The following is a 105,000-nucleotide window of genomic DNA, read 5'->3' on the forward strand; positions in this document are numbered from 1 at the left end:
GGAGACTGAAATCATCACTGTAAAGTTGGTGAAAGAGTTTTTTCTTCCACAGATTACCTTTATATGCAGCGAGGCCCAACTACATTCACCATGAGGCGAAGATAGTTTCCCGTGCGGCTGGCATTGGCATGTCAATAAACAAATCACAAGGCCAAACCCTAAATGTCTTGGGGTTGTATTTGGTGACTCCAGTGTTTACTCACGGTGGGCAATTGTATGTCGCGTTGTCACGAGCACTGTCTGCTGTGAAGGTGTTACTTGAGGATAACGCTAATGTGGAGTGTTCATTTGATGATCTTCAAAGTTATACACCTACAACAAACAATATTGTTTATAAGGAGATCTTGATGATGACTTCAGAGTGACAAGTCAGGTTTCTTATTTAAGTTCTGCAATTTGATTAATTTTGTTGTGATTACTTTTTTATACTTATTTGTCCATGGTAAAAGTACCTATTTTTGTTATTTATGTTTTGACAGACATGTCTAAGATTACCTTTACATTGGACATGCCTTTGTTGAGGATAGTAGGTGAGTTATTCTCTATATTTGCATAACTTTTCTTGATTACAAAGTATGGAACATGACTTTCTATATTGATGTCTATCTGTACAGAGCCACCGCTATGGTCAGCTCCTATTACTGCAAGTCACGTAGCAGGGATTATGATTGATGCTTATAGGGATGGGTAAGTATAAGTGTAATTGTTAGGCATTTTATAAATATTTTTTGAACCTATATATAAATAATTGTATAACCTATTTGTTATGCTTTGATTTTAGGATATTGCATGACATTGATACGTTTATGGTAAGAGTTGTCGACGACGAAGGCATCAAGATGTACGGGATCGGTGTTCCTAATGAGGAGTGGGGTGTCTATTTGTTTTGGAGAGATATGGACAGATGCTTTGCATCATTTGAGGGGTATTCAGTACCTGATGAGACTGGTTTTTTCTTACATCCATCATGACCATTGGTATTCGTTATGGGTTTTATACTAGAGCTCCTCATGTACCATCCACTCGATGTTCTATTGTACGAGGTAATTTTGATTATGTTTTTCTATTATAAGATTTTTTTGAGATTTTATGTGTCGTTATGTGCAGGTCCTTTTGAGATTTGATTTATCGTTGTTTCGTTTGTGTAGGTCCTTTGCATTCATCGATAGTAGAGCATGTGCAGGATGGATCACCGCTTTACAATAGAGAGCGTATTGTGAGGAGAAATGAATGATCCTTCTCACAAGAGAAGAATTCAATTTGTTGATTTTGACATTACTGAACTGAGAATACGTATTTTGTGGTGCATTTTGAGAATATGTAATATTGGTCCTTTTTTGCATCTTCGTATGCTACATTACTATGATATTTTTGTTTTCACTATAAATCTACGAGACATGGATGTTATTTTGAGATATGTATATATGAAGTCACTTGAAATAATGTATTGTGTTTACTTAAAACATGACCTAAATTGGAAAAACTGAGCCTATTTTTTCTGGAACTCTACCTGCCGCCGCCACAGCAACGCGCGGGTCCAATACTAGTATAAATTTAATTGAGTGTAAGCTTAGAAATTTTGAGAATGGGTTCTTCATCTCCTCATCTTTAAGGATGGATTATGAAGAGGATTAGAATTGAGAAAGGTGGTTTTAGGAGAAGAAGGGTGGTTTTGGGAATCCATGGATGGTTTTTCTTCAAAAGGTGGCTTTCTTTCTAGTCCTTGATCTTTAATCACATCCAAGGGTCTACAAAATTCACATAACCATGTCTTCTTTTGTCCAAAGGTCTTCCACACCTTCTCTTTCTTTCTCTCTTGGATTTTTTCTCTCTCTTTGTCCCAAAGTCTTTGTATCCTTGCTGCTCTGCAGGCTTTTTGGAGATTCTCTCTTCTAGTGCAAGTATTTTGAAATTGTTGAAAAGTCTTCAAATTTGCTCCAAGCCAATAACCTTTGAGAAAAAATCAATTTCTTGATTTTCAAGTCTCCATGGTCCAAATTCTATACTTGAATTTACCATTCTCTGATACCATTGTTACAGGACCATGGTACAAGGAGATTTGAATATTCCACAAATTGAATAATAGAAGAAATAAACCATAGACAACATAGCATAACTCAAGAGCATAAAAATCAAAGAACACAAGATTAGGTGCAATCTCCCCTCCCTCCTCCCAGCAGATGTATGTGGCTTCACTCCCACATGCAGTATTTAAATCATATTATCATAAATTTAGCCCTTGGAGCCATAAATAGCACACATTTTTTCAAAATTGGGCTTTTTTACAAAAATTGAACCTTAGTCCAATGCTTTTAAGTATCTCATAAAAAATAAACCTTGCCCAATATATGTACAATGGGCCAAACCATACAAAATCAAGCATTTAACACACATGTGCCCGACTAGATAATCTCGTCCAATGTCCATCTTGGTTTTTCCGAACTCATGATTTATACTCAACATAGTCCACAATGTTAGATCACCATTACTTTGGAATCACTCGCAAAAATAATTTTGACAAATGGAAATCATTCACTACCATGCTTCACACATAAACCATGCATCGCACGTGTCATAGAGTTGATTGGATTCACTCACAATCAAACTCACACATTTCTTACATGCATCACACATGTCACATTTGGTTGGATTCCCTCACAACCAATATATTCTTTAATCATACTTCATGATAAATAGTCAATATTATTATTCATAACAAATTTTCTTAAAACTTACTCAAATATGGTTATGTTTATACTCAAATTGATCAGAATAGGCCCAATGAGCTTACCTAGCATGCTAAAACTATAAAATTTAACTCAGAGATTTTTTTATTGAGTGCAAGGGGGCTCTCACCACTTGCTTTCTATTTTATATGAATTTTTGTGGAGCAAGTGGCTAGCTCGCCACTTGCTTAAGAGTTTTTTAAAGAAATTCTATAAATGTAGTACCCTTGCTTTCTTTTTTGAATTTTTGGGGATAAAGGCTCGCTAGGGCACTGCATAAAGAAATCCATGCCACTTACTCAAGAGTTTTTTTTTTGGGGGGGGAGGGGGAGTGGGGGTGAGTGCAAGGGAGCTCATCACTTGCTTCCTTTTTTTTTGGGGAATTTTTGGGGCACAAGTGGCTAGCTCGACATTGAAGAGATGGAGCGTGGCATGGGTTCCTCTACGCCAATGGTAGTGTCCTCATCTCCCAAAGTGGAGGTTTTGGGTTTGAATCTACCTGCACCCATATTGGATGTTGATGGCATTCTAAATTTAGCACCCTCTCTCGTGCAAAAAAAAAAGAGAGAAGAAACCAAAAACCCTAGTACTGCACCCACACCACTTCCGATTTTGGAGCATTTTTCTTTGGAAAAGTTCGAGTTGATTTCAACACCACGAAAAAAACAAGGACCAAATTAGTTTTCCCTCTTCTTGCTGTAAGCACAAAGATACACTATGACATTCCAAGTGCCCATAATAAGTGTACAAACACCAGTAGGGTGGGTTCAAACGCTCGGGCGGCCGCCCACGGGGTTCCACATCACGAGGCACTCAGGCATGCCACACGTGACCGCTTACGGGTGAGAAGCACTTAGTAGTTCTTTTGTTGTTGGCAGCCACCTTTTTCTATCAAGCAGATTACAGAAGAATCACCCTCCCTGCCTGTGGCACAACGTCGGCTGAAACTAGGGCTATGGCCGCACTCGTGATAAGGCACAACCGAATGAAACCAAAGGTATGGCGGCATTTTGCACGTGTGAGTGCGCTATGGCGTTCTAAGCCTTTTGCCTCTTTGCATTATGTCAGTCAGTTTTTCAACGATATTTGATTTCTCAATTGGATCAAAATAAACTACTGAATTGTCAAGACCTAGACTCAGCAGCATTCCTTGTTTACGGTGATTTTTCTTGTTGCATGGTGATTTTTTCTACATTTTATGGTGACTTTTTTTGCAGCATAAATTTTCCTACAGTTTCTCTTACCATTTTGTGAGAGATTAAATATATATTTAGTCTTGGGCCTGCACTTTGGTGTTTATGTGTATATTCTACTAAGATTTTGAGAGATCATTGAAGCTAGGGTATCAAAGTGCCCAGACACATCAGGTAGGATGTTGTGAGACACTTTGTTTACACCCAAGCTAAGTTATGTTTTTTTAACCCACATTTGGTATGGTGACATGAGACATTAGTAATCCTCCGAAGCCATAATGGAACGCCAGAAAACTTGAAATCAGCAAGATACCTAAAACTGTCGCTTCCCAAACCCTAAGGATGTTCGCGTACAAGTAGGCAACACACACATGATGTTGAAAGGGGAATTTTGCAAAAACCATAGGCTTCTACTAACATAAATCCCTCCCCAAACCTGGGTTTGATTTCATGACTCAATGAGCTCCTTCCTTACCAACATAGACGGAATGCTGAGAAAGAAAAATTTCCTAGTCCTAAGCTCTATTACCAATTGTAAGCCTTTGGCTTTGGTTCTGGTACCAATTGTAAAATTACTAGTGCAACGAATGCAGTCACCGAGGCATCTTTCTTCGCTTCCTTCATGGAGTTTCTGGATTGAGGTTGCCTTTGTGCAGGAAGGAGGAGCTCTTGGACTCTAAGCTGGCTGATGATTTTGCTATGTTCCCGGAGGCCTCCTATTCATGTTTGTGCTTGTTTTGGACTGCCTTGGATGAATTTTGTCTAGCAGCGGGGGCTCTCATAAATTGGCACAAATTTGTTGGATTCTGGGTTAGTAATTCTCAGAGAGTTGATTGGGGTGCAAAGGTTAGCTTTACTTAGATCGAGAGAGACTGCATTGCCAGATATCTTGGATGCCAGGTCGGGATTGACATTTTGGGTGCACAACAGTTTACTTCCCGTGGTGAGTGGGAGTGAATTGATGTTGCCAACCCCATGAAGAGCTTGTCTTTTTTCAACTACACACTGTCCTTTTTTCAACTACACACTGTGGGTAATGCTCGGCTTCTCGTACTTAGACTGATCTAGAGGACTCCCACTCTTCGACCACATTGGGAGGCGAGAGCAGCACTGAGGATTTGGGTACCTATAGCCCAGATCTTGGGCGTATTAAGGGGAGGTCCCAGTTTATATCACTTGGGGTGCTATTACTTGGCTGGCCTAGTCTGGACCACAAATATTCTTTGAGGGCAGGGATTTTGATCATGTCATTTTGGTACGTGGAGGTGTGGCACAGAGAGGTGCACTTCAGGATATTCCTTAGTCACAGTATGCACCACCCTCACAGAGCATTGACACCACCTTGGAGATCATTGCCAGCATCACAGCATGGCAGATTTGAAAAGTCAGATGCACAGAGGCTTTGAAGTTTGGAGGGCACTCATATATATGATGCTCAGTGTATATGCAACATGTGAATGATATCATTCACGCTCTTATGGCCACATGGGCCTGCACACAGAGTCCATCTGGACGGCACAGGTGAAACGCAACCTGTTTTTGAGAGAGTGGGATCATGATGTTTTCTTCTCTTTGACCCTCAAGGGACTGTCTTGGCAGCATAATGCCCCAGATTGGTTGAGATCTCCCTATATTCTGGGATGAGGATTTTCCTTTCCGTTTTCCAGCTTATAGTCGTTATTTTGTACTGTTTCACTTACATACTTAATAGAAGTCTCTTTCTTGGAAAAAATAAGAATTGGTTTTTTACAAATGATGAGGAAGATGATGAGTAAAACACGGAGGTGATGTAATGGGTATTAGGGGATTGCATACTTGGGCACAGGAGACCCAATAAATTTGTTTTAGATCATGAACACTTTCAGCAAGTGGTTAACTTCCAGCACAGGTAAGCTGGCTGACTGCTTGTGCACACCTCTGACACTTAAATTTTGCAGGCTGACTATCATTTCAGTTAAGCCCTGTCTTGAGTGTGTTTCAAGGGTGGATACCACAGCCTGAATTGCTGTTCTGTTCACCAGCAGACTACTCTCTACTCGTAATTCTCTCAGCAATATAAAGTGTATTGTAGGTTTTCAAAGGTGTGAGTGTGTTTCTGCTGTTTCACTCTTCAATGCGAGCCATACTGCAGTATGTTTCTTATGGTCATGCTCACATTTTTGTTTGTTGTTTATAGTCAGCATAGCACATTTTACAATTTTCGAAGGCATCTTCATTTTTGCACAGGTTTCACGTCCCATGTTTTCCACACAGTTGCTTTACTGAAAAAAATAAAAATGAAGCTTTGACAGAAATCCATGTAACAATGAATGAGGATACCATAAAGCATTTTGTACACAGCACAAGGTTGCAGAAGTTGTTTATACATTCAAATTGCATATTCACAGCTACAAGGCACTCAAACTTCTTTGAAAACGCTGGATGCCTGATAATGCACATGGGAAAGTTATCATGCAAAATAATAAATATGGTTTAGAGTGCATTCTCACAGCTACAGGCCACTCTTAAACCTCTATGAGAACATTGGATAATGCACATAAGAAAGTTATCATGGACGACAACATTCCTTGGCTTATTGTTGCTCTCTGCAGTACTGAAGCAACATAACATGCAGTATTAGGCACTCACGATAATCTTTGATTGGCTTTTAATTTCTTGACTCACGATTCCAGTCCCTATAAAAGACTACAATTAACCTGGTTTTCATGCTGTTTACTCAAGCTCTTTGTCCATGAAGGGCTGCCTTCTCCGGTGATGTTTTTTCACCTGAAAAAAAACTGTGAATGTCATAAATATCCATATACCTTGTTGTCGACCCAATGAAATGTGCCATAGTACAATGATTCACCTTAACTGTTTTCATGAACATAAGCATGTTATTCATATGCTGACGCTATGATTTGCAAAGAAGACTGGGTGCTTGTCTCCTCCTTAAATAGTTGCTTGCTTTTTTTGCACTTTGTGACTCCAAGGTGCAGCCTGAAAAGAGATTTTGCTCTAGAATCTTTACGTCCTGTATGTTTGGGCCCCTCAGAGGCTTGAAAGGAAATGGTTGGGAACCTGCAGTATATGGGCTTTTGTTGCCAAGCTGCAATTGAATCCTTCCTGCATATCAATATCTGTTAATCACCTTTCTAATCTCATTCTTCTCTGGCATTAGAAGTTAGTTCCACAAATTATACATGTCACTACCAGATGGAGATATAATATCAAGCATTTAGCTGCCTTGGGTTTCATTGCAGCAGTTATTCTTTTGACCCCTTTATGAAGTTTCATGGTTGGGGGATCCGTCATGCTTTTTTTCAATGCTTGCCACCTGTTTCAAAGGCAAGCTTGTATAAGTTTTGTGAAGCTATGTGTAAGGACTTGTCCAAGCTGCATTTGGGTTCCTTTTCAGTAATTAATGCTCTTGAATTAACAGATTATCCCTGCTGACCTCGTGCACGAAATGTACCTTGTATGGTTGAGGTGCTACGGACATGAGTGCAGTCGCTTGTCCTGCCTTCTATGGTGCTTTTCCAAGTAATGCCAATGTATTGATGTTTGAGCATTGGCGCTTCTCGATTCGTCTTGAGATTTTGGGCACTGCAAGTTGAAATGGATTGCATTGTTAGTTATTGTGCACTCCTACCTTTCCAACTTCAAAACTTTAAATATGTTTTTTCATGGAAAAAACTTCATTTGGACCTGGATTTGTTTGGCAGTCTCACTCAGAACCTAGGCAGAAGGCTTAAACTGGAAGCTAAAACCAAGTTTCTTGCTTTTTCCTCATCTGCTGGGCAGGGGTCCAGTGCATATGTATTACGCATACTTGAAACGGTTCCAGTATCTGCAAAAACCCACGTTCATTAGCTAGATTATGGGCAGCATTTATTTCACAGTTCAGTTCAGGTGCTTTGTAGTTGTCCCTGGGTTTTTGTTCTGTAAGGTAATTTTCACGCTCACAATCGAACTTACGTGGTGGCTTTGGGTGCTGCACGAGACATTGTGGCTGTTGCAGAATCACCTTGGTGCATCTCTTTTCTATGTTGTAACTCGGTCGTGTAGTGTCTGTCTGAGATTCTCTTGGTCTTTACAGCTAAACCAGATACATCAGTCAACCAATTTTTCATTTACTGCAGCATGCTTTTATCTTTTATCTTTTTCCCATTGATTGTTAGTTCTCGAGGTGAAGATTTGGAGTACATACCTTAATGGGATTTTATTTTTCTGCTCTCATCTTATTTTGCTAAGCCTCATCTCCATGTCTCCAGCTTTCTGGTCTTTTGGTGCTGTTGGGGTTGTTCACAGGCTTGGGCTGCACATATTTCCCAGAAAACAAGTTATACGATGCCTGAAGAAGATTTTCCTCCATGCGTATGTGTGTGTGTGTGTGTGCATGCTGCAGCTTTACCTTCACAGATAGGTTTGCAACCTTTTCATTAGGCCACAATACATTTTGGCTGATGCAGACATTGTTTGATGTATGCACATTGCATTTTGCCTTTTCTATTCTGGATTCTTTGGGCCTCTTGAGTTATTTGAATTTTGCCCAGGGCTGACGTTTAGTGGGCTATGCGAGTTGGTTGGTTTATACCCAGGTTCCTACATAATCAGCAGTTCAAGAGATTCCTAAAGGAAGCTCATGTTTTGGACCTGTTGACACTTCAGCTACTTCCTCGTTAACATAATTCGGTACTGCTTCTTTGTGCAGTGCCCAAAAATCATTTTGCCTTTGAGGCAATCGTTTGTGCCTCGCTGGAGTACTCTCGCTTTTCATGTATAGGTGCTGCAGGATTCATCTCATGGCACCCTTTTTCTGGCTCAACTGCTACCCCTGTAACCTCTGCTCAACTGCTATACTCATCGTCCTCTACATCAGTTGTGGCAGGCTCTTCTTTTGTAGGGATTGATGCTTCTGGAGAAACTTCGATGTCAAATTTTTCCAAGACTTGACTAGGGCTTTGGGGCATTTTCTCTTCTTGCTGGAAGTTCTGACTCATAATCCGTGCTTGCTTTGCCTCGACTTCTAGCTCCTGAGCTCACCCTCCTCAGTTGATAATTGCTCTTCATTTATAGGGGATGTGGGGGCTTGTGCAGATCCTGTCTCATGGAACTCTTTGCTTTTCTCGATTGCTACATCCATTATCTCTAGCTCTTGGACTTCTTCTACATCCATTGACAGATGCTCTTCTTTTGCAGAGGTTGACACTTCTGTAAGAATTCGGATGTCAGCTTCAGTTCTGATTTCACCAGGGCTATGGGACATTTTTTCTTCAGGCTGAGAGGAGACCCATATACTCTCTGCTTGTGTTGCGTCAACTTCCTTCTTCTCATCTACAACATTTGACAATTTCTCTTTATCTTCAGGTGCTGTTTGAACTGTCTCGTACTCTATCTCATGGTCCTCCTGTTGTGGCTCTGCTATTACATCTGTCACCTCAAGCTCCTGCACGCCATCCTTGGGCCCATCTACAGCTATTGATACATGTCCCACTTTAGGCATATGGTTCTTATCCTTCAACTCTTCCACATCAATTGATGCTCCTGTTGCGCCTAGCGGATGAATTTCACCCCCTTTTTTGTGTGCATCAGTTGATGCCTGCTCTTCATCTAAAGGTGCTGTAGGGACTTTCTCAGATTTCACCTGGTGGTTTACTTCTACTGCTTCTTTCCCCTCTAGATCCTGCAGCTCATCTTTTTGCTCACAAGCATCTATTGATGTTTTCTCTCCTTCAGGGGGCACATCTCTAGGAACGCCAGTCATCTGTACCCCTTCAATTTCAAACTTCAGCTCATCCCCGTCTTGTGTTGCTTGCTCATGGTATGCAGGTGTGGAAGCTCCTGTGGGCACTTCAAGGGTGGCTTGCTGTGGCATCTGATGAGGCCATTGGGGAAGTTCCTGTTCCAGTTTGGACTGTTCCGTTATGCACTCTTCCTGTTTTGTCCCCTCCAACTGCAGCTCCTCATTTGCTGCTGTGCCATGGAACTCTTCCTTTGTGTTTTGTTCACCTGCTGCATCATTCTTCTCTTGCTCTTCGATGCCATACTTCTGCTTACCCTCTTCAATTGATGCTTTCTCTTCATTTATAAGAGATGAGGGCACTTGTTCAGATTCTCTCATGGAACTCTTTGCTTTTCTCAATCTCTACATCCGCTACCTCTGGTTCTTGGACATCTTCTGAACCCATTGACACATGCTCTTCTTTGGCAGATGTTGATGCTTCTGTAGAAAATTCCATGTCAGCTCCAGTTGTGATTTCACCAGGGCTATGAGATTTTTTTTCTTCAGGCTGAGAGATGCATGACATGCTCTCTGCTTGTGTTGTGTCAACTTCGTTCTTTTCATCTACACCATTTGACAATTGCTCTGCATGTACAGGTGCTGCCTGAACTGTCTCACACTGTATCTCATGGCCCTTTTGTTGTGGCTCCACTATTACATCTGTCACCTCAAGCTCCTGCACTTCATCCTCGTGCTCATCTATGGCTATTGATACATCTGCCGCTTGATGCGTATGCTCTATCTCCTTTAACTCATCTACATCAATTGCTGCTCCTGTTGCATCTAACCGATGAATTTCACCCCTTTCCTTGTGTACATCAGTTAATGCTTGCTCTTCATCTAAAGGAGCTGTAGGGACTTGGTCAGATTCTACCTGGTTGATTTCTTCTGCTACTTCTTTCATATTTAGATCCTGCACCTCATCCTTTTTCTCATCAGCATCTAGTGATGCTTGCTCTCCTCTGGGGGGCGAATCCCTAGGAATGCCAGTCATCTGTAGCCCTTCAATGCCAAACTTCAACTCATCCCCATTTTGTGATGCTTGCTCATGGTATACAAGCGTAGAAGTTCCTGTGGGCACTTCAAGGGTGGCTTGCTGTGGCATTTCATGTGGCCATTGGGGCAGTTCCTGTTCCAGTTTGGACTGTTCCATTACGCACTCTTCCTGTTTTGCCCCCTCCAACTGCAGCTCCTCATTTGTTGCTGTGCGATAGAACTCTTCGTTTGTGTTTTTCTCACCTGCTGAATCCATCTCCCCTTGCTCTTCGATGCCATGCTTTGGCTTATCATCTGGAATTGTGGGCCATTCTTCATTTACAGTGGCCTCGTTTACAGGTGCGGTAGGGACTTGTCATACTCTATCTCATGGCCTGTATGTTCTGGTCCTGCATCTGTCACTTCCACATCTTGCTCTTGATCATGGCGCTCATTTACATCAATGAGTTCATTTGTAAATTCAACCTCCCGTACTCCATCCTTGTGCTCATCTACAAGTGGTGGTCCATCTGTCACCTTCAGAAGCTCTGTGGCACCTTCCTTCTGCTCATCCCGCTCTTCATCTGTAGGGACTGCAGGGACTTGTTCAGATTCTATATCAATACACTCCTCTTTTGGTACAACTGTCACCTCTTGCTCTTGCATTTCATCGTTATGCTCTTCGACATGCAAGGGTGCTGGCTCTTCTTTTGCAGGGATTGGTATCTCTGTAGAAATCTGCATGCCAGCTTCTGTTGAGATTTTACTATGGCTCTGTTTCATTTTTTCTTTGTAATGTGAGATGCCACTATTAGTCTCTTCTTGTATTGTGTTGATTTCCAGCCCCTCAATCTCATTCCTTTGCTCATCTAGATGAGTTGACTGTTGCTCTGAATATTTGTCACTCGTGATCACATCACCTTGTTGTGGCTTAACTGTAGCATCGGCCACCTCAAGCTCTGGAAGATTATCCTTCTGCCCAAGAAATGTTGCACCCGTGTCTTCTAGCATCTGGACTTCTTCCTCTTTGTCATCTATATCTGTCGATGCTTGCTGTTCATCTATGGGTGCTGTAGGCCCTAGCACCTGATGGATTTCATCCACAGCGGTGACTGAAACTTCTTCACACTGTATTGCTTGACCTTGTTGTGGGTTGATTGCAACATCTGCCACCTGAAGCTTTTGTTGTTCATCCTTCTGCCCATCACATGCTGAAACTGTCTCTTCGAGCTTGTGGACTTCATCCTCTTTCTCATGTACATTAGATGATGCTTGCTGTTTATCTATAGGTGCTGTAGGGGCTAGCTCTGACTCCACCTCATGGACTACTTGTTTTGGCTCACCTGAGATATCCATCATCACCCTCAACTCCTGTGCGTCATCATCCTCTATTGATGCAATTTCTTTTTCTTGGGAATTAAATGCATCTGCAGGAAATTTAATCTCTGGCATTTTGTTTTCATCCTGTATCTGTTGACCTATATTTGTTTGTGCTTGTTCTGTGTCCTCATTTGCCACTAGGTCATGAAACTCTTCATTTGTTTTCAGCTGTTGTTTAGTCTCAGCTCCTGCATCAGTGGTCTTCTCTAGCTCTTCAATGTCAAGCTTCTCCTCATGTGTGGCTTTTGAGAGTTGTTCTTCATCCATAGGTGCAGTAATATTTTCTTCACACCCTAGCTCATAGCTTGATTGTTCTTGCTCCACGTCTGTCCCTTCACGGTGTTGAGCTTGATCCTTTTGCTCATCTTCCTCGAGTGATACCTTTGTAACATCAAGCTGAGAGACTCCATCATCTGCATGACAGGGAACATCTGTCATGTCAAGCTCTTGCAAACCATCCTTTTCCTCATCCACAACAATTGATACTTGCTCTTGAACTACAGAGTCTACAGGGACCTCTGGCTCTTGTGCTTCATCCTTATGCTGTTCTACATCCAGGGATCCTGGTTGTTCATCTGCAGGGCTCGATTCTTCTGCAGGAAGTTGAATATCAGCTATATTTATAACCTCAAGCCCCTGCTGTTTATCTGCAAGGCTTGATTCTTCTGTGTGAAGTTCTATGTGATCTGTGTCTGTAATCTCAAGCCCCTGCAGTTCATGTTTTTGCTTGTCTGTATCAAATATTACACCTGTTGCTTCAAGCTCCTGGACTTCATCATTTTCCTCGTGTACATCAATTGATGATTGCTCTTCATCTATAGATGCAGTAGGGACTTGCTCAGATTCTACATTGTGGCTTTCTTTGTTCAGCTCAACTGCTACATCTATCAGGTCCAGCTGCTGCACCTCATCTTGAGGCTCTTGATCTATCATCGATCTTTGCTTTTCTTCTGGAGAGTTGTATGTCATGCACTGTTCGCAGGTTAACTCAGGACACTGCTCATTTGCTCTATCACAGAACTCTTCATTTGTGACAAGCTGATGCTTGGCCTCAACTGCGGCATCAACCTTCTCCAGCTGTTTAACTTCATGCTTTTGATCATCCTGATCATTGGACGGCACTTCTTCCTCGACAGGCATGGTAGTGTTTTGTTCACACTCTGGAAGATTGGCCACCTCTAGCTCAATTGATGCCACTTCATCATCCCGAGGCATGGTAGCATTTTGTTCACATTCGAGCTCTGCACCTGTCTCTTCTAGCATCTGGAGTTCATCCTCTTTCTCGTGTACATCTGTTGATGCTTGCTCTTCATTTATGGGTGCTGTTGGGGCTAGCACCTCATGGATTTCATCTAGAGGGGCGGCTGAAACTTCTTCACAGTCTATTGCATGACCTTGTTGTGGCTCAACTGCAACATCTGACATCTCAAACTTTTGTGGTTCATCCTTATTCCAATCAAATGCTGCACCTGTCTCTTCAAGCATGTGGACTTCATCCTCTTCCTTGTGTACACCAGCTGGTGCTTGCTGTTTTTCTGTAGGTGCTGTAGAGGCTAGCTCCATCTCCACTTCGTGGACTTCCCATTTTGGCTCACCTGAGATATCTACCATCACCTTCAACTCCTGTGCCTCATCATCCTGTATCGATGTAATTTCTTCTTCTAGGGCATTGGATGCATCTGCAGGAAATTCAATCTCTCTTTCTGAGACAGGACCGAAGCTTTCTGGCATTTTTTCTTCAATGTGCATCTCTTCACCTATACTTGGTGCTTGTTCTGTATTCGCATTTGCCACTGTTTCTTGGAACTTTTTGTTTGTGTTCAGCTGTTGATCAGTCTCAACTGCTGCATCAGTGGTCTCTAGCTCTTCAATTTCATGCTTTTCCTCATGTGCGGCATTCAAGGGTTGTTCTTCATCCACAGGTGCAGTAATATTTTCTTCACATCCCTTCTCATAGCTTGAGTGTTCTTGCTTCATTTCTATCCCTTTAGGCTCTTGAGCTTGATCCTCTTTCTCATCTTCGTCTATTGATACATCTGTAACATCAAGCTGAGGCTGTTTGTCATCTACATGACATTGAATATTTGTGACCTTAAGCTCTTTCACACCATCCTTTTGTTCATCCAAATCAATTGATGTTTGCTCTTGAACTACAGACTCTCCAGAGACCTCTGGCTTTTGTGTTTCATCCTTATGCTCTTCGACATCCAGGGACGCTTCTTGTTTATCTGCAGGGTGTGATTCTTCTGCAGGAAGTTCAATGTTGTTTGGGTCTGAAACTTCAATCCCCTGCCGTTTAACTGCAGGGTTTGATATTTCTGGACGATGTTCAATGTCTTCTGTGTCTGTAGTCTCAAGCCCCTGCAGTTCATGTTTCTGCTCATCTGTATCAGTTGTTACAGCTGTTGCTTCAAGCTCCTGGACTTCCTCATTTTCCTCGTGTACATCAATTGATGATTGCTCTTCATCTATAGATGCAGTAGGGGGTCTCTCAGATTCTACTTCCTGGCATTCTTGGTTTAGCTCAACCGCTACATCTATGGTTTCCAGCTCCTGCATGTCATCCCGAGGCTTTTGATCATTCATTGATGTTTGCCCTTCTTCTAGGGGGTTAGATGTAATGAACAGTTCACAGGCTAACTCACGACTCAGTTCATTTGCTATGTTACATAACTCTTTGTTTGTGACAAGCTGATGCTTGATGTCAACTTCAGCATCAGCCTTCTCCAGCTGTTGAACTTCATGCTTTTGGTCATCCTGTTGATTTGATATTACTTCTTCCTTAACAGGCACGGTAGGGTTTTGTTCACACTCTAGCTCTGGGCCTGTTTCTTCTGGCTTCACATCTGTCCCTTCAAGCTCCTGCACTCCGTTCTTTTGCTCGCTCACATGCACTGGTACATCTCTAACATCAAGCTCGGGCACTCCATAAATTTTAACAAGTGGAAGATTGATCACCTCTATCTCTTGCACACCTTCCTTCTGGTTATCTGCATCAATGGATGCCACTTCTTCATCCACAGGTGTGGTAGGGTTTTTTTCACATTCGAGCTCTGCACCTGTCTCTTCCAGTGTCTGGACTTCGTCCTCTTCCTCATTTGCATCTGTTGATGCTTGTGGTTTCTTCATGGGGGCTGTTAGGACTAGCACCTCATGGATTTCATCCATAGGGGCAGGTGAAACTTCTTCAACTTCTTCACAGTCTATTGCATGACCCTGTTGTGGCTCAACTGCAACGTCTGCCACCTCAAGCTTTTGAAGTTCATCCTTCTGTCCATGAAATGCTGCACCTATCTCTTTAAGCATGTGGATTTCATCCTCTTCCTCGTGTATATCAGCTGATGCTTGCTGTTCTTCTATAGGTGCTATTGATGCTATCTCCAACCCTACCTCCCAGACTTGTTGTTTTGGCTCACCTGAGATATCCGCCATCACCCTCAACTTCTGTGCCTCATCACTCTGTATTGATGCAATTTCTTCTTCTAGGGTATTGGATGCATCTGCAGGAAATTCAATCTCTCCTTCTGAGACATGACTAAAGCTTTGGGGCATTTTTTCTTCAATCTCTTCTACTGCTTGTTCTGTGTACGCATTTGCAACTGTGTCATGGAACTCTTTGTTTGTGTTCAGCTGTTGTTCAGTCTCAACTGCTGCATCAGCGGTCTTCTCTAGCTCTTCACTTTCACGCTTCTCATCATGATGTGCAGCACTTGAGGGTTGTTCTTCATCCACAGGTGCAGTAGTATTTTCTTGACACCCCAGCTCATAGCTTGATTGCTCTTGATCTACATCTGTCCCTTTAGGCTCTTGAGCTAGATCCTTTTGCTCATCTTCGTCTATGGATACATCTGTAACATCATGCAGCGGCAATCCATCATCCACATGACATGGAATATCTATGTTAAGCTCTTGCACACCGTCCTTTTCTTCATCCGCATCAACTGATGCTTGCTCTTGAACTACAGAGTCTACAGGAACGTGTGGATCTTGGGCTTCATCCGTATGCTCTTCTACACCCAGCGATGCTTGTTGTTCATCTGCAGGGCTTGATTCTTCTGCAGGACATGCAATGTTGTGTGTGTCTGTAACTTCAAGCCTGTTCTGTTTATGTGCAGGGCTTGTTTCTTCTGCACGAAGTTTGTCTGTAATCTGAAGCCCCTGCAGTTGATGTTTTTGCTCGTCTGTATCAGTTGTTACACTTTTTGCTTGAGGCTTGTGGACTTCATTTTCCTCGTGTACATCAATTGATGGTTGCTCTTCATCTATAGATGCAGTAGGGATTTTCTCAGATTCTACATCGTGGCTTTCTTGGTTTAGCGCAACCGCTGCATCTATCAGGTCCAGCTCCTGCACCTCATCCCAAGGCACTTGATCATTCATTGTTGTTTTCTTTTCTTCTGGGGGGTTAGATGTAATGAACTGTTCACAGGCTAACTCACGACTCTGTTCATTTGCTGTGTCACAGAACTCTATATTTGTGACAAGCTGATGCTTGGTCTCAACTGCTACATGAGCCTCCTCCAGCTGCTGCACTTCATGCTTTTGGTCATCTTGGTCATTTGATGGCACTTCTTCGTCGACATGCATGGTAGGATTCTGTTCACACTCTAGCCCTGGGCTTGTTTCTTCTGGCTCCACATCTGTCCCTTCAAGCTCTTGCACTTCATTCTTTTGCTCGGTTACATGCAGTGGTACATTTGTAACCTCAGGTTCTGGTGCTCCAATTTTATCAAGTTGAAGATTGGTCGCCTCTGTCTCTTCTAGCCTCGGGACTTTTTCCTCTTCCTCATGTACATCCGTTGGTGCTTGCTGTTCAGTTATGAGTGCTGTTGGGGCTAGCACATCAGGGATTTCATTGAGGGGGGCAGCAGAAACTTTTTCACACTCTAATGCCCGACCTTGTTGTGGCTCAACTGCAACATCTGCCACCTCATGCTTTTGTAGGTCATCCTTCTGCCCATCAGTTGTTGCACTTGTCTGTTCAAGTAGGTGGATTTTATCATCATCCTCATGTTCATCAGCTGATGCTTGCTGTTTATCTATAGGTTCTGTAGATGGCAGCTCCGACCCCACGTCATGGACTTCTTGTTTTGGCTCACCTGAGATATCCACCATAATCTTCAACCTCTGTGCCTTATCATCCTCTATTGATGCAATTTCTTCTTCTAGGGAATTGGATGCATCTGGAGGAAATTCATTCTCTCCTTCTGAGACATGAATAAGGCTTTGGGGCATTTTTTCTTCTATCTGCATCTCTTCTGCTGCTTGTTCTGTGTATGCATTTGCAACTGTGTCACGGAACTCTTCCTTTGTGTTCAGCTCTTGATCAGTCTCAACTGCTGCATCAGTGGTGTTCTTTAGGCCTTCCAATTCACGCTTCTCCTCATCTGCAGCACTAGAGGGTGGTTCTTCATCCACAGGTTCAGTAGTATTTTCTTCGCACCCTAGCTCATGGCTTGATTGTTCGTGCTCTACATCTGTCTCTTTAGGTGCTTTAGCATGATCCTTTCGCTCATCTTTGTCTATTGGTACATCTGTAACATCAAGCTGCGGCACTCCATCTACATGACATGGAACATCTATGTCCTTAAGCTTTTGCACATCATCCTTTTCTTCATCCACATCAAGTGATGCTTGCTCTTGAACTACAGAGTCTACAGAGACGTGTGGCTCTTGGGCTTCATCCTTATGCTCTTCTACACCCAGGAACGCTTGCTGTTCATTTACAGGGCTTGATTTTTCCGCAGGAAGTGCAATGTCATTTGTGTTTGTAACTTCAAGCCCCTGGTGTTTATGTGCAGGGCTTGATTCTTCTACACGAAGTTCAATGTCATCTGTGTCTGAAATCTCAAGCCCCTGCAGTCCATGTTCTTGCTCCTCTGCGTAAGTTGTTACACCTGTTATTTCAAGGTCCTGGACTCCATTTTCCTTGTGTATATCAATCAATGGTTGCTCTTCATCTATAGATGCAGTAGGGACTTGCGCATATTCTACCCCGTGGCTTTCTTGGTTTAGCTGGCCCGTTACATCTATCAGGTCCAGCTCCTGTACCACATGCCGAGGCTCTTGATCATTCATTGTTGTTTGCTCTTCTTCTGGGGGATTAGAGGCAATGAACTGTTCATAGGCCAACTCACGACTCTGTTCAATTGCTGTATCACATAACTCTTTATTTGTCACAAGCTGATTTTTGGTCTCAGCTGCAGCATAAGCCTCATCCAGCTGTTGAACTTCATGCTTATGGTCATCTTGGTCATTTGATTGCACTTCTTCCTCGACATTCATGGTAGAGTTCTGTTCACAGTCTAGCCCTGGGCCTGTTTCTGTTGGCTCCACATCAGTCCCTGCAAGCTCTTGCACTTCATTCGTTTGCTGGGTTACGTTCACTGCTACATCTGTAACCTCTAGCTCGGGTGTTCCAATTTTATCAAGTTGAAGATTGGTCAGCTCTGTCTCTTCTAGCCTCTGGACTTCATCTTCTTCCTCATGTACATCTGTTGGTGCTTGCTGTTCATTTATGGGTGCTGTTGGGGCTAGCACATCAGGGATTTCTCTGAGGGGGGCAGCAGAAACTTCTTCACACTCTAATGCTTGACCTTGTTGTGGCTCAACTCTAACATCTGCCACCTCATGCTTTGGTAGGTCATCCTTCTTCCCATCAACTGTTGTACCTGTCTCTTCAAGCATGTGGATTTCATCGTCTTCCTCATGTTGATCAGCTGATGCTTGCTGTTTATCTATAGGTGCTGTAGATGCTAGCTCCGACCCCACCTCATGGACTTCTTGTTTTGGCTCACCTTCAACCTTCAACCTCTGTGCCTTATCATCCTCTATTGATGCAATTTCTTCTTCTTGGGCATTTGATGCATCTGGGGGAAATTCAATCTCTCCTTGTGAGACATGACTAAAGCTTTGGGGCATTTTTTCTTCAATCTGCATCTCTACAGCTATACTTGACACTTGTTCTGTGTCTTCATTTGCCAGTGTGTCATGGAACTCTTCCTTTGTGTTTAGCTGTTGATCAGTCTCAACAGCTGCATCAGTGTTCTTCTCTAGCTCTTCCATTTCACGCTTTTCCTCATGTGCAGCACTTGAGGGTTGTTCTTCATCCACAGGTGCAGTAGTATATTCTTCACACCCTAGCTCATAGCTTGATTGCTCTTGCTCTTGCTCTTCATCTGTCCCTTTAGGCTTTTGAGCTAGATCCTTTTGGTCACCTTCGTCTATTGATACATCTGTAACATCAAGCTGCTCCACATGAACTGCTGCTTGCTCTTGAACTACAGAGTCTACAAGGATGTGTGGCTCTTGGGCTTCATCCTCTACACTCAGAGATACTTCTTGTTCATCTGCAGGGCTTGATTTTTCTGCAGGAAGTGCAATGTCGTTTGTGATTGTAACTTCAAGCCCCTGTTGTTCATGTGCAGGGATTGATTCTTCTGCACGTAGTTCAATGTTATCTGTGACTTGAATCTCAACTCCCTGCAGTTCATGTTTTTGCTCGCCTGTATCAGTTGTTACACCTGTTACTTCAAGGTCCTGGACTTCATTTTCCTCGTATACATCAATTGATGGTTGCTCTTCATCTATAAATGCAGTAGGGACTTTCTCAGATTCTACCTCGTGGATTTCTTGGTTTAGCTCAATCGCTACATCGATCAGGTCCAGCTCCTGCACCTCATGCCGAGGCTCTTGATCATTCATTGTTGTTTGCTCTTCTTCTGGGGGGTTTAATGGAATGAACTGTGCACATGCTAACTCATGACTTTGTTCATTTGCTGTGTCACAGAACTCTATATTTGTGACAAGCTGATACTTGGTCTCAACTGCTGTTTGAGCATCCTCCAGCTGCGGCACTTCATGCTTTTGGTCATCTTGGTCGTTTGATGGCACTTCTTCCTTGACATGCATGGTAGGGTTCTGTTCACACTCTAGCCCTGGGCCTGTTTCTTCTGGCTCCACATCTGTCTCTTCAAGCTCTTGCACTTCATTCTTTTGCTCGGTTACATCCAAAGGTGCATCTCTAACCTCCAGCTCGGGCGCTCCAGTTTTATCAAGTTGAAGATTGGTCACCTCTGATTCTTCTAGCCTCTGGACCTTATCTTCTTCCTCATGTACATCTGATGGTGCTTGCTGTTCATGTATGGGTGCTGTTGAGGCTAGCACATCAGGGATTTCATTGAGGGGGGCAGCAGAAACTTCTTCACACTCTAATGCTTGACCTTGTTGTGGCTCAACTGCAACATCTGCCACCTCATGCTTTTGTAGGTCATCCTTCTGCCCATCAATTATTGCACCTGTCTGTTCAAGTAGGTGGATTTTATCATCATCCTCATGTTCATCAGCTGATGCTTGCTGTTTATCTATAGGTTCTGTAGATGGCAGCTCCGACCCCACGTCATGGACTTCTTGTTTTGGCTCACCTGAGATATGCACCATCGCCTTCAACCTCTGTGCCTTATAATCTTCTCTTGATGCAATTTCTTCTTCTAGGGCATTGGATGCATCTGGAGGAATTTCAATCTCTCCTTGTGAGACATGATGAAAGCTTTGGGGCATTTTTTCTTCAATCTGCATCTCTTCAGCTATACCTGATGCTTGTTCTGTGTTTGCATTTGCCACTGTGTCATGGAACTCTTCCTTTGTGTTCGGCTGTTGATCAGTCTCAATTGCTGCACCAGTGGTCTTCTCTAGCTCTTCCATTTCACGCTTCTCATGTGCAGCACTTGAGGGTTGTTCTTCATCCACAGGTGCAGTAGTATTTTCTTCACACCCTAGCTCATAGCTTGATTCTTGTTGTACATCTGTCCCTTTAGGCTTTTGAGCTTGATCCTTTTGCTCATCTTCGTCTATTGATAAATCTGTAACATCAAGATGTGGCACTCCATTATGTACATGACATGGAACATCTATGACCTTAAGCTCTTGCATACCATCCTTCTCTTCATCCACATGAACTGATGCTTGCTCTTGAACTACAGAGCCTACAGGGGTGTGTGGCTTTTGGGCTTCATCCTTGTGCTCTTCTACACCCAGGGATACTTGTTGTTCATCTGCAGGGTGTGATCCTTCTGCAGGAAGTGCAATGTCATTTGTGTCTGTAACTTCAAGCCCCTGATGTTTATGCATAGGGATTGATTCTTCTGCACAAAGTTCAATGTCATCTGTGTCTGTAATCTCAAGCCCTTGCAGTTGATGTTTTTGCACGTCTGTATCAGTTACTACACCTGTTGCTTCAAGCTCCTGGACTTCATTTCCCTCGTGTATGTCAATTGATGGTTGCTCTTCATCTATAGATGCAGTAGGGACTTTCTCAGATTCTACCTCGTGGCTTTCTTGGTTTAGCTCAACCGCTGCATCTATCAGGTCCAGTTCCTGCACCTCATCCTGAGGCACTTGATCTTTCATTGTTGTTTGCCCTTCTTCTGGGGGGTTATATGTAATGATCTGTTCACAGGCTAACTCACTGCTCTGTTGATTTTCTGGGGCGTTATATGTAATGATCTGTTCACAGGCTAACTCAAGACTCTGTTGATTTTCTGTGTCACAGAAGTCTTCGTTTGTGACAAGCTGATGCTTGGTCTCAACTGCTGCATGAGCTTCCTGCAGCTGTTGCACTTCATGTTTTTGGTCATCTTGGTCATTTGATGGCACTTCTTCCTGGACATGCATGGTAGGGTTCTGTTCACACTCTAGCCCTGGGCCGGTTTCTTCTGGCTCCACATCTGTCCCTTCAAGCATTTGCACTTCATTCTTTTGCTGGGTTACATCCAAAGGTACATCTGTAACCTCAAGCTCGGGTGCTCCATTTTTTTCAAGTTGAAGATTGATCACCTCTGTCTCTTCTAGCCTCTGGACCTTATCTTCTTCCTCACGTACATCCGTTGGTGATTGCTGTTCATTTATGGGTGGTGGTGGGCCTTGCACATCACGGATTTCATTGAAAACTGGGGCATAAGCTTCTTCACACCCTAATGCTTGAACTTGTTGTGGCTCAACTGCAACAGCTGCCACCTTATGCTTTTGTAGGTCATCCTTCTGCAGATCAATGGTTGCACCTGTCTCTTCAAGCATGTGGATTTCATGCTCATCCTCATGTTCATGAGCTGATGCTTGCTGTTTATCTATAGGTTCTGTAGATGCTAGCTCGGACCCCACCTCATGGACTTCTTGTTTTGGCTCACCTGGGATATCCACCATCACATTTAACCTCTGTGCCTTATCATCCTCTTTTGATGCAATTTCTTCTTCGAGGGCATTGGATGCATCTGGAGGAAATTCAATCTCTCCTTGTGAGACATGAGTAAAGCTTATGGACGTTTTTTCTTCCATCTGCATCTCTTCAACTATTCTTGATGCTTGTTCTGTCTCTTCCATTTCATGCTTCTTCTCATGTGCAGCACTTGAGGGTTGTTCTTCATCCACAGGTTCAGTAGTATTTTCTTCACACCCTAGGTCATATCTTGATTGTTCTTGCTCTACATCTGTCCCTTTAGGCTCTCGAGGTTGATCCTTTTGGTCATCTTCGTTTATTGATACACCTGTAACATCAACCTGCAGCACTCCATCATCTACATGACATGGAACATCTTCGACCTTAAGCTTTTGCACACCATCCTTTTCTTCATCCACATCAAGTGATGCTTGCTCTTGAACTACAGAGCCTACAGGGACGTGTGGCTCTTGGGCTTCATCCTTGTGCTCTTCTACACCCAGGGATGCTTCTTGTTCATCTGCAGGAAGTGCAATGTCATTTGTGTCTATAACTTCAATCCCCTGCTGTTTATGTGCAGGGCTTGATCCTTCTGCATGAGTCCCCTGCAGTTCATGCTTTTGCTCATCTGTATCAGTTGTTACACCTGTTGCTTCAAGCTTCTGGACTTCATCTACCTCGTGGATTTCTTGATTAACCTTAACTGCTACATCCATCGGCTCCAGCTGCTGCACCTCCTCCCAAGGCTCTTTATCGTTCGTTGGCTCTTCTTCTGGGGGGTTAGATGTAATGAGCTGTTCACAAGCTAACTCCTGACTCTGTTCATTTGCTGTGTCACAGAACTCTTCATTTGTGATACGCTGATGCTTGATCTCAATTGGGGGAACAGCCTCCTCCAGCTGTTGAAGTTCATGCTTTTGGTCATCCTGATCATGTAATGGCACTTCTTCCTCGAGATGCATGGTAGGGTTTTGTTCACACTCTAGCTCTGGGCCTGTTTTTTGTGGCTCCACATCTGTCCCTCCAAACTCTTGCACTTCATTCTTTTGCTGGGTTACATCCACTGGCACATCTGTAATGTCAAGCTTGGGCCCTCCATCAGTTCTATCACGTAGAAGAATGGTCACTTCTGTCTCTTCTAGCCTCTGGACTTCATTGTCTTCCTCATGTAAAGCCATTGGTGCTTGCTGTTCATTTATGGGTGCTGATGGGGCTAGCACATCAGGGATTTCATCCTGCAGGGCATCAGAAACTTCTTCACACTCTTTTGCATAACCTTGTGTTGGCTCGACTGCAATATCTGCCACCTCAAACTTTTGTAGGTGATCCTTTTGCCCATCAATTGCTTCACCTGTCTCTTCAAGCATGTGTACTTCATCCTCTTCCTCATGTACATCAGCGGATGCTTGTTGTTTATCTGTAGGTGCTGTAGATGCTAGATCCGACCCTACCTCACGGACTTGTTGCTTTGGCTCACCTGAGATATCCACCATCACCCTCAACTTCTGTGCCTCATCATTTTCTATTGATGCAATTTCTTCTTCTAAGGCATTGGAAGCATCTGGAGGAAATTCAATCTCTCCTTCTGAGACATGACTTAAGCTTTGGGGCATTTTTTCTTCAATCTGCATCTCTTCAACTGTACTTGGTGCTTTTTCTGTGTCCGCATTTAACACTGTATCATGGAACTCTTTGTTTGTGTTCAGCTTTTGAGCAGTCTCAACTGCTGCATCAGCATTTTTCTCTAGCTCTTCAATTGCATGCTTTTCCTCATGTGCAGCAGTTGAGGGTTGTTTTTCATCCACAGGTGTAGTATTTTCTTCACACCCTACCTCATAGCTTGATTGTTCTTGTTCCTCATTTGTCCTTTCAGGGTGTTGAGCTTGATCCTTTTTCCCATCTTCGTCTATTGATACATCATGACATGGAACATCTGTGATCTTAAGCTCTTGAACACCATGGTTTTCTTCATCCGCATCAGCTGATGCTTGCTGTTGAACTACATAGTCTACGGGGACCTGTGGCTGTTGTGCTTTATCCTTATGCCCTTCCACACCCAGGGATGCTTGTTGTTCATCTGCAGGGCGTGGTTCTTCTGCAGGAAGTGCAGTGCTGTTTTCGTCTGTAACTTCGAGCCCCTGCTGTTTATCTGCAGGGCTTGATTCCTTTGCACAAAGTTCAGTGTCATCTGTGTTGGTAATATCGAGCCCATGCTGTTGCTGTTTCTGCTCATTTGTATCAATTGTTACACCTGTTTCTTCAAGTTCCTGGACTTCAACATTTTCCTCGTGTACATCAATGGATGGTTGCCCTTCATCTATAGATGCAGTGGGGACGTGCTCAGATTCTACCTCGTGGCTTTCTTGGTTTAGATCAACCGCTACATCTCTCGGCTCTAGCTCCTTCACCTCATCCCTAGGCTCTTGATCATTCATTGTTGTTTTCTCTTCTTCTGGGGTGTTAGATGTAATAAACTGTTCACAGGCTAAATCACGACTCTGTTCATTTGCTGTATTACAGAACTCTTCAGCTGTGACAAGCTGATGCTTGGTCTCAACTGTGGCATTGACCTCCTCCAGCTGTTGAACTTCATGCTGTTGGTCATCCTGGTCATTTGGTGACCCTTCTTCCTCGACATGCATGGTAGGATTTTGTTCACACTCTAGCTCTGGGCCTGTCTTTTCTGGCTCCACATCTGTCCCTTCAAGCTCTTGCGCTTCATTCTTTTCCCCGGTCACATCCACTGATACATCTGTAACCTCAAGCTCCGGCACTGCATTTTTATCAAGTGGAAGATCGGTCACCTTATGCTCTTGAACACCATCCTCATAGTTTTCTGCATCAATGGATGGCACTTCTTCATCCACAGGTGTGGTAGGGTTTTGTTCACACTTAGCAAGGTGGTACACACCATCCTTTAGCTCATCTACATCAAGTGATGCATCTGCCATCTCAAGCTCCTTCATGTTGTACTGATGCTCACCTATGTCAATTAATGCTTGCTCTTCATGTATAGGGCCTGAAGGGACTTGGCCAAATTCTATCTCTTGGGACCCTTCAAGTGCTACACCTGTCACCTCTGGCTCCTGTATTTTCTCCTTATGCAGTTCTAAATCTTGGGGATCCTGCTTTTCGTCTGTTTCATCTGCAGAGCTTGATACTTCTGCACAAACAGTGTGAGCTTCATTCAAGATGGCACTAGAGCTGTGAGGAATGTCATCATCAGGCAGAGACCTGTCACTCATACTCTCTGCTTTTTGAGTGCCGAGTTCTAGCTCCAGCACTTCATTCTTCTGCCCTTCCTGCAGTCCTTCCTTCTTCTCATCTAGATTCACTAGTACATCTCTCTCCTCAAGCTCCTTTACACCAAACTTCTGCTCACCCTCAATCAATGCTTGCTCTTCAAAAGGGGATGGGGGGACTTGTTCAGATGCTTTCACATGGAACTCTTTGCTTTTTTCGATTTCTACATCTATTACCTCTGGTACTTGGACATCTTCCACACACATTGACGCATGCAATTCTTTTGCAGAGGTCGATGCTTCTGTAAGAATTTCGATGTCAGCTTCGATTGTGATTTCACTAGGGCTATGGGACATTTTTTCTCCAGGCTGAGAGATGGGCCACATACTCTCTGCTTGCTTTGTGTCAACTTCCTTCTTTTCATCTACACTGTATTGCTCTTTATGTACATGTCCTGCCTGAACTGTGTCGCACTCTATCTCATGGCCCACTTTTTGTGACTCCACTATTACATCTGTCATCTCAAGCTTCTGCACTTCATCCTTGTGCTCATCTATGGCGGCCTCTTGATGCATATGCTCCTTCTCCTTTAACTCATCTACATCAATTGCTGCTCCTGTTGCAGCTAGCTGTTGAATGTCACCTCGTTCCTCCTCTGCATCAGTTAATGCTTGCTCTTCATCTAAAGGAGCTGTAGGGACTTGGTCAGATTCTACCTGGTTGATTTCTTCTGCTGCTATTTTCATCTCTAGATCCTGCACCTCATCTTTTTTCTCATCAGCATCTATTGATGCTTGCTCTCTCCCAGGGGGCGAATCCCTAGGAATGCCAGTCATCTGTAGCCCTTCAATTTCAAACTTCAACTCATCCCCATCTTTTGATGCTTGCTCATGGTATACAGGCGTGGAAGTTCCTGTTGGCACTTCAATGGTGGCTTTCTGTGGCATTTGATGAGGCCAGTGGGACAGTTCCTGCTCCAGTTTGGATTGTTCCATTACGCACTCTTCTTGTTTTCCCCCCTCTAACTGTAGCTCCTCATTTGTTGGTGTGCCGTAGAACTCTTCGTTTGTGTTTTGCTCACCTGCTGCATCGGTCTCCCCTTGCTCTTCGATGCCATGATTTGGCTTATCCTCTCGAATTGTGGGCCATTCTTCATTTACAGAGGCCTTATTTATAGGTGTGGTAGGGACTTGTTCATACTCTATCTCGTGGCCTGTCTGTTCTGGCTGCTCATCTGCTGCTTCCATTTCTTGCTCTTGATCATGGCGCTCATTTACATCAGTGAGTTCATTAGTAAACTCAACCTCCTGTATTCTATCCTTCTGCTCGACTACAACAGGTGGTGGTCCATCTGTCACCGTTAGCTTTGTGACACCTTCCTTTTGCTCATCCCACTCTTCATCTCTAGGGACTGCAGGAGCTTGGTCAGATTTTATCTCAATACACCCCTGTTCTGGCACAACTGTCACCTCTTGCTCTTGCATTTCATCGTTATGCTCTTCGATATCCATGCATGCTGGCTCTTCTTTTTCAGGGGCTGGTATCTCTGTAGGAATCTGCACGCCAGCTTCTGTCGAGATTTGACCATGGCTCTGTTTTATTTTTTCTTTGTTCTGTGAGATGTCACTAATATTCTCTGCTTGTATCGTGTCAACTTCCAGCCCCTGGACTTCACTTTGCTGCTCATCTACATGTGTTGACAGCTGATCTGGAACTTTCTCACACTCTATTAAATGACCTTGTTGTGGTTCAATTGTAACATCGGCAACCTCAAGCTCATCCTTCTGCCTATCAAATGTTGTGCCTGTCTCTTCTAGCATCTGGACTTTATCCTCTTCCTCATTTACATCCATTGATGCCCTCTGTTCATCTATGGGTGCTGTAGGGGCAGCTAGCACCTCTTGTTCATCTGCAGTGCTTGATTCTTCTGCACAAAATTCAAGGTCAGCTGTCTTTTCAACATCAGGCACCTGCTGTTTATCTGCAGTGCTTGATTTTTCTGCACAAAATTCAAGGTCAGCTGTCTTTTCAACCTCAGGCACCTGCTGTTTATCTGCAGGGCTTGTCTTCTCAGCACAAAGTTCAATGTCAGCTGTTTCTGTAAACTCCTCTGTATCAGTTGTTACACCTGTGGCTTTAAGCTCCTGGACTTCATCATTTTCCTCATGTACATCAATTGATGGTTGCTCGTCCTCTATATGTGCAGTAGGGATTTGCTCAGCTTCTACCTCATGGCTTTTTTGGCTTAGCGTAACCACTATCAGCTCCATTCCCTGCATTTCCTCCTGAGGCTCAGGATCATCCATTGATGTTTGCTCTTCTTCCGGGGGATTAGATGTGATAAAGTCTTGACAGGCTAACTCATGACTCTGCTCGTTTGCTGTGTCATAGAACTCTTCATTTGTGGCAAGCTGATGCTTGGTCTCAACTGCTGCATCAGCCTTCTCCAGCTGTTGAACTTCATGCTTTTGGTAATCTCCATCATTTGATGGTATTTCTTTTTTCTCAACATGCATGGCAGGGTTTTGTTCACACTCTATCTCTGGGCCTGGTTCTGCTGGCTCCACATCTGTCCCTTCAAGCTCTTGTGCTTCATTATTTTGCTCGGTGGTCACATCCACTGATACATCTGTAACCTCAAGCTGGGGCACTCCACCAATTTTATCAAGTAGAAGATCGGTCAGCTTTTCGTCTTGCACACCATCCTTTTGGTCATCTGCATCAATAGATGGCACTTCTTCATCCAAAGGTGTGGTAGGGTTTTGTTCACACCCTAGCTCTGCACCTGTATCTTCTAGATTCTGGACTCTATCTGCTATCTCATGTACATCTGTTGATGCTTGCTGTTCATCTATGGATGCTGTAGGGGCTTGCACCTCTATGGATGCTGTAGGGGCAGCTGAAACTTCTTCACAATCTACTGCATGACCTTGTTGTGGTTCAGCTGCAACATCTGCCACCTCGAGCTTCTGCCTGCCAATTGCTGCACCTGTCTCCTCTAGCATGTGGACTTCATCCTCTTTCTCATGTACATCAGTTGATGCTTGCTGTTTATCTATGGGTGGTGTACTTGGTGCTTGTTCTGTGTCTGCAGCTGCCAGTGTGTCATGGGGCTCTTTGTTTGTGTTCAGCTGTTGTTCAGTCTCAATTGCTGCATCAGCATTCTTCTCTAGCTCTTCAATTTCACGCTTCTCATGTGCAGCAATTGAGGGTTGTTCTTCATCCACAGGTGCAGTAGTATTTTCTTCACATCCTAGCTCAAAGCTTGATCGTTCTTGCTTCATCTCTATCCCTTTAGGATCTTGAGCTCGATCCTTTTGCTGATCTTCGTCTATTGATACATCAGTAACATCAAGCTGAGGCACTCCATCATCTACATGACATGGAACATCTGTGACCTTAAGCTCTAGCACACCATCCTTTTCTTCATCCACATCAACTGATGCTTGCTCTTGAACTACAGAGTCTACAGGGACCTCTGGCTCTTGTGCTTTATCCCTATGCTCTTCTACACCCAGTGACACTCGTTCATCTGCAGGGCATGATTCTTCTGCAGTAGGTGCAATGCTGTTTGTGTCTGTAACTTCGAGCCCCGGCATTTCATATGCAGAGCTTGATTCTTCTGTACGAAGTTCAATGTGAGGTGTGTCTGTTACCTCAAGCCTGTGCAGTTCATGTTTTTGCTCGTCTGTATTGGTTGTTACAACTGTTGCTTGAAGCTCCTGGACTTCATCATTTTTCTTGTGTACATCAATTGACGGTGGCTCTTCATCCATAGATGCAGTAGAGACTTGCTCAGATTCTACCTCATGGCTTTCTTGGTTTACCTCAAGCGGTACATCTATTGACTTCACCTCCTGCACCTTATCCTCGGGCTGTTGATCATTCATTGATGCTTGCTCTTTTTCTGGGAGATAAGATGCAATGATCTCTTCACAGGGTAAGTCACAAGTCTGTTCAATTACTGTGTTACAGAACTCCTTGTTTGTGACTAGCCTTGTCTCAACTGCGGCATTAGCCTTCTCCGGCTGTTGAACTTCTTCCTTTTGGTCATTTCTGTCAATTGGTGTCATTATCTCCTCCACAGGTATGGTAGGATTTTGTTCACACTCTAGCTCGGGGCCTGTTTCTTCTGGTTCCACATCCGTCCCTTGAAGCTTTCTTGGTTCATCCTTTTTCTTGGTCACACCAAGTGATACATCTGTAACCTCAAGTTGGGGCACTTCATCAATTTTATGAAGTGGAAGATCAGTCACCTCTATCTCTTGCACACCATCCTTCTGGCTATCTGCACCAGTTGATGGCACTTCTTCAGCCACAGGTGTGGTAGGGTGATGTTCACGGTCTAGCTCTGGGCCCGTTTCTTCTGGCTCTACAGCTGTCCTTTCAAGATCCTGTGCTTCGTCTGTTTGCTCGTTTACATCAACTGATATACCTGTAACCTCAAGCTCAGGCACTCCATCAATTCTTTTAAGTGGAATAGCGGCCACCTTAAGCTCTTGCACACCCTCCTTTTGGTTATCCGCATCAATTGATGGCAGTTCTACATCTACAGGTGTGGTAAGGTTTTGCTGAAAATTTAGCTCCCACCCTGTTTCTTCTGGCTCCTCATTGGTCCCTTCAAGCTCTTCTGCTTTACCCCTTTTCTCTTGTAAGTTAACTGATAGATGTGTAACCTCAAGCTTGGGCATTTTATCAATTTCATCAAGTGGGACATGGATCACCTCAAGCTCGTGCACACCATCTTTTAGCTTATCTGCATCAAGTGGTGCATCTGCCACCTCAAGCTCCTTCATGTTATACTGATGCTGACCTTCATCAATTGATGCTTGATCTTCATGTATAGGGGCTGTAACAATGTTGTCAAATTTTCTCTCTTGGCACCCTTGTTTTGACTGGAGTGCTAAACCTGTCACCCCTGGCTCCTGTATTTTGTCTTTATGCAGTTTTAAATCTAGTAGATCCTGCTCTTCTTCTATAGAGCTTGTTGCTTCTGCAGGAACTTCAGTGTGAGATTTGGTTGAGATGGCACCAGGGCTGTGAGGTATATTTTCTTCATTCATACTCTCTGCTTGTTTTGTACAGACTTCTAGCTCCAGCAGTTTGTCCCTCTGCCCTTCAGCACCAATCAACAAATGCTCGTCATCTACAGGTGCTGTTTGAATGCTCTTGCACTCTATCTGATAGCCCTCTTGTTGTGGCTCAAGTGCAGCATCTGTCACCTTTTCAGCTTTCTGCTCATTTGTAGCAACTATTACACCTGTTGCTTCCAGGCCCTGGACTTCATCCGTTTCATCATGTACATCAACTATTGTTTGCTCTTCATGACCAGGTGCTGTAGGGACTTGCCCAGACTCTTCCTCATCGTTTTCTTGTTTTGCTGCAACTGCAACATCTATAGCCTCAGGGGTGGACAAATCTATGGGAATATCTATGTCTCTTTCTGAGATCTGGCCTGGGCTTTGGGGAACTTTTACTTCAATCTGTGAGCCTTCGGTCATACTCTCTTGTTGTTTTATCTCAATATCCTCTAATTCTTCATCTAGTGCAGTAATTTCGCAAGGAGGCTCATGGCTGTGTTCTTGAAACTCTTCGTTTGGTGTTGGCAGTTGTTCAATTGTGGACGTAGTGTTTTCAACCTTGTTGCTTGGCTGTTCTGGCTCCACATCTGTTCCTTCAGGCTCTTGTGTTTCATCCTTTTGTTCAGTTTGAATATTTGATACATCTTCAACCTCAAGCTTCTGCAATCCATATTCTAAATGAAGTGGAACACCTGTTACCTCAATCTCGTGCACACCATCCTTTTGTTCATCAACATCAGTTGATGCTTGCTCTTCAACTATGGGGTTTGTAGTAGGGACTCCATCAGATTCCATCTCATGGCACTCTTGCTTTTGCTCATTTGCTACATCCATCTCCTTTAGCTTCTGTACTTCTGGCATTTCTTCTTTGGGGTGAGAGGAGTTGTTGATGCTTTCTGCTTGCTTAAAATTGACTTCTAGCTCCTGGACTTCCCCTTTCTGCTCATCTTCACCAATTGACAGCTGCTCGTCATATAGAGGTTCTTTTTGAACTTTCTCACACTCAGACTCCTGGCCCTCTTGTTGTGGATCAACTGCTACATCTGCTACCTCAAGCTCTTGCAGTTCATCCTTCTCCTCATTTACGTCAATGGATGCACCTGTCGCTTCTAGCTCCTGGATTTCATGCCCGTCCTCATTTCCATGAGTTGATAGGTGCTCTTCATGTATAGGTGCTGTAAGGAGCTGCTGAGAGTCTTCATGAAATGAGACATCTATCACTTGAAGTTCTTGAACACCCTCATTTTTCTCCTTTACATCAATTGATGCTTGCTCTTCAATAAGAGAGTCTTTAGAGACTTGCTCCGGGTTACACTCTTGTTTTTGCTCAGCTGCTACATCATCCACCTCTGGCTGCTGCACTTTGCCCCCAGGTTCTTCCGTATCATAGGATGCATGCTGTTCTTCTGCAAGGATTGATGCTTCTGTAGGGGTTTGAACGTCAGCTTCAGTAGCGATTTGGCCTGGGGTGTGGGGCTCCAGCTGAGAGCTCTCACTCAAATACTCTACTTTTTCTGTGTCGATGTTGAGCTCTGGGACTTCATTCTTCTGCTCATTCACACCAATTGATGTTGGCTCTTCAACAATAGAGTCTGTAGGGACTTGCTCAGACTCTAGCTCATGGCACTCTACATCCTTCACCTCTGGCTCGTACACTTTGTCCTCCATAGGCTGTTCTATATCTAGGGATTTATGCTGTTCCTCTGGAGGGGGTGATGCTTCTGTATGAATCTCAATGTCAGCTTCAGTTGCAATTTGAGCAGGGCCATGGGAAATGTTTGCTACTGGCTGAGCTTCACATTCTCGTTTTTGCTTATTTTCCACAGCCTTCACCTCTGGCTCCTGCACTTTGTTCCTAGGCTCTTCCATATCAAGGGATGCATGCTGTTCTTCTGCAGAGGTTGATGCTTCTGTAGGAAATTCAGTGTCAGCTTTGGTTTTGAACGGAGCAGGATCATGGGGCATTTTTTCTTCTGGCTGAGAGCTTTTATTTACACTCTCTTCTTGTTTTGTGTCAATTTCTAGCTCCTGCACTTCATTCTTTTGCTCATCTACAGTGATTGACAAGGGTTCTTCATGCAAAGGTGCTGTTTGAACTTTTTGATGCTTTATCTGATGGCCCCCTTGTTGTGGCTGCATTGCTACATCTATCTCAATTTCCTGTCGATCATCCCTGTGCTGATCATCAACATGTGTGGTATTTGGTTCACACTCTACGTTGTGGGCTAATTGTTGCTGCTCCATGTTTGTTTGGTTGGTCTCTTGTGCTTTCTCTTTTTTACCATCTCCTTCCTCTGTTGTCACATTTGTGACATCAAGCTCCGGCATTGTATCATCTAGATGACATGGAACATCAGTCACTTCAAGCTTGTGTGTATCATCCTTTTGCTGATCCATGTCAATTGATGCTTGCACTTCAGTAAAGGATTCTGTAATTGCTGTATCAGCCTCATCTGCTATGACAGTGTGCTCTAGCTCTTCAAGCTCTTTCTTTTTCTCTTCAGTAAAGGATTCTGTAGCTGCTGTATCAGCCTCATCTGCTATGACAGTGTGCTCTAGCTCTTCAAGTTCTTTCTTTTGCTCATCCACTGCAGTGGCTGGCTCTTCAGTAAAGGATTCTGTAGTTGCTGTATCAGCCTCATCTGCTATGACAGTGTGCTCTAGCTCTTCAAGTGATGCTTCTTGCTCTTCAGTAAAGGATTCTGTAGTTGCTGTATCAGCCTCATCTGTTATGACAGTGTGCTCTAGGTCTTCGAGTTCTTTCTTTTGCTCATCCACTGCCGTGGCTGGCTCTAGAGTAAAGGATTCTGTAGTTGCTGTATCAGCCTCATCTGCTATGACAGTGTGCTCTAGCTTTTCAATTGATGCTTGCTCTTCAGTAAAGGACTCTGTAGGTGCTGTATCAGCCTCATCTACTATGACAGTGTGCTCTAGCTCTTCAAGTTCTTTCTTTTGCTCATCCACTGTAGTGGCTGGCTGTTCTTCATCCACAGATGTGGATTGTTCACATTCTAGCTCATGGGTCCATTGTTCCTGCTCCACAGTTGTTGCTTCAGTCTCTTGCACTTTGTCGTTTTGCACTCCCTCCTGTATATATATTTTTGTAACATCAAGCTCCCGCACTTCAGCATCTAGATGAAGTGGAACATCTGTTACCTCAAGCTTCTGAACATCATCCTTTTGGTCATCAACATCAATTGATGCTTGCTCTTCGAGTATAGTGTCATAAGGAACATCTGTCACCTCAAGCTTCTGAACATCATCTTTTTGCTCATCAACATCAGTCGGTGCTTGCTCTTCAACTATAGAGTCATAAGGAACTTGATCAGATTCTGTCTCATGGCACTCTTGCTTTTGCTCAACTGCTGCATCCATTACTTTTGTCTCCTGTACTTCATCTATATACTCATCTACATCCAGGGATGCATACTTTTTCTCAGTGGCAATTGATGCTTCTGCATGAATGTTGTTTTCAGCTTCGTTTGTGAGCTTATCAGGGCTATAGGACATTCCTTCTTTGGGGCTTCCATTCTTGATTCTTGCTTGTTCTATGTCCGTTTCTAGCTGTTGGACTTCATCCTTCTGCTCATCTATGCCAATCGCTCCATCAGTCTCAGCTGCTGCGCCAATGTCCTCTAGCTTTTCAACTTCATGCTTTCGCTCAACCACAGCATTTGACAGCTGTTCTTGATTCACAGGTGTTGTGATTTGCTCATGCTCTAGCTCATGGGTCCAGTGTTCGGGCTCCTCCTTCGTTTCTTCAGGCTTTTGCATTTCATCCTTTTGCACCCCCTCCTGTATTGCCACATTTGTAACATCGAGCTCCTGCAGTGTATCATCTGGATGTAGTGGAACATTTTCCACCTCAAACTCCCGAGCATCATCCTTTTGCACATAAAAATAATCTTGAATTATGGAATCTGTAGGGACCTGATCATATCCCATCTCCCAGCATTCTTGCTTTTGCTCAACTGCTGCATTGCTCATCTCTGGCTCCTGTACTTCATCCTTAAACTCATCTACATGTAGGAATTCTTCAGGCTTCTGCATTTCATCCTTTTGCACCCCCTCCTGTATTGCCACATTTGTAACATCGAGCTCCTGCAGTGTATCATCTGGATGTAGTGGAACATTTTCCACCTCCAAATTCTGAGCATCATCCTTTTGCACATAAACATAATCTTGAATTATGGAATCTGTAGGGACTTGATCATATCCCATCTCCCGGCGTTCTTGCTTTTGCTCAACTGCTGCATTGCTCATCTCTGGCTCCTGTACGTCGTCCTTAAACTCATCTACATGTAGGAATGCATGCTGTTCCTCAAGAAAAATTTCTGCTTCTAGAAGAACACTGATGTCACCACCGGCTGTGATCTCACCAGGGCTATGAGACATTTCTTGTGCGGGAGTTGAGTTTTCTCTCATACTCTTTTCTTGTTTTGTGTCGACTTCTAGCTCCTGTACTTCATCCTTAAGCTCATCCATGTAAATTGCTGCGCCAGTCTGAACAAGCTCTTCAACTCCGTGCTTTTGCTCATCCATGTAAATTGCTGCGTCAGTCTCAACTGCTGCATCAGTCTGAACAAGCTCTTCAACTTCATGCTTGTGCTTATCCATATAAATTGCTGCGTCAGTCTCAATTGCTGCATCAATCTGAACTCGCTCTTCAACTTCATCCTTTAGCTCATCCACAGCACTTGATGGCTGTTCTTCATTCGCAGCTGGTGTTGTGTTTTGCTCACACTCTAGCTCATGGGTCCATCGCTCGTGCTTCAAATTGATTTCTTCTGGCTCCAGCCCTTCGTCCTTTTGCACCCCTTCCTGTATTGACACATTCATAACATCAAGCTCCTCATGTACATGAAGTGGAACATATGCCACCTCAAGCTCCTGAGCATCACCCTTTTGCTCATTAACATCAATTGATGCTTGCTCTTGGATTATGGAGCCTGTAGGGACATCTTCGGATTCCATCTCAACTGCTGCATGGGTCACCGCTGGCTTATGCACTTCATTCTTGTACCCCTCTACATCCAGGGATGCATGCTCTTTCTGTGCAGAAATTGCTGCTTCTGTAGGAATATTGTTGTCAGCTTCGGGTATGATCTTAACAGGGCTACGGGACATTTCTTGTGCAGGTGGAGAGCTTTCACACATGCTTTCTTCTTGTTTTGTGTCCACTTCTAGCTTCTGGACTTCATCCTGCTGATCATCCACACCAATTGCTGCATCATTATCAGCTTCTGCATCAGTGTCCTCTAGCTCTTCAACTTCATGCTTTTGCACTGCACTCGATGGCTGTTCTCCATCCACAGGTAGTGGAGTATTTTGTTGTTCAGACAATAGCTCACGGGTTCTTTGTTCCTGCTCCAAGCTTGTTTCTTCAGGCTCTTGCACTTTGTCCTTTTGCACCCCTTCCTGTATCAACACATTTGTAACATCAAGCTCATGCACTCTATCATCTAGATGTAGTGGAACATCTGCCACCTCAACCTCCTGCATATCATCCTTTTGCTCAAGGTGCATTGATGCTTGCTCTTGGATTATCAACTCTGTGGGGAGGTGATCAGATTCTATCTCATGGCACTCTTGCTTTTGCTCAACCATTGCATAGGTCACCTCTGGCTCCTTTACTTCATCCTTGTACTCATGGGTTGTATGATCTTCGTCTGCACAAATTGCTGTTTCTGTGGGAACATCATCGTCAGTTTCGGTTAAGATCTCACCAGGGCCATGACAGATTGTTTCTTTGGGTGAATGGCTGTCACTCAGACTGTCTGCGTGCTTTGCTTCCACTTCTAGCTCCTGGACTTCACCCTTCTGCTCATTCACACCAGCTGTTGCACCAGCATCATCTCCTGTGTTAGTATTCTCCAGCTCTTCAATCTCATCCTCTTTCTCATTCATAGCACTTGATACTTGTTCTTCGACAGCACTTGTTGTTTGTTCACACTCCAGCTCTTGGGTCCATTGTTTCTCCTTCAATTTCGTTTCTTCAGGCTCTTGTGCTTCGTCCTTCTGCACCCCTTCATGTATTGACAAATTTGTAACATCAAGCTCGGGCACTGCATCATCTAGATGCAATGGAACATCTGCCACCTTGAGCTCCTGAGCATCATCCTTTAACCCATCAACATCAATTAATGCTAGCTCTTGGATAATGGAGTTTGTAGGGACTTGTTCGGCGGATTCTATCTCGTGGCACTTATGCGTTTGCTCATCTGCTGCATTGGTCACCTGTGGCTCCTGTACTTCATCCTTACACTCACCTGTATCAAGGGATGCCTCCTTTTCGTCTGTGGGAACTGATGCTTTTGTATCGTTCTCATTGTCAGCTTCTTCTGCAGACACAGAGCTGTCACACATACTCTTGGCTTGTACTGTGTCAACTTCTAGATCTTGACCTTTATCCTTCTGCTCATCTCCAGCAATTGTTATCTCAGTCTCAACTTGTGCATCAGTGTCCTCCACGTCTTCAAGTGTGCGGTTTTGGTCATCCACTGCACTTGATGGTTGTTCTTCATTTGCAGGTGATGTTGTATTTTGTTCACACTCTAGCTCCTGGGTCCATCGTTCCTTTGCATTTGTTTCTTCAGGCCCTTGCGCCTTGCTCCCCTCCTGTATTGACATGTTTGTAACATCAAGTTGCTGCCCTCTATCATGTAGATGCAGTGAAACATCTGCCACCTGCAGTTCCCGAGCATCATCCTTTTGGTCATCAATATCAATTGATGCTTGCTCTTTAATCATGGAGTCTGTAAGGACCTTGTCAGAGTCTATCTCATCACACTCTTTCTTTTGCTCAACTGCGGCATTGGTGACCTCTAACTCCTGTACGTTATTCGTATTCTCATCTTCATCAAAGGATGCTCGCTTTTCCTCTGCAAAATCTGGTGCTTCTTTAGGAACATTGTTGTCAGCTTCAGTTGTGATCTTACCAGGGCTATGGGACATTTCCTCTTCTAATGGAAAACTTTCACTCATACTCTCTGTTTGTTTTGTCCCCACTTCTAGATTTTGGACTTCATCCTTCTGCTCATTTACACCGATTGCTGCATCAGTCTGGACTGATCTATCAGTCTCCTCTAGCTCTTTAACTGCATGCTCTTGTAAATCCACAGCAATTGATGGCTGTTGTTCATCTGCAGGTGGTGTGGTTTTCTGTTCCCATTCTAGTTCATGGTTCTGTTGTTCCTGCTCCAAATTTGTTTCTTCTAGCTCTTGCGCTTCATCCTTTTGCACCTCCTCCTGTATTGACACATCTGTTACGTTGAGATCCTGCACTCCATCCTGTAGATGGGATCGAACATCTACCAGCTCATTTGTATCATCCTTTTTCTCATTAACGTCCTTTTGCACCTCCTCTTGTATTGACACATTTGTAACATTGAGATCCTGCACACCATCCTTTAGATGCGGTGGAACATCTTCCGGCTCCTGTGTATCATCCTTTTTCTCATCAACATTAATTATTGCTTGCTCTTGAATACTGGAGTCTGTAGGGGTTTGGTCATATTCTATGTCATGGCGCTCTTGCTTATGCTGAGCTGCTGTGTTAGTCGACTCTGGCTCATGTACTTCATAATTTAGCTGATGTATATCAACAGATGCATAATCTTCCTGTTTAAAAATGGCTGTCTCTTCAAGAATATTGTTGTCAGCTTTGGTTGTGATCTCACCAGGGCTATGACACATTTTTTCTTCGGGCCAGAGGCTCTCACTTGTACTGTACCTTTGTTTTGCATCCACTTTTGGCTCCCGGACTTTGGCTTTCTGCTCATCTACACCAATTGCTGCATCAGCCTCATCTGCTGCATCAGTTTTGTCTAGATCTTCAAGCTCTATCTTTTGCTCATCCGTTGATGGCTTTTCTTTATACACAGATGATGTGTTTTGTTCATACACTAGCTCACGGGTCCAGTGTTCCTGCTCTGCCCTTGTTTCCTCAGGCTCTTGGGCTTCATTGTTTTGCACTAACTCCTGTATTGACACATTTGTGACGTCAAGCTCCAGCAGTCTATCATCTGGATGAGGTGGTACGTCTGTCACCTCAAGCTTCTGCACACCTTCCTTTTGCTTATCAACATCCATTGATGCTTGCTCTTGGATTATGAAGTCTCTAGGGACTTGGTTGGATTTTATCTCGTGGCACTCTTCCTTTTGCTCAGTTGCTGCACCTGTCACCTCTAGCTCTTGTACTTCATCATTACAGTCATCTACATCCGGGGATGCTTGCTCTGCCTCTGGAGAAATTGATGTTTCTGTATGCTTGTCATCATGAGCATCTGTTGTGAACTGACCAAGGCCATGGAATATTTCTTCTTTGTTTTCTGCTTGTTTTATATGCATATCTAGCTCTTGGACTTCATTCTTCTCCTCATTGACACTAGTTGCTCCATCAGTGTCGTCTAGCTCTTCAAGTTCATGCTCTTGCTTATCTACAGCACTTGATAGCTCTTCTTCATTGGAAGGTTTTATGTCTTGTTCACTCTCTAGTTCATGGGTCCATTGTTCCTGCTCCAAGTTTGTTTCTTCCAGCTCTTGAGCTTTGTCCTTTTGTGCCTCCGCCTCTATTGACACATTTGTAAAGTCCAGCTCCTGCACTCCATCATTCTGATGCTGTGGAACTTCTGTGACCCCAAGCTCCTGAGTATCCTCTGTTTGCTCATCAACATCAATTGATGCTTGCTCTTGCATTATGGAATCTGCAGGGGCTTGCTCAGATTCTCTCCCATTGCACTCTTGCTTTTGCTGAAGTGCTGCTGCATCAGTCACCTCTAGCTCCTGTATTTCATCCTTATACTCATCTACATCCAGGGATGCATGCTTTTGCTCTGTGGAAATCACTGCTTCTGTAGGAACATTGTTGTCAGCATTGATTGTGATCTCATCAGGACTATCAAACATTTCTTTTTTGGGCGGAGAACTTCCCCTCATACTCTCTGTTTGTTCTGTGTCCGGTTTAAGCTCCTGGACTAGATCCTTCTGCTCGTCTATGCTGATTTCTGCATCAGTGTCCTCTAGCTCTTTAACTTCATGTTGTTGTTCATCCACAGCACTTGATTGTTGTTCTTCATCCATAGGTGGTATTGTGTTTTGCGCACACTCTAGATCATGGGTCCATTTTTCCTGCTCTGAGTATGTTTCCTCAGGATCTTGCACTCCATCCTTTGACACATCTGTAAGATCAAGCTCCTGCACTTCATCTGGTTGCAGAGGAACACCGACCACCTCAAGCTCCTGTGCATCATTCTTTTGCTTGTCCGCATCAATTGATGCTTGCTCTTGGATCATTGAGCCTGGAGGGACTTGGTCAGATTCTATATCATGGCACTCTTGCTTTTGCTCACCTGCTGTATCGGTCACCTCTAAGTCCTGTACCTTATCCTTATACTCATCTGCATCCAGGGATGCATGCTCTTCCTCTGCAGAAACTACTGCTTTTGTAGGAACGATGTTGTCGGCTTTGATTGTAATCTCACCAGGGCCATGGAACATTTCTTCTTCAGGCGGAGAGGTTTCACTCATACTCTCTGCTTGTTTTGTGTCCACTTCTAGCTGCTTGTCGTCATCGTTCTGCTCATCTACGCCAGTTGTTGCATCAATGTCCTCTAGTTCTTCGACTACATGCTTTTGCTCCTCCACAGTAGTTGATGGCTGCTCTTCATCTAGATGCAGTGGAACATGTGCCACCTCAACCTCCTGTATATCATCGTTTTGCTCAAGGTGCATTGATGCTTTCTCTTGGATTATCGACTCTTTAGGGAGGTGATCAAGCTGATGCACTCTATCATCTAGATGTAGTGGAACATCTTCCACCTCAACCTCCTGCATATCATCCTTTTGCTCAAGGTGTATTGATGCTTGCTCTTGGAGTATTGACTCTGTAGGGAGGTGATCAGATTCTATCTCACGGCACTCTTGCTGTTGCTCAACCATTGCATAGGTCACCTCTGGCTCCTTTACTTCATCCTTGTACTCATGTGTTGTATGATCTTCGTCTGCACAAAATGCTGTTTCTGTGGGAACATCATAGTCAGTTTTGGTTAAGATCTCACCAGGGCCATGAGAGATTGTTTCTTTGGGTGAATGGCTGTCACTCATACTGTCTGCGTGCTTTGCTTCCACTTCTAGCTCCTGGACTTCACCCTTCTGCTCATTCACACCAGCTGTTGCACCAGCATCATCTCCTGTGTTAGTATTCTCCAGCTCTTCAATCTCATCCTCTTTCTCATTCATAGCACTTGATACTTGTTCTTCGACAGCACTTGTTGTTTGTTCACACTCCAGCTGTTGGGTCCATTGTTTCTCCTCCAATTTCGTTTCTTCAGGCTCTTGTGCTTCGTCCTTCTGCACCCCTTCATGTATTGACAAATTCGTAACATCAAGCTCGGGCACTGCATCATCTAGATGCAATGGAACATCTGCCACCTTGAGCTCCTGAGTATCATCCTTTTGCCCATCAACATCAATTAATGCTAGCTCTTGGATAATGGAATTTATAGGGACTTGTTCGGCGGATTCTATCTCGTGGCACTTATGCGTTTGCTCATCTGCTGCATTGGTCACCTGTGGCTCCTGTACTTCATCCTTACACTCACCTGTATCAAGGGATGCCTCCTTTTCGTCTGTGGGAACTGATGCTTTTGTATCGTTCTCATTGTCAGCTTCTTCTGCAGACACAGAGCTGTCACACATACTCTTGGCTTGTACTGTGTCAACTTCTAGCTCTTGACCTTTATCCTTCTGCTCATCTCCAGCAATTGTTATCTCAGTCTCAACTTGTGCATCAGTGTCCTCCACGTCTTCAAGTGTGCGGTTTTGGTCATCCACTGCACTTGATGGTTGTTCTTCATTTGCAGGTGATGTTGTGTTTTGTTCACACTCTAGCTCCTGGGTCCATCGTTCCTTTGAATTTGTTTCTTCAGGCCCTTGCGCCTTGCTCCCCTCCTGTATGTTTGTAACATCAAGTTGCTGCCCTCTATCATGTAGACGCAGTGAAACATCTGCCACCTCCAGTTCCCGAGCATCATCCTTTTGGTCATCAATATCAATTGATGCTTGCTCTTTAATCATGGAGTCTGTAAGGACCTTGTCAGAGTCTGTCTCATCACACTCTTTCTTTTGCTCAACTGCGGCATTGGTGACCTCTAACTCCTGTACTTTATTCGTATTCTCATCTTCATCAAAGGATGCTCGCTTTTCCTCTGCAAAATCTGGTGCTTCTTTAGGAACATTGTTGTCAGCTTCAGTTGTGATCTTACCAGGACTATTATGGGACATTTCCTCTTCTAATGGAGAACTTTCAATCATACTCTCTGTGTGTTTTGTGTCCACTTCTAGATTTTGGACTTTATCCTTCTGCTCATTTACACCGATTGCTGCATCAGTCTGGACTGATCTATCAGTCTCCTCTAGCTCTTTAACTGCATGCTCTTGTAAATCCACAGCAATTGATGGCTGTTGTTCATCTGCAGGTGGTGTGGTTTTCTGTTCCCACTCTAGTTCATGGTTCTGTTGTTCCTGCTCCAAATTTGTTTCTTCTAGCTCTTGCGCTTCATCCTTTTGCACCTCCTCCTGTATTGACACATCTGTTACGTTGAGATCCTGCACTCCATCCTGTAGATGGGATCGAACATCTGCCAGCTCATTTGTATCATCCTTTTTCTCATCAACGTCCTTTTGCACCTCCTCTTGTATTGACACATTTGTAACATTGAGATCCTGCACACCATCCTTTAGATGCGGTGGAACATCTTCCGGCTCCTGTGTATCATCCTTTTTCTCATCAACATTAATTATTGCTTGCTCTTGAATACTGGAGTCTGTAGGGGTTTGGTCATATTCTATGTCATGGCGCTCTTGCTTATGCTGAGCTGCTGTGTTAGTCGACTCTGGCTCATGTACTTCATCATTTAACTGATGTATATCAACAGATGCATGATCTTCCTGTTTAAAAATGGCTGTCTCTTCAAGAATATTGTTGTCAGCTTTGGTTGTGATCTCACCAGGGCTATGACACATTTTTTCTTCGGGCCAGAGGCTCTCACTTGTACTGTACCTTTGTTTTGCATCCACTTTTGGCTCCCGGACTTTGGCTTTCTGCTCATCTACACCAATTGCTGCATCAGCCTCATCTGCTGCATCAGTTTTCTCTAGATCTTCAAGCTCTATCTTTTGCTCATCCGTTGATGGCTGTTCTTTATCCACAGATGATGTGTTTTGTTGTTCATACACTAGCTCACGGGTCCAGTGTTCCTGCTCTGCCCTTGTTTCCTCAGGCTCTTGGGCTTCATTGTTTTGCACTAACTCCTGTATTGACACATTTGTGACGTCAAGCTCCAGCAGTCTATCATCTGGATGAGGTGGTACGTCTGTCACCTCAAGCTTCTGCACACCTTCCTTTTGATTATCAACATCCATTGATGCTGGCTCTTGGATTATGAAGTCTCTAGGGACTTGGTTGGATTTTATCTCGTGGCACTCTTCCTTTTGCTCAGTTGCTGCACCTGTCACCTCTAGCTCTTGTACTTCATCATTACAGTCATCTACATCCGGGGATGCTTGCTCTGCCTCTGGAGAAATTGATGTTTCTGTATGCTTGTCATCATGAGCATCTGTTGTGAACTGACCAAGGCCATGGAATATTTCTTCTTTGTTTTCTGCTTGTTTTATATGCATATCTAGCTCTTGGACTTCATTCTTCTCCTCATTGACACTAGTTGCTCCATCAGTGTCGTCTAGCTCTTCAAGTTCATGCTCTTGCTTATCTACAGCACTTGATAGCTCTTCTTCATTGGAAGGTTTTATGTCTTGTTCACTCTCTAGCTCATGGGTCCATTGTTCCTGCTCCAAGTTTGTTTCTTCCAGCTCTTGAGCTTTGTCCTTTTGTGCCTCCGCCTCTATTGACACATTCGTAAAGTCCAGCTCCTGCACTCCATCATTCTGATGCTGTGGAACTTCTGTGACCCCAAGCTCCTGAGTATCCTCTGTTTGCTCATCAACATCAATTGATGCTTGCTCTTGCATTATGGAATCTGCAGGGGCTTGCTCAGATTCTCTCCCATTGCACTCTTGCTTTTGCTGAAGTGCTGCTGCATCAGTCACCTCTGGCTCCTGTATTTCATCCTTATACTCATCTACATCCAGGGATGCATGCTTTTGCTCTGTGGAAATCACTGCTTCTGTAGGAACATTGTTGTCAGCATTGATTGTGATCTCATCAGGACTATCAAACATTTCTTTTTTGGGCGGAGAACTTCCCCTCGTACTCTCTGTTTGTTCTGTGTCCGGTTTAAGCTCCTGGACTAGATCCTTCTGCTCATCTATGCTGATTTCTGCATCGGTGTCCTCTAGCTCTTTAACTTCATGTTGTTGTTCATCCACAGCACTTGATTGTTGTTCTTCATCCATAGGTGGTATTGTGTTTTGCGCACACTCTAGATCATGGGTCCATTTTTCCTGCTCTGAGTATGTTTCCTCAGGATCTTGCACTCCATCCTTTGACACATCTGTAAGATCAAGCTCCTGCACTTCATCTGGTTGCAGAGGAACACCGACCACCTCAAGCTCCTGTGCATCATTCTTTTGCTTGTCCGCATCAATTGATGCTTGCTCTTGGATCATTGAGCCTGGAGGGACTTGGTCAGATTCTATATCATGGCACTCTTGCTTTTGCTCACCTGCTGCATCGGTCACCTCTAAGTCATGTACTTCATCCTTATACTCATCTGCATCCAGGGATGCATGCTCTTCCTCTGCAGAAACTACTGCTTTTGTAGGAACGATGTTGTCGGCTTTGGTTGTAAGCTGACCAGGGCCATGGAACATTTCTTCTTCAGGCGGAGAGTTTTCACTCATACTCTCTGCTTGTTTTGTGTCCACTTCTAGCTCCTTGACGTCATCCTTCTGCTCATCTACGCCAGTTGTTGCATCAATGTCCTCTAGTTCTTCGACTACATGCTTTTGCTCCTCCACAGTAGTTGATGGCTGCTCTTCATCAGCAGATGTATTTTGTTCACATTCATGGGTCCATTGTTCCTGCCTTAAATTGGTGTCTTCATGCTCTTGCTTTACATGCTTTTGTACTCGATCGAGCTCCTGCATTCCAAACTCTAGATGCACCGGAACATCTGCAACCTCAAGCTGCTGTATATCATCCTTCTGCTTATCATCATTTATTGATGTTTGCTCTTGAATTATGGAGCCTGTTCCTTCAGGATCCTGAGCTTTGTCCTTTTGTACCTCCTGGGTTGACACATTTGTAACATCCAGCTCCTGTACTCCATTATCTTGATGCTGTAGAACATCTGCCACCCCAAGCTTCTGACCATCTTCCGTTTGCTCATGAACGTTAGTTGATGCTGGCTCTTGAGTTATGCAGTCTGCAGGGACTTGCTCAGATTTACTCTCACTGCACTCTTGCTTTTCCTCAAGTCCTGCCTCTGTCACCTCTGGCTCCTGTACATCCAGGGATGCATGCTCTTTCTCTATGGAAATTGCTCGTTCTGTAGGAACACTGTTCTCAGCATCGGTTCTGATCTCATCAGCACTAAGGAACGTTTCTTCTCTGGGCGGAGAACTTTCATTCATAGTTGCTGCTTGTTCTGTGCCTGATTCAAGCTGCTGGACTACATCTTTCTGCTCATCTATGCTCATTGCTGCATCGATCTCAACTTCTGCATCAGTGTCCTCTAGTTCTTCAACTTCATGTTTTTGTTCATCCACAGCACTCGATGGCTGTTCTTCATCCGCAGGTAGTGTTGTGTTTTGTGTACTCTCTAGATCATGAGTCCATTTTTCCTGCTCTGAGTATGTTTCCTTGGGCTCTTGCACTGCATCCTTTGACAGATCTGTAAGATTGAGCTCCAGCACTTCAACTTGTTGCAGTGAAACACTTGCCCCCTCAAGCTGTGCATTATCCTTTTCCTTGTCCACATCATCAATTAATGCTTGCTCTTGGATCATGGAGCCTTGAGGAACATGGTAAGATTCTGTCTCATGGCACTCTTTCGTTTGCTCACCTGCTGCATTGGTCACCTCTAAGTCCTGTACTCCATCCTTATACACAGTTGCATTCAGGGATGTGGACTCTTCCTTTGCAGAAACTACTGCTTTTGTAGGAATATTGCTGTCAGTTTCGGTATTAATCTCACCAGGGCCATGGAACATTTCTTTTTTGGGCTGAGAGCTTTCACTCATACTGTCTGCTTGTTTTGTGTCCATTTCTAGCTCGTTGACTTCATCCTTCTGCTTATCAACACCAATTGTTGCATCAATGTCCTCTAGCTCTTGAACTACGTGCTTTTGCTCCTCTACAGCAGTTGATGGCTGTTCTTCATCACCAGGTGTTGAGTTTTGTTCACACTCGTGTGAACATTGTTTCTGCTCCAAATTTGTGTTTTCAGGCTCTTGTACTATATCTTTTTGTACCCCATCAACAAGCTCCTGCTTTCCATACACCAGAGGCACTGGAACATCTGCCACCTCAAGCTCCTGTGTATTATCCTTTTGCTTATCAACATCAATTGATATTTGCTCTTGAATTATGGACCCTGTAGGGACTTGATCCTCATGGAACTCTGGTTTTTGGTGAACTGATACATTTGTCACCTCTCGCTCCTGTACTTCATACTTACACTTATCTGCATCCAGTGATGCACGATCTTCCTGGGCAGAAATTGCTAGTTTTGTAGAACCATCCTTTTCAACATCTTTAGTGATCTCACCACGGCCAGGAGATACTTTTTCTTCGGCCCAAACACTGCCACTTAGACTGTTTTCTGCTTGTTTTGTGTGCAGATCTAGCTCTTGGAATTTATTCTTCTCCTGATCAACACCAGTTGCTCCATCAGCGTCCTCTAGTTCTTCAAGTTCATCCTCTTGCTTATATTCGGCGCTTGATGGCTGTTCTTCATTGGCAGGTGTTGCGTCTTGCGTGCTCTCTAGCTCATGGGTCCATTGTTCCTGCTCTGATTTTGTTTCTTCAGGATCTTGAGCTTTGCTTTTTTGTACGCCCTCCTGTATCGACACATTTGTAATGTCCATCTCGTGCACTCCATCATCTTGTCGCAGTGGAATATCTGCCACCCCAAGCTTCTGAGCATCCTGTGTTTGCTCTTCGACATCAATTGATGCTAGCTCTTGCTCAGATTGTCTCTCACTGCACTCTTGCTTTTGTTCAAGTGCTGCATCAGTCACCTTTGGCTCCTGTATGTCATCATTATACTCATCTACATTCAGGGATGCATGCTGTTTCTTTGCTGAAATTGCTGCTTCTGTAGGAACATTGTTGTCGGCATTGGTTGTGACCTCATCAGGGCTATGGAACTTTTCTTCTTTGGGCAGAGAACTTGCACTCATACTCTCTGCTTGTTCTGTGTCTGATTCAAGATCCTGGACTCCATCCTTCTGCTCATCCACACTGATTGCTGCATCAATCTCAACTTCTGCATCAGTGTCCTCTAGCTCTTTAACTTCAGGTTTTTGTTCATCCTCAACATTTGATGGCTTTTCATCATCCGCAGGAGGTCGTGTGTTTTTTGAACACTTTTCGTGATGGGTCCATTTTTCCTGGTCTGAGTATGTTTCCTCAGGCTCTTGCACTCCATCCTTTGTCACATCTGTAAGATCGAGATCCAGCACTTCATCTAGTTGCAGTGGAACACTTGCCACCTCAAGCTCCTGTGCATCATCCTTGTGCTCATCCACATCAGATGATACTTGCTCTTGGATCATGGATTCTGGAGGGACTTGGACAGATTCTATCTCATGGCATTCTTGCTTATGCTCACCTGCTGCATTGGTCACCTCTAAGTCATGTACTTCATCCTCATACTCACCTGCATCCAGGGATGCATGCTCTTCCTCTGCAGAAACTACTGCTTTTGCAGGAACATTGTTGTCAGCTTCAATTGTAATCTCACAAATTCCATGGAACATTTCTTCTTCAGGCTGAGAGCTTTCACTCATACTGTCTGCTTGTTGTGTGTCCACTTCTAGCTCCTCGATTTCATCCTTATGCTCATCCACAACAGTTGTTCTTTCGGTGTTCTCTAGCTCTCCAACTAGTTGCTTTTTCTCCACAGCACTTGATGGCTGTTCTTCATGAGCAGGTGTTGAGTTTTGTTCACACTCGTGGGTCCATTGTTCCTGCTCTGAATTTGCATCTTCAGGCTCTTGCACTATGTCCTTTTGTACCCCATCAAGCTCCCGACTTCCATATACTAGAGGCACTGGAACATCTGCCACCTCAAGCTCCTGTGTATCATCCTTTTGCTTATCAACATCTATTGACGTTTGCTTTTGAATTTTGGAGTCTGTAGGGACTTGGTCAGATTCTATCTCATGGCACTCTGGCTTTTGCTCAACAGATGCATTTGTCACCTCTGGCTCCTGTACTTCATACTTACACTCATTTGTATCTAGCAATGCATGATCTCTCTCATCAGAAATTGCTTGTTCATCCCTTTCAGCTTCATTAGTGATATCAGCAGGGCTAGGATATATTTTTCCTTCATCCCAAAGGCTGTCACTCATACTGTCCGCTTGTTTTGTGACCACCTCTAGTGCCTGGACTTCAGCCTGCTGCTCATCTACACCAGTTGGTGCGTCAGTCTCAATTACTGCTTCATTATTTTCTGTCTCTTCTAGTTTCTTCTTTTGCTCATCCATTGCACTTGATGACTGTTCTTCGCCTGCAGATGTTGTTATGTCTTGCTTACACTCATAGGTGAATTTTTCCTGCCCCCCATTTGTTTCTTTAGGCTCTTGTGATTCTGATTCATCGTTTTGCTCTTCCTGTAATGACACACTCGTAACATCAAGCTCCTGCACTACATCATCCAGATGAAGTGGAACATCTATCAGCTGAAGCTCCTGCACACCATCTTGTTGCTCATCAACGTCAATTGATGCTTCCTTTTGGATTGTGGAATCTGTAGGCACTTGGTCAGATTCTACCTCGCAGCACTCTTGCTGTTGTACAGTTGCTGCATCAGTTTCTCTTGGCTCTTGTATTTCATCCTTAGACCCATTTACATCCAGGGATGCATGCTCTTCCTGTGTAGAAGTTGTTGCTTCTGCATGAATACTATTGTCAGCTTTGATTGTGAGCTTATCTACATCGATTGCTTCTTCAGTCTTAATTGCTGCATCAGTGCCCTCTAGCTCTTCAACTTCATGCTTTTGCTCATCCACAACACTTGATGGCTCTGCAGACATTGTTGTGCTTTGTTCACACTCTAGCTCATGGGTCCCTTTTTCCTTACGTGAATTTTTTTCCTTAGGCCCTTGTGCATCCTCCTTTTGCAATCGCTCCGGTATTGACACCCTCCCTTCATGCTCTTCCACTGCAGATATCACTGCCTCTACACGAACGTTGTTGTCAGTTTTGTTCATGATCTCACCAGGGCTATGGGACACTTCTTCTCGGGGATTAGAGCTGTCATTCTTACTCTCCAGTTTTATTGTGTTGACTTCTTGCTTTAGGTCTTCATCCTTCTGCTCATCAATAACAATTGGTGCATCAGTCTCACCTGCTGCATAACTCTCCTCTAGCTCTTGAACTTCGTGCTTTTGCTCATCCACATGACTTGATGGCTTTTCTTCATCCTTAGCTGGTGTTAGGTCATGGGTCAATTGTTCCTCCACATTTGTTTCTTCTGGATCTTGCAATATGTCGCTTTGCAGCCCTGCTGCTACTGACATGTCTGTAACATCAAGCTCCAGCAGTCCAGCATCCAAGTAAAGTGTAACATCTTTCACATTGAGCTCCTGCTCATCATCCTTTTGCTCATCAACATCCATTGATGTTTTCTCTTCAATTATGGGCTCTGTAGGGACTTGGCCAGATTTTACCTCCTGGTACTCTTGCTTTAGCTCTACTGCTGCATCCGTCGTCTCTGGCTCCTGTACTTCATGCATATACGCATCTTTGTCCTGGGATGCATGCTCTTCTGCTGCAGAAATTGATGATTCTATAAGAAAAGCATTGTCAGATTCTGTTGTGAATCGAGCAGGAAGGATCTGAGCAGGGCAACAGGGTATATTTTCTTCGGGAAGATAGCTGTCACTTACACTCTCCACTTGTTTCTTGTTCACTTCTAGCTCCTGGACATCATCTGCACCAATTGCTGCATCAACTTTCTCTAGCTTTTCAAGTTCATGCGTTTGCTCATCCACAACACTTGATGGCTCTTCTTCATCAGCAGGTGGCGTTGTGTTGACTTTTAGCTCCTGGACATCACCCTTCTGCTCGTTTGCACCAATGGCTGCAGCAACCTTCTCTAGCTCTTCAGGTTCAATCTTTTGCTCATGCGCAGCACTTGATGGATCTTCTTCATTTGCAGGTGGTGGTGTGTTTTGTTCACACTCTAGTTCACGGGTTGATTGTTTCAGCTCCACATTCGTTTCTTTAGGCTTTTGCTCTTTGTCCTTTTGCAGACCATCATCTATTGACATGCTTGCAACATCAAGTTCTCTCAATCCACCATCTAAATGAAGTGGAACATCTGTCACCTCAAGCTCTTGAGTGTCCTCCTTTTGCTCATCAACATCCATGAATGCTTGCCCTTGGATCATGGGATCTTCAGGGACTTTGTGAGTTTCTAGCCCCTGGCACTCTTGCTTTATCTCAAGTGCTGTGTATGTGACAGCTTGCTCTTGTACTTCATCCTTATACTCATCAACATCCAGGGATGCATGCTCTTCCTCTGCAGCAACTTCTATAGGAATAGCATTGTCATGATTGCTTGTGAACTGACCAGGTCCATAGGGCCTTTCTTCTCTAAGTGGAGAGCTTTCACTCATACTCTCTGCTTGTTTTCTGTCAACTTCTAGCTCCCGTAGTTCATCCTTCTGCTCTTCTACACCAATTTCTGCATCAGTTTCAGCTTCTGCATCAAGCTTCTCTAGCTCTTCAAGTGTATTCATTTGTTCATCCACAGCATTAGATGGCCCCTCCTCTATTGGCACATTTGTAACATCAAGCTTACACATTTCATCATCTAAATGAAGTGGAACATCTGGCACTGCAAGCTCCTGCGCATCATCCTTTTGCTCATCATTGCCAATTGATGAAATTATGGAAACTGTAGGGACTTGGGCCAATCCTGTCTTGTGGCATTCTTGCTTTTCTTCAACTTCTACATCTGTCACATCTGGCTTTTGTACGTTATCCTTAGACCCATATACACCCAGGGATGAATGCCCTTCCTCTGCTGAAATTTCTGTTTCTGTAGGAACATGGTTGTCACTTTTGGTTGTGATCTCACCTGCACCAAGATACATTTTTTCTTCAGGCCTGCTGTCAGCTCTTTTTGTCTCGATTTGTAGCTCCTGGAGAGCATCATTATGCTCATTTACACCAATTGCTGCATCTGTCCCGATTGCTGTGTAAGTGTACTCTAGTTCTTCAAGTTCATGCCTTTTCTCATCCACAGCACTTGATGGCTGTCCTTCATTAGCAGTTGTGTTATGTTTACACTCTAGCTCGTGGGCCCACTGCCCCTGTTCCGATTTTACGTCTTCAGGCTCTTGGGCTTTGTGCTTTTGCACTTCCTCCTGTATAGACACATTTGTATCATCAAGCTCTCGCAATCCATTATCTAGATTAAGTGGAATTATCACCTCAAGACCCTGGGCATCAACCTTTTCCTCATCTTCATTGATTGATGTTTGCATTATGGAGTCTGTAGGGACTTTGTGGGTTTCTATCACTAGGCATTCCTCCTTTTTCCCATATGCTGCGTGAGTGACCTCCTGCTCCTGTATTTCATCCTTATACGTGTCTACATCCAGGGATGTATGCTTTGCCTCTTTGTCCTTTTGCAAACCCTCCTCTGTTGACACGTATGTAACATCAAGCTTCCCCATTCCATCATCTAGATGAAGTGGAACATCTGTCACCTTGAGCTCATCCATTTCCTCATCAACACCCGTTGGTGCTTGCTCTTGGATTACAGGGTCTGTGGGGACTTGGCCAGATTCCCTCTCCTGACACTCTTGCTCCAGCTCAACTGCTGCATTTGTAACCTCTGGCTCCTGTACTTCATCTTTGTATGCATCTGCATCCATGGGTGCATGCTCTTCTGCAGAAATTGATGCCTCTGACGGACTAGCATTGTCAGCCTCAGTGGTAATCTCAGGGCTATCGGGCATTTTTTCTTCTTGGAGAGAGCTGTCACTTATACTCTCCACTTGTTTTGTGTCGACTTCTAGCTCCTGAAGTTTGTTCTTCTGCTCATGTGCACCAATTGCTGCAGTAGTCTCGGCTGTTGCATCAGTCTTTTCTAGATCTTCAAGTTCATGCTTTTGCTCATCCACAGCACTTGATGGCTCTTCTTCATGGGCAGGTAGTGTTGTGTTTTGTTCACACCCTAGTTCATGGGTCAATGATTCCTCCACATCTGTTTCCTCAGGCTCTTCCTCTTTGTCGTTTTGCAACCTGTCCTCTTTTGATACCTTTGTAACATCAAGTTCCTGCATTCCATCATCAAAATGAAGTGGAACATCTGTCACCTCAAGCTCCTGTACATCATCCTTTTGCTCAACATCCATTGATGCTTGCTTTTGGATTATTGTGACTGTAGAGACATTCTCCTGGCATTCTTGCTTCGGCTCTACAGCTGCATCGGTCACCTCTGGCTCCTGTACTTCATTTTCATACTCATTTAAATCCTGGGATGCATGCTCTTCCTCTGCAGAAAATGATGATTCTGTAGGAATAGCACTGTCAGATTTGGTTATGATCTGACCAGGACTATGGGGTATTTTTTTCTCAAGGAGAGAACTGTCACTTATACTATCCGCTTGTTTTGTGTCGACTTCTAGCTCCCGGGCTTCATCTTGCTGCTCATCTGCACCAACTGCTGCATCAGTCTTGTCTAGCACTTCAAGTTCGTGCTTTTGCTCCTCCACAGCACTTGATGGCTCTTCTTTATTGGCAGGTATCCTTTTTTGTTCACACTTTAGGTCATGGGTTGATTGTTCCTGCGCAACATTTGTTTCTTCAGGCTTTTGCACTTTGTCCATTTGCAACCCCTCATCTATGGACGCATTTGTAGCATCAAACTCCTGCAGTCGGTCATCTCGATGAAGAGAAACATCTATCACCTCGAGCTCCTGCACGTCATCCTTTTGCTCATCATCTGTTGACGCTTGCTCTTGGATTATGGGGTCTGCAGGGACTTGGTCAGATTCAATCTCCTGGCACTCTTGCTCTAGCTCAACTGCTGTGTCGGTCATCTCTGGATGCTGTACTTCATCTTTGTATTCATCTACATCCAGGCGTGCATGAATTGGAACACCTGTCACTGCAATATCATGCACATAATCCTTTTGCTCATCTACATCAATCAATGCCTTTTCTTTTTCTATAGAATCTGTAGGAAAATGGTCAGATTGCATCTTGCTGCTGTCTTCTTTTTGCTCAACTGCTACATCCTTCACCTCTGGCCCTTGCAGTTCATCCTTGGCTTCTTCTGTATCTAAAGATGCATGCTGTTCTTCTGCATGGGTTGGTCCTTCTGTAGGAAGTTTGATCTGAGCTTCACTTGCAGGGCCATGTGCTATTTTGTCTTCAGGTTTAGAGCTGTCACTCATACTTTCTGTTTGTCTGATGTATGCTTGTTCCTCCTGGCTTTCATCCTGCCTTTCATCCACATGTAAAACTGTTGTCTGATCTTTCTTATACTCCATGTCATGGTGTGCTTGTGGCTGAAATGCTACATCTGTTACCTCAAGCTCCTGTACTTCATCCTCATTCATGTGAACAGATACATCTATTGCTTCTAGCTCCTGAATTTTAGCCTTTTGCTCCTGTACATCTGTTGATGCCTTCTCTCCGTTCAGAGGAGCTATAGGGAGTTGCTCAGACTCTACTTCTTTTTTTGTCTCAATGACTACATCTATCACCTCCCTCTCCTGCACCTCACCCGCAACATCTCTCAGCTCAGGTTTTGCTTGAACTTTCTTTTTCTCTTTCTTGTGGCTTGCTACATCTGTCACCTCAACACCTGTTGTTTCTAGTTCCTGGTGTTTATCCATTTCCTCATATACACCAGTTGCCAAATCTTCATCTATAGTTGCTTCAAGAACTTGCTCAGATTCTATCTGTTGGCTTTGTTGTCTTTGTTCAACTGCTTTATCTAATGCTTTGAACTTCTGCAGCTCATCCTTATGCTCAACATAATCTATCATTTCTTGCTCCCGTTTTGGGGTGCTGAATGAGTCCATTGGATTATGGACGCCTTTTCCTGATATTTGACTGGGGCTTTGATGTGATGTAGGAAGCTCATGTTCAGAATCTAATGGCAGTTCCTTATCCTGTTCAGCTAGTTGCTCATTTATATCTGTGTCTGCTGACCCATCAGTTACATGGATCAATGCTTCTGAAGGCATTCCTTGGTTACTCAGCTGATCCAAGCTTTTGGGAAGCCCCTGTTCAGAATCTAATGGCAGTTGCTTATCCTGTTCAGCGAGTTGCTCATTTATATCTGTGTCTGCTGACCCATCAGTTACATGGATCAATGCTTCTGAAGGCATTCCTTGGTTACTCATCTGATCCAAGCTTTTGGGAAGCCCCTGTTCCAGTTGGAAATATTTACTGTTCTCCTTTAGCTGCCTTGACTGAAGTGTTACTTCCCTTGGTTCTGACTTGGCTTCTTGGACTTCTGGTGCTGCAGAGATTTGTTCACTTGCTAACACCTGGTCATCTCTGGTTTCAGGCTCATCTTTAACTGCTTGAGGTGGCTCTTGAACATCTCTTTCTTCTATGCTGTCCTGCGGCACTGTATACAGGTTTCCAACTGAGGGTTCTAGTGACGTCGTTTTGGAAGAGATTGTCTCTCTTGTAGGTGTTGTTTCTGTGTGCGCTTGCCGCAGCTTCTGTTCTGCTTTCTGTAAAATCTCAGCCTGAACTGCTGCGCCAGTATCATTAGTCAAATATCCTGCAGACATGACAATGTAGTCAGGTGCAGAGTTTTCTGGTCTGGTTTCCCTTCCAAATGACTGTGGTTCCTTGTCTTTTTGGTCACGTGAAGCTGGAAGAAGACCAGCATCTGCAGCTTTTGTCAAAATCTCATCTACCTGCACTGATGGTGTTTCCTTTTTTACATATTCCAGATGAGAAATTTCACTTTTTCCATGTTCTTGTGTTTGCATACGCATCGCATACTTGTTATCCTCTTGAGCTTGTTGCTTTTCTGCATTTACTGCTTGTGGTTCATTAACTTCAGATGTAACTGGCACCATTGCAGCCTGTGCTGAGGCTGTATCCAAAGTTTGAGGTAGCCCTTGTCCAGCTTTGTAGTCTCCTATCTTCTCTTCCTGTTTTGGCTCTGGAAATTTATTCTGCTCAGATGCTTGATCCTGCAAATCCAACTTCAGGTTAGGCAGGTACTTCTGGAATGACCATCAGAAATGTGCATTTGTGTACATGTAATTTTGCAGAGAATAAAAAGTGCCTTGACAACTTAAGCTAAGCTTATAATAACAGTGAGGAGTACAGTAGTTGTGGGGGTCTCCGTGGAAGTCTCTTTTGCAATCTTTTGATGTGCTTTCAAGGAACATGATCCATGTTTAAGAATTAGGCCCCCCCCTCATGGAGGAGCCAGGTGAGGAGAACATCAATCTATCGCTATGATTCCTTGACTTATGCGTTTTCTATATGGAGTTGCTAATTATTAGGAGAGCAAGGAGCCACGCTCTCAAGGGAGGACAATTGAAAAGGAGAGGATTGGAAGACACAGAGCTTATGCAAGAAGGCAAGCATGATACACTAGACAAAGGGAAAGGAACAAACATGGAGATTACATGGCAGCATCCCCCACCATGAGCTGTGGTCTTTAATGTTCATATTTCAGTCCCATTGGCATGTTGGCCGTGGAGCACATGGAGAAGGTAGCTAAGGCGGTGTTTTTTCTTGTCTTGGAGACTCATGGACCTGGATGGCGAACGTCTAGCAGATGATGAGACCAAGGTTGAATCTTGCTTTCTGCATTAGATATTATATTCATACTAAGAGGTGTTAATTAACATATATATTTAGCTCAACTGTTGCTAAGCTAAGGGTAGGACTTGATAACTGGAAAAGCAGTGGGCAGTATCTCTTGACTTCGGTAGTATAAGTCAGAGGTTGCACATCATTTCTGATAAACGGAAGAGTACCTTGATTAACAAAGGAAATGACAGCTCTTTATGGTATCAGAGAACTTATGGTATGCCATCTTACACTAATAAAGCGAAGAAACTTATGGGAAAAGAGAGAGAGAAACCTATGAAAAATACTTTAGAGAGGCAATACTTAGGCCACTCCTTTGTTTCTGAAGTAGTTTATGATGGGAATCAGTGGGTGAAACTAAATGCTCCATTTAGGATGGTTCTCAGAAGAGTTTGTTTCTGGACAAATTGTGGATCCGAACACCCTTCTCTGCTCAAATGTAGGTTCTGCCATGAAAGGTGTCAGTGGTCTTAAGAGCATGGACAAGCACATGGGATCTGTCAAGAAATCACAAAAGCTGGGATCTATCAAGACGTTACATCGCTGGGCTACTCTTGGATGACTGCACTGAGCTATCTACACACATTTGGTTGCTCAATTCTTGGGATGCGTTAGTTCAAAGCCCCACAAGGTTCTCCGTAGGACATTGAGATGCACATGGTATCTGTCAAGACATCACAAATTTGTGAATTGCATATTTCCTTGGTTGTGCCGATGATTGCAAAGAATATGGTGGAAGATTCTTCAAGTTAATAGGGATTCTCAGGCTTGGAGACTTCGCTGGAGGGAAGGACCTTTTCCTTGGGAAGGATCGGGGGCTGTGCAATGGGAGGGGTTGGGTGTTCTCAGGCTTGGAGACTACACTGGAGGGAATTTCCTTGGGAAGGATGGGCAATGGGAAGGGTTGGGGGTGTGTGCACATGCGGGCCGTTTCTCTGTTAACTGTGGTGATTTAAATGACAAGCTGTATGATATTATTAGTGTCTGAGTACAGATAACTTGAACCTGATCTATTAATTACCTGATTATATTGTTGGACAAAAGTCTTCTGTGCTGTCCAAATGTCATCTGATGCTGCACTAGTGGTGGTATCATATCCAAGACTGCTTTGCTTCTTTGTTTCTAGCTTTAACTGCAGCTGGGTTTTGGAGAATAGCTGTTCAGGTCCTTCAATCGGTTCAATCATAATCACATCTGGAGTGCTGGAAAGTCCAATGTCCTCAGCTGTCTGTTCTGGTTTCTCAGATCCCAACATGACATAACTGGAATCTGACCTACGGGGATGCATGTCATCTTCCGAGACGTATGTATCTGATGCTTCGATATGCTCGACGCTCTCACTGGGTGATGCTGCATGTAATTCTCTTGAAGCATCATCATGAGGATGGCTTCCAGTTGTTTGATGCTTCCAAGTGTCTTCTAATAAGGGATCTGTCTTTGCCGCTTCTAATGGCAACAAAGCCCCAACTTGAGTCCAAACAGCTGGCTTGTTGTGTGAAATGGATGAGGATGGCATGTTAGATGCAGACACATGGGTAAAATCTTCTTCTCTTGCATATATTGAGATGCCTGAGGCCGCTGTCTGGCTAGTGCTGGTTTCTTGTTTGGGGAGCTCCTGGCTTTTAGTGGACAAGGAGACTATTGACTTGTCTGGAAGCTGAACATCCCTGGGCTTTTCTTCTGTGCTGCTCTGTGAAGCATCGGACTTTTGTGTAGGTCTTGGAAGTACTTTTGAAGCAGTGCCTGGTTTCTTTGCGGCCAATACATCTTTTGACTTTGGGCTGAAGCCAAAATGACTGATGACAGCCCTATCTCTTTCAGAGAAGGAAGAGGACTTATCAATGGAATGGCTTGAATCAGTTGAGAGCCGGCCGATTGGTGTCCGGAACTCGCTCTCATCAAAAGAGCTGTCCAGCACTGGAAATTCAGGCAAGTCATCCGTTGCATCATGAAAGCTTTCTGAACTCACATCAGTGGAGAACGTATTTGATGGGATTATTTCTTGCTTGGCTGCTATGTTTCTTCTTCTCAGGCCAGCAGGAGCTGATGAGGTGGATGCCTGTATTTCTTCCCCGAAGAAAAGATCTGGTTCCTCTAGACTTTGTGAGGCGATGACTTCAGTGGTGTCTTCAACCTGCAGAAATTGAGACACACGTGTTGATGGATAGATCTCTCTCTCTCTCTCTCTCTCTCATGGAAACCATCTGGTGGCCAAGGTGTATGGATCAGTGCTCTAAATACCAATCACTAGTGAGCAGGCCAAGTGGGCAGGCCTATGTGCAGAGGGGCAAGCAGGGTTCATATGGGACCATTCTACCTTGGACCACATTTTCACTCTTAGAACTGTCATTGAGGAGACACTGGAGGCGGAAGGTTTACTGTTGCTCTGTGATCTTCCACAAGGCATTTGACATGGTCGCACAGGCCCGCGTCATCTCACGACTTCCGGCTTTGGAGATTGCAGATGATGTCATTTGAGCAGTCATGGCTTTGTATGAGTCAGTTACAGGCAGAGTATGTACCATCCAGGGCATATCTGAGGAGGTGAGTAGCACCATTGGTGTGAAGTAGGGATGCCTATCCTCCACTCTCTTTGGTCTCTACAACAATGAGCTGGTATCCTTTGTGGATAGGGATGTGGCTCGGCACTCATAGAGACCCTTGTCCCCATCTTGCTTTACACAGACGATGTTGTCCACATTTCAGGCACAGCAGCAGGCCTGCAGGGACACCTGACAGCATTATAGGCCTTTTGTGATAGTTGGGATATGAATGTCAACCTTGGCTAGACCAAGATAATGCACATCTCTATTCTCGGAAAAAAAAAAGATAATGCACATCTCTGGCATGAGTCATTCACCTTGGCTGGGGTGCAGGTTGAGATTGTCACCTCCTATGTGTACCTAGGATGCATCTTCACAGGATCCCTGTTCAGCATGGAACCGGCAGCTTGGGCCAGTTGGCTAAAAGCATCCATCAATGGCAAGATTAGAGAGGCAGTGTTTCCAGGGACCAGGCGCACTTTCAGCATGTGCACACAAAATCTCTCCTTTCTCAGTAGTCAGATAAACAGCACTATATGCGGGAGACAGGATCTGATTGGGCTGGATTTGAGAAGGCTACAGGTCCTGATGCTCGGAGCACACCACATGGCATCATTCTGGCAGAGTTTGCACTATGTCCCTTGCACATTGACATCTCATTTTAGAGGTTACAGGTCCTGATGCACTCCCTTATGATCCGAGGGAAGAGGAGCACACCACATGGCATCACTCTGGCAGAGTTTCCAGCATGTCCCTTGCACATGGACATCTCATTGCAGATCATCACATACCGGGATAGGGTCCGGGAGTATGGCATGACTGAGGCAGGCAGACAGAGATCACCATAGAAGGCCCTCTCATCCTCTATGGAGCTTTCTTCTGTGGGGGACGTGAGATGTTGGTATGCATGTGCCACCAGATGGTTTCACATATGAGGTATGTACATTGATCATCTCCCTCCATATTAATACTCTCTAGATGCACCTATTCTATACCAGACACGGAAGGTCTGCAGCAGAAAATATGAAATCAATTTCTTGTTCATGCTTTTAATTAGGCACTTGTTTACAATGCATGTTTACTATGTCATGCATTCATGGGTTCGTCTGCAAGATTCGACCATTTTACTCCTGGTTGAATCGTGGTAGGTAATATCTTAATTCAGAATATTTGAGAGTGTTCCTTGCAAGCCACTCAAGGTGCATATTGGCAGTTTTTGTTGTCAACAAAGTCTACATAATGAAGTATTCTTGATCTCAAGTCAAGCCACGGTGATGAAAGATTAGATATGGCTTTGGAGTCCATTTAAGACATTGTCTTGTTATATTCTATATTGGTTAAGTAGCGGCTTCAATTGGGAACTACGAATTCTAGTCTTTGCAAATCAACATGATTGATAAATATATGCAGACCTTGCTGTTTGAGCGTATGAAGATTTTTAGTTCATCAGGGTTCAAAATACTAAATGTGAACCTAGTGCATCAAGCTAAAAGTCTTTTTTGAAGTTTTGATTTGTATGTTTCATGAAGAGGGTTAGTTGTGATGTGTGCACATTGATAATGCCTTACGAAGCTGGGGTTTTGAAATCCTTTTTTTGGTTTGTTTGCAATGGCTTTGGTTTTGTCTCCATCTTGTGGCTGAATGTGAAAACCTTCCAAGTCGATTACTCTCATAATAATTATCTTGTAGATGATATGGGTGAAAGCGTGCAAGATATATTAGAGTCTCATTTTGCTTTCTTTGACAATAAACTAACTCTAGTTCTTTTTAAAGAATGGTTGACTTACAATGTATCAAGTAACTCCTTTTTTACATTCATTTTTGTTAAAGTGGCATAATTTAGTGAAGTGCAGATGTGTAGACAATTAATTAGCTAGGAGGTGTATGTTTTGTGAGGGTAGACTTTTGTCTTTCAGTTCTATAATTTCCTCACCATTGGACATATTTTGAAAAACAGTTTAAAGTATATTTTGGAAATTGGAAGGATAACAAAGTGGCTAAACCATCACTAAAGCATACATGTCCAGCAAACAAATAATATCTAAGAGTTTGACAGTGGGAAAAGACATTTTTCAATGTGTTTTGAGTAAAACGTGATCCGGCGTTAATGAACATGTCATTGCAATGGGCCCACTAAAAATATATGGAAAATGCTAAGATTCTTACAAGAATTTCGACACCATTAAGAATGTTAGAAAGAGTTTTTTGGTGCTTGTTTACTTCCAAAATTTGCTGTGTACCATATTCAGAATCTTGCTTTAGGGGAAAAAACATTGAGTAAATTTTCTCTTAAACCATCCTTTACTTGTAGCCTTTCTTGTTATAAGGTTGTTGAGTAGCATGTTGGATCCTTGTAATGTCATTGTTTATGATGAAGGATCATTTCATCGATTTTGTGATGCCAAGTTGTGTGTTTCTTGTGTGAGCTGACTGACTGTGTAACTTTACTTGAAAAACTTAAGAGGATATTTCATGGCTTTCGGGGGTTGTGTATTGCTAACTTGTCAAATTAACCTTTACTTCTGAAAGAAAACTAGATCCAATTTTAACATCAAGCCATATTCTATGGAAAGCAAAATCTTTAGGCATAGACAAAGCGAAGCTTCAAGGATCGACAATTTGTGACTGTTATTAACGACATTTTTAGAGAACCTGGCCTGTAAGGTTATCAAGCACAAGTGTTGAGTATGTTGCCAAGTGAACTCTACTTTTATAGGCAAAAGAAAGCTTTGTAAGTCATAACAGAAGCAAGGTTTGTAAATTCAAAGATTTGAAGAGCATGATTATACAGAGAATTAATCAAACTTGTAAATGATTATGGTGTAAAGGGATCACTACCTGGGTGGCTGTGGCCATGGGCTGTGTGAGAGATTTCTTGGCTTTGAGCTTGGCTGGTGAGACAGTTGGAGTTGCAATAGCTTGAGCTTCGGATCCTTTGGGAGGGGGGGTTTGGACAGCAACGGTTGAAGCAGCTTGAGTTTGAGAAGCTGCAGGAGTGGATGACAAAGAGGCAGCAGCCTTGAGCCCCTTCTCAGACACTAGTTTCCTGCCCTTTTTCTCCTTGCTTGAGCACTTCCCCATCTGGTTCTTCTTGTGTTTGATCTTCTGCAGAAAACTGTTTAGCTAACAACAAAGGGTAAGGGTAGTAGTCAATTACTGTTTTTGGATCGCAAAATTCGTATTGGGTCTTAAATGAAACACGCTGAAAATGCAAAAATTAAGTTGTTGCTAAGCAAACCTTACACGTCTATTAAGTAGTTGCCTTCTACAATGCACACTGACTTGGAAATGCCAAAAATGTTGTGATGTACTCAACTACTATGATGTCCCAGTATTGAAATCACACACTTTCTGATCTAAACTGTGGATTGATAGAAAAAGCCTGCTTACAAAAATCTGCAAGCTTGTTAATTAATCTAGATGAGTGCAAACAATCATAACTTTGAACAAAGCTCTTGAGCGAAATCTAGATGAGTGCAAAGGTCCTAATTGAATTTAATCAACAACTAATAAGCTCTCAATAGATGAATCTCAGGCTTGCGTATCGAAAAAAGCAAGCTGATCTACACCCACTGACAGCCAGGTGTTACAATTTGCAAACAAAATATGATTAACCTTGTGATGAAACAACTTGCAAAGTAGCTTCTAAACACTTGCTACCTATATGCAAACTGATATCGAGTTTCGTTACGTGTGATGATGCAGGGAGAGATTGTGTATGGGATTGAAAAGGGTGATGCAGAGGTTTTGATCAAGATATATTTTTTTTACTACGTTCTGATGCAATGATATGCAGACAAGGGTGTGCAAAAGAGGGTGTTCCAATGATAAGCTAATTAATTGAAAACTGGTTTGTGTAATGGAGAAAGGCTACAGGAGAAGCTTTTGTTCAAGGATGGCGGGTGGGAAGGGGCACACAAACAGGGGGTGAATCAAACAAAAGGTGCAATGAGAGCTGGTGGCTGGGTTGGGCAAAGGGCTTGTTTGTGCAGAAAAAGAAAAGGAAGAATCTGGGTGGGATGGTGAATGAGGGGATAGTGGGCAACAAGCTGCTAAGTGGAAAGAGAGAGAGAGAGAGAGAGTGTGTGTGTGTGTGAGAGTGATAAGGCTTTGCAGTATCCTGATAGCTATGGAGAGCTTGGTTGTGTCTGAGAGAGAGAGAGAGAAAGCTATGGTGACACTGTTAAGCTTGCAAGTGAGGGATCGCTAGTGTATTGAACGAGGCTTTTGTATGCAGTGCATACCCATAACTTTTTTCTTTCTTTTATTCAAAAAGGAATCTACATTAATAGTACCCAGATACATTGTAATTCATAGTGTACGTAGGTTTTACACGTCTGATTGCTTGTAAAACCTCATTTCATGCCCAGTTTACCAATAAAACTCTCAAAGTTAATTATTTATTATCAATTGATGAGCTCCAGATTTGCTAAGAATTCATCCAATGCAAGCTGCTGATGCATATTTTGGGCAATTTTTTGATGCATTCATGCTCCAAAATATAATGCCACAGCTATATATCTAGCCTTGGTGCACTATATGTGCATGATATTCATCCAATGCAAGCTGCTGATTCATATTTTGGGCAATTTTTTGATGCATTCATGCTCCAAAATATAATGCCACAGCTACATATCTAGCCTTGGTGCACTATATGTGCATGATATTAATCAAATGCAAGCTGCTGATTCATATTTTGGGCAATTTATCCCATCAAGAATGTGTCATCTAAAGATGCATTAAGCCTTGGTGCACTATATGTACATGATATCTTGATTTACTGTTCCTTTAACCTTGGATACACTTTAGAATGCTTGATCAATGCTTGAAAATATAATTCCACAGCTATATATATCTAGCCTTGGTGCAGTATATGTACATGATATCTTGATTTATTGCCACTTTAACCTTGGATTAAACTTTAGAATGCTTGATCAATCAATAGGCATTTTACGTGACTGCTACATAATTCAATTCGGCATCAATTAATTGAATAATAGCCAAGGCAATGGCTTTATTGTAGTGCAGAAATCACCCACTATGGTACTACTTTTGGCTTGCAAAAAGTGGATTCCCTTTTTTTTTTTTTCTTTATTGGTTTGTTTCCATTAATCAGGTGCGAGCAGGTGATCCGTAAATGAGTAATCGGTTGGAAGGTCTCAGTGCAGTGAATGTCATGTTTACCTTTTTATTTAAAAATTTGAAATTTTACTTCATTTTTCTATGCAGATGGATACGTATAGACTGCAAAATTTGGTCCCATTTTTTTGTTTGACTGGTCTGATGGGTGTAAGAGTGAATTGATTTGTATATTCATTATTTTTAATCATACTGTACATTCATTAATTAATCATATTGTACATTCACTGATTTATGATATTGTATATTCATTGATTTGATTAATTTGTACATTCGTTAATTAATCATACTGCTCCAATATAAATTCTGGGTTTTTTTAAATTAATTCTCAAGTAAAAAGAAAAGAAAATGATTTCTTTTAATATTTAGGTTGCCCCTCCCAAAAAAATAGAATCTAGATTGAAGAATTTAACCCAAATAGAAAAACAAAATCCCAAGAAGAACCCAAATTAAGGAAGGAGTTCCAAGAAGAGAGAACGATACCTATACATAGTAGCTGCATGGTAAAAGGTGCATTTAATAGTTTCTTTTTAAAAAGAGTCATTTGTTTTCTGATTTTTTATAATAAAATTGGGAATTAGTATCTGTGCAAGAGAAAAAATATTTGAATGGAAAAATTAAATAGAAGAGAAAATCTGAAATAGACATTTTTGGGGAGGGGCAAAAGGTGAGTGCCATGAATGATTCTGTGTAAAAGGTGGTCCTTGGGGGCTTCTTTTTCTGTTTTTGGGGGTTTTTATTTTTATTCTCATGTGGGATGGTGGCAGAAAACAGGCTGTGAACACAGAGAAGGGGGTACCTATCTGCACAAAAAGGCAAGGCAAAAAAAAAAGCAATCAATTCTTTAATGGAACCTTCCTCAAATACATAAATACTTGCATATGCTTGGCAACATGGGATGATCAATTTTTACTACCTACATCTGTTTTTTTAAAGCAGGATTATAAGTTTTTTTGATTTTTTAAAGTATTGGGTGTGTGGTGTTTTTATAGCGGGATTTTAAGTTTTTTGATTTTTTAAATTATTGGGTGTGTGTGTGTGTGCTTTTTTAAGAAAAAAAGGAAATCTTGGACTGTTAAAGTATTGTACTTAACACATTAAAAAAAATCAGCTCATTTTGCCTTTTCACAATCTCCCTCTCTTTTTTTTTTTTTTTTTTTTTTTTGCATTTATCCTTTTTAGTTCTAAAATTATTATAGACCCAATACCTTCTCTAAAGCACCTGCTTTTTCTCCAATTTTTCAACAAGTTGGAGCTTTAGAAAGTTCCTCCAATTCAAGTTGCTTTATTGTTGATTGTAAAGCAAAGCTAATGTTAATTCCATCAACTAATTAATGGAGTTTCTTTTTCCACTCATTGTAGGCCCCTATTATGCTACTAAATGGGTAGAAGCTATTGTCATAAGGGACAATGATCAAAGAAAATATTGCATAAAATGTTGTAATAAGACCAATCAATCTCTCAAATTATTCTAAATACCAAGTTTTGGCTCAAGCTCTTATTAAGCCATATCACCATACTTATCATTGAATGAAATATCAATTGCTCAAATTTCACTCAGAAAAAAAGGTGCTTTAATTCTCTGAGTTGTCAACAAGATGATGTCTCAATGGGCACGAGGCATGGCGATGTAGGAGTCCCTAATTGATCGATTGCCTTTTTATCAATTCATAACTGTGTGTGTGATTGAGAAATGATTCATTGTTAATGAGTTTAATTTGAATAGTTAGAATAATGATATAATAAACTCATTGTGATAATCTAATAGAGAGCATCAATATGGGGCACAATGTCATCCACATTGGAATAGTTGCTAGGGTTGATTTTTGAGAGGCAAGGGTCTCTCTGCGAAATGATGGGATGCCCACAAATTTTGAATGACTTTTTAAGATTGAGTGTATTTTTTAATGGCCCATAGAAACTTTTGGGTGTATTTCATGACTCAAAAGAGGGCATGATGGTGGCCTAGAAGCAAGCCATTTCTACGGGCCTCTCTTTATCTATGGAGTTGTGAAGGTTACAAATAGTAATGCCTTGCTTTACCTTAAATAATACAAAAATATTATATGCTCCTGGTGTTAATAGTTTTTTTTTTTGGGGGGGGTCTTACTTTGTTATCCTATAGTGAACCTCTTGTTTTTATTGAAAAATGGCATAGGTTAATCAGTTTTTAAAAAAATTAAATTTCAAAAAATGCGAATTTAAACAAGGCTTGGCAAAATTATAATTGGCTGTTTTTTTAAATAAATTTTGAGGCGTGAAAATTACATCTAAACGATGGTTTTTTTTCTTCACCGGTCTCCTTTTCAATCACAAAAAAAGAGGGGGGAAAAAAAAGAAAAGAGAGAGAGAGAGGTTAATCAATCACAAAAAAAGAGGGGGGAAAAAAAGAAAAGAGAGAGAGAGAGAGAGAGGTATTAACGTCGGTAGAATGCAACACGAGGGCATATACGACCAACGGTGGGACTTGAACTCGGGTGGACACGAGGGCATATACGACCAACGGTGGGACTTGAACTCGGGTGCCTTTATAAGGGCCTTCGCACTAGCCAATCTGCCCCTCTTGGGAAAAAAAGAGAAAAAAACATGAAAAAAAAAACTAAAATTTCTCCCATGCCATAATTAGAATCAAAATTAAAATATATTAGGGCGTCTTTTTTTCCTTCTTTAAAGTAACTGTGGCCACCATTTTTATTTGTTTTATTTTTTTTTTCAAAAATTCAATGCATTTGTTAAAAAAAAATCAAACGAAAAAAAGGCTGTAAAATTTCAAGGAACTTCATTTCCAGCTAATTTACTTAGCCACAATTCCGACCAAATTTAGCCAGAGTTCTGCATTTTTCACAAAATTTCCAAATTCAGTGCAGATCTGATAACCGGCCAACAGGATTAAAAAAGCGTATTTTTTAATACTCTTATTTATCTTGTAGAATAATTATAAAAATCCAAAATTGAACGGCTTGCGTCAAAATCAGCCGTTTGATTTGATAAATTTCAAACTGATATTTCCAGCATTTAAAAATAAAATAAATTTTTTGGTTTGTTTTTTCAATTACATCTCCAAAAACCACGATTGGCCGGTTGGTCCCACTAATTCTTTTTTTTCCACCCCCCCCGAATAATATATTTTGTTTCTCTTTCGGTTCACACTTTCTCTACCAATATTTTTTTCCTCTTTTCGGAAATGTCCGACACGTTTGGGCCCCTCTTGGCCGCCCGTGACGTGGCACTTTTGCAAAAGCTAATGTCCCATCTCCAACCAAACATCTCTTTTTCTTCTTTTGATCTTTGATTATCCTACACACACACACACACACACACACACACACACACACACACACACACACACCCCCTAACCACCACCCACGCCTAATTCTTTATGGCCTCCATCCTCGTCTCTGTGGGCATTTCAACCGTTGAATATCTACCCAAAGATTTCTCTGGGCCTCTGAAACTTTGTGGGCATCTGTCATTTTGAAGCGAGACCAGCAAACCCCTGGGCTTCTCCCCCTTCTCTTTCTCCTCCTTGTTAAAAATCAACCTTACACAATGCCTCATTTGAGTCCCTACAAACTATATTGCTACTCATTACTCCAACCTCTTGCCAAAATCATAATGGTGTCACCTGCATACACACTTTTTGCTAGGAACCCATTTAAAGAAAAAAGCAATGCCTCATTTCCTAGAATTTATAACATCAACTTTGTGTTGTCAATTATCAAATTATTTTATCAACACACTTTTTTAGTAGAACTTATTGTCTTACAAGCCAAATTGTGTATAAAAAGCCCTCATTTCTTAGACTTTATAACATCAACTTTGTGTTGCCATTTATCAATTTATTTTATCAACACACCTTTTTTAGTAGAAGTTATTGACTCCACCTTGCTAAGAGTTAAATTTGTGTAAGAAAACACCTTGTCATGTATTATTAGTTGTATGTAAACATTATTTGTAAAAGATCACACACAATAATATCATCACTGTGTATTGAGAAATTTATACTATTTTCTATACTTGTGTTTTATCCACGTATTGAGAAATCCATACACATGCTCGCATGCATGACCCCCCCACACACATATATAAATACATATACATATGTGTGTGTGTACATGCACACACACACACACACATACATGTATGTATGTATGTATATGTATGTATGTATGTATATGTGAGAAATAGTCTATGCTTTCTACATGTAGTTTAACCTCTCGTTCGAAGGCACAAACTTAAAAATAGTCTCTGCTTTCTGCATGTAGTTCTTCTCCATTACAAGCTGGCATACACAAATGCAAAGAAATAGAGTTGCAAAATAGAAAGGCAATAAAGTACTAAAGGTTGTGATTTATGTGTGGGAATAAGAAGGTTGTGAATTAAGTTTAGGAATAATTAATGGGGGTTCTTCTCCATTGCAAGCAAGCATACACAGAAATGCAAAAAAATAAAGCTACAAAATAGAAAGCCAGTAATGTACTGAAGGTTGTGATATTTATGTTCAAGAATAATTAACGGGAGTGGAACTATTTTTAAAAGCTTTGGAAGATAAAAAATTATGATTTTAGGCATTAATAATTCTTTATGCACTAGGTAATAGTTGCAGTGATTGGGAAGAAAGTCATTGGACTATTTTAGGATTAATACATTATTAGTTGTTTTATGCATTTAAAGTTGGTGTTGATTTGGAAGAAAACTTTTGGAACATTTTAGGATCAATACACAAAAACTTGAACTATGAACACGTAGAAGTGTGTGTGGGAGGCTCTTGGAGTGGAAGTGTAAAAAATATCCTAGTTGTGGCATATAATTTTTTGGATGTATTAATTCCATAAAAGGCTCTATTCCTTTGGGTTGTCTTGTAGAAATTCATGGAGCGAGCTTTCTAAAAGGATTTTTAAAAAGTCAATGGTATATTGTCTTCCTCTCAAACTTTTATTGGAGAGCTTGTTGATTTTTTGAAGAAAACTTCAACCTCAAATGGCCATTTTGAGAGGTTTGAGTGGAAAAGCATTATTTTATGGATCCCTTGAACGAAATATTCCTTAAAAGAGAGATTGAGGTAGAGTTTTTTCTATGAAAGATTCACTCAATTCTTATTAGCATGGGAAGTTATCTTGGAATAGAATATATTCCTATTTCATATCAATTGAAAACATAAGTCCTCTAAATCTCACATGATGTAGTTGATTATCCCAAAAGTAAAAATAACAATAGCATGATAAATGTTGTTGAAGATAAGACCGTGTTAAGGTATTTTCCTCTCAAGGAGAACCACCTTCTCTACCAGTGTTCTTTGGAGGCAAGGGTGAAGATTCTTAGAAATATGTAGATAGTTTTCTTTTTGTATGTTGTATAGGTGACATCACAAACCAAATTTAAAGATAAGGATAAAGATCCTTAAACCATATACAAACTTTTTATTTGATGTGTGTGTTACAAGTGACATCACCAAACAAGCACATTGTTTTGGTTGCATGGTGCATGATTTGGCATTGAAAAAAAGGAGGGGCCTACATGCAATCCATACCATACATCCTATCAAAAGAAAGTTTCTTAAGGAGTTTGAGCCTTAGGTGTTAATGCTTTTTTGAATGAAAAGTTTTTCTCAACATTAAAAGAGAATGCTACTAAATAAATATGCAGGGACGATTTCTAATTAATGAATTTTGACATTTAAGTAGGGGTTGTACAATCTGAACCAAAGAACTTTACATATTTAGTTTTCTTGTTTTTTTTGAGATTTTTTGCATGGAAAACTTGGATGTGTGAATATTTTCACTTTGCTACATACAATTTTGAGTGTTTATTACGAGTGTTTATTACATGAAGATTGTATTCCATTTTTTCACCACACAGTCCTATTGTTTGATCTTTCACCAATCTTTATACTCCTAATTAACATTATTGGTAATCCTTTCTCTTGAGACTATACAAGGTTTTTTTGCTTCCATTGATTTTGGACGCTTATTATGTGAAATAAATGTCAAGTAAAATGTAATTCCTCAATTGCTTGAGACTTTATGGTGTGTTACGATCTGTTTCCTTAATCTCCCCTCTCAAGATAAGTCTTATATCTACCTCCATTAGTCTAATAACAAACATTTGACCTTCATACCATATAAATCTTATGTATCCTATGCATTTATAAAAATAATTCAATCACATATTCTATGTAGAATGTAGATTACACAAAATTGTTTCACATTTTCATACACCACATGATAAATAACAAATACCATGTAAGACATAACACATTATCTCAAACCTAGAAACTTATTTTTTTAAGTACAAGTATTTCTTGGCAATCAAAAGTAGGGTACAATGGTTTATTATTTGAGGTTAGCTTAAATCTAAGGCATGTTAGCAATCATGGAGTAGAAGAGGTGGAGGGTGTATGGAGGACGATAGTAAACCCAATCATTAGAATGAGGTGGCGAATATCAATTGTCATGAGTCATTGAAGCAAACTCTAAGATTGCACCTTCTTGTTGATGTTTTCTTTGTTTGTAAGACTAAACTTGAGGAGGACATGTCCCTACATTCTTCATCCCATCATGTGCTTTTTAATTTTTTAAGTGCAATTAAGTGCTCTTGCAAACAAGTAGTATATGCAATGAAGTGCATGAAAGTTAGTCATTTAGATTCTTGATGTAGGTGTTGTTTAAGTCAAAAACCATTGTTGGAGAGACTATTGAAAGAATTAATTCAACTTACAATGCTAAGATGAACTTATCCACATTTGAAGGGTAGTTTGGGCCACTTATTATATGTGAAGATATTTTATTAAGAGGGCCCCATTGTTGCTGAAGTTTGGGTTGTCAAACAAGGATGTCTTAGTTGTGTTAAAGGATAACTTGCACCTTTCAAGGGAAATCCAAGTGATTGGTTGTACCATGGACCAGGATTTCACTCACCATGCTCTCCCTATCTAGAGATGTACCTTGAAGGATGTTGACATCGAGGCTATGGTGCATACAAACTTGCAGTTATGTTCTGCTAATGAGTGAGTAAATAATTGTGTTTACTAATAAAGGAGCTAATATAGTAGTTAGCTAGTTGAAATGAAGAATGGTAAGATAATTAACTTGACCATTGATATGATTGACTGTGGATGATTTAGGAGCTTGGTAGATAATTGATATGACTGACTGTGAATGATTTAGGAGCTTGGTAGATAATTGATGAGGATCTAATCAACTCCTATTTGTGGACTTGAGGTTTAGTGACTTATTCATGGGCGTGAAAATTTGGGAACTTTTCAGACAATGGTTCCTCACCTTGGTGGGCATGACTTGATGATGTTAGTACTCCCCTTGGTGATTTTTTGGATGACACTTTGTGACGTGAAAAATTGATCTAGTTTTTCAAAGCATGAAAAGCCAAAGTTTTTCATGGCATTGAAGTTGAGCTTATTTGGGCTTCTCGGCACACATGATGAAGATTAGTTGGACATGTAGATGCACTTAGATGCTTAATGTGTATTGTCTTATGACGTGAAAAACTAGGGTAATGCTTTTCCCGGTGTGAAAAACCAAAGTTTTTTTGGAGGATTATTGACATAGAGGGCAAGTCTTGATTATCAATGGCAATCATTAGAGAGGTACTCTTGGGAAGCGGGTTTATCAAAGTTGGGGGCATGGATTATCTGGTTTTACCTTTGTAAAAGTACATTATGGTTTGTGTAAAGAGATACATGTAGTTATGATATTGATGTGGATATTTCCTCTTTAGAGCAAACATGGAATTTATAAAAATTGTAGACACCACATATTGCATTTTTTTCTGTCAATTCTCTATGTGTAGCTAATATATCTTACCATAGTAGGCTCTCAATCTGAACCCATTCATTGGTTTCTCAAGGCTGACACCATCAGGCATAGCCTTGTGCCTAGTTTCTTCTTGATTTGATAGGGTCATGTACTTTGTAGCTTCAACCTTTTTGGATGGCGGCCCATTAGGTAACATAAAATTTTTATACTTGGTGTTTGTGTCAACCCAAATCTTTCTTCTTCTTTGAACTATTACTATTAGCCATTTAGGTTTCTGCCTTTCTTGTTTGAAAATAGAAGCATGTTTTCAGAGCGAGGCCATTGCTCTCCACTCAACTCCATACCTCTTCATTGCAATCTTAGCTTAACTCTCCTGCATCTCACATCTCATTAATCCCATTTCATTAGCTCCTAATCACCTCATTATTGAACCTCATCGACACTACCCACTTGTGTCCCAAGTTTTTGGAGCTTGGCATGCCAATCCACTCCACAATTTGCAAAGCCCTCCTAACCACATCTTCTATATTCCTTGGCAAAGCCCTTCTAACCACATCTTCTATATTCCTTGGCAAACCTCTAGCAAGGGCACCCCTAATTACTCTCAAAATAGCACATATTTTTCCCTACAACTAGCACTGGTAAATCAATGCATTGTCCATCTCTCCTCACAATTAAGAGAAACCCTCTTAGGTGTGCCTTGGACATAGTATGAGGTGCCCAAAATTCAAATTTGGAAGCATTTGGCTCAAAATTGATGCCGAGAAGAGCAAAAAAACTAGTCACATTTCTCTACACAAATTTGCATTTTTGGAGCTAGCTAGATTTTTGAGCTTGGGGAACTCAACCCTATCAAGGGCAAGCTAGTCAATCAAAAACTCCCATCAAAAGTCATCTTAGTAAGCTCAATTGTGGCCTCCACTTTTTTGCTTCACTAAGCCCTATTTTGGCTTGCTAATCACTATCATTAAGGTCTAATTATTAGTAAAAATAAAAGTAATTGAGGTTCAAATTTGGAATCATTTATTTTTTTAAATACTTTGGGACATCCTCATTTGCACTTAAACTCTCACTTGGTCTCTTTCATTGTACACGTGCATTTTCTACATATCATTAGGCTTATGGTTAAGCTAACACAATGACTTAATCACCATCTTTAATCTAGCTCTAATCTCTATTTTTTCATCAGTATTTTCAAGTTCCTTTGAAGCATAAGCTCATGATTTGCGTTGCCTATCTAGTTTTCCTTTCTATTAGACTTAATTTCAATAAATTGCAAGAAATTTGTAAAAGGGATAGAAGCACTAAAATCAAGGCTTGAGGTAAGACCCCCTTCTCATCATGGGCCTATGACTCAAGGCATTTGTAACAACATTAGCATGACTTCGCTGATATTGTATCATGGGATAAAAACTCTGAATAAAGGAAGCCCATTTAATATGATTGTCTGAAATTGATATTGGCTGACTAAGAAGGTGCTTAATACTCTGCTGGGTCACTTTTGATTAAAAATTCAGAACCCATAAGATAATGCTTCCACATTCATAAATGCATACACAACATCCAAAATATCTTTATCATAAGTACTATAATTTAGTTCAACAAGCTTGAACTTCCTACTCTCAAAAGCTATAGGGTGATTAAATCTTGCATTAAGACAACACCTATGCCTGAGTCACCAACATCAATGACAACTAGGAAGAAATCCCTAGAAAAATCGAGGAGTGAAAGGACATGGGCATGAGTTAAAAAATACTTAAGGAATTCAAAGGATTTCTGCTGGTTGTCACCCCAATGGAAAACAACTTGGTACTTGAGCAACATGGTCAAAGGTAAGGTAATAAGAAAAAAATCATGCACAAACTTTCTATAAAAATGGAAAGACCTAGAAAAGATCTAATCTCATGTGCATTGTTAGGAACAGGACAATCCCTAGTTGTTGTAGCTATCTTTTTAGGATCCACATGAATACCATGCTTGGAAACAATATGGCCTAAGTACTTAATTTCGCTTTGGAAGAAAATGCTTTTAATAGAATTAGCATATAAATGATTCTCTTTGAGAAAATGAAAAAAGTATTTAAATGATGCTCATGCTCGCTTTTAGATTGACTGAAAACCAAAGATAATCACAAAATATTAAGGGCTCAATAATATCCTATTCATCATGTGGCTAAAGGTTACGGGTGCATTCAAAGTCACGAACACCATATTGGGGAATATGGGAATTTCCCAAGACTTTGGGACACATGGTCAAAACTTTGGATTTCCCATAACTTGAATACCATGAATCCAAAATGAGCGCTTTATGGCTTATTAGATCCCATTTTTCAAGCGCTTTCCAATGATAGGTCACATGATAGGGTTTTGAGAAACTTACAAATATGTTATCCATGTCCTCCTTTTTTAGTGCTAAAAAATGGGAATTGGGAGATTCCCAAATTCACTAATATGGTGTTAGTGGCCAAACTAGGTGCAAAAAGCTTATAGATATCAATGGTGGAGGCCATGCAAACTTGGTGGTGTACGGATTTTAAATTTATTTTATAAAGGATGCTTTCACATTTAAGCTTGTCAAGTAAATTGTCAACTCAAGGGATGCGATAACGATTTTTGATAATCACTTTATTGAGTGTGAGAAAGTCTACACACAAGCGATAGGTCTTATTTTCCTTTGAACTAAAAGAATTAGGGCACCAAAGGGGGGACTACTAGGGAAAATTAAACTTTTAGCAAGAAAATACTTAGTTTGATGTTGAATTAATCCATTATCAAGAAAATTCTTAATTTGACATTGAATTTTATTCTTGTTGTAAAGGGGTTTGCCTATAAGGGGCATATGAGGTAGCTAGCTACCAGGAAAAAGCACAATCTGATGGTCCTCTCTGGACGAGAGGGAGGAAGATGGGGAGGATAATCATCCACAAAGCAATCTTGAAATGCATGCAGAAAGTGTTGTTGATGTGTGGTTAGAGTGTTGTCTACCTTTTCTACTTTAGTGAGACATAAATCAAGTATGTACACTTGTTTTTCTATAGTGCTCTTTTAGTTTGTGTGTGAGTGATCAATGGAGAAGCTTCAAGATATAAGTCACTAACAAGAGTGAATAATTGATTAGTATATGTAAATTGCATTATGTGTGTGTGTGATAATCAATATTGGGATTGTATTGATGACGAAATGGCATGCCAAGAATAATATTGTTATGGGCTACTACCACACCTCCAAGAGGGAACTCTACACATTCACCGAAAGGATGAGCAATAGATCACAACTGTCGTTGGAGGGCACTTACCAATGCTTCGAACTTGAGTCCCTTGAGGCCTCCAAGCTCGCTTGTTAAGCTCCAACCTCCAACCTCCACCTCCACGCTATCACCGTAGAGTCGCTCGCACCGTCGCATAAGGCAATCACTCTCTCTCTCTCACTCTCTCACACAAGCATGAATCACACAAGCATAAATCACACAAGCATAAAAGAGGAACAATGCTAGAATGCTCTCTCTCTCCTTCAATCTCTCTCAAGACACAAGAGAGAGCTCTCTATTGCACAAAGGGGATTGTGTATTTTCATTATGAGAAATTGCCTTATATACATTTGGCCCTTATTCACACTTGGGTGCCCAAAACTTACTTACTAGGCCTTGGGTGGCCAATATCTCATAATGTACAACTTTTATAGTACCGTTTCATGACACTTATTAATGTTCTCCATTGGAGGATCATGCTTGTTAATCCAAAATGGGATTAACATCCCCCCTTCCTAATGTAGGTTCTGTCCGCAGAACCTGTTATTGAGGTCTTAAGACATGGTCACCGAACTCATTCGGTAGAAGTTCCTCCTGGATTGGAGCTTCTTGAGTGTGCGTGTCAGAATGCTGAATGTGATCTTTAGAATCCTGTATCCACCATGTCTTCAAAAGTGATATGCATGTAGCTTGGAAGACATCGGAGTTGGTGGTAGTAAACCATGATTCCCCTATCTGATGGCCCTTGGTTCATGTCGAACTTCAAGTGTTCTGCTTCATAGCCATCATAGGGCTCCTTTGGTTGGTCTATCATCATCACCACCAATTTCAAAAATCTGACGTTAGCTACAATAGCGGGGTCTGGAATTCTACGCTATGTCTTGATCCATGTAAGTATTTGTTGTCTTTGTTCCTAAATGTTTGCAAATGTTGTGCTGGTATAAAAATGGAAAAGTTGTAGTACACATGCAAGTCATGCCTTTTGGGTTCCTGAAATTCCAGCGGTGTCCATCTTCTTTTAACTAGCATATATAATGGATTGACCCGCAGTGTTGGTGGTGCACTCATATACACTTGGTTGTATTCTGGAATTGCCAGGTACTCCTTTTTCCAGTCTGGCTATATTCCAAAATCTTACAGTTATGAGTGCTCTTCATTGGTGATTATGGTGGTGTAGCCACCTCTAGTGTGTACAGGATTTGCTTTCCTCCATCTTCTGAAACAGTAGCTGATTACATGAATGTAACAATCCATATCTTGAGAAAATCAGCTAAGTGAGGATTTGCAAGCTTTGTATGCTTTGCCACATTTGCCCATAATGTACCCTCTCCGGCCAATGGAACTAGTTCTTCTAAGTCAGGGCATGGGGCGTGGAGAGGGTATGGTACATTATGCTGTTTTGTTGGAGTGATTTCTGAATATGCTTCTAGCATGATTCGGCGTGTGGGCTCAAATGGAATGATCTACATGAGTACCTTGAACATTAACTTAGGCTTCAAAAGAGGATTGCCCGCACGAATGAACCCCTCGTACTCTGCAGCTAACAAACAATCCAAGATGGTATCATTAGTAAATGCTTCAAGATTACATGCAGAATGGTGTGTCGTACCTCTTGAGAGTGTCGTGTTGGAGATGGGTGAGGTGCCAGTACCTCCTCGTTGGGGGTGAGAGTGTTAGTGGGAAAATCTATCTCGGGAGGATAGAAAGATGAGAAAATGCAGTCAACTTGAGAGGTGTTAGTAGGTGGCATGTTAGGATACATGTTAAGTAGCTTACGAGCGACATTAAATAGACAGGGTAAGTTGATTTTGAAAATGAAGAAGAAGATTCTTCTTGACCTTGACCTGTGCTAGGGGGTGGGTGGCTAGGCTTATGAGACTTAATAAAGTCTTGTAAGTCTGGAATTTCTTCGGCATTGATAGTGGGGTATTCTATGTGAGTAGCATCAAAATTGTATTGCACATTGGTTAGCATGGCTTCTAAATGTTTGTAGATATTAGTGTAGAGTTTTAGAATGCCAAAAGAATGATATAGAGTGGACTCACATAGATTTAGATGTTGGTGAGTGTTATATACCTCTAGCCACCCATGACTTATAACCCATTGGTAACTATGTGCTACTACCTCATAGTTGGTAGGCGTCTCTGGAATGTCATCTGGGACAAACAGGTCTAATTTTTTAACACTATTGTATTTCTGAGTTTTGGAGAACGCGATACCAACTACGAAGGTTTAGCACGATAGGATGTATCCATGATCATTGTGATCATATTAACTACCTGTGTTCCTAACTTAATTTCCTATTGCTATCCCAGGTACTGATGTCATTAAGACATTAAGTCATGTTAGTGCTCCAACTGGAGAGCCAATCCGCATCGACAAAGGTGTATATACTGAAGAGGAGTTGGACCCAGATATGGAAGAGACCCTCCAATTTGTTGTAGGAGAGCTGCGGAAGAAGAAGAAAAGGCAGGTGGAGGATGGGCCTCTTCTTCGAGACCCCAAGAAAAGTAATAACCCAATTTTTTCCAAAGCCCGAGCATGCAAGAAGCTTTAGCTTCTTGCAACTTTGTAGCTTTTTGCTCATGCAAGCCGCATTATTTTGCGGAAATTTAATATATAAGTCCTTTGTCTCAATGTCTGTGCATGTCTTGACCATCTTAATTGTTGTGCATGTAGTTAAAATTCAAGAAGTTGGCTCAAAAACCCTACCACCCACCACTGATGAGGTAGAGCACATTGAGCACTGTCCTCCATGCTATCAGTTTTGATGCTTCAATGACTCTCGAGACCTGGCAGTCGTTGTTGACTTCAACAAGGTTCTTTTGTGCGTGCACGATAAGCGGAGGATAGAGGTATTTGTGTTGCAGTGGGCAGAAAGTGCTGACAGAGCAAAAACTATCAGAGAGTGTCCTTTTGATGTGAGGGATGATGCCTTGCAACGGTCGAATTGGAGAATCGTGTGGAACAATGTTGAGGAAATGAAAGAAATTGAAGCCCCCATGTTGCCGAAAATTACCCCCAACCTGGATCCTAAAGAAAGAAAGTATAAGCATCCAAAGAGTAAAACATCAAATTAGAAGTGCTTTTGCTGGCATTTTTCCCATTTTACAGAGGCCTGCTTGTACCCCCTTCACTGCCATGACACCATGCCCTTACTGTGTAGCTTAATGTACTCTGACACCGTGCCTTTATTATGTGGCTAACTTCCAACACTCCTTGACATATATACAAACAAAAATGGTTTTGACCTTGGAACGATTTTGTGTCGATCTGGTGTCATTTTCTTTAGTTTATACTGTGGTTGCATTTTGTGGACTCTTAAGAAGTGATGGTCTGAAAGTGCTTGTCTAGGTACTGAAGTGCTTGTCAAGTGGTTTAAAAGTGCTCGTGGTCTAGACACTAAAAGTGCTTGTCAAGTGGTTTAAAAGTGCTTGTCTAGGTATTGAAGTGCTTGTCAAGTGGTTTGAAAGTGCTTGTCTAGATACTAAAAGTGCTTGTCTAGATACTAAAAGTGCTTGTCCAAGTGTACTGAAGTGCTTGACAAGAATTTCTCAAGTGGTCTGAAAGTACTAAACATGTGCTTGTCTAGGTACTAGAAAGTGCTGGCTAACTGCTGGTCAGGTAATCTGAAAGTGCTTGTCAAGGTGCTTAAAGCGCTTGTCAAGTGGTCTGGAATGCTTGTCTAGGTACTAAAAGTACTTGACAGGTGCTTACCATGTGGCCTCCAAGTGCTTGTCAAGTGCTTGTGTAGGTACTTCAATTGTTTGGGAAGTGCTGGTCAAGTGGTCTGAAAGTGCTTGTCTAGTTACTTAAAGTGCTTGTCTAGGTACTTAAAGTGCTTTTCAAGTAATCTAAAAGTGCTTGTGTAGATCCTAGAAGTGCTTGTGTAGGTACTAGAAGTGCTTGTCAAGTGGTCTTAAAGTGCTTGTCTACTACTGAAAGTGCTGTCAAAGAGTTGAACGTGCAAAATAGTGCTTCTTAGGAGGACGCATTGTGCTAGCTTGAAAGTTAGAACTTACAAGTTCTCCTCTGGGGGGCATGCTATTATAGATTTGTTCAAATAGATTTGTTCAAATAGATCATTTGACAATTCATATACATTAGGCTCACCTTCTATCGAGCACATCGGAAACCTGATGCATCACACCAGGTGGGAGTAGATAAAAGCAGGGGGCTTGTCATCCAAAAGAACGTAGGTGTCATCTTGGCCATTTACCTTGTCGTAGAAGAGTCCCTCAATGACAAATGAGTTCTTTTGAATACGGTTATGCCATTCATCCCTTTCAGATTTGATGGTCAAGCGCTTGGTTTTAGTGCACTTCAAGATGTAGAAGTCTGCACCTGGCTCTTCTGCATTCACTCTGCGAAGTTCTGGCCAACCATCAAGGCATCACTTAGGTCGTCACATGGTGGCCAGCATACATGGGGGCTCCTGGTGACTCATCATCGCTGGATGTTTCTCCATCGTTTTGAACATTGATAGGCGGTTATATTCGCAAGCACTGCCACCTCTCAACGTGGTCCTTGTTTACACATCTCCTCCATTGGCCTTTCATGCATGCATGGCAAAAGCAGGACAATGGTCTACACCGTAGCCTGTGCATATCTGATTGACTGTAGCCGTTGACACAGTGGAAGGATCGAGACCCTTTGATCCGCATGCAATCCCACTCTCTATCTGACCTCCCAAAATCTACGATCGACTTTCTTCCCTGTCAATGGACATTCTTTCCTGAGGGTTGCGTTGAGGAATGCCACCACACTTGAAGCGTTATGTAAAACCCATCCGTCAGATTTTAGCTGCTCCTATGTGTGAAAGTGTTATGTAAAACCCATCCGTCAGATTTTAGCTGCTCCTGTGTGTGAGAGCTCTTTTGAGCACCGCACTAGCCCCATCGTGCTCGCCCTTCCCATGGCCGGATGCGAAGAAACTGTGCATCATCTCAATACCTGTCATATTGAAGTATCGGGCTACAAAATAGAAAGGGTGCCTTGCTTTGAATTGTGAAGCAGCGCCATCATACTACACCCAGTGTCGCTTGACACTGCATCCTTGAGCTTTCAGTGCAAAAGAAAGCAGTGCTGCACAAACAAAGTGTCGTGGATTTTGTCATCAGAGATGTAGAAGTGGGTTGTCTTCGGAATGGTACCAAGCACATCATGCAGGTACGAAATGTGGACCAAGATTGTCACCTGAGTTGAATACCAATGCATTGACTGAATTTCATTCTGCACCTTGAAGGAGTAATTCTTTGCAAAATCCACTACCGACACCACTACATCATTTGGAAATTTATCCAAACACTCTTTGAATTGTTTAGCTTGCCATCTGTACTTATAATTGTGTTTGATGAAGTTTCGCAATTTGCTTTAAAGCAAGGAAAGCAAGGAAGTGAAAGTCCTCGGGCTGACTTGGCGAACAACAAGATCTTTCTGAGTTTTTGCTTGACCATTCTCATCCACTTCCTGTGTAGGAAGTGGATGACAGTCATCATAGAGATGCCATCGCTTTTTTCATGTGGACACAAGGAGATCTGTTTAATGCCACAATGTTGGCATGTACCCAAAAGACATTGTCTACGGTGATAAGCACAGCCAATGGGTTTTGGGCACAATACAGACTCCCACAGGTCTATTAAGCTTGGAAATGTGGCATTGGAGAGGCCGCGCACTGCGCTGTTCCATCATGAGAACTGCGAACAAGGCACCTGCAATTGCATGGCCGGCCATGTAGCCCATATCTTCCCTGGTGCATCTGATTAAGAGCTTCCTTGAAGTAGACAAGCTGCACATGGTATTCAGAGCAACAAGTGTTGCAGTCCTTCAACTTGCGTACGAAGTATGGCTTTAGACCCTCAAAACATCTGAGGGAGATCCTTATGTTAGGATGAGCCACTTGGAACTGCATATAGAAGTCCCTCTGTGAAAAGAAGACAAATTTAGACACACTATCAAGCATTATAAATCATTCTGAAGTAACCTATAGCATTGGTAAGCATTATGACGCACTTTAAATCAGTGTAAAGCTATGACACTCATTGGGTAAAGCTCTTAGACGCACTTAGTAGCACTTTTTGCACCTGGAAGCACTTGTAAATGGTTGTAAAGCACTATAAAGCACTCTCAGGCACCTGCAAGCACTTAGAAGCCTGAGGATCCATTTAGATGAACTTGGAATAACATGGAATTTCTTGGAATCACTTGGAAGCACTTAGAAGCACTTGGAAACACTAGCAAATACTTAGAAGCAAGTAAAGCATGTGGAAGCACTTGGAAGCACTTGGAAGCACTTAGAAGCACTTACAAGTACATGGAAGCACTTAGAGGCACATGGAATCACTAGCAAGCACTTAGAAGCACTTGGAAGCACTTAGAAGCACTAGCAAACACTTGGAACCACTAGCAAGTACTTAGAAGCACTTGGAATAACTTAGAAGCACATGGAAGCACTTAGAAGCACATGGAAGTACTAGTAAGCACTTAGAAGCACTTGGAAGCACTTGCAAAGCACTTAGAAGCACTAGCAAGCACTTAGAAGCACTAGCAAGCACTTAGCAAGCATTTAGAAGCCCTAGCAAGCACTTGGAAGCAGTTAGAAGCTCCTGTTATCACTTCTGAAGCTCTGTTAAGCCATTACGAGCATAAGCACTTGGAAGCATTTGGAAGAACTCTCAGGCAACCACCTGGCAGCTTTTTGAAGCACTATTAAGCACTCAGAAGCAACAAAAGGCACTTAGAAGCACACAGAAACATTTAGAAGCTTTGACTTTCTGGCATGTCAGACATGATTAGAAGCTTTGACTTTCTGGCATGTCAGACATGATTCAGTACATCCCTTTTCAGACCAGGCCAAAAGAAGCTTTTTTTTACAGACATGTAGGTTTTGATGAAACCTGGATGTCCCGCTATAAGACTGTCATGGGCTTCATTCAAAATTTGACCCTTGGTTCCCTCATCATTGGGAATGCATAGCCTGCGATTATAATACATAATGCCATCATCCAGGCTGTACCCTTGAACTCTGTTCAACTCCTGTGGAGTTTTGCTTTCCTGCATAAGTAGGGTAGCAATAGGGCCAAAGAATCTATCCTACATGATCTTCTCTCTTTCTTCAATAATCAAAGGATTTGATACTACAGTAATTGCAAGCAAGGAGGCTTTTCTGCTGAGGGCATCTGCTACCACTTGATTTCAAAATCAAATTCCTATAGGGTCTGCATCCACCTTCTTTGGCGCATGTTGCGATCCTTCTGAGTGAAGATCCACTTTAAGCTCTGATGATCTGTCATCAAAGTGAATCTTTGTCCCAGTAGGTAATGTCTCCACAACTTCAGGGCATATACTACTGAAAGTAGTTCCAGGTCGTGGACAACATAATTCCTCTCATGCGTTCTGAGTTTTCAGGATTCATAGGCCACTGCATGACCTTCCTGCATAAGTGCACCTCTCAAGGAAAAACCACTGGCATTAGTTACTACCTCAAAGGGTAGAGAGAAATCTGGCAGCTTCAGAACGGGATTGGTTACCAAGGCGGTCTTCAGCTTATCAAAAGCACTCTGGCACCTGGCAGACCATTGAAACGAGATATTCTTCTTGAGAAGATTAGTCAGGGGGGAAGCTATGAGAGCATACTTTGGTATAAAAATTCTATACCAACCAGTCAATCCCAAGAATCCTCTGACTACTTTCACTGTCTTTGGTTCAAGCCAATCTATGTCTGCTTGGACTTTTGCGAAATCTGGAGAAATTCCATCTTTGGATACCAGGAAGCCCAAGTATTCAACGTGGTCAGCAGAGAAAGTGCATTTGCTCTTTTTGGCAAAGAGTTGGTGCTTCCTTAGAATCTCAAGAACTTTTCTGACATGAGCTTCATGGTCAGCTGTATTCTTTGAGTAAATCAGAATATCATCAAAGAAAACAAGAACAAAATCATCCAAGTATTCTCTGAGAATGTCTTGCATTAAGCGATTGAATGTAGCTGGGGCATTTGTCAATCCAAACGGCATGACACCAGTGAATTCATAATGCCCATACCGAGTATTGATGGCTGTCTTCGGGATATCTTGCTCATTAATCCTGATCTAGTAATACCCTGATTTGAGATCTATCTTTGTGAAGATCTGGGCTCCACTTAGCCTGTCTAGAAGCTCATCAATTCTGGGAATAGGATACTTATTCTTAACTGTGATTTAGACCTCTGTAGTCCACACAGAGTCTAAGCGTTCCATCTTTCTTTTTCTGAAAGAGAACTGGTGCACCCCAGGGTGAAACACTGGGTCTAACAAACCCTTGTTCTAATAGCTACCTAAGCTGTTCCTTGACTTTGATGGCTTCAGGAACTGGCATTTTATACGTGCGTTGGGCTACTGGCTGAGCTCCGAGGGTCAATTCTATCACATGATCTACTTCTCGAATTGGAGGCATTTCAGTTAGCTCTGCTGGGAATAGATCATCAAATTCATTTAACCATTCTGGTTCTTTAGCCTTAAGCTTTGAGTCTACTGGGTTCATTTTGACAACATAAATTTGCTGCTTCTTTTTAAGTCCTTTCAGCAACCTAGAAGCTTTTACTAACTGAAGGTCTGGGGATCCGAAAACTCCAGTTCCTTGAACTTTGTTCCTGTGAAGGTCATGGAAGGAAATGGTTCCATTGTGACAGTGTATGTCAGCTTGATTTTTGTGGAGCCAATCCATTCCAAGGATCCCGTCAAAAACTCCCAGAGGTAAGACTTTGAACTGACAGTTGGTCACATTACCATCTAAATTGAACTGGATAAGATCTATCTCATGGTGGGTGAAAAGAATCTTCCCACTAGCCAATTCAACTTGCATAGAGGTTTCCCTGATTTCTGTTCTAAGACTAGCTTACGCGCAAGCATCCAAGGGAAATGAATGAATGAGAACTTCTTGAATCAATCAAAAGCTTAAAAGGCTTACCCTGATACTCTGCTGGAGTATGGATGACTGAGAATTGACGGTTAGGCCCTTGGTTTTTAATTGCAGCATAGATCTGCCCTCTTTCCTCTTCTACTACATCTGAAATTATGACTGCTCTAGTTGCTGCAGTCTGAGGCAGAACTCTTTCTCTTTGGTTGCTCCAATTCTGGGAAGGAGTTCTGAGGTTACTTTGGACAGAGGCAGATGGTTGAGCTGCTGGAGTTCTTCTGGGGTTTCCTTGGCTTGGGCGAGACAGGCCCTGATTAGATTGGTATGAAGGGGTTGGTCTCTGAACTCGGGGTTCTTGACTTCCATGTCCCCTTGACATGGCAGGAGTCAGGCAATCTTTCAACTGGTGACCAAAACCTTGGCATCCAAAACATCGGTTTTCACTTCTGAGCTCATCCCTCTGATTTCTTGAAAGAGGTGGGGCTCCTGAGAAAGTATTCTGGGGGAAGAGTCTTCCTTCATTTCGGAATCTTCTTGCATCCTGATTCTGATTCGAGCCTTGCTGCCTCTTCAGGGGTGGAAAGTTTGAAGTACTTCCCTGGCTTTGGAATCTTTTAAAGTTAGGGGGTGCAGGTTTCAGCGTGCGACCTTTACTACTACAAAGGCTTTGGCAAAATCCTTTGCCATTCTTACTGCTTCGGCCATCATTGAGATAGGTTTGGCATTCTTGACTAAAGTATCCAATGGCTCGTTCATTCCCCGAATGAACCTAGCCCATCAGCTGCTCTTCATCCAATTGAGGGAAATATTTAAGGAGAAGGGCAAAAGCCTGATGGTACTCTTCAATTGTCCGGTTTTCCTGCTTTAGTTCCAAGAACTCATTCATCTTAATTTCAAGAAAGCATGGGGGACAAAACAACTTTCTAAGGTAAGCCTTGAGATCGGTCCAGGTTTGGGTATTTCGGTCGAGACGGTTTGTCTCGCAGTGATTCCTCCACGCAACCCTGGCCGTTTCCACAATCTTTAACCTGGCGAGAGCCATCTTGCTTCTCTCATTGTAGCCACCACTTACATCAAAATATTCCTCCATGGCCTCAATCCACTTTTCTACAACTTCACCTAACTGTTCCCCTTCACCCTTGAAGGGACCAGGCTGTGATCTGTGCAGGGCTTTGCGAACATCGGGATCCAACTCCTCGTCATCAGTTAGAGGATCCGGTTGCCTTGCACGGGCTACGCGCCCCATGACTCTGACAAAACGAGATTTTTGTCAGCTTAACTTTGATAATAGCTTTATGATTATTTAATTTTTGAACTTTATCTTTAAACATATAGTTATTTCATCATACATCTTACAACAAGATTTACCCTGATAATTTCATCAACCATTTTCACAATCATGAAAACAAAATGGAATTGTTTTCATAAATTATCATTTATTATCAAAAGTTTTTAATATATACATAGAGCATCACGGCTCCCAAAATCACTGCCTCAATCGTATTCGCATAAAGAAGCGAAACTGCGAAGGAGACATGCCATGGTACACACGATTCATTACACAAAGAGGGGATGTAATTCTATCTCTAGGGATAAAGGGGCTAAGAAGCCTAAAAAATTGGCATGAAGTTCTGAAGTTCCTAGGTGAATGATCAAAGAGTTGAACATGCTGAACAAGCCCCAGCCTTATCAAAATCATGGCCAAGGAAATATTTTGCCTGAGCCTCTGACGCTGATGGTAGTGACATTAATACATCGTCCTCCACAGAACCACATATACCGACGTCGGTCAAGAGGATCAGGAAAGTAAAGACTCTCAAAATGGTGAGCGAGTCTCACTCTGCTCATTCGGGTTGTAGTAGCAGAGTTGATGAGGTGATCAAATGCAAAAGCTATCATATCCTGACTCTGAGAGAGTCCAGGAATTCCAGATAGGTTCGGGGTATCCATCTATAAATTTCCAATTCAATTTATGAGTCTTTCAATTTTGAAGTTCATTCACATAGTATTAAAAACGAGCAAAAAACATTTCTTTCTCAGATTTCTATTAAAAATTTAGGCAATTTCTGCTGATGTTACTTAAATTTACAACAGCGCTCTAATACCAGCTATGAGGTCCCTCTGCCCCCTCCGCACATCGGCGGACTCCCGGTAGTAGCTGATAGCGCGGAAGCAGCCCCCTCATGCGCAGGGCAGGGTTTCTCACTCGGGGCCTCACCCACGATGAATGTCCAGGCGCGAGACTAGGTTGGTGGTCACTCCGAAAACCGAAACCGAGAAAATTTCCATGCCCGAAAAGCGAGGACGATTCCACCTTTTTGAATTTTTTTAACGAATTTTTCTAATGAGATCAAATCTAAACTATCCTTCACCTGAATAAACCAGATAGAAGGAAACTATCGCTAATAATTTTGATCATCTGAGCAATTCAATGCTTTTTTCCTAATCAAGATCAGGCACAGCCGCTGTTGATCCACTCAATTGAGAAATTTATCAGGGAATTAACAAACTACTCGAATCCTAGCGTAATCCTAACATTTTTCAATTTGATTATTAAAACTCCACTGATTCTAGCCTAACCCCATCCGGCCCATGGGTTAGCCACCACTCTACCACTGGAATCGGTAGAACCAAACAAGTACTCACCCACCCATAATTGAATGCCTTTCATAACTTTAGCTTTAGAAAACAGGTACGCACACACTCCTCTTTAAAACTTTAGTATAAAAATAATCCATTGACAAAACAGATATGGTCACAGATTTCATAACTCAAAATTTTCATTCAATCCCTTGTTTCACAAAAACAGTACCACTATGGACTCTCCGTTGGGACCAGCTGGTCAGCAATGAGATCCAGTAACAGATTATAATAATCATTTCGTCAACATACATATATATATCTTCCACGACATACGCATGGGTGTCCTAAGCACCGCGAGCCCGTGCATCGCCTGGTCAGAACCCTCTAGGATCCTCCTTAGGTCTCCTGGCACTTCACTCAGGGAACCGCTTCGTCGGCCCTCGCCCATCGTACTGGAAGCACACCATTTTTCACCATACCCAGGCTGGTCAAGACCTAGGCAGGTTTTTGCTGCGTGAGCTGTCCCTTGAACACTCCCCGTCAGTTGTTGCAACCGAACTTCCCTTAGATAAACATGTATGCTAAATGCTCCCTCCAGCATTCTGGCATAAGACAGTCCTTTAAGAAAATAGGGTTTCTATTATGCAAGTTTTCAATTTTGATTTTGTTTGAATACCATGAATAAATCTTAAATCCATATCCCAATACTTCTAGATCTAGGTCTGAATTCCAAATAGAATTCCTCGAATTCTATTAACTTGATCCTCAGATCAAAATCAAAAGTCTTAACTTAGTTTCAGATTCGGTGGGTGATTTGAGTGCATTTTTCCTGGACTGGGCACATCGTCTCATTGATTGAAACTAACGAAGGAATTAGGTCTTGGTCAATAGTCTAAATCAGAGTTTGAGTCTAGAAAGGTTCTTCCTAAACTATCTTTCTTGAAAGGTAATATTTCAATTTCTCTTTTTCTAAAATTTCATTCATTGAATATTTGCTTACAGATTTCTAAACTAAACATGAATTCCTATGAGGAATAAAAGAATCATTTATCTCGATCTCCGACTTCGATAGTTTATTTGAATTTTCTCATTACCATCTTAGTGAATATGAAACGGTAGAATTTCCTCTCACAGATTATCTACTTATTCATTTTTCTAATTTTTTATGAAAATCAAACAGAGGATTAAAGAGAACAATTATTTAAATATAAAAATTCTATATGCATCTATTTATGCATAAAATCCAATTCTGATGAAAGTCACACTTTTATCATCATAAAAATCATTTATGATGAGAATCACTCTTTTAATATGAAAGAATTTCTTTTATGCATCCATTTACGCATAAAAATCATTTATGATAAAAATCACACTTTTTTATATAAAAGAATTTCTTTTATGCGTACATTTATGCATAAAAATCATTTATGATGAAAATCACACTTTTAATATAAAAAAAATCTTTTATGCATATATTTATGCATACAAATCATTTGTGTGATGAAAATCACTCTTTTAATATAAAAGAATTTCTTTTATGCATCCATTTATGCATAAAAATAATTTATGATAAAAATCACACTTTTAATATAAAAAAATATTTTTTATGCATATATTTATGCATACAAATCATTTGTGATGAAAATCACTCTTTTAATATAAAAGAATTTCTTTTATGCATCCATTTATGCATAAAAATCATTTATGATGAAGATCACACTTTTAATATAAAAAATTATCTTTTATGCATATATTTATGCATAAAATTAATTTGTGATGAAAATCACTCTTTTAATATAAAAGAATTTCTTTTATGCATTCATTTATGCATAAAAATCATTTATGATGAAAATCACACTTTTAATATATATAAAAAATCTTTTATGCATACAAATCATTTGTGAATGAAAATCACTCTTTTAATATAAAAGAATTTCTTTTATGCATAAAAATCATTTATGATAAAAATCACTCTTTTATCAAAATAAAAATTTCAATATACTTCCTTCTATGCATAGAATTTAATTCTAAAGAAAGTAACACTTTTTTTTAATAAAATATTTTTAGTAAGCATTTTTCTATACCTAGGATGAAAAATAACACTTTAAGAATACATATACGATGGGAATTACTCTTTTTGAATAGAAAAAGTAAAACTTATTTTTCACAAATTTAGAAAATTTTACCATAACCTCCTTTGAATGGCTGACCATTATTCAAATTTTTACTCTCTAAAATTAATTATCAAGAGTATTTAAATCATTCTAATGTAAACATTTTCTACTTATCAAAGAGAAACATTATGAAAAACTTGATTTTATCTATTAATCATTCATCTAGGATAAAGAATGGTTGGATTTACTAAAGAAGAGAGGGGAATGCCTTTTTTCAATAAGGCATAACATCATATTCATTTTAGAGAAGACAAAAATCATAAAAAAACATTAAATGAATAGAAAAGAGAAGAATCTCCAACTTACACAGAGAATTTGAGAGCTTTCCTTTGGCTTTATCATTTGAGGGATCTACTCTTGTTTGAAACAAGAGTGGCCCACCAATCTTTAGAAGAGGGAAGGTCAAAAACTAATGAATTATGAGTAAATTCACAGTTTTTGGCTCTTGGGAGAAGTAGGGTAACAGTGCAAAAACACTATTAAGCTTCAATAAAGGGAAAGGCTTCTCTTTATAGGAAAAAGTGAGCTTCTAACCAAGCCAACTAATTCTAGAATTTTCCAGATCAGTTTGGTCATTTTTTGACCATTTTTGGGTCAGTTTAGTCCTTTTTTTGGATCTAGTTGAAACAGGAGAGAGGAGAGATAAAAATATCTCATTATTTGGGAGTTTAAAACTTTCACACACATGTGAAATAGGCACCTCCTTCATGAGGAGAATTTTCCCATACCGAGGTGTCAAAAATGCATCATTTCTTCTAAATATCTCTCTTTTTTAACTATTAACTTTGTCCTTAGTCAACTCTTCATCTTATGTGAGTATTTACTCATTTTTGGGGGATTTTCCTTTTATTCTTCCATTTATCTCCTCCCTACATTTGGATGAATCTTATTGGTCCATAGGAACCTTAATTTAATTTTTTTTTGAAAATCTGGACCCCTAGGATAAGGCCTCTTGGACAGATTCTTGGATAGATTATACTTAATTTCTAATGCACCTTCTGAAAATCTTTTTGAACTTCTGTTTTGAGGAAAATTATTTTAATAAGAAGAGATATTTTTCCATCCAAAAATATTAAAAAATTGAATTACCACTCTCTAGAAGATTTTCTCTCTCTATGCCAAAACTCGTAGAACTCTTTTATATTTCTGAAGAGGGATTTGATTATTACAGGGGAAGATGCTGGACATCTTGAGAGGCTAGGGAGGAATCTTACAGGCATGCTCAAGGAGGAGACGAAGATCATCGTTAGGGTCCGACCGTTGACTTCTTTCTTGGATTGCCGGCCGGCGGCGCTTGTGTTGCTAAGGAAGTTTGAAATTGACGTTTCTCTGACCATCCTTGCAGCATCTAAATCTTCAAATCTTTTTGTTGCATCTTCTTGGGCCTGCCAAAGCGGTTGCTTCCCTTTCCTGAGATTCGGTAATCTGTTGGAGTCTTTGGGGGGCTACCAGCCTCTGAGTGTCTTGTAGTTGTTATGTAAGTTGCGTCACTATCTATTGGTGTACCAACTCTTTTCTGTGTGCTTCTGCCTGGCTTGCACTTATTGTTTCATTAAGAGCTCTAATCGTTTCTGCATGAGCCTTGTTGGTTTGTTCCCTTTCACGTTGTAGATGGTTTTCCCTCTCCTCCTCTTCTTTGAGCTGTGCTATTAGCTGCGTGATTTGGTATTGTAATGCTTCTTCTTTGGCCCTGGCATTGGCTTGGAACTCCTGTACTTGTTGTGCATGAAGTGTCGTGAGTTCCTTTGTGTGGGTGACTTCTTTCTGGAGCTGTTCCTTCGGTTGTTCCAATTTGGCGTTGAGGTCAACATTCTCCTTGATCCTTTGTACTATTGTTTGGCTTAAGACCATGTTATTATTCTCTAGGGCATTGTACCTTTTCTCTTGCTCCTCTGTAGCTTTCAAACTCTTCATGATGACATCTTTGTGGATAGCCTTAGCTGCTTCCAAGCTTGCTTTTAACCTTTGTACTTGTGTGGATGCATCTTTTACATGCTTCTAGAGGAGGGCGGTGTTATGGTCGTGGAGCATATGTGTTGTTAAGAGGTGGCACCGCCAAACCTTTTGTTCTTGCGCCCACATTGAATTTGTGTTTGATTTTGTCTCCAGCCTAGTCTGTGGTTAGTTGAGCAGCTTGTCAAGTCCTTCTATGGTCTCTTGCAAGAATTGTTGATAGTCGATGTTCTGCAGGGAGGCCAGCTGGGGCAATCTTTCTTCATCTTCCAATCTTCTCCTCTTTCTTGGGCTTGATGGCTCTGTAGTTCTTTGTCTTTTACTTGCTTCCATGGGGGCCTCTGGTTCCTGTACTGGGGCTGTGGCCGCCTCCACTTATTTTCTTTCCTTAGCTTGTATTAGCATTGCTTGTTCTAGAGAGCTGACTCTGTTGGCGTGTCTGCTAGACTTGATTCTTTGAGAGGAGATAGGTCTGTAAATATGATTTGTGTTGGGCTTGTTGGAGGAGTGATTTGTTGCCGGGGTTCTTGTGTGGTATGGCTGTGAATATTCTCTTAAAGTGCCTCTTGTGGTAAGTGCAGATTTCTGTGGCCACTTCCTCCTCTAGTCTTTGTGACTCAGCAGCAAAATTTGTAAGCACTCCTCTCATCTTCTTATCTGTTTTCTTCCTTCGCTCTTTCTTGATCTTCTTTATGATCTCCATGGTTTCCATCAAGATAGCTTGCCCCTCTTGCACAGCTTCAGTTGTTAATTTAGGCTGGTTTGGTAATAGTGCCAATTGCATTTGCTCCTCTGGTTCGGGCTCCTTAGGCCTTTTTTCTATGTGATTGAGAACCTGTGTAAGGAGGTATGGGTTATATATCTTCGATTGGTGGGATTTCAAGTAATTCTCCATCTCCTTATATAGATAATATGCCCAATCGTCCTCTTTCTCCTCATGTACTTTTGCAATCCGGTGTTAAGAACGACTCTGTTGTATCTGTCAAACCACTGGCCTTACTTGCATCATCAAAGACATGGCCATGCAAGCTTTCTCTGTAGTCTCATCTTGGATATTATTGTACTCGGCACCATTCGAACTGTATGAATTCTTCTTAAGCATGGCCCCTCCAGAGGCATCTTGTCAATGATGTGTTGGTGGACCCTGATTGTGGTTGGAAGTTGCAGAGCCTCCCTAATTAATTCCTCTGTAATGAGGAGTTGCTCTGTGTAGTGCCGCCTGCTTTGGTGATTGTCCTCTTTTGGTCTCCTTGTCGTAGGTCTTTGTGTACTCCGTGCAGAGTTCTGTGTCGATACTTCATGGGAGGGCTTGGAATCCTGCCAATTGGTTCGAGTCAGCAAGGTCTGACTTTTGAATTGTTTGCAGGTTCTTCTTGGGGTCTTTATATCATTCACAGTGTCCTTGTCTGGTTGATCTTTAAGTTGATTCTTGGGCACCCACTTCTATGTACCCTTCGATGTTGGGTATTGTGGGGGAAAGCTTCATGGAACGGATGCTGGTTCTGTGCTCTGAGGTGTTGCCACCGCTGCACTCATTGTTTGTTTGTCAGTAATGATGTGCTTTCCTCTGTTTGTCAAGTTCCATAAGGGTATGGACATGACCTTCTTATTTGTGTTTAGCAATGCTGTTCTTTCTTCCCATTGGATATTGCATTTACTGGCACAGATCCAGGATCGTTCTAGTATCATCTCTTCTTCCATGGAGCATGCACGTATGACAAACACCTTCCCAACCAAGGAATTATTTTTGATGGAAATATTAGCATTTAAATATCCCTCGGCTTTTGTGGTTATCAAGTGAACACTACGAACTTGCACATCAGTGGGTTCAACGTGTGGTTTATCTAATGCTACCCAGGTTTCATACGAGATCAAGTTATGACTTGACCCCGTATCTATTAATGCAATGCTTGTTGCATGGCCTTTAGCTGTAGTAAGTCCCACCTTGAGTTGTACTAGCTCAATGTTTAGTTCCCCTTCGTCCAAAAGGGTCACAGAAGCCATGTTGACATGTATCAGTCTTTTGTGCAACAATTGTTTGGCTTTGGCCTCCCTAGCCTTAGCCTCTTCTTGTGCTTGCTGGATTTTTTATTTTGCAAAGTTGTTTTAAGAGATGATCTTGCAAGAACATCTCTTAGGTTAGTGGTTCAAAATAAATTTTTAATTTACTTCCATTGACATAACCCTTCATTTGGATGCCATCAATTGTCTCAATTCAAACAGACCCCTAGGGTGTGATTTTCGATACTCGAAACAGTCCCAAGCTTGGGTATTTGAGTTTCTTTTTCCTAGCGTTTCCCACACCATACATAAGGACAAGGTCCCCTATTTGGAGTTCTTTTGGCTTAAGTTTTTTGTCAAACCAATGTTTTCTGCGTAGTTTTTCAACCGTCGTGAATGAGTCCATGTGATGCTATCAGTTTGGTCTCATCTAGTTTCTCCAAGTCAATTAACCTTTCAGACAGCTAATGCATTCTCCATGAGACGCTCTTGTACAACAATCCTTAAGCTTGGGACTAGATATTCCATGGGCATAACTGCTTCAACACCGTAAGCTAGACAGAAGGGAGTATATCCCGTCGCTACCTTATATGATGTGCGATAGGCCTAGAGGGCTGCTGTCAGCTTATGTTCCCAGTCTGTTCGCCAAGGTTTTTGTCAAGATAGTACACAAAGTCTTGTTTGTACTCTTTGCTTGACCATTGGCCTGTGGATAATAAGGTGATGATTTTCGATGGATCACTAAGAATCTTGCAAGTAAATGATCAATCACCTCATTGATAAAATGTGAGCCGCGATCACTAACCAATTCTAATGGGTAGCCGAACCTCGAGATGATTTGCTCATATAAAATTTTTGCAGTTGTTCGTGCATCAGCTCTCTTTGAGGCTCAGGCTTCTGCCCATTTTGTGAAATAGTCCATGGCCACGATCACGTATCGAGCTTGGGATGGATGTGCCGCTGGACTAATAGGTCCCACAAAATCTATCTCCCATTTCTCGAACAGTTGTTTTACAATAATAGGGGTGAGTGGCATCTTGTCCTTTTGTTGTGGAATAGCGAAACGTTGACATTCTTTGCATCTTTTGTTAAATTCTATGGCGTCTCTCAATAATGTAGGCCATAATAGCCCTGCTTGGAGCACTTTTCGAGTTGTGATTTCTCCAGCAAAATGCCCGCCTACTATCCTTGAATGAGCTTCTTCCAATATGGTGACAAACTCATCTTCTCTAACGCATCTTCTGAGTACATTATCTTTTCCTAGCTTATATAGCTCTCCCAAAATTAGTTGATAAGGTGCAACAAACTGGATAAGATGCCGCATTTTATCTTTGTTCAAAGGTATTTCCTGTGAAAAACCATAAGCTAGATACTCTGAGATTTCTTCACTCCATTCGGGTACCATGTCCAACTTGAATAAACAAGCATCAGGGAGATAATCATCAACACCAGTTTTGCTGGTTCCCCATTTGGAATTCTTGACATGTGGTCGGCCAACACATGCTGTGTTCCCTTTCTAACTGTAAAGTTGAATTCCAACAAAAATAGCAATCATCGTGTGATTCGTGCAAGGTTTATTTACCAGGTATAGTAAGACTTGATGGTCCATGAAAAATACGAATGTGTTGGCCCAAGAGGTAATGTCGATATTTCTTGACGGCATAAACCATGGCCAATCCTTCTCTCTCTATGGTGGTGTAGTTCACCTCTGCATCATTCAGCTGTTCAAAGCAGACTGGGTAGTCCAATTTGAACTCACCAGGCTGGGCTAGTACGTAACCAATAGCAAAATTTGATGCATCAATATGCACGTGAAATATGAGATCATAATTGGGGGATCGTAGAATTGGCGCGCTTGCCAATGCTTGCTTCAATTGATCATATGCTTCCTGACACTCCTTAGTCCACTCAAAGACAATGAGGAGCTTGTACAAGGGTCTGGCTATTTCAGCATAAAAAATTATGAAGTGGCGATAATACCCCACATGGCCCATAAATCTTTGCACACCCTTGTAGTTGGTAGGCGGTGGCAGCTCCAATATCAGCTTGACCTTGCTTTTGTCCGTGGATATACCATTCTTTGAGACAATGTGTCCCAATATCACACCATGCTTGGCCCAAAAAATTGACACTTCAAGGGGTTCAGGGATATATGATATAATCGACATTGCTCGAACACTTTCCTCAAGCAGGCTAGATGGTCTTCCCATCGAGAGCGTGCACACAGATCGTCAATAAATACCTCCAACCACTTTTGTAAGTAGTCCTTGAAGGTTGTGCACATCAACCGTGGAAAGGTTGCTGAGGCACTGGTGAGGCCCGAACGGAATAACTTTGTATGCAAATGTCCCCCCCACATTGTATTAAAAGCTATCTTGTGCTGGTCCTCTGGTGCTATGGACACCTGATTGTAACCGGAGAATCCATCCAAGAAGCTGTAAGCTTCTCTCCCAGCCACTCTTTCCAAAACATGTTCTATATAAGGCAGTGGATAATGGTTTTTCCTAGTGGATGCATTGACCTTTTTAAGATCAACACATACCCTAAGTTTTCCATTCTTTTTGGCACTATCATGATTGGTGAGACAACCAATCCGTATGTTCAATTTCATAGATGAAATCTGCAGCAATGAGTTTGTTAATTTCCTCCTTTACAATTGCCGCATACTTAGGATTCATTTGGTATGGTTTTTGCCTGGTTGGTCTCGACCCTTCCATGATTGGAATCGTATGCTGTACTACCTTAGGTGTGGTACCCCCTTCATCTCTTTGTAATTCCAGGCGAAATAATCCTTAAATTCCTTAAGGAGAGCAATGAGCTCATCTTCTTCAGCCGAAGTCAAGTCTTTAGCAATGTATACGGGTTGAGCTTCTTCCCCTGGTCCCGTAATATCTACTTCCTTGACTTCTACCGAGACATTGTATGATATTGATAACCCATCCTCCTTCACCCTTGAAGCCGTCAATCGGACCACTTTCCGTTCGCCACCCAACAGTATAGGTTTTGAAATGGTCAGGTACTGAAAGCAAGTTTGGTTTGTCCTCATTTTCACTTTTGGTTTTAGCCATGATCTTTCTAACCTCACGTTCAGCTTTTGCCAAGGCTTTATTGCGTTTTTCATGCTTGCCTAGCTTTTGTAAGCTTGGGTGTTTCTAGTTCTTGAAGGTCGGTTTTCTCTTTGTGCCTTTCCTCCAATGATATCTTACTCAACTCCTCACCCCAATCCTTTGAGAACTCATCGTGTACCTTATTGGCCTCAAGGTATCTCAGCCACTGGGCATTTGTGGGTTTTCTTCGTTAATAGGGCATTTTGTCGGGCTATATATCATTTTTGTTTTCGCCATCGTCTAGGGCGTTGAGCACTGGTACAGCTTTGTGCTATGGTACCTTCTGTACTTGATGTCTCCTCTTCTGATTCCTCATCAATGGTATGCCAATTAACCATACAGATAGAGGTTGTGGGGAGGGTTCCAGATTCCACATATTGGGTCCCCCTGGGTTGCATCACATCAATGGTGGCCAACACATACATCCAATTTTCACTAAAGTCCGGAGGAGGAAGTGACGCATACATTTCCATTTCCTCTTCATCCTTGGGATCTCTCACCAAGGGCTGGCATATCTATATAGAGGCGGTCTATTCCGTTGTGACTGAATCGTTACCGAACAACTGTCCCTCCTCCATGGGGTGTGCTTTCCATGTTCTTAGATCAATCTTTAAGATTTGCAAATCCCTACGTACATACACGTGATCCAAGGCCCAATCATGCACCAATTTGGATTCCCTCATGAAAGGTCTCCCCAATATTATGTCATATGAATCAGGTTGGCATAGGAAGTCCATGACCACAAATGTATGATGGTGGCGAAACGTAAAGAGTTTGAATTTAACATTCTCCCCAATATTATGTCATATGAATCAGGTTGGTGTAGGAAGTCCATGACCACAAATGTATGATGGTGGCGAAACGTAAAGAGTTTGAATTTAACATTCTCTAGAAGCCCAATGGGCCTCGAAGATGTTTCGTCAGCCATTTTAACGATTAGATCTACTTTTTTTAGATTAGGTTTTCCCCAATTTTCCCAGCAACGTTTTGTGATGATGCTAACCTCCACGCCACCATCTAGGATAGCTAGTGCCTGGTACCCATTATGTGATGAATCGGGATTGTAGCATTTGTGTCGTTGCTTTTGTAGTAGCGTCCCAGTTGATTAACTGGTATCTTAATGACTCGGGTTTTCCTTGTATGCCTCAAGGTCCTAGAGGTGGCAGAGCCTCATCTATAGTATCGGCTGGCTTTAGTCTACCTTCTACCCATTCTTTTACGTCTGTCCATAGGGTTGGTGAATTGCGTATAACAATTGCCCTAATGGAATTTTTACAGGCGTGGACATCATAGCCACGAGACTTACTATGTCGTCTCAGGGTTCTTTGGAGATAGAGGGTTCTTCCCATTTATGTGTCTCGTATTCCTCCATAGGGAAGGAATGGATGGACTCCCCCAACCCATTTTCCTCAAACATTCTGGACAGTGTGTTTGCTTGGGACTCCTTTTCTGTTTCTCTTGGAATTGGGGTGGGAACATCCAATTCCCTATCCTTGGTTGGCTCGTTTCATGGGGATAAACTGTATCCCTGACCCGGTTGGCTTGGCTTCATGAAGCTGTTGGCACTCTTCAACTAAGGCCCTGGCATCTTCGAGCTTTCTTATTTCCTCATGGGCATTGGGGTATTGACCAATCCCCTTAGGAGTTGTTGGTTGCTCTCTTTGCTCTTTTTGGTCCGCCGACCCTCTATGATTGATCCATTGATCCCCCTCTTTCTTCAATTGGGTGGATTCGGTGTGTTGATTGTATCTTCTTCAGATCCATCTTGGATTGTGACTCTTGTGTCACCCTTACCCACTTTTTTCACTCTTCTCCCGCGGCTAGTTCTGGAAACAATCGCATCCGCTCGGTTCTTCCCCTTGTCTCCTAATTGAGGCTTGAGCTCTTGTTATTAGGACGTTGAGTGGTGTGATATTCCCAGACTGTACACTAATGGTTCAGATGGTGTCCTGATTGGCATTAGAAGTCGTACCACTTGTGTGGTATGGACAATCCTTGATCAAATGATCAATCCCACATTTAGTACAAGTGAGTACTGGCATGTCATTGGGTGGAGCCACCACTTGTTGTGGTTGGCGTGTATGAACCATATTCTTGTTTAGGCACTCGGCGACTCGATGCGGCCCTTTGCAGCCAAAGCATTGTAGCAGTCCTCTTCTCAGATTAGAGTTCATGTCCTTACCCTTTCATTGTACCGTGGTTTGAAACACAGGTACTGGCGTGTTATTCTGTAGGACGTAATATTCCGGCGTAACCTTAGCCATTTCCTCGTAGTACTCCCTACTAAGTTCTACTTCCTGCACCATATCAACATCTTTTGTGATGGCTCTTTGATCAATACTTAATTGATCTTAGCTTGTGGTGGTAGAACTGGTGGTGGCAAAGGTGAACCGTCTTGTACTCGGAACATCCCCCTAGGTAAGTAGGAAGAGTTGGGTTGTCCAGCAGTAGTGGGATGATCTGTATAAGTGGCACAGGTAAAGCCAATGGGGCTCTAAGTGCTGGTAGGCTGTGCAACATTTTGAAATCTTGGATATCTACACATTGAAGTGTCATGATTTCCTAATTTTACACAGTGAGCACAATAGAGTAACGGCCTTGCTCTTAACTGTGGACACTCGGTGTGATAGTGTGATTTAGTCTACACATTCAATTCCCTGTGGGGGTAAAGATGATTATGCCCATGCCCATACGTTTCTCTTCCCTCTTTGACTTTCAATTTCTCTAATATGGCATTAGTGAGCTCATCCACCGTCATGTTTCCGACTTGTTTGCTTCGAGTTCCAATTTCTTGGTGGCTCTGAGACACGTGAAGTCGTAGTTGCTAAAGATGTTTTGACATCTTCCGGTTGTAGAAATTCTAATATATTATCTTCATATTCGGTTGCCAGTTTGCAACATGCATCAAGCGTAGCAGGTCGGGCTAGTACCAGGTTTGCATGTAGGCTAGGTCAAGGTGAAGTAGGAAATTGGTTCATCAAAGGTGTGCATTTTCTTCTCCAAGTAAATTGGAAAAACATGGAGTAAATTCTCATGCTGAAGACCTATTCTCGTATCGATTAAAGGCTTGGGTGTGGATGAGAAAAAATTATGTTTCTTCATAGTGGAAGAAGTCCAATGCCATGAAGATCAATGAAAGGTGTGAGAGTAAAAGAATTGGTTGATCAAAGCCATGAGTTGCAGTTAAGACGAATTGAGACAACTTTACTTCCTATGTATGTGGGAGAGGACATCGTCTTGTCTCTTTGAGCACGCGTGCCTTATAAGTTTAGAGTGACTCCCCAAAGGGATGTGGGTGTGAGAGCTAAGAAGATATCTTGTGGGGAGAAAATAGGACGTTCTAGATTAGTGGTTGACGCCAACACTCTTTGTCCATCTTGTTTTGGTATGTCTTCCAATCTTAAAGACAATGAAGGTGACACAAAAATCAACTCCCTCAATTGTAATTGTCATCTGCTCCAAAAAATACATGGGATGACGTGAGTGTTGGTCTACCACCTTCACCTGTTTAATGTGCCTTTTGCAATCCTTTTCGCTTAGTCTTTGCTAAGTCTGCTTGTTTTAAGTCCTTTTCGCTTAGTCTTTGCTAAGTCTGCTTGTTTTAAGATATTCACCCTAGATCCTTCATTGATAATCATGCTCTCAACTTTATATCCTCTATTCTATATGGTAATAGCATAGCTTCCATGATCAACCATGAGTATATTATCCCTTGTACTACTATCTCTTGTTTCCTCAAGTCGTCTAAGAAGGATGAAGCCATGGGTTGTCTCACGATAATAAATAATTTCAAGTTTCCAAATTGTTCACAAGATAACCTAGCTATGGGTAGCTTGAATATTCTTGTTCACAAGATATGCTATGGGTAACTCGAATATTCTTTTTCTTCACTGTGTTCCTTGTAGTTTCTTGTCTCTCCTGTCCTCGCTCTTCTATTGTTTTCTCCACTCTTTTCTTAAGGTTTCTTGTCTTGTAGTCTTTGTCTTCTAGTGCTTTTCTCCTAGCCCTTGAAATGTTTCACCTAAATGGGAACACTTGTGCCTTCTGCGAGGCGAGGGAGAATAAGTGAGGAATCATGGCTAGTTTTCACCCCTTTCTTGTGGACAAGCAAGGGTTCTCAACCTTGCCTGCATTGGTGTCACACAATGGTACCACATTGGAGCTTTGCACTTGGTAGGGAGCAAAGAGGGAGAGAGCTATGGAGAGCTCTTTCTCTACCTCAATGCCAATCATCATGAGTGCAAGAATGGAGGAGAGATGGAGAGAGAGAGGGAGAGGGAGAAGGTGAGATCAAAGGAATATCACTCAATAAACTCATGCTCACACTTCACTTGCAAGCAAGCAACCTCACTACAAGAGTACAAGAATAGACTAAATTGTGATAATGGGATATATGTATTCTAATTAGCCAAAAATGACTTATAAACATGCCTCATGTTTATAATGCCCGGCTGTCCAAGTAATGTTTGGGGGCCCAAAAACTAGAATGAGCTAGTTTTCTTGGAGACTACTAGCGTTACACATGTTATAAGCTTGGTAATAATGGATCAACTGGCACTACATAAGTATTAAGCTTAGTGTTCTCCCAAAATCATTACATGAAGTCGTGTGACCGGCGTAATGTTAACCATTGTGTTTAACATATCACCCTCTGTGGTTCCATCCTTGGGATTAGTATTGAGGGGTAGAAATGCAATAGTCATGCTAGGTGGCAGACATGAACTCGTGTGACGGTTGTCGAGGGAGCCCATTGGAGAACATCTCTGTTGTATGGTGTCCAAAATTTCGTGTCGAATATATCTTCAAAGTTAATGATGGGTGGATCTTTTGTTGATTTCAAAGGCAAGCCTGTCCATCAAGCAGATGATGCGAGTGGGCGGTCTAGCTAGAGGCCTTGAAACGAGGCTTTAATGAACAAGAAGGATTTGAATAGTGGTGATGATTGTTGGGTGTGGGACCTTGTCATATGTCTTCCTGTGTTCATGGTCTGGATCAACCAATCCTCCATGATTTGGAGTGATTCTCTAGGGGGAGGGATAAGTGGGAAATTGTGATTACTCTACAAAGACTTGGCCACTGCTTTCCCGTCAATAAGAGGGAGTGATGGCCTTTGCTGCCGTTTGCTGGCCACCGATAAGGGGGGGCGATGGCCCTGCTGCCTTGTTTTTGGTGGCCGTCAGTAGGGGGGGCGATGGCCAAAGCCTCCTCTTCCTCCTCTTCTTAACATACTCCTCCTCCTCTTCTTAATCAGCTCAGCCTCCTCCATGCCTTGCTGAGCGTTGCGCAAATCAAAGAGGGAGACCCTTTTGCTCTTGTTTGATTGCTTTGATAGCAACCACCTATTCTAATGGGGGGCCGCCTCCTTTGTGAAGGGGAAATTGATGCAGAGGATTGAGGGGTCTTGAGATGAGAGAGAGAGAGAGAGAGGTGAATTCTTCCTTATGACCTCCTCTCCGGTCCTTACAAAGATAAGCTCTATAAGAGAGAGAGAGAGAGAGAGAGAGAGAGAGATGGCTGACTAGCCACTCCCCGGCTCGCTCTAGGGCCAAATGATCAGGCGTCATCTCGGACTCAACCAACGATCTGACAGCAAGCACCGTGTCCCACATAGGCGACATGCATGCCTGCACCCAGTACTGATGATCAGCTGTCTCCGTTGAGAAGTCTTTTAGAGCGAGCACGCCCCTTTGCATCACCGGATCTGTCACCTTGGCTTCAACCTGGACTCACCCATCATCATCTGTTTGCAACATAGAAATAATAGAGCGTGCCCTTTCTTACTTCACTCTTTGCTTGCTCTACAGCAGCTTCTTCTTCTTCCACTGAAGGTAGTGCTTCATTGCAGTGACTTCAATCACACTTGAAATCAGCTCCACACTTGGAATCATCTCCTCTTCTCTGGATTGCTACAAGAGCTTGATTTCTATAGGAGCTTGAGGAGCACCTATGGGATCTTAATACCAAGAAAGAAATTTGAAGGTGCAGAACAAAAGCGTATGTGTGAGTGGAGAGTAGAGACTGTGTGTGTCACACATTCACGAAAGTGCAAGAGAGAAAATAGATAAGACAATTGTCTCACTCTAGGTCGAGTTTTGTGACTACAAAAGTTGACTACAAAAGTTCACAAGTTCTCTGGCAAGTTCTGTGGCAACATCCAAATTGCTACAAAAGTTCACCTCTCTCCAAAAAAGACAAGAACATCTTCCCATCTTCCAAAAATACCATGTGCTTTTTCAAAAATAAAGGCCGTGTTGTCTTGTGCCTTAGCTCCATCGTCATGCTGTCGTTTCCTTTTGTCACCGTTACCGACACTCGAGCCTATGCCTACACCATTGTAGTTGCCGTTGCCAATGCTCGGGTCTACACCTACACTATGGTAGGTGTAGACCCATGTGCTTTTTCAAAAAATAAAGGCCGTGTTGTCTTGTGCCTTAGCTCTATCGTCGTGCTGTCGTTTCCTTTTGTTACCGTTACCGACACTCGAGCCTATGCCTACACCATCGTAGTTGCCGTTGCCAATGCTCGGGTCTACACCTACACTATGGTAGTTGCTGCTGCCCCATCAACGACAACTACACCATCATAGTTGCCATTGCCGTCTACTTGGGTTTATGCCGTCTGCTTGGGTTTATGCCGTCTGTTGTCGTTGCCTATGCCACCTACATTGGTGGTTATGCCAACTACACTAAGCAGAGCTGACGCGCTGACTACGCCGCGCCTACACCAAGTCGAGAGCTACACCGCCTACACCAAGTCGAGAGCTGCTACATCCCGCTCCAATATCATGTCAAAATCCATCGGGCATTCGCGCAAGGTGATGTCATGCATCCTCTTTCCTTAGCTAAGATGGAGGGCGAAGGCAATGTCGTAATGCTTTCAAACACAATAATGATAAGCAAGAAAGATCCATAACCCTAGAACAAATACTTGATCCCTAGTTAAGTTTTTGGTACTAAAATAAAGTGCTTCTACATAGCTAGTAGGATTGGTAGGACTTTATATTTGAGAATTGATACTTTATAATTAAACAAGGTGCATATGCTCCAATAATAGGATGTTATATAATGATTTTAATATCTTTTAGTCGTGCTAGGTTTCGTTTTGGCGAACTAGACACTTTGTCTGTCAATTAGACTTTACTTAATATGTTTTTTAGTAATCTTTTTAGCATTATATTCTTTTTTTTAAAAAAATTAATTGGTTCTAGTTTACTTGTGATTTGAAATTGTTGTTGTTGAAAAGTGTTAGAGCACTATTTATTATCTTCAAATGATGATGTGTTGTAATTTGTTTATTCAATTATAAATTTTGATATATCATTAATGAGAAATCCTAATGATTGCAACATTGCACAAATGTTATAATTTTCTTGACATTATTTCTCAAAAGATTAAGCTTTATCACATAAAAGAATGTAACATTACACAAGCCTTATAATTTCATTAACTTAAAATTTGCTAACTATATTACTTGAATTTTTTTTCAAATAAACTAATAAATTCTTTTTCTAGCTTGCCTATTTTAAAACTTACAAACTTTTGCTGCTTTAGTAGTTGCTATTTGTGTAATAATAAAAAATAAAGCATTGTATAAACATGGCTATTTTAAAGATGATTCAAGTATAAAAAAATTGATATATTTTGAAGGTAGTGCTTTGATTCAATTTAAGTTATTTAAAATTTAAGCAAATTTTAGTCTTTTGTGAGAATCAAATTGTAAATTTCTATTTGGAAGGGAATCTTTCCAAGTAGTCTAGGTCAACTACCTATTTTACTCCCAAACGTGTAGTGATGGTCTCTTAGTCAATAATAGACTCAGGCATAAGATGTTCTTCTTTATCTACCAATTTAGGAGGTTGTTCTAATGTAGGATGAGAAGGTAGAGGTCCTCTAAAAAGTCTCAAAAGACTAGTATGAAAGGAATTATGAATATGTAAATTAGAAGGTACCTCCAACTTATATGCATTATCATTTATTTTTGCTATTATCTTAAAAGTTCTATAAAATTTGGGAGCTAACTTTACTACAGGATTGGTCTCTACAAATTTAAGTCTCCTTTTCTCAATACGAAGAAGTACATAATTGCCTTCATAGAAGATGACATGTTTACATTTATGATTCGTGTATCTCATGTATTTTTCTTGAGCTTTTTGAATATTCAATTTTACTAACTCATGAATTTGGTCAAAGTCTCTAACAAAAGAATCTACAACCTCTATAGAATGTGAAAGTCTAGTTGTAGTAGGTAAATCCTAACCATAGACTATTTCAAGTGGTACATTCTTAGTAGCAATATGAGGACAGTTATTATATGAAAATTGCAAAGTATGTAAGTACTTATCCCATTGCTTAGGCTGAGATAAGACATATGATCTAAGCAAATCAAGAATTGTACTATTTGTTACTTCGGTTTGTCCATTAGATTCAACATGAAAAGTAGTAGAGAAATCAAGTTTTGTTCCAAGATTATCAAACAAAGTAGTCCAAAAACCACTACAAAACTTACGATCTCTATCAGAAACAATAATCTTTGATAACCCAAGATGCACAAACACTTTTAATGAAAATATGTGTAGCTTGATAAGCAGTCAATGTCTTTTTACAATCAATAAAGTAAGCATGTTTGCCTAAATCTATCGACTATAGTCCAAATCATGTCATTCTTGTTAGCAATCAAAGGAAAACTAGTAATAAAATCCATACTTATTTGTTCCCATGGTTCATTAGGAATAGGTGAAGGCATAAGCAAACCAAATTTATTTCCTTTGTGACTTTTAATCTAAATTTGATAAACAACACATTTAACATCTTTACACATAATAGTCCAAAAGAAATATCAGGTAATTATTTACAAAGTAGATGAAGCTCCTCTATGAGACCAACAAAAGGTGGTTAATGAGATTCTTCAATAATAGCTGGCCTAAATGGTTTAGTAATGCATAATCTCTCTTGGAAGAAAAGAAAACTATCATCATATGAATAATCCAAATAAGGTAACCAAGCATTATCTTTAATCTTATTATATGCATCATAAAAATTAGAATCATTTTCATATGTTCCCTTCATGTTATCAAAAGAAATGCCTTCAAAGCATATATATTATTAATGACAAGTCTCCTACTTAAAGCATCAGCCCACAACATTCTCATGTCCAGGTGTATATTGAATAGCTAGCTGAAAACTTTGAATAAAAGATGCCCACTTAATATGTCTATTTGATATTAAAGGTTATGAAAGCAAATGTTTAATACTTTATTGATCAGTTTTAATCCATAAGGTAATGTTTTCAAATTTTTAGTGCATGAACAACAACAATCAATTCTTTATCATAAGTACTATACTTAAATTCAGATGGTTTCAATTCTTTATCACAATAAGTACTATACTTAAATTCAGATGGTTTCAATTTTTTACTTTTAAAAGCAATTGGATTATCTTGCATAAGCACATCACCAATACCATATCCACTAGCATCAGTTACTACCACAAAGAATAGTCTAAGGAAATCAGGTAGTAGCGTTAATATAGGTGCATGAGTAAAATCATACTTAAGAGAAGGTGGCAAATCTTGAACCATAAACTGACGCTTAACTATATAAGAGAGGTGAAGTTAGGGTGACCAAGATGAATGGCGCATAACTAAATCAACAATCTGCAGGTTGAAAGCTATAAGAAAAATTGGTGATCGCAAAGTCTACAGGTCCAAATCTATTGACGTGGAATCAGCAAGTCAATAGTAGTTGACTTGGCATTAGCAAGTTGGAAGCTAACGTGGAGTTAGTAGGTCGGAATCTGATGTGGGATTAGCAAGTCAGCAGGCCGTACGCTGACATGGCATCAGTAGGTCAAGCTGACATGGCATTAGCAGGTTGGAGACTGACTTGAAATTAGTAGGTCCAAAGATGAGGCGGACTCATCAGGTCAGAATCAACTGACAGATGGATGTAGAACTAGCTAATGGATGGACACTAAATTCGCTAATTGAATCAATTGGAAGCTGAAAGTCAAATGCTGATGAA

At 41.8% G+C, this 105,000-nt stretch overlaps 3 protein-coding genes across 3 annotated transcripts; all 3 read right to left on the reverse strand.

Annotated features, from left to right (window-relative positions):
• Positions 1–6,266: 6,266 nt before the first annotated feature.
• LOC147627617 (uncharacterized) lies at positions 6,267–10,022 on the reverse strand. The gene is made up of 7 exons (XM_086814527.1): positions 8,313–10,022; positions 8,109–8,216; positions 7,877–7,997; positions 7,607–7,748; positions 7,374–7,504; positions 6,768–7,235; positions 6,267–6,685 (listed from the first exon to the last, which is right to left on the reverse strand). The coding sequence occupies exon 1, from the start codon at positions 10,020–10,022 to the stop codon at positions 8,928–8,930; it is 1,095 nt and encodes a 364-aa protein (XP_086670653.1). The 3' UTR covers positions 6,267–6,685; positions 6,768–7,235; positions 7,374–7,504; positions 7,607–7,748; positions 7,877–7,997; positions 8,109–8,216; positions 8,313–8,927.
• Positions 10,023–11,012: 990 nt separating this feature from the next.
• LOC147627618 (uncharacterized) lies at positions 11,013–24,169 on the reverse strand. Its single transcript, XM_086814526.1, has one exon. The coding sequence runs from the start codon at positions 23,880–23,882 to the stop codon at positions 11,013–11,015; it is 12,870 nt and encodes a 4,289-aa protein (XP_086670652.1). The 5' UTR covers positions 23,883–24,169.
• Positions 24,170–24,173: 4 nt separating this feature from the next.
• LOC147627619 (uncharacterized) lies at positions 24,174–62,344 on the reverse strand (the record flags this gene model as incomplete). The annotated part of the gene is made up of 4 exons (XM_086814253.1): positions 60,957–62,344; positions 56,597–57,709; positions 41,724–54,944; positions 24,174–37,454 (listed from the first exon to the last, which is right to left on the reverse strand). Coding segments are annotated over exons 1-4 (27,858 nt in total), but the record flags the coding sequence as incomplete, so codon positions are not given.
• Positions 62,345–105,000: the final 42,656 nt, after the last annotated feature.

This window comes from Cibotium barometz, chromosome 20 (genome assembly GCF_041138505.1).
Source record: "Cibotium barometz isolate CiBa-2024 chromosome 20, ASM4113850v1, whole genome shotgun sequence".
Taxonomy (NCBI): domain Eukaryota; kingdom Viridiplantae; phylum Streptophyta; class Polypodiopsida; order Cyatheales; family Cibotiaceae; genus Cibotium; species Cibotium barometz.

Coding starts and splice junctions, on each gene's coding strand:
- LOC147627617 (XM_086814527.1), bottom strand. CDS start 10,022: ATGAGAGAATCTGAACAAGTGCCCTCATCTCTTATAAATGAAGAGAAA.
- LOC147627618 (XM_086814526.1), bottom strand. CDS start 23,882: ATGCAGATTGAAGAAAAAATGCCCCAAAGCTTAAGTCATGTCTCAGAA.